This window comes from Nerophis lumbriciformis, linkage group LG28 (assembly GCF_033978685.3).
Source record: "Nerophis lumbriciformis linkage group LG28, RoL_Nlum_v2.1, whole genome shotgun sequence".
NCBI classification, from domain to species: domain Eukaryota; kingdom Metazoa; phylum Chordata; class Actinopteri; order Syngnathiformes; family Syngnathidae; genus Nerophis; species Nerophis lumbriciformis.
The window spans coordinates 4,467,688-4,589,583 of NC_084575.2; the positions used below are offsets into that span (position 1 = coordinate 4,467,688).

General features: G+C 41.4%; 2 protein-coding genes, 1 non-coding gene and 1 pseudogene across 4 annotated transcripts; 2 read left to right on the forward strand and 2 right to left on the reverse strand.

Moving 5' to 3' along the window:
* Nucleotides 1–11,808: 11,808 nt before the first annotated feature.
* On the reverse strand, nucleotides 11,809–113,857 carry LOC133570623 (uncharacterized). 2 transcript variants are annotated; one of them, XM_072916620.1, is made up of 3 exons: nucleotides 113,475–113,857; nucleotides 112,238–112,468; nucleotides 11,809–12,291 (listed from the first exon to the last, which is right to left on the reverse strand). In XM_072916620.1, the coding sequence occupies exons 1-3, from the start codon at nucleotides 113,575–113,577 to the stop codon at nucleotides 11,837–11,839; spliced, it is 789 nt and encodes a 262-aa protein (XP_072772721.1). In that variant the 5' UTR covers nucleotides 113,578–113,857; the 3' UTR covers nucleotides 11,809–11,836. The 2 variants fall into 2 exon arrangements, with proteins under 2 accessions (XP_072772721.1, XP_061779296.1); XM_061923312.2 differs by lacking the exons at nucleotides 112,238–112,468; nucleotides 113,475–113,857 and adding exons at nucleotides 18,195–18,455; nucleotides 21,930–22,057.
* Nucleotides 32,036–33,616, forward strand: LOC133570602 (uncharacterized). The gene has a single exon (XM_061923284.2). The coding sequence runs from the start codon at nucleotides 32,072–32,074 to the stop codon at nucleotides 32,942–32,944; it is 873 nt and encodes a 290-aa protein (XP_061779268.2). The 5' UTR covers nucleotides 32,036–32,071; the 3' UTR covers nucleotides 32,945–33,616.
* Nucleotides 38,923–39,031, reverse strand: LOC133571249 (5S ribosomal RNA; annotated as a pseudogene).
* An 836-nt stretch (nucleotides 113,858–114,693) lies between the features above and the next one.
* Nucleotides 114,694–114,812, forward strand: LOC133571178 (5S ribosomal RNA). The gene has a single exon (XR_009810335.1). It is a non-coding gene; the product is annotated as a 5S ribosomal RNA (ribosomal RNA).
* The last annotated feature ends 7,084 nt before the right edge of the window (nucleotides 114,813–121,896 follow it).

Genomic DNA, 121,896 nt, shown 5'->3' on the forward strand with positions numbered 1-121,896 from the left:
CTATCCCCGTTTAAATAAGAACATTTCATTTCAGTAGGCCTTTAATGTGACACTATGTGCACCTTATGTCTTATGTCTGTACAGCACTTTGGCCAACTGAGCTTGTTTTAAATGTCACATAAAAATAAATATACTCAACTCAACTCAACACATCATTGAGTGGCATTTAGTTTTTACACTGGGGGGGACCAGACAAGCATTTAGTTTTTACCCTGGGGGGGACCAGACAAGCATTTAGTTTTTACCCTGGGGGGGACCAGACAAGCATTTAGTTTTTACACTGGGGGGGACCAGACAAGCATTTAGTTTTTACCCTGGGGGGGACCAGACAAGCATTTAGTTTTTATACTGGGGGGGACCAGACAAGCATTTAGTTTTTACCCTGGGGGGGACCAGTCAAGCATTTAGTTTTTACACTGGGGGGGACCAGACAAGCATTTAGTTTTTACACTGGGGGGGACCAGACAAGCTCTGCTTCTTCCACTCATGTTGGACGCTTGATCACTTGAGCAAAAGTTGTGCTTGTAAAGTTTTGACATGTTCCAAATAAATACATTGAAAGTGAACATTAATAATAACATTTTAAAGTCATTTTTGGTTGTATGCCAACTTTGCGGAGCAGCTCTTCACAGCATCACCTCGCTAGTTAGCTTAACGTTAGCATCTTCCATGTTACATCATAACGATGTTGAATAAATGTGTTTGTGTGCCTTACAGACGGACTTGTTATTGGCTAACATATATACACATCATTTGTGCTACATCTTTTTACTTTATTAGTACATTAACCTCCAGTCTTCACACAGTGAGCGTAGAAATGAGTTTAACATTGGGCGGACATCAATTTATATCCCAAAATAATGTTAGGACAAATAAATGATTACACAGTATCAGTATCAGTCTATGTTAAGCATTTTATGTAGCATTCCCATTTTACACTTTTTAGTCAACTCTTGTGAAATATCCACTGTCATGTTACTCTTTATAGTTTATTAATTAGTCAATTAATAAAATATTTACTGAGTCCTGCTGCTGTTTCACTTTTATTGTGGTGTCATTTTTCTAGCTGTTAAGAGAATTATTTGATCTTAAATATATAAATAATCCTCCATATTGGCAGCCATAGTGATTCATTTATTCAGCAGAGCATTAAAACTTGGATCTGACAAAAAAGTAAACACAAATGTTGTCTTCCTCGCTGATAAAACATGATAGCAACATGCATCTGCTAGCTCATGATCGCCCCCACTTCTCAGTGTGGCGAGTTGGAGTACTACAAGAAGCACTCTAATACAGTGCTTAAATCTGTATTTTTAGTCTTATTATCAAGGAATAATGAGGTCACACTTATATTAAAACATTAATGCTAAGGTTTCCTCCAGTATTGGGTCGGTATTGATGATGATGATGACGAGGATGTATCTGTGCAAGTGAACAATTGGATCCACAAGGGACAACAACCCTTTCCACAGACTACACACACACATCAGAAACATAAATGTTAGAAGCCTACAACAATATATGTGAAGAAGACTTTAGGATTAAAAGTGAAGATGTGAGGTGAAATAAGTACAAATGCAGCAATAAAAACAAGCAACTCCACTCACGATGGCTCTAAAGTTCAGTGATGTGTTGCTAACTTCAGCATTTTTCTTCTTTGTTGATGTTTTGCAGTAGTTAACATCCATGATGTAACAATGCTGCTAATCTTCCAGAGTCCACATTTTGTTAACCATTTTATTCATTCATACTTTTAATTGGATAATAACATCAATAAAATGCAATGGAAAAAATGTGTGGGAAAAAAACAATTAAAATAATAAGATGTCCTCTCTTCAAAGATGAAAAAATAGAATAAAATAGTAGCTACATATATAATATTTGATAAATGCACACAACTTAAAAAGTAACTACAGGACAACATATAAGACTAGAAGATGAGAAGCACTACATACAACATCAAATATACATTCATATTAAAGGGGAACATAATCAGCAGACCTATGTAAGCGTCAATATATACCTTGATGTTGCAGAAAAAAGACCATATATTTTTTTAACCGATTTCCGAACTCTAAATGGGTGAATTTTGGCAAATTAAACGCCTTTCTATTATTTGCTCTCGAAACGATGACGTCACAACGTGACATCACATCCGCCATTTTCTCACTTTCGTCGGTGTGTTGTCGGAGGGTGTAACAACACGAACAGGGACGGATTCAAGTTGCACCAGTGGCCCAAAGATGCCAAAGTGGCAAGAAATTGGACAAAATTTGTTCAAAATACGAGGCTGTGGGGAAAGCCGACGAAATGGTCAGTCGTTTGTTCCGCACACTTTACCGACGAAAGCTATGCTACGACAGAGATGGCAAGAATGTGTGGATATCCTGCGACACTCAAAGCAGATGCATTTCCAACCATAAAGTCAAAGAAATCTGCCGCCAGACCCCCATTGAATCTGCCGGAGTGTGTGAGCAATTCAGGGACAAAGGGCCTCGCTAGCACGGCAAGCAATGGCGGCAGTTTGTTCCCGCAGACGAGCGAGCTAAACCCCCTGGATGTCTTGGCTCACACCGTCCCTTATGCCACCGAAGATGATCAAGAGAAGAATATCGACCCTAGCTTCCCTGGCCTGCGGATATGAGGGTATGTCTACAGAATATATTCATTGATGAAAACTTTATTCATTACTTGCGGTTTTACGTACATTATTATACATAAACTGTGTTTACCAATAATTTAGCTTAAAAACATTTATTTTTTTCAATCATTCGAGTACATTCGTGTAGTCTTGTGTAATGCAGTATTTTGTGTCTATTTAGGTATGGTTAACCTGAGTGCTGAAATCGTGGAAAAATATATGTTCTTAGTGCGCCTGAAATGGGCTGTCTGCACTCTCAAAGTGCATGTTGTTGCCAAATGTATTTCATATGCTGTAAACCTAGTTCATAGTTGTTAGTTTCCTTTAATGCCAAACAAACACATACCAATCGTTGGTTAGAAGGCGATCGCCGAATTCATCCTCGCTTTCTCCCGTGTCGCTGGCTGTCGTGTCGTTTTCGTGGGTTTCGCTTGCATACGGTTCAAACCGATATGGCTCAATAGCTTCAGTTTCTTCTTCAATTTGGTTTTCGCTACCTGCCTCCACACTACAACCATCCGTTTCAATACATTCGTAATCTGTTGAATCGCTTAAGTCGCTGAAATCCGAGTCTGAATCCGAGCTAATGTCGCTATAGCTTGCTGTTCTATCCGCCATGTTTGTTTGTGTTGGCATCACTATGTGACGTCACAGGAAAATGGACGGGTGTTTATAACGATGGTTAAAATCAGGCACTTTGAAGCTTTTTTTAGGGATATTGCGTGATGGGTAAAATTTTGAAAAAAACTTCGAAAAATAAAATAAGCCACTGGGAACTGATTTTTAATGGTTTTAACCCTTCTGAAATTGTGATAATGTTCCCCTTTAAACATGCTGTGTTTTTAAACTACATTTAGCACAATCACTGTTTAAGTGTTTTTAAATCCCTGCAGCTTCCATGACTGTTACACACTTGTGTTTACTGACCTGATTCTTAAACCTGAACTTCTTATCACACACAGTGCAACTAAACGGTTTCTCTCCAGTGTGTGTTCTCATGTGTGTGGTCAAGTGTTGTTTTCTGGAGAAACTCTTCATACAAACAGAGCAAGGAAAAGGTTTCTCACCTGTGTATGTTGTCATGTGTCTGGTCAGGCGTTGCTTTGTGGAGAAACTCTTCTTACAAACAGAGCAAGTAAAAGGTTTCTCACCAGTGTGTGTTCTCATGTGCAATATAAATTCATTTTTAGTGTTGAATCTTTTAGCACAAGCTGAACAAGCAAAAGGTTTCTCTCCAGTGTGTGCTCTCATGTGTGTGGTCATGCGTTGTTTTCTGGAGAAACTCATCTTACAAACAGAGCAAGTAAAAGGTTTCTCTCCAGTGTGTTTTCTCATGTGTGTGGTCATGTCTCTCTTAGTGTTAAATCTTTTAGCACAAACAGAGCAAGTAAAAGGTTTCTCTCCAGTGTGTGTTCTCATGTGTGTGGTCATGTTAGGTTTTGTGGAGAAACTCTTCTTACAAACAGAGCAGGTAAAAGGTTTCTCTCCAGTATGGATTCTCATGTGTACTGTAAAATGACTCTTCTGTCTAAATGATTTCCCACATTCAGAGCAGTCAAAGTGTTTGTTGTTAGTGTGATGTCTCGTATCACCTTTAGAGTCATTTTTACTCTCCAAAGGTTTTTGGATGTGGTCACTGTGATCAGAAGAGTGTGACATCATGTGGTCCATGTCTGACAGTGGAGCAAAGATGCTGTCTGGTTCTGACTTGATATCTTCACAATGCTCTCCATCAGCTTCTGTGATGTGTTGACTTACAAGCTCCGCCCCTCTGTTCTCCTCACTTTGACTGTGATGAAGCTGTAAGGACTGAGCTTCATCTTCATCATGAAGCTGCTCCTCTTTAATGTGGGAGGGGGCCTGTAGCTCCTTCTGTCCCACACTGGTGTGCCACTCCTCTTCATGACTCCCCGCTGACACCCGCTGGACGTCTGCAGAACAAATGAGGTGTTACTGTATTGAAGTTTGCAGTATTCAAACTATTGACATGTGAGCTAGGCCAAATAGACAGTGATGGGCAAGCTACCTGGACAATGTAGTAAGCTAAGCTACAAGTTACTCTCAATTAAATGGAGCTAAGCTATCCTCAGAGAATTGGAGCACGCTACACTACAAGCTACACTGCAAAAGTAGCTTGCCACATCAAATATATATATATATATATATATATATATATATATATATATATATATATATATATATATATATATATATAGCCCTGTGATGAGGTGGCGACTTGTCCAGGGTGTACCCCGCCTTCCGCCCGATTGTAGCTGAGATAGGCTCCAGCGCCCCCCGCGACCCCGAAGGGATTAAGCGGTAGAAAATGGATGGATGGATGGATATATATATATTGGCCCACATGTATAATATCAATGTTTATGTTGTCCATGGAAAGAAGTTAGTAAGAAGCAAAAGAAAAACAACCAACCATGGATGACAAAAGGACTGAAAAATAGGAGAGAACACACAGAAGATAATACAAATAATAACAGAAGAAATGAACACATTAAAAAGATGCTTTGACAATCTTTGAATCTCACTAAAAGTAAAATAATGCTATTTGGTAACAGTAGAAGAGAAAGTCAAACACAAACACAAATAGACGGAATAGAAATTCAAAGAGTAAATGAAACCACATGTCTAGGTATAATAATTGATGATAAATTGAACTGGAAATCTCATGTAAAAAATATACAACATAAAGTAGCAAGAAACACGTCAATAATGAATAAAGCAAAACATGTTCTAGACCAAAAATGACTTCATATTCTCTACTGCTCACTAGTGTTACATATCTGACTTATTGTGTAGAAATATGGGAAATAACTACAAAAGTACACTTCATTCATTAACTGTGTTACAAAAAAGATCAGTTATAATAATACATCATGTTGGATATAGACAACATACAAACACTTTATTTATTGAATCAAAAATACTGAAATTCCACCACATAGTGAATTTGCAAACAGCTAAAATGATACACAAAGCAAACTATAACCTGCTAGCCAAGAATGTACAACAATTCTCAACAAAAGAGGAGAAATATAATCTTAGAGAAAAATGTAATTTAAAACATTTGTATGCACGTACAACACTTAAGACCTTCAGTATATCAGTATGTGGAATTAAATGATGGAATGGATGAAGCAAAGCAATCAAACAATGTACTAATATGATCCACTTCAAGAAACTCTTCACACTTAAAGTGTTTACAAAGTACAAAGAAGAAGATAAACATTCTCAATTTATTTCATCCATCATTCATTTTCTACATCATCTTACTCATCTCACCATATGAAATATAACTTACTTCACTCATTATTGTTTATTTATTTTTATTGTGATTACTTATGGAGTATATTGTGAATACATTGAGAACAGGAAGTGAACTAAAGTGTTAGCAACTGTTACGTAAAAGAAAAGTGGTAGGATTAAATAAGCTCTGCTTCTTCCTACTCCTTTTCCAACATGTTGAAAATACAAACTGAAAATTGTGATGCATCATGTTGTATACATGCATGTGTGATGCATCATGTTGTATGCATGCATGTGTGATGTATCATGTTGCATGCATGCATGTGTGATGTATCATGTTGTATGCATGCATGTGTGATGTATCATGTTGTATGCATGCATGTGTGATGTATCATGTTGTATGCATGCATGTGTGATGTATCATGTTGTATGCATGCATGTGTGATGCATCATGTTGTATGCATGCATGTGTGATGTATCATGTTGCATGCATGCATGTGTGATGTATCATGTTGTATGCATGCATGTGTGATGTATCATGTTGTATGCATACATGTGTGATGTATCATGTTGTATGCATACATGTGTGATGTATCATGTTGTATGCATGCATGTGTGATGTATCATGTTGTATGCATGCATGTGTGATGTATCATGTTGTATGCATGCATGTGTGATGTATCATGTTGTATGCATGCATGTGTGATGTATCATGTTGTATGCATGCATGTGTGATGTATCATGTTGTATGCATGTGTGTGTGATGTATCATGTTGTATGCATGCATGTGTGATGTATCATGTTGTATGCATGCATGTGTGATGTATCATGTTGTATGCATGCATGTGTGATGTATCATGTTGTGTGCTTGCATGTTCCAAATAAACTCAAAGTCAAACTCAACTCAACTCAACTCAACTAACACTTGGTGGACATTCAAGCCACAAAATGCAAATGGAGTATTGTTGGTGTATTTTGGATGGTTATAGAGGACCTCCCATTGGCTCCATTGCAAGTGGACTTTTATTTACATTCATGAGTTAGAATTAGGGCTGGGTGATATATGGAATATACTGGATATATCGTGGGTTTGTCTCTGTGCGATATAGAAAATGAGTATATGGTGATATTGGAGTACCGTATTTTCCGCACTATTAGCCGCACCTAAAAACCACAAATTTACTCAAAAGCTGACAGTGCGGCTTTTAACCCGGTGCGCTTTATATATGGATAAATATTAAGATTCATTTTCATAAAGTTTCAGTCTCGTAACTACGGTAAACAGCCGCCATCTTTTTTCCCGGTAGAACAGGAAGCGCTTCTTCTTCTACGCAAGCAACCGCCAAGGTAAGCACCCGCCCCCATAGAACAGGAAGCGCTTCTTCTTCTACTGTAAGCAACCACCCGCCCGCGTAGAAGAAGAAAAAGCGCGCGGATATTACCGTACGTTTCATTTCCTGTTTACATCTGTAATGACCACAAAATGGCTCCTACTAAGCGACAAGGATCCGGTTCATGAAAAGACGCAATCTCTCCATCCTCACACGGATTACTATTTCACAGCAACTGATATTCCTGTGAACCGCACTGTGGATACAACGGGAGCACGTACGGTGAATATTCGCACCACAGGGAATGAGAAGTCGTCCTTCACTGTGGTTCTAGCTTGCCATGCTAATGGCCTGAAACTTCCACCCATGGTGATATTCAAAAGGAAGACCTTGCCAAAAGAGACCTTTCCAGCCGGCGTCATCATAAAAGCTAACTCGAAGGGATGGATGGATGAAGAAAAGATGAGCGAGTGGTTAAGGGAAGTTTACGCGAAGAGGCCGGGTGGCTTTTTTCACACAGCTCCGTCCATGTTGATATACGACTCTATGCGCGCCCACATCACAGATGGTGTCAAAAAACAAGTGAAGCACACAAATACAACACTCGCCGTCATTCCGGGTGGATTAACCAAAGAACTCCAACCGCTGGATATTGGTGTCAACAGGGCATTCAAATCACGACTGCGAACGGCGTGGGAACAATGGATGACCGAAGGCGAACACACCTTCACTAAGACAGGCAGACAGCGCCGGACGACATACGCCAACATTTGCCAGTGGATCGTAAATGCCTGGGCAGATATTTCGGTCACAACTGTGGTCCGAGCTTTCCGGAAGGCAGGATTCACAGAACTGCTGAACAGTGACACTGACTCCGATGACTTCGACGAGACGGAACCGGCCATTTTGGATCCCACATTTGCCCAACTTTTCAATTCGGACACCGAAGACGAAGAATTCGAAGGATTTACGAATGAAGAATAACTTCAGAAGGTGAGCGCTATGTTTATTTTGTGTGTTGTGACATTAACGTTCGAGCAACATTATGTTGCTATTGCTCTGCACTATTTTGAATTTTACTATGTTTGTGATTGCACATTTGCGTACATTTTGGGAGTGAACAGAGTTGTTAGAACGCTGGTTTTTAATATATTATTAAAGTTTGACTGACCTATCTGACTGTTTTTTTGACATTCCCTTTAGCGCAGCGTAGGCGCGGCTTATAGTCCGGGGCGGCTTATAGGTGGACAAAGTTTTGAAATATGCCATTCATTGAAGGTGCGGCTAATAATCCGGTGCGCCTTATAGTGCGGAAAATACGGTATATGTTCTCACACAGTTGCTTTTAGCTGCAGGCATTACACTACAGGCTCTTCTCACTCTTTCTTGTCTCTCCTTCTCACAGAGACATAAAACAAGCGCACCTTCTTACATACGTCACATACTGTCACGTGTGCAACGTCATACGCTCTCACGGAGCAGACAGGTAGCGGCATGGTAACGTTAGCTGTGGTGCTAGTGGTAATACGAGAGAAAGAAGGTGCCAATCTAGTAACAAATGAAGGAAGAATTAATTCCCAAGAAAAACAGCAGGGGGTCCATCGTCTGGCGGTGGTTTGGCTTCAACGGGAAGATGTTGAACAGACAACCGTAATACTGTATGTCAAGTATGCGGCAAAAGCGTTGCTACAAAAAGTAGCAGCACTGCTAATATGTAGCATCATTTGAAATGTCACCCGCTAGAGAATGAGGAGTGCTTGAAACTCCGCATGTCAACATCTCGGCCGGTGCCACACCCACAAACTATCCAAGCAACCATTTCCAGATCAACACCGTATGAAACAAATAGTCAACAACAGAAGGAGATAACGTCCGCAGGAACCTACCACATAGTGAAGGACATACACTATTTGATTTCCTTCTATGCAGCTCATTTTTATTTGACACTTATTGAAATATCTTGTGTGACATCATGCACAAAAGTGCACTTTATTTGTTTTAAACTATTGTAGTGGCCTTCTGTACAAAAAGTGCACTTTAATTTAGTGTTGTTTTGATATGTCATCTTAGTGACATCATGCACAAAAGTCCACTAATAGCTTGTTTTAAAATGTCTGACAATCTTGCACTTTCTGTTTTGAAATGACATGAATGTTTGTGCCACTGCTTAATAACTGTTTAATAAATACACTTTTGCTAAATTGACTTAGTTGTGGTTTCCCTCTCTGCATGAAAGTTTAAAAGTAGCATATATTAATGCAGTATGAAGAATAATGTTTTAATGTAGACACATAGAATCATCATACTGCTGTGATTATATGCATCAAGTGTTCATTCAAGGCTAAGGCAAAATATCCACATATATATGGTGTATCGTGACATGGCCTAAACATATCCACATATATATGGAGTATCGTGATATGGACTAAACATATCCACATATACAGGTAAAAGCCAGTAAATTAGAATATTTTGAAAAACTTGATTTATTTCAGTAATTGCATTCAAAAGGTGTAACTTGTACATTATATTTATTCATTGCACACAGACTGATGCATTCAAATGTTTATTTCATTTAATTTTGATGATTTGAAGTGGCAACAAATGAAAATCCAAAATTCCGTGTGTCACAAAATTAGAATATTACTTAAGGCTAATACAAAAAAGGGATTTTTAGAAATGTTGGCCAACTGAGAAGTATGAAAATTAAAAATATGAGCATGTACAATACTCAATACTTGGTTGGAGCTCCTTTTGCCTCGATTACTGCGTTAATGCGGCGTGGCATGGAGTCGATGAGTTTCTGGCACTGCTCAGGTGTTATGAGAGCCCAGGTTGCTCTGATAGTGGCCTTCAACTCTTCTGCGTTTTTGGGTCTGGCATTCTGCATCTTCCTTTTCACAATACCCCACAGATTTTCTATGGGGCTATGGTCAGGGGAGTTGGCGGGCCAATTTAGAACAGAAATACCATGGTCCGTAAACCAGGCACGGGTAGATTTTGCGCTGTGTGCAGGCGCCAAGTCCTGTTGGAACTTGAAATCTCCATCTCCATAGAGCAGGTCAGCAGCAGGAAGCATGAAGTGCTCTAAAACTTGCTGGTAGACGGCTGCGTTGACCCTGGATCTCAGGAAACAGAGTGGACCGACACCAGCAGATGACATGGCACCCCAAACCATCACTGATGGTGGAAACTTTACACTAGACTTCAGGCAACGTGGATCCTGTGCCTCTCCTGTCTTCCTCCAGACTCTGGGACCTCGATTACCAAAGGAAATGCAAAATTTGCATGGTTGGGTGATGGTTTGGGGTGCCATGTCATCTGCTGGTGTCGGTCCACTCTGTTTCCTGAGATCCAGGGTCAACGCAGCCGTCTACCAGCAAGTTTTAGAGCACTTCATGCTTCCTGCTGCTGACCTGCTCTATGGAGATGGAGATTTCAAGTTCCAACAAGACTTGGCGCCTGCACACAGCGCAGAATCTACCCGTGCCTGGTTTACGGACCATGGTATTTCTGTTCTAAATTGGCCCGCCAACTCCCCTGACCTTAGCCCCATAGAAAATCTGTGGGGTATTGTGAAAAGGAAGATGCAGAATGCCAGACCCAAAAACGCAGAAGAGTTGAAGGCCACTATCAGAGCAACCTGGGCTCTCATAACACCTGAGCAGTGCCAGAAACTCATCGACTCCATGCCACGCCGCATTAACGCAGTAATTGAGGCAAAAGGAGCTCCAACCAAGTATTGAGTATTGTACATGCTCATATTTTTCATTTTCATACTTTTCAGTTGGCCAACATTTCTAAAAATCCCTTTTTTGTATTAGCCTTAAGTAATATTCTAATTTTGTGACACACGGAATTTTGGATTTTCATTTGTTGCCACTTCAAATCATCAAAATTAAATGAAATAAACATTTGAATGCATCAGTCTGTGTGCAATGAATAAATATAATGTACAAGTTACACCTTTTGAATGCAATTACTGAAATAAATCAAGTTTTTCAAAATATTCTAATTTACTGGCTTTTACCTGTATATGGTGTATCGTGACATGGACTAAACATATCCACATATATATGGTGTGTCGTGACATGGCCTAAACATATCCACATTTATATGGTGTATCGTGACATGGAATAAAAATATCCACATATATATGGTGTATGGTGACATGGCCTAAACATATCCACATATATATGGTGTATCGTGACATGGCCTAAACATATCCACATATATATGGTGTATCGTGACATGGCCTAAACATATCCACATATATATGATGCATCGTGACATGGCCTAAACATATCCACATATATATGGTGTATCGTGACATGGACTTAACATATCCACATATATATGGTGTATCGTGACATGGACTAAAAATATCCAAAAATAGAGATATTAATAAAAGTCCATATCGCCCAGCCCTACTTAGAATGCGATTTTTTTTTAAATTATATATCCACCATCATGTCTTTTATAATGATTGTGAACGATAGAACAATTCCCCAAAAAAGTGCAGTTCCCCTCTAAATTCCAATGATTAGATTTAAGACTTGAAGTGTATGAGCATGAAGTGATGAAGCCTACTTGGATGAGTCTTCTAAGACAAAGTGAACAGTCCAGTTGTGATGGATTGAATGCCCTGAGAATAAAATGATATGTGCTTACTTGGACTGTGATGAAGCTGTGAGGACTCAGGTGCTTTGTCTTCATGCTCTTCAGTCTTCACAGAGACAACAGTCAGTGGAAACTTGCTGACATCATCCTCCTCCTGCCCTACAACACACTCTCCCTCCTCTTCCTCTTTCATGTGTGGATCCTCCTCTTCCTCTTTAATGTGTGTATCCTCCTCTTCCTCTTTTATGTGGGTGGGCTGTGGATCCTCCTCTTCCTCTTTAATGTGGGTGGGCTGTGGATCCTCCTCTTCCTCTTTAATGTGTGGATCCTCCTCTTCCTCTTTAATGTGGGTGGGCTGTGGATCCTCCTCTTCTTCTTTAATGTAGGTTGGCTGTGGATCATCCTCTTCCTCTTTAATGTGAAGGGGCTGTTGAGCGTCTGTTTGGTAAATAAGTAAATAAGATAAAGAGAGAATATAAATAGTTTTGGACTGACACTGTTAACACAATGACATTATTTGTGTTCTTTCGTGTGTTGTGTTAAAAGTGTGTAGCAAAACAACCAATAAAAACACGGGAAATACTTCCTTTTGTCCCAGCCACTAAAATTAATTCAAAAGTGAGTACAAAAACAGACTTGGAAATTTGATGAGGAGCAAGTTTTTTTTATAAGTACAAGACAGCATTGATTGAGGCATTCTTAACTTTACACTCACTGATATAAAGTGTGTAAATATTTTATTCTGTATACGGTCTATGACACCTAAACTTTATCTCTAAACTTAACCATAATTTGTGGTGTAAAATGACGTCTGGAACTCAAGATAGTTCCACGTCTGAGAACGCCACCGACGGATAATCCTTGATATTACTCAACAAATCTTAAGGGATCTATTCCGTTTCATAATTAGATTTTTTTCTCGTATCTGCTTTTCGCAGGAAGAACTCGGCCAGGGGTGTTTAAACTAATTTTAGATGGGGGGCCACATGGAGAAAGATCTACTCCAAGTTGGCCGGACTGGTAAAATCACGGCAAGATAACGTAAAAATAAAGACAACTGCAGATTGTTTCCTTTGTATAAAAATAGAACAAACACATTCTGAAAATGTATAAATCATGTTGGTTTTTTTTTTACATACAATAGTATTCTATCTTTAGTTGTCCTTTTTTACACTTTCAGAATCAATTATGTGATAATGTTCATCAGTCAACTCATTGGTGTTCATTTTCAATCGATCAAGATAAATAAATAATATCAAAATCAAATTACAGGATGTTATTGATGTAGTTTGCTCATTTTCTGCGACTGGTGCGCTAACATCATGTGTTTTAGTTGTGTTTTACATATGTAGCATAATCTACAAAGATAAAAAGAATTGCTATTGCGACATCTAGAGGACACATTTAGAACAGCAGTTTATTTCATTCAAAAATGTTGACTCATTTTTGTACTTAGCAAATTCATCCCGTCTCATTCACTCATTCACACAGTGATGGCGGGATCTGCCATGCAAGGCGCTTACCACGACCCATCAGGAGCAAGGGTGAAGTGTCCTGCTCAAGGACACAACAGACGTGACTAGGTTGGTAGAAGGTGGGGATTGAACCAGGAACCCTCAGGCACGGCCACTCTACCAACCACACCACTAGCCTTCTACCATCAACCTGCCTACTAGCCTTCCACCATCGGCCTGCTTGCTAGCCTTCCACCGTCGACCTGTCTACCAGCCTTCCACCATCGACCTGCCTGCTAGCCTTCCACCATCGACCTGCCTGCTAGCCTTCCACCATTGACCTGCCTGCTAGCCTTCCACCATCGACCTGCCTACTAGCCTTCCATCGACCTGCTGCTTGCCTCCAGCCATTGGCTTCGTCTACAGGCTTCCACCCGTCGGCCTTGGTTGCTAGTCTTCAGCCCTGTCTGCTAACATCTTCAAAAGTGGTAAAACAAGTGTAACTTCTCCTCTCACTATGTCACAAATTATTATATTGTGTTTTATACTTTTGTGTGGTTTTACTGGTGTCCCAAATGGGTCTGGTCACCCCCACTCACAAGCTATGCTACTTCAAGATGCACAGTTTGACATATTTGATAATTTGACATTTCATCATAGTGGCAGCTACAAAATAACCTCGGCCTTATCTCAGTTGAAGATTTTTGTGACTTTGGACAAAACAAAATGGCTGCATACTATGGTAGAGTCCATTCATTCTTATTGTTTCCTTGTTTTGAGAGATCACGTCAACATTACTGCATCCTCCCCTATTGTGAGCACTTACTTTCACAGATTAAAGACCGACTCAAAAGATCGTAACTTTAAGCGCAAATGTTTAGTTATATTATTGTTATTGCTCTCAGGGAATGTTGAGACTAATCCAGGCCCTGATACACCTACACAATGTTTTACACCTGCAGATTTTAAAACTAGATCTGGTCTTGGGATTATTCATATCAATGTTCGGCGTTTACTCTCTAAACTGGATATGATAAAGATCTGGATGAACTCAACAAATGTTGATATTGTAGTCTTATCTGAAACTTGGCTTAAGCAATCTGTGCTTGATAAAGATATTTACATTCATGGCTATAATGTCTATCGTACTGACCGACAAAGAAAAGGTGGTGGAGTGGCCATATATATTAAGCAGAGGTTTGATGTTAAATTAGTGCTCTCTGAATCAGTAAGTAAAGAACTTGAACTGTTAGCACTTGAAATTGAATTAGCTAGAAATCACCACATTATGGTAGTGGGGTGTTATAGGCCTCCATCTGCCCTTAGTAATTCCCTATCTACTCTTGTGAAGCTTCTGTCTCAACTGAAATACAAGGAAATAGTGATTTGAACTGGGACTGGCTCACATCTGTGTCCGACTCCTTGAAAGCACAGTGTGAATCTCTAAATTTAACACTATTAATTAACTCAGCTACAAGACCTAATCCTAAATGCCCTCAAAAAGCTACACTCATTGACTTTATTCTAACAAATATGCCCTTTAAATGTGTTGCATCTGGTGTTTTCCCTAATGATGTGAGTGATCATTGTGTGATTGCAGTAGTGCGAGACACAAGGATTCCTAAAAGCAAGCCTCGTCTTCTTGAAAAACGTAATATGAAATTACTTGAGACGCAAGCTTTTTTACATGACTTGCATCTTTTTAATTGGGATAGAATTGCTCTTTTTGATAATGTTGAACTGGCTTGGAAATATTTTCACGAAAACTTCTTGAGTATAGTGAAAAAACATGCCCCTTTTAGGAAATGTAGGGTTAAAGGACGTGACAATCAGTGGTTTACATCGGACCTGTCAGATGTATTGCATGAGCGTAATGCTGCTTGGGCCAGGGCACGCAAGTCAGGGTTGGAAGCAGATTGGTTGAATTTTAGACAATTAAGGAATCAATTTACCTCTCTCCTTCGGAAAGTCAAATCAGAATTTTATTTCTCCACAACAATTGAAAACCTCAAACACCCAAAGAAGTTTGGGAAAATCATCAAATCTTTGTCCGCCTGCTGTAATTCAGTCAATCTCCCACCTAGTATACTTGTTGATGGTGTCAGAGTAAGTGACAGAAGAGAAATGGGTAGTCATTATAATAATCATTTTATTTCCTCTGGTTTTCTCAATAATTCTGACAACTTTACTGAAGTTCCGCTAACTCCGGAAAGAACCGTTGAAAATACCCAGGTTTTTAACTTCACGCCCTTTACCACAACAGAGGTAATGAGGGCTCTAAAACAACTTAAACCTAGAAAGCCAGCTGGCTCAGATAAATTAGAGCCGCTCTTTTTAAAGTTGGCAGCTGAAATTATAGCTGGACCACTGACTCACATTTTTAATTTTACTCGAATTTCAAATGAAATCCCCCCGGATTGGAAATATGCCCTTGTAATCCGCCTATTAAAAGGAGGTGACCCTCCATCCATCCATCCATCTTCTTCCGCTTATTCGAGGTCGGGTCGCGGGGGCAGCAGCCTAAGCAGGGAAGCCCAGACTTCCCTCTCCCCAGCCACTTCGTCCAGCTCCTCCCGGGGGATCCCGAGGCGTTCCCAGGCCAGCCGGGAGACATAGTCTTCCCAACGTGTCCTGGGTCTTCCTCGTGGCCTCCTAGTAATCTAAATGATTACAGACCGATCTCTAAACTCTCTGTTCTGGCAAAAGTGCTTGAATCCCTTATCAGTGAACAGATAAAATAATTTTTGGACACCAACTTTATTCTGTCACCATTTCAGTCAGGTTTTGGCAGAAATCCCAGTACTGTTACTGCTGCTATGAAGTTTATAAATGATGTAACTGAAGCTCTTGACAAGAAGCAGTGCTGTCTGTCCCTCTTTATTGACTTTTCAAAGGCATTTGATACTGTTGATCATGTCATTTTAATCAAACGTCTTTCAGCTATTGGTTTTTCTCAGCAAGCATTTGGATACTTTGCAAATGACCTCACAAGTAGAACTCAGGCTGTTCAGATAGAAGGTTCCTTCTCGGACGTACTGCAAGTGGAAAAGGGTGTCCCTCAAGGTTCTGTGTTGGGCCCATTATTAATTAATAATCTTGGACAGAATATTCTGAACTCAACTTTCCATTCCTACGCTGATGATACTGTCATATACTGCACAGCACCCACTCCTGCTGAGGCCTTTAAATATCTACAACAAGCATTTGACAGAGTACAAGAACAACTTTGCTATCTTCAACTGCTTTTAAATGCAGAGAAAACTAAGTGTATGTTCTTTACCACGTCAAAAACTGTAAGATCAGCACTGTGTGAGAACATTTGAACAAGAAATGGGCAACAAATTGTGTTAGTATCTGCTTTTAAATATTTAGGATTTTAATTGATGACCACTTGAGTTTTAAGGAGCACATTCAGTATGTTGCAAAAAAAACCTGAAACTTTTACTGGGATTTTATTATAGAAACAAGTCTTGCTTTTCTTTTACTGTGAAACAGAAATTGGTGGAAACAACAAATGTACATGTTATTGACTATGGAGATGTGTTGTACATGAATGCTACTGCTGGTTGTCTCCACAAGCTGGATAGTGTGTACCACGGGGCACTGAGATTCATCACTAACTTACTCACCATTGTGTGTTATACTCAATGGTTAACTTACTCACCATTGTGTGTTATACTCAATGGTTAACTTACTCACCATTGTGTGTTATACTCAATGGTTAACTTACTCACCATTGTGTGTTATACTCAATGGTTAACTTACTCACCATTGTGTGTTATACTCAATAGTTAACTGGACATCTTTATGTGCTCGACGCCTCAATCATTGGTATGTGTTCATCTACAAAACCATTCTGGGTATCACCCCATCTTATCCGTCTTGTATTTTAACAAAGAAACAAGGAAGTCACAATCTTCTTTCAATGAATGTTCTGCAATTTGTCGTCCCCAAAGTAAGAACTGAACTGGGCAAGAAAGCATTTAGGTTTTCAGCAGCGAAGGCTTGGAATAACCTACAATCCAATATTCAACTTCAAACCCTTGTTACATGACATGAGTTTAAAGCTTCTGTGAAAGGATTGCAGTCTACCTTCTCTGTATGCACATGTGTTATGTCAGCAAGTTTTAATGTTGTACATTTAATGTTTTATGTGTTGTTTACTGTTTTAATGTAACCTTGCTGCTGCCCTCTTGGCCAGGTCTCCCTTGGAAAATAAATATTTGATCGCAATGGGATTTTACCTGGTTAAATAAAGAAAAAGAAAAAAGAAAAAAAAAACAGCTGTTTATTTGAAGTCTTAAAGAAGTCAGCTATGTGTGCAGTGCAAGGTGAAATGCAGTTATGTCATCTTCTTGTCAATAACACACACATCAAACTTTTGCATGTTGTTGCTTCCTTATTTGTTATTATTCAAAGCTGATTTTAATGTGTAGCAGCGGCAGCTGAACTCAATGTGACAACGTGTCATAGTTACGTCAGTCAGCTGGAATTAAAAATACAAATAGTTGTGTCCTTAGTCCAGAATCTTCACGGTCCTCATGGAGGACATAATTAGGAACCAGTACTAAAAAAATGGTACTTGGTATACATCCCTAATCTTCACCACTAAACCTTTGAAATATGCTGACATATGTGCTGCTAAAGGTAAATAAACAGTAGCCATATTGAATGTTTGCCTTCATTTGACCAGGTGAGGTAAGGAGGACGGCCTCTAGGTCACATGGTTACACCCCAGCAATTACACTGTTGATGATTGATGAGCATTTATTTTTAAATGGACGTGTTAAAAAGCAAGTATATCTCCATCTTTAGTCATAAATGTGGCCCCCGGATGAACATGTGTCACAAACATTGTATTAGATGATATGTGGATGTTGTGCTTACTTGGACTGTGATGAAGCTGTGAGGACTCAGGTGCTTTGTCTTCATGCTCTTCAGTCTTCACAGAGACGACAGTCAGTGGAAACTTGCTGACTTCATCCTCCTCCTGCCCTACAGGACACTCTCCCTCCTCTTCCTCTTTCATGTGTAGATCCTCCTCTTCCTCTTTCATGTAAGGGTGCCGTGGATCCTCCTGCCTCAAAGAGGAGCCCCCCTGCTGCTGAAGGGCACGTTCTTCTTGACAAGCGTTCATCTGTTGGACGTCTGCAAGACAACACAAACAAACAGATGTGACAAATATTTTTTAGTCTATCAAATATAATATTTTTTCCATGAAGTACATGTTTGTGTACTTATGGACTAAGTACATCATATCAAAAGATGATTCTTAGTTTTTATTCTAATTTGGGTCCAATAAGCCCAAATAGCAAAGAGAAATAAAAAAATCATGTAAACAAACAGCTTGGGCTTTAAGAGGTTAAGTCAGTCTGCACGTATAAAAGTTTCATTGTGCTGCAGCATCGAGTGACGCCAACTTGCTCCTCCCACTACCAACCTACCAGCCAACCTTGATGTGCACCTCCAAAATAGTCTGACCTCACGTCAACGATGACCAGGACTGCAGAGCTGTGATTAGTTTGCTTTACTTTTACACGCAATATCCTCTCCTCGTTCTTCTTTCTGCGAAAGCAACATTCTTAAAACCAACAGAAGTGCAGCGAAGCACGTGTAACAAGTACCAGCGAGTGTGGCCGTGCAATAGTATGTTGGTCGAACCTCACTCACACCTTAAGAAATGTGCTGGCGTGAGAATATACATACACTATATTGCCAAACGTATTTGGCCACCCATCCAAATGATGAGAATCAGGTGTCCTAATCACTTATAAAATCAAGCACTTAGGCATGGAGACTGTTTCTACAAACATTTGTGAAAGAATGGGCCGCTCTCAGTGATTTCCAGCGTGGAACTGTCATAGGATGCCACCTGTGCAACAAATCCAATCATGAAATTTCCTCGCTCCTAAATATTCCAAAGTCAACTGTCGGCTTTATTATAAGAAAAGTGAAGAGTTTGGGAACAACAGCAAGTCAGCCACCAAGTGGTAGGCCACGTGAACTGACAGAGGTCAGCATAGTGCAAAGACTTTCTGCACAGTCAGTTGCTACAGAGCTCCAAACTTCATGTGACCTTCCAATTAGCCCACGCACAGTACGCAGAGTGCTTCATGGAATGGCTTTCCATGGCCGAGCAGCTGCATTTAAGCCATACATCACTAAGTCCAATGCAAAGCGTGGGATGCAGTGGTGTAAAGCATGTCACCACTGGACTCTAAAGCAGTAGAGACGCCTGGAGTGATGAATCACGCTTTTCCATCTGGCAACCTGATGGACGCTACATTTCGGACTGCATTGTGCCGAGTGTGGAATTTGGTGGAGGAGGAATTATGGTGTAAAGTTGGTTTTTCAGGAGTTGGGCTTGGCCCCTTAGTTCCAGTGAAAGGAACTTTGAATGCTCCAGGATACCAAAACATGTTGGACAATTCCATGGGATGGCACTTCAAGTTCTTATGTGAGTAAAGGCAGGTGGCCAAATACTTTTGGAAAGATATATATATATATATATATATATATATATATATTTTTTTTTTTTTTTTTTGAGAATATTTGGGTACCTCATGATTCGATTACAAACAAAATATTGATGCATGTTCAATTTGTGTACAGTATATTAAAGCCATTTTTATTATTTAACATTTATCCATCCATCTTCTTCCGCTTATCCGAGGTCGGGTCGCGGGGGCAGCAGCCTAAGCAGGGAAGCCCAGACTTCCCTCTCCCCAGCCACTTCGTCCAGCTCCTCCCGGGGGATCCCGAGGCGTTCCCAGGCCAGCCGGGAGACATACTCTTCCCAACGTGTCCTGGGTCTTCCTCGTGGCCTCCTACCGGTCGGACGTGCCCTAAACACCTCCTTAGGGAGGCGCTCGGGTGGCATCCTGACCAGATGCCCGAACCACCTCATCTGGCTCCTCTCGATGTGGAGGAGCAGCGGCTTTACATTGAGCTCCCCACAGATGACAGAGCTTCTCACCCTATCTCTAAGGGAGAGCCCCGCCACCCGGCGGAGGAAACTCATTTCGGCCGCTTGTACCCGTGATCTTGTCCTTTCGGTCATAACCCAAAGCTCATGACCATAGGTGAGGATGGGAACGTAGATCGACAGGTAAATTGAGAGCTTTGCCTTCCGGCTCAGCTCCTTCTTCACTACAACGGATCGATACAGCGTCCGCATTACTGAAGACGCCGCACCGATCCGCCTGTCGATCTCACGATCCACTCTTCCCTCACTCGTGAATAAGACTCCGAGGTACTTGAATTCCTCCACTTGGGGCAAGATCTCCTCCCCAACCTGGAGATGGCACTCCACCCTTTTCCGGGCGAGAACCATGGACTCGGACTTGGAGGTGCTGATTCTCATCCCAGTCGCTTCACACTCAGCTGCGAACCGATCCAGTGAGAGCTGAAGATCCTGGCCAGATGAAGCCATCAGGACCACATCATCTGCAAAAAGCAGAGACCTAATCCTGCAGCCACCAAACCGGATCCCCTCAACGCCTTGACTGCGCCTAGAAATTCTGTCCATAAAAGTTATGAACAGAATCGGTGACAAAGGGCAGCCTTGGCGGAGTCCAACCCTCACCGGAAACGTGTCCGACTTACTGCCGGCAATGCGAACCAAGCTCTGACACTGATCATACAGGGAGCGGACCGCCACAATCAGACAGTCCGAAACCCCATACTCTCTGAGCACTCCCCACAGGACTTCCCGAGGGACACGGTCGAATGCCTTCTCCAAGTCCACAAAGCACATGTAGACTGGTTGGGCAAACTCCCATGCACCCTCAAGGACCCTGCCGAGAGTATAGAGCTGGTCCACAGTTCCACGACCAGGACGAAAACCACACTGTTCCTCCTGAATCCGAGGTTCGACTATCCGGCGTAGCCTCCTCTCCAGTACACCTGAATAGACCTTACCGGGAAGGCTGAGGAGTGTATTTAACATTTATTTCATTAAATATTTACTTACATATATAATATATATATAATCATTTACAATTGTGCAAATAGTGTATTCGTAATAACAAGCATCAGTTGATTGAATTTTCATATGTCCGCCCGAATGCAGCTGAGATAGGCTCCAGGACCCCCCCATCCCAAAAAAAAGACAAGCGGTCGGAAAATGGATGGATGGATGTTATCAAGGTAATAGAAGTGCGTGCAAACAACATAATTTGTATTTATTGCTAATAAAGTTAGCACCAACACAAAGTAGACTACTGCAATGTATGTGTAATACATTATATTACACTGTCATAATAATAATAATAATGTTAATGTTTATCCTGTAAAGCGTCTTTGAGTACACTGAAAAGTGCTATACCAAATAAAATGTTTTATTATTATTATTATACCATGTGACTTATTCCAGACTTAAATTACGAGACGTTCGTTCCTTTCTAGTAACAAATGTTTAATGATGTTAAGCGTGACTGTACTATACAGCAAAAAAACAGTTAAGGAATTAAATAAGTCAATATAATTGTCATAGAGAACATATAAAATACACTCCTCAGACGCTCGCATTTGCTACAAAGGCCTGCTAGCTGGCTAACGCTAGCACGTTAGCTTCGAACAACATATCAGGTAAATAATATAAACATATATAATGTATATTACCTCATAAGCCGCATGTACAAGAGAGGAGTGGAATATATTCTTCTTATTGTTACACCAGCAACTCTTAAATGGCACTTTCTGTTGTTCTGTGGCTGGGCGAAGGAAGTGTGCACCACTCACTATTGTCCCAGTGAAACACGTGTTTGGACAACATTTGTTCCGCGGTTGAGAACACCTCGATGACGTCACACAGGAGGAAGAACAAAACAAGATGGCGTCTGACGGAGAATACCTTGTTTTGGTTATTATGCTTTCTTGGTCTTAATTACAACGTCCATGTGCACATGTATGTCGTTTAACAGAGTCATTGTTTGTATGCGGATACATTAGTCTGAGTGCACTTTGACCTGCTAGCCTAGCCTGCTGCTTAGCTTAGCTTGTTAGCTGCTAACAAAGAGAGGCGGAAGTGATCGACACATCAAAGCAGAGATCCAATGTAAGTGTAAAGTGTTATTATTGTGTGAACATGTCTACATTAAGTAGAGATCCAATGTAAGTGTAAAGTGTTATTATTGTGTGAACATGTCTACATTAAGTAGAGATCCAATGTAAGTGTAAAGTGTTATTATTGTGTGAACATGTCTACATTAAGTAGAGATCCAATGTAAGTGTAAAGTGTTATTATTGTGTGAACATGTCTACATTAAGTAGAGATCCAATGTAAGTGTAAAGTGTTATTATTGTGTGAACATGTCTACATTAAGTAGAGATCCAATGTAAGTGTAAAGTGTTATTATTGTGTGAACATGTCTACATTAAGCAGAGATCCAATGTAAGTGTAAAGTGTTATTATTGTGTGAACATGTCTACATTAAGTAGAGATCCAATGTAAGTGTAAAGTGTTATTATTGTGTGAACATGTCTACATTACAAATGATGTGAGTGAATCAGCGACTAACTGCTGCCATTGAAGAAATATTTGTAATGTTAGGAAAAAACAAAAGACAATAGCAGAGTATGAGGAGGAACTTTGTCCAAAAAAAGAGGAGAAGGAGCGACAACATCAACTACTGGACGCTTTTTTCAAGAAACATCAAGTTGTGTTACAAATCCATCCATCCATCCATCCATCCATCCATTTTCTCCTGCTTATCCGAGGTTGGGTCGCAGGGGCAGCAGCCTAAGCAGGGAAGCCCAGACTTTCCTCTCCCCAGCCGCTTCCTCCAGCTCTTCCCGGGGGATCCCGAGGCGTTCCCAGGCCAGCCGGGAGACATAGTCTTCCCAACGTGTCCTGGGTCATCCCCGTGGCCTCCTACCGGTCGGACGTGCCCTAAACACCTCCCTAGGGAGGCGTTCGGGTGGCATCTGGACCAGATGCCCGAACCACCTCATCTGGCTCTTCTCCATGTGGAGGAGCAGCGGCTTTACTTTGAGCTCCTCCCGGATGAAAGAGCTTCTCACCCTATCTCTAAGGGAGAGCCCCGCCACCCGGCGGAGGAAACTCATTTCGGCCGCTTGTACCCGTGATCTTGTCCTTTCGGTCATGACCCAAAGCTCATGACCATAGGTGAGGATGGGAACGTAGATCAACCGGTAAATTGAGAGCTTTGCCTTCCGGCTCAGCTCCTTCTTCACCACAACGGATCGATACAGCGTCCGCATTACTGAAGACGCTGCACTGATCCGCCTGTCGATCTCACAATCTACTCTTCCCTCACTCGTGAACAAGACTCCAAGGTACTTGAACTCTTCCTCTTGGGGCAGGGTCTCCTCCCCAACCCGGAGATGGCACTCCACCCTTTTCCCGGGCGAGAATCTTGGACTCGGACTTGGAGGTGCTGATTCTCATCCCCCTGAAGATCCTGGCCAGATGAAGCCATCAGGACCACATCATCTGCAAAAAGCAAAGACCTAATCCTGCAGCCACCAAACCAGATCCTCTCAACGCCTTGACTGCGCCTAGAAATTCTGTCCATAAAAGTTATGAACAGAATCGGTGCCTTGGCGGAGTCCAACCCTGACTGGAAACGTGTCCGACTTACTGCCGGCGCAATGCGGACCAAGCTCTGACACTGATCATACAGGGAGCAGACCACCACAATCAGACAGTCCGATACCCCATACTCTGTGAGCACTCCCCACAGGACTTCCCGAGGGACACGGTCTAATGCCTTCTCCAAGTCCACAAAGCACATGTAGACTGGTTGGGCAACCTCCCATGCACCCTCAAGGACCCTGCCGAGAGTATAGACCCGGTCCACAGTTCCACGACCAGGATGAAAACCACACTGTTCCTCCTGAATCCGAGGTTCGACTATCCGGTCTAAACTCCTCTCCAGTACACCTGAATAGACCTTACCGGGAAGGCTGAGGATGCTTATACATATTGACACAAATATAATAAAAACACTAACCTTAGGACGGATGCTTTTGCAATTGTTCGATTTGATCTTTCACAACACCTAGTGGCCACAATAATTCATTAGTCAAGCTCATGGCGTAGAAAGTTGAACTATGCGGACACCTTTGTTACTGGATACTTTCTATCCGACTTCTGTTTTGGAGAATTTGTGTACGTATTAAGCAACTATAATTATTTGATATGCTTAAATGTGCTGTTTTAGCTTAGCTGTTGTGTAGCTGCTAGTTCCTACAGCAGGTGTGTCCAAAGTGCAGCCCATAGCTATGTTTTTAACCGACAACTGGGAGTGTTGAAAATGTGGTGTTTGCGTGTCGGTCCAATCAGCGGCAGCTACGCCCTGTTTCGTCATTGGACCTAAGTCTTTGGCTTGGTAGGCGGGTACGAGCCTACCAAGCCAGGTGGTACGAGCACGAGCATGGAGGAGCCTTTGTAGTGGTGTCGCAGCTTGGTGGTCGTGTCATCAGGTAACACCAGGAAGGTTCCTTCTGCTTTTTTCTCCCTGGACTCTGACTTCATATCTGGTGTTGTCCTTCAGACCTGGGCCAAGAAGCCACGTAAACCGTGGCAAGAATGTGGGCGATAAGAGTGTATGTGCGTGGGCATGAACTTGCACCCAGTTTCAACTGGAACTCAGGACATATGATTAGTTGCACGGCCTATTCTAATCTATATTAAACATTTCTTAATCACTTCATCCTTCATTATCTTAATTATATCCCAACTTTAGCTACCTGTAAAAATGAGTGACTTATTCTAGTCCATTTGTAAATAAATAGTTTTCCTAAATTATAGTCTCCTCACTTTAACCAGACAGTCATTAGGACAAAAGACCCTGCGAGGACTTTGCCCTTTAAAAGGGAAAGCCCGAAAAAGGACAGTAAAAAGATAAATTCATCACATTTGCTATTAGGCATTTTATTATTAATGTATTTTTGTGACGACCGGGGCGCATTGTGATGCGGGGTTCGTTCTCTCAGGAATGCAGACGGGCGTCAGACACAGCGTGCAGGTAAGAAGGTATTTATTTAATAAATAAGTTATACTGGAACAAAGAAAAGGGTGCTCATAGCACATAAGGCAAAAACTAAAAGAGCTAGCATGGGAGCTAGAAGGTCAAAACTAAGGAAGATAAGCGTGGAAGCTAACAGGTACCGAGCCAGAACAAAAGTCGTCAACTGTTGCATGAAAACAAACTCAGGTGTACAAAACAGGTACTCAAGGAGTCCAAAACTAACCCAAAACACAAGTCTCTTGAAAACGTAAACAAAAAATATGATCCGGGCAGCGGCTCATAACAGTACCCCCCCCTTAAGGGACAGATTCCAGATGTCCCCTAGAAAAACTAAAACCCCCCCAACTATAACAAAGTTCAAGAGTCAAGGGAAGGTGGAGGGAGGATTTGGCGGAGGGTCGCCAGGTCACATGTCCCCGAATCCACCGGGGACGAGTCAGGTGGCGGCGGCGAATGGAACGCCGCTGCCGGAGGCGAGGCGGTCGACCACGGAAAGGCCACATTTGTGGCTGCCGAGAAGGTGGGCGTGAGTGGCGCCAGAAGTTCAGCAGCCGGAGAGTTCTGCGACTACGTCTCGGGTGTCGCTGCTGTTTGCGCCACTGGCGTCCATACGCTAACGTCCGAGAGCGCCGCTTGCGCCGCCAGAACACCCGAGGTCGCTGAGACGACGAGGAGAGAGCAGACCTCGCCGTGGAAGCAGGAGGAAGCGTCGTCGTCGCCGTGGAAGCAGGAGGAAGCGTCGTCGTCGCCGTGGAAACAGGAGGAAGCGTCGTCGTCGCCGTGGAAAGAGGAAGCGTCGTCGTCGCCGTGGAAACAGGAAGCGTCGTCGTCGTCGTGGAAACAGGAAGCGTCGTCGTCGCCGTGGAAACAGGAAGCGTCGTCGCCGCCGTGGAAACAGGAAGCGTCGTCGCCGTGGAAACAGTAAGCGTCGTCGTCACCGTGGAAACAGGAAGCGTCGTCGTCGCCGTGGAAACAGGAGGCGTCGTCGCCGTGGAAACAGGAGGCGTCGTCGCCGTGGAAACAGAAGGCATCGTCGCCGTGGAAACAGAAGGCGTCGTCGCTGTCGGCGTGGGCAGAGCAGGCGGCTCGTCTGTCGGCGTGGGCGGAGCCAGAGGCGGAGCAGGCGGCTCGTCTGTCGGCGTGGGCGGAGCCAGAGGCGGAGCAGGCGGCTCCTCCGTCGGCGTGGGCAGAGCCAGAGGCGGAGCAGGCGGCTCGTCTGTCGGTGTGGGCGGAGCCAGAGGCGGAGCAGGCAACGGAGTATCTGCGGGTGGTGGATGTCTCAGCTGGACTGCTGGGTTGGCCGTAGGGGGAATCATCACCTGCAGCGCGGAGAGTATACTGCCCAGCTGTCTCTCCAAAACATCAAGGCGGGCGTCTTGGCGTTCCGCCATGGCATTGACGCAAGCCCCAAGAACGCCAAACTGTTCCTCCTGTTGTCCAAGTTGTTTGGCCTGTTGGTGCAATGCCCTTTTTACTTGGTCAGTCACTGCGGGGTCTCGTGTGCTTTGCAGCGATGGAGCAGGAGGTGGAGAGGATGGTGTTTGCAGGACCACCAGGGTTGATGGTGGCGTCAGAGTGGCAGGCGTCCGGGCTGTCGTTGTCGTGGAAACAGGTGCTGGTGCGGAAACCAGACTTGGATTCAGTGCTGGTGCGAGAACCAGCCTTGGAGCAGGTGCTGGGCGTGACTTTGGCGGAGGTGGCCTGGCCGGGGGTTGCGGCTTAGCATGCCGAAGGTCTGGTGGCGGAGGCCGGCATGGAGTTTTGGGCTTGGCTGGGCGCAGCTGTGCCCGCCCACTAGCAAAGCACCCAGTACTAGCCCCCCCCTCAAGAAGTGGATCCCAGACGCGTCTTGTGCAGTCTGGAAAAGTCTTTAGGGGTGGGAGGGAGGAGGTGAGGAGGTGGGTAGGCTCCTCCCCTTTTGATTGTCCAAATTGACTATTCTGCTATTCAATAGTGGACTGTAGGGACGACCAGGAGGGAGAAAACAGAGGAGTGGGCGGAGCTTGAGCCATAGGGGGTGGGGCTTGAAAACCAGAATGTGACTGGTACTGACTAGACTTATAATTAACAAAAATGTCCTGATAGTATTTAATTGTTGAATTAAAGTCATTTGGAGGCGGCTGACAGAAAGAATTGACTGAATTAAAAAAAATGTCTTCGTCTATGACATCATCACCAGTGGACAGGATGACATCATCCGCGCGGGTCTCCAGCTGACTGACAGCCCAATCAGTGAACTGTTTGGCAAAGTGAGTGATGGGATTACCAAACATCGGCGGAGGGGAATCCTGGGCTGCTTGGCTGTGTTCCGGAGGGAAGAATTGCGGGGGTGGCGCGTCTCTGTCCCGAGCTGAAGCCGTTTTGTGCGACTTCCGCCTTCGCTGACGCGTGCGAGCGGGCTGAGAGCGGACCTCCCCGGGCCAGATGGAGTTGATCGGGACCAGAACACCTCCAGGTCCCCATATCATCTCGTCATCTGGATTGCAGCGGAGCGTCTCTGCCTCCATCGCTCGGAGGACCATCCACGCACCTTCTTCATCCACCTCAGTCATGCCCGATGCGAAAGAACTCTTTGCTTGCCTCGTACTGTGACGACCGGGGCGCATTGTGATGCGGGGTTCGTTCTCTCAGGAATGCAGACGGGCGTCAGACACAGCGTGCAGGTAAGAAGGTATTTATTTAATAAATAACTTATACTGGAACAAAGAAAAGGGTGCTCATAGCACATAAGGCAAAAACTAAAAGAGCTAGCATGGGAGCTAGAAGGTCAAAACTAAGGAAGATAAGCGTGGAAGCTAACAGGTACCGAGCCAGAACAAAAGTCGTCAACTGTTGCATGAAAACAAACTCAGGTGTACAAAACAGGTACTCAAGGAGTCCAAAACTAACCAAAAACACAAGTCTCTTGAAAACGTAAACAAAAAATATGATCCGGGCAGCGGATCATAACAATTTTGTTCTTGTTACTTGGGGCAGTATAACTCGGTTGCTAGGGTGGCCGTGCCAGCAACTTGAGGGTTCCAGGTTCGATCCCAGCTTCTGCCATCGTAGCTGTTGTGTCCTTGGGCAAGACATTTTACTCACCTGCTCCCAGTTAACATTGGTTTAAATGTAACTTAGGTATTGGGTTTCACTATGTAAAGCGCTTTGAGTCACTAGAGAAAAGCGCTATATAAATATAATTCACTTCACATGATATCTTGTTGTTCTATTTTCTCATTTCAAGGGGAACTGCACTTTTTGGAATCATTCACAGTCCCTATGTAAGTTAAAGTAAAGGTCCCAACGGTAGTCCCACACCAGGTGTGGTGAAATGATCCTCTGCATTTGACCCATCCCCAAGTTCACCCCCTGGGAGGTGAGGGCAGCGGAGGCCGCGCTCGGGAATCATTTGGTGATTTAACCCCCAACCCTTGATGCTGAGTGCCAAGCAAGGAGGCAATGGGTCCCATTTTTATAGTCTTTGGTATGACTTGGCCAGGATTTGAACTCACAACTTTCCAGTGTCAGGGCAGACACTCTAACCACAAGGCCACTGAGCAGGTCGATGGTTAATGCATCCTCAATAGAAAATAAACCTTAGCAAAAGTTAGCTAACAATTGAGTCATTGGTAGCCGCTCTATTCTGCCTATAAAGTGCTCTAAATAACATCCTAAAACCTTCAACATTTTAAATACACACTGTAAGTATATATGTAATGTAGTAACATTCTTAATAACATGTCATATTTACATATCTTGCTCATTTTAAGCATACAATGTCTGCTCTCACTGGGATGCCGACTGATGGGATGTTCATATCTTCCCGTTTAGATGAAGAATTAATCCTCACAAAGGGTTAAAAAAGGGTGGGTGCAAAAGAGCATATTTTCGTGTTTTTCTTGCCATCTTCAGGTCTAAGTTGGATGTCAAAGTTGACCAAGTTCTTGGTTTATGTCCACAACCTTCTACTACATAAATGAGAAGAATGATTTATAATCTAGAATTAGCTTTCACCATCTTAGAGGCGATAAAGCAGCTCAGTATGTCAATATAGCAACATAAGCTAGTTATTTCTGTTATCAATGCACCGCTAAAAGTAGGTCCTTAACGTTAGCGCTTATAATAACAATATCGCTAATACTTGGTTATTATTCAGGTCACAAAATGTAAATGGAGTATTGTTGGCAGTTTTTGGATGGTTATTTGGAGGACTTTGTGGGTCTAATAGAGGAGCTCCCATTGACTCCAATGTTAGCTGATTTTTGCTTACGTTTTTTTACTAATTATAATTCATGAAAATGAAAAACATATGTCTTATATAAGGATTGTGAATGATAGGCGACATTTTAAAAAAGTGCAGTTTCCTTTGAATTTGTCAGATAAGTAAACAGTCCTTCAAATTAAAGATGAAAAAGGTTGTTTATAGATATTATCCACAATGAAGTTACAGTAAAAACTAAGCACACAAGGGAAAGTACATTCATATACACATGAAGTACACATATGTGTAAGAATCATGTTAACCACCAGAATATCGTCTCGTTCTCCTAAAGCCAATATCGAATATCCTTTGGTGAGCTGACCGTATCGTCACACCCCTAGTTTAATAGCACACCAACCCCATGACATGACACTTCCACGTGATATAGAACAGTAGTACCACATTTTAAACGTACACACACATCTGAAGAATGTAAAAAATAAATATATTTGGTGGGCCAAACAAAATGACTCGGCGAACCAATGTTTGGTTTGGGCGATATGACCTCAAATCTATATCCTAATAACAATATATGTCACCATATATCATTTGGTATATGATTGATAATAGAAGAATTTCAAAGCGGGTTACTAAAGCTCCTAATTTGGCAGCTGACATATGCAGTAACCTATTGTGTCATTTCTAATTGTATTATTTTGTCCAAACAATTATTATTAATGTACTTGTTTATTTACTGTTAATATCTGGTTACTTTCTTTGAGAAAATAATACTGGAAATGATCAATCAATCAATCAATCTTTATTTATATAGCCCTAAATCACAAGTGTCTCAAAGGGCTGCACAAGCCACAACGACATCCTCGGTACAAAGCCCACATACGGGCAAGGAAAAACTCACCCCAGTGGGACGTCGATGTGAATGACTATGAGAAACCTTGGAGAGGACCGCATATGTGGGTAACCCCCCCCCTCTAGGGGAGACCGAAAGCAATGGATGTCGAGTGGGTCTGACATAATATTGTGAGAGTCCAGTCCATAGTGGATCCAACATAATAGTAAGAGTCCAGTCCATAGTGGGGCCAGCAGGACACCATCCCGAGCGGAGACGGGTCAGCAGCGTAGAGATGTTCCCAGCCGATGCACAGGCGAGCGGTCCACCCCGGGTCCCGACTCTGGACAGCCAGCACTTCATCCATGGCCACCGGACCTGTGCCCCCCTCCCCTCAAGGAAAAGGGGAGCAGAGGAGAAAAGAAAAGAAACGGCAGATCAACTGGTCCAACAGGGGGGCTATTTAAAGGCTAGAGTATACAAATGAGTTTTAAGATGGGACTTAAATGCTTCTACTGAGGTAGCATCTCTAATTGTTACCGGGAGGGCATTCCATAGTACTGGAGCCCGAATAGAAAACGCTCTATAGCCCGCAGACTTTTTTTGGGCTCTGGGAATCACTAATAAGCCGGAGTTCTTTGAACGCAGATTTCTTGCCGGGACATATATATATGATGTAATATTTTACTGCATATTTCAGCAACTAAATTAGGAGCCTGTGTAGCCTGTTTTAAAATGGTTCTATTAGTAATTCTATATGAAATAATATATCACAAAATCAATTTTAAACCATATCGTCCATCCATAGTAAAAAGTCCTGTCGTCCTGGTTTGTTTTTATTGTCCTGTGCATAATGTTGTAAAGAGCAGCGTGTTTGTGCGTCACTGAGATTTCAAGACAGTTCATACGAGAACTTGTTTTTCCTAAGTGCATGTAAAAGTACTGAATGCATTGTGTGACTGAACAGAGATGGTGTGTTTGTCTTGCAGACGTCTGTGAAGAACATCTTCACCCTGAGCAACAGCAGTGGAGCTTCAGGATGGAGCCACAGCCCTCCCACATTAAGAAGGAAGAGGAATACCCACTGATCCCTCATTTTAAAAAGGAAGTGCAGGACCCACTGACACCCCATTTTAAAGAGAAAGCGGTGGACCCACTGAGCCCTCACATTAAGGACGAAGAGGAGGAACACAGCATCAGTCAGGAGGGAGAGCATCTTGAAGGACTGGAGGAGGTTGATGTCACCAAGATGCCAGTGACTGGTGTCCCTGTGAAGAGTGAAGATGATGAGGTCAAAGGTGAAAGTGAGGAGAAGAGAGAGGCGGAGCCTCCAAGCAGCAGCTCAACACAACACATGACAACAGAAGCTGATGGAGACCACTGTGGAGGATCACAAGCAGACAAGATCTTAGCTCCACTATCAGATAGTGAGGACACAACGTCACACTCTCCTGACACTGATGATGAAGACTCTAAAGATGATGCAACATGTCACACTGACAACACTCACTTCACATGTTCTCACTGTCACAAAACTTTTAAATACCATAGTGATTTCAAAGCACACATGAGAACACACACTTGGGAAAAAACGTTTTCATGTTCATTCTGCGGTAAAGATTTTACTCATAGGCACGATTTGAAAACACACATGAGAATACACACTGGAGAAAAACCTTTTTCCTGCTCAGAATGTGGTAAAAGTTTTGTAACAAATCAAAGTTTAAAAGCACACATGGGAACACACACTGGAGAAAAACCTTTTTCATGTTCAATCTGCGGTAAAGGTTTAACTCATAGGCAACATTTAAAAGTACACATGACAATACACACTGGAGAAAAACCTTTTTCCTGCTCAAAATGTAGTAAAAGTTTTGTAACAAATCAAAGTTTAAAAGCACACATGGGAACACACACTGGAGAAAAACCTTTTTCATGTTCAATCTGCGGTAAAGGTTTAACTCATAGGCAACATTTGAAAGTACACATGAGAATACACACTGGAGAAAAACCTTTTTCCTGCTCAGAATGTGGTAAAAGTTTTATAATAAATCAAAGTTTAAAAGCACACATGAGAACACACACTGGAGAAAAACCTTTTTCATGTTCAATCTGTGGTAAAGATTTTACACACAGGCCACATTTGAAAGTACACATGAGAACACCCACTGGAGAAAAACCTTTTTCATGTTCAATCTGCCATAAAGATTTTACTCAAAGGGAGCATTTCAAAACACACATGAAAACACACACTGGAGAAAAACCTTTTTCATGTTCAATCTGCTGTAAAGATTTTACTCGCAGGGACTATTTCAAAACACACATGAGTACACACACTGGAGAAAAACCTTATACATGTTCAGTATGTTGTAAAAGTTTTGCACAAAGTCCGCATTTGAAAAGACACATGAGTACACACACTGGAGAAAAACCTCATACATGTTCAGTATGTGGTAAAAGTTTTGTACAAAGTCCGCATTTGAAAAGACACATGAGAACACACACTGGAGAGAAAGTGTTGAGTTGCAGTGTGTGTGGTGAAAGATTGTCTTCTAAGTACCAGTGTAAGAAACACAAGTGTGCTGGTGAGAACAGCAGCAGCAAATGAAGATGCAGGATTTGTAATAAGCTGTCTAAACTTTAACTTTGACTTTCTAACAACATCAGCACATATATTCTAACATTTATAGATTAGATATTGTAGATTATTGCTTTTTTTCAGTCAAGTACACGTTTTAATATAGAACATTGTGTACTTTCATTTAAAAATGAACACAACACTTTGACTGTAAAGGTGAGAATAAACAGGACAAAACATGTTACAAATACTTTTTATGTGTATGGAAATATTCAGAAATATTTTTTAACTATTAATGATGTTATAGATGAACTCCTTTATATGATGTACATATTTGTTTTACATGTGTTCATACCTTTGCTTTTGAGTACACATAAATCCCTCTTAGTTCATATTTACTGGTTCACATCTGAAACATCTTCTGGACCACTTCTGGAAGCATATTATTATTTACTTTATACATCATTTGAACACTTGTGTTTTATACAATTTTAAAATGTGTGAATTTATGAATCATTTGTTGGGTCTCAATAATCCATTCTTTTAATTACCTTTATTACTCTCTTTTGTAATATGAATATTGTTTTATATGTATGTCCCCTTTATGCAATATGTAGATTAGAGAAAATGGCAACATTATATGTGGAAGGTTATGAAGGATAGTTTTGTTTTTAATAATCTACATTTCTAATTAAAAAACTACACATGACAATTGTTTTTTAAAGTTGTTTTTTCCCCCCTTTTTTAGAATCCCTCAAACATTATCAATCTCAGAAAACATGGGAAAGTATCATGAGTGTAATATTTATTTTGTTATTTTTCTCTTTCCTAATGCTACTGTTGTTTCAATACATTGCTAAATATTTGATTATTTTTACGAAAATAAGTTCTTTGTCTTTGTTTTGAAAATGTAAAATGGACAAGTTTACTTTTATTTTCAGAATAAGTAAATAGTATATAATAAAATAGTTGTACCGGGGAGCATAGACATGTTCTAAGGGTAGGCAGCATGGAGCGCTACTGCCTACTGGCGCTGACGAGACGCGGGGCCGCCATCTTGGAGTGGTGATCAGTGCAATTCATTTGGCAGGAGCAATGAACATTTCATTCATCTTACCTCACTGAATACCACTGATTTTCACACGCTTTTTTGTCATACGTGCAGCTATGATAAAGGACACATGTTTTATTATTCATAGTTTGCTTAACAGTAATAGAATATTCTTATGTGCTATAAGTGAGCAGACCTGCCAGATCAAAACTGGGAATATAATCCCAGAGAAGGGTCACGTATTTTGAAGTTGAAGAAAGAATATGATGAGGTTATATATACATGCTACATAAACAATGTATGAATACATTAGATATCTATATATCTTATAGACTGTATCTCTGTTGCTGCAGCAGCACAGAGTTTATTCTCTCTTGACATTTTGTATTGATATTTTCTATTACATTCTTCCCTTAAATGATCATGTTTACAGTTATTGTTTTATATGTATTTTTGATGTATGTCGCTTTGGATAAAAGTGTCTGCCAAATACTTCAACATAAACAAATATAAACACCTGAAAGTCTTTATATCAGCTAAAACCACCAATCTGTTTCACTGGATTCAGAATAAAAGCAAATTCTGTTTTACCCAACAATGTTAGTATTTGAATATTGTTACTTGAAGCTAGACTAAATGTAGACTTGTATAATACTGTACAGCCACTGTCCATCTGATTGTCTAGTTAGCTAACATATATTATCCCCCCCTACACCATACTTGCCAACCCTCACGATATTCCCGGGAGACTCCCGAATTTCAGCGCCTCTCCCGAAAACCTCCCGGGACAAATATTCTCCCGATTTTCTCCCGATTTTTAGCCGGAGCTGGAGGGGGCGTGGACCTGAGTGACGAGTCGACAGCCTGTTCTCACGTCCGCTTTTCCACAATATAAACAGCGTGCCTGCCCAATCACGTTATAACATCTAGGGCTTTTAGAGAGTGCACAACTGCGCACACAACGGGAGACGAAGCAGAAGAACAAGGAAGATACAGCCATGGCGTGTTGGAGACGCCGACGACGAGTAAGATGAAGAAATACGCTTGTAAGTTCCAAAACAAATGGAATCAAGAATTTCAGTTTATCCAGGACAGTTCGAATCTCCCGAATTCGGAGGTTTCAAGGTTGGCAAGTATGTCCTACACAATCTGGACTGTGGTCCTAACTTTTACCCCTGTTGGCTTTTACAATCTTTATCTTCATCATTTATTTCAACTTTATGTTATTCAAGTATGACATTCTTTAATTTAATTAATTTCATTGACAAGCAATTCTATTATGGTCATACTCTTGTTTGCTAGCGGCTACCATTTCAGTACTATTGAAGATCTTTGCTCCTTCTCAACTCTGTGCTAATATTCTTTTCACAAAATACAACCATCCATCCATCCATCCATTTTCTACCGCTTGTCCCTTTTGGGGTCGCTGGAGCCTATCCCAGCTGCATTCGGCCGGAAGGCGGTGTACTACCCCGGACAAGTCGCCACCTCATCACAGTGCCAACACAGATAGACAGACAACATTCACACTCACATTCACACACTAGGGACCATTTAATGTTGCCAATCAACCTATCCCCAGGTGCATGTCTTTGGAGGTGGGAGGGGCCTATCCCCAGGTGCATGTCTTTGGAGGTGGGAAGGGTCTATCCCCAGGTGCATGTCTTTGGAGGTAGGAGGGGCCTATCCCCAGGTGCATGTCTTTGGAGGTGGGAGGGGCCTATCCCCAGGTGCATGTCTTTGGAGGTGGGAGGGGCCTATCCCCAGGTGCATGTCTTTGGAGGTGGGAGGGGCCTATCCCCAGGTGCATGTCTTTGGAGGTGGGAAGGGTCTATCCCCAGGTGCATGTCTTTGGAGGTAGGAGGGGCCTATCCCCAGGTGCATGTCTTTGGAGGTGGGAGGGGCCTATCCCCAGGTGCATGTCTTTGGAGGTGGGAGGGGCCTATCCCCAGGTGCATGTCTTTGGAGGTAGGAGGGGCCTATCCCCAGGTGCATGTCTTTGGAGGTGGGAGGGGCCTATCCCCAGGTGCATGTCTTTGGAGGTAGGAGGGGCCTATCCCCAGGTGCATGTCTTTGGAGGTGGGAGGGGCCTATCCCCAGGTGCATGTCTTTGGAGGTGGGAGGGGCCTATCCCCAGGTGCATGTCTTTGGAGTACAAATACAACCAATAGTACGTTAATGTTAAATCTTACTTGTGAAAAGTAATCCCCCGATACCTATTTTCAACAGTCCGCATCTTTGTTTTCTACCTGTCAACTGTCAGTTTAGCATCTTTGTTTTCTACCTGTCAACTGTCAGTTTAGCATCTTTGTTTTCTGCCTGTCAACTGTCAGTTTAGGCTGCTCGCCGGCTCCTCATCACCTCTTCAAGATGGCGGCCGAATTTCTCGCGTCACAGCAGCCAATGCTGCGTCTACTTATAAGATGTCTATAGTTATTACCCTGTAAAGACTGTGATGTTTAGATACAAGAAGGACATTGATGTTACCTGCACCTTATGTACCATGCATGTTGCACCTTATGTTACCTGCACCTTATGTACCATGCATGTTGCACCTAATGTTACTTGCACCTTATGTACCATGCATGTTGCACCTTATGTTACCTGCACCTTATGTACCATGCATGTTGCACCTTATGTTACCTGCACCTTATGTACCATGCATGTTGCACCTTATGTTACCTGCACCTTATGTACCATGCATGTTGCACCTTATGTTACGTGCACCTTATGTACCATGCATGTTGCACCTTATGTTACCTGCACCTTATGTACCATGCATGTTGCACCTTATGTTACCTGCACCTTATGTACCATGCATGTTGCACCTTATGTTACCTGCACCTTATGTACCATGCATGTTGCACCTTATGTTACCTGCACCTTATGTACCATGCATGCTGCACCTTATGTTACCTGCTCCTTATGTAACATGCATGTTGCACCTTATGTTACCTGCACCTTATGTACCATGCATGTTGCACCTTATGTTACCTGCACCTTATGTACCATGCATGATGCACCTTATGTTACCTGCACCTTATGTACCATGCATGTTGCACCTTATGTTACCTGCACCTTATGTACCATGCATGTTGCACCTTATGTTACCTGCACCTTATGTACCATGCATGCTGCACCTTATGTTACCTGCTCCTTATGTAACATGCATGTTGCACCTTATGTTACCTGCACCTTATGTACCATGCATGTTGCACCTTATGTACCATGCATCCAGAGACAGTTTAGCAGCTGTTTTGGACTTGTGAAAGCACTCCATCACTATGGCAGCCATCTGTGGCTTCATCCTGGACAATATTCATGACAAATGTGTGCTTTGTTTTAAAGATGTGCTATTTGGATTTACACTGTATGAATACAATTTGAAAATTAATTTGACCTTTGCAACGTCATGATACTATTGGCTAAGTTTTATATTCATAAAAGCAAGTTTCTCAATACCCGACCAGTTTTTTGTGCCTTTAAAAAAGAATTAGAACTCGACTTTAAAACACTCTCTACCTCTAACAAGCAAAAAGATGATGCTGTGTTCCACATTTAAGTTATTTACTGAACTTGTGTGAGCCTATGGCTTTGCACTTTGTTATATATATATATATATATATATATATATATATATATATATATATATATATATATATATATATATATATATATATATTTATTTATTTTTGCTTTCTATTTTAGTTACTTTATGGAGTTTACCCCCTGGCGCTGATTTGTACTGTTTTTGTACTTTGTAGTTTTGATTATTATTATTTCTCGATTGTTTGTAAATGTTGCAGTTTATAAATAAAGGTTTATAGAATAAATAAAAAAAACAAAAACAAAAAAAGACAAAGTATCGTAATGAAAGCCTGCAACTATTATATATATATATATATATATATATATATATATATATATATATATATATATATATATATATATATATATATATATATATATATATATATGTATACAAAAAATTCATATTTTTTCCCCAAAAAAATATTTTAAAGTGAAATATTTGATGTGTAGTAATTGGAGCCTTCTATAGGTCGATAACATTATTTTGATTTTGATTAATTAATTTTAGCTTTTATAAATAAAATAAAGCAATCGACGATCGTCAATTATAAGTTTTTATATTTGTTTATTTTTGTTTTTGTTTTATGCAGCTAAAAACAGCCTGCCTGACAGCTTTCTGTTATAAGAGTCAACATTGCAACTTTTTCTTATTACATTTCACCTGTTTGCTCTTTTATTACACTTTCTTTTTTTTCTTTTGTATGAGTATTTTTATGTCAGGAGTATTTTTCAGGTCCAGGTACAGACACATTTTTCAGGCGAGCAGTCTGAAAAACATGATTTGAACACGTTCTATCTGCCTTTACTCATCCTTCAAGATAAATGCAAACTAATACTTTTTAAATACCTGGGCTCTTGTATGCCTTTTAATTTTGGGTCTAAACTTTTGAAGATGAAATAAAGCAATTGACGTAAATCGTTGTCAAATGTTTTATATTGCTTAATTAACACAATACATCAGCAACATCTGTCACATGTGGTCTTCTATTCATGTTCAATTCATTATAAATGAAATTAATCAATAACAACTACACTTTAACATGACTAAATTAACACAACACATCAGTTTAGGTAATCTCTGCATATTTACTGTCATGATTTTGCTCATGTTGTGTTCTAATTAAATTAAGTAATTCATTCATTCATTTATACAACACACATTCTCATATTGTGTATTAATTATGATATATTGTTATATTGTTATATTGCAGTAACAGCCAAACTGGTGTTGAACATATTGACGGACTATCCGTGACTGGTGAACTTATAAAATGACATGTGTTTTTGTAAAACTGAAAGTGAAATAAAAACCATTGGTTTTCTTTTGCAAGAAATGAGAAACAGCACCCTCTGGCGTGAGTGTAAAAGCTTACAGCACCTGGTATTCCCAGGCTGTCTCCCATCCAAGTACTAACCAGGCCCGACCCTGCTTAGCTTCCGAGATCGGGCGTGTTCAGGGTAGTATGGCCGTAAGCCGAAAGACGCGGCGAAAGCAACCTTTTTAAATGAAACTCTCACAGACGGGGTGAGAGACATCCATCCATCCATTTTTCTACCGCTTGTCCCTTACCTCACCCACGCCTCCTACCACTCCGTCCTGCATGAAGCTGAGGAGCCACGACTCGTCTCGCTCTGATCAGGCAACTTATGATTTAAAGGGGTCATATAAGCTACTGTTTATTTACCAAAATAAGTTGTATGTCTTTGTTTTGAAAATGTACAAGTTTATTTTTATTTTCGGAATGTTGAAATAGTTGTACCGGGGGTGGAGAGGGAAAGAGCTGGTTACTTGTTTCTCTCGCGAGATCTGGAAAAGAGCTGGTTTGTACTTCTTTCTCTCGCGAGATCTGACAAGACTGCGCGCGAAGCAAACAGGGCGAGGATAAAGCAAGATGGCGTCTGACGGTGAAGACGTTATTGCAGTCGTCACAGTTCAGTGTTCTTAATCTGTGCGTCCATGTACACATATATGTCCTTTATTACACTCTATTAAATAGAGTCATAATAACTGTTTGTATATTAGTCTGAGCGCACTTCTCCAGCTAGCTTAGCTTGCTAGTTAGCTTAGCTTGTTAGCTGCTAACAAAGAGAGATGAAAACACATCGCTAAGCAGAGATCAAGTGTGAGTGTAAAGTGTTGTGATTGTGTGAAAATGTGCGAAAGAACCATAGCAGAGTACGAGGAGGAACTTTGTCCAACAAAAGAGGAGAAGGAGCGACAACATGAAAAACATCAAGTTGTGTTACACACAACAGGTTTGTTTACTTCTTACTCTCACATCTTTACTAACTTTATATTTATTATTAACACTTTTCTTCAATAGATTGTCTATAGGAAGATGAATTGTCATGTGAGGATGTTCAGACACACAATATTTATGAGAGGTTGATGTTCCTCTCAGTTTGTAACAAAGTGTATCAACATGTTTACACAAAACTCACACAGTCACCGGGGGAATATTCCAGAGAGCAGGTTAAGTGCAAACTCCTGAGTATGTAAAGCTCGACAGTTTGACCTCCAAAAATAAGAGAGGTAAGACAAAGTCAGAGTCAGTTACCATGGTAACTGACTCTGTAAACCTAGCCTGCTAGCTGGCAGGTTTGACAAGTTATTTATGTGTGTAAAAGCTATACTGACCTGCTATTTCCTTCATATTGGTGCAGCCATTAACCTACTACAACACCTGCTACATCCACCTACTCAGTGGCCTAGTGGTTAGAGTGTCCGCCCTGAGATCTGTAGGTTTTGAGTTCAAACCCCGACTGAGTCATACCAAAGACTATTAAAATGGGAGCCATTACTTCCCCCATCAAGGGTTGGAATTGGGGGTTAAATCAATGGTCAAATGCAGAGAATAATCTGGCCACACCTAGTGTGTGTGTGACAATCATTGGCACTTTAACTTTTTAATGTGGCAGTGATTGTGGAAAAAACAAAGCCTGATCTAAAGATGACATCTTGATCTCATACCATCTCAAACCAATTGGCCGTTCATTATTAAGTGAAATGTCTTAAAGTCGCTTAAATTTGTCTTTAACCAAGCAACACTAAGTTTTATCCAATTACTCGATTAATCGAAAACATTTCCAGTAGAACACTTGATTAATAAAATGTTCAAAAGCTACAGCCCATTATTTTATGTACGATTTAATATTTAGCATGTAGGAGTTAAAATGTGTTTTGTTTGTGTCCTGTAGACATCCATCAGCTGATTGGACACCAAGAAGAATGTCTCCCTCATCTGCAGGGGGACAGTTTCACTTTAGAGGATCCACAGCCCTCACACATGAAAGAGGAAGAGGAGGGAGAGTGTGTTGTAGGGCAGGAGGAGGATGATGTCAGCAAGTTTCCACTGACTGTTGTCTCTGTGAAGACTGAAGAGCATGAAGACAAAGCACCTGAGTCCTCACAGCTTCATCACAGTCCAAGTAAGCACAACATCCACATATCATCTAATACAATGTTTGTGACACATGTTCATCCGGGGGCCACATTTATGACTAAAGATGGAGATATACTTGCTTTTTAACACCACCATTTAAAAATGAATGCTCATCAATCATCAACAGTGTAATTGCTGGGGTGTAACCATGTGACCTAGAGGCCGTCCTCCTTACCTCACATGGTCAAATGAAGGCAAACATTAAATATGGCTACTGTTTATTTACCTTTAGCAGCACATATGTCAGCATATTTCAAAGGTTTAGTGGTGAAGATTAGGGATGTATACCAAGTACCATTTTTTTTTAGTACTGGTTCCTAATTATGTCCTCCATGAGGACCGTGAAGATTCTGGACTAACGACACAACTATTAGTATTTTTAATTCCAGCTGACTGACGTAACTATGACACGTTGTCACATTGAGTTCAGCTGCCGCTGCTACACATTAAAATCAGCTTTGAATAATGACAAATAAGGAAGCAACCACACGCAAAAGTTTGATGTGTGTGTTATTGACAAGAAGATGACTAACTGCATTTCACCTTGCACTGCACACATAGTTGACTTCTTTAAGACTTCAAATAAACAGCTGTTTTTTTTTCTTGTTTTTTTATTTTTTTATTTCACCAGGTAAAAATCCCATTGAGATCAAAGATCTCTTTTCCAAGGGAGACCTGGCTAAGAGGGCAGCAGCAAGGTTACATTAAAACAGTAAACAACACATAAAACATTAAATGTACAACATTAAAACTTACTGACATAACACATGTGCATACAGACAAGGTAGACTGCAATCCTTTCACAGAAGCTTTAAACTCATTCAATGTAACAAGGGTTTGAAGTTGAATATTGGATTGTAGGTTATTCCAAGCCTTCGCTGCTGAAAACCTAAATGCTTTCTTGCCCAGTTCAGTTCTTACTTTGGGGACGACAAATTGCAGAACATTCATTGAACGAAGATTATGACTTCCTTGTTTCTTTGTTAAAATACAAGACGGATAAGATGGTGTGATACCCAGAATGGTTTTGTTGATGAACACATACCAATGATTGAGGCGTCGAGCACATAAAGATGTCCAGTTAACCATTGAGTATAACACACAATGGTGAGTAAGTTAACCATTGAGTATAACACACAATGGTGAGTAAGTTAACCATTGAGTATAATCCCCAAATGGTGAGTAAGTTAACCATTGAGTATAACACACAATGGTGAGTAAGTTAACCGTTGAGTATAATACACAGTGGTGAGTAAGTTAACCATTGAGTAAAATACACAATGGTGAGTAAGTTAACCATTGAGTATAACACACAATGGTGAGTAAGTTAACCATTGAGTATAACACACAATGGTGAGTAAGTTGGTGATGAATCTCAGTGCCTAGTGGTACACACTATCCAGCTTGTGGAGACAACCAGCAGTAGCATTCATGTACAACACATCTCCATAGTCAATAACAGGTAAAAAGGTTGTTTCCACCAATTTCTGTTTCACAGTAAAAGAAAAGCAAGACTTGTTTCTATAAAAAAATCCCAGTAAAAGTTTCAGTTTTTTTTACAACATACTGAATGTGCTCCTTAAAACTCAAGTGGTCATCAATTAAAAATCCTGAATATTTAAAAGCAGATACTAACACAATTTGTTGCCTATTTCTTGTTCAAATGTTCTCACACAGTGCTGATCTTACAGTTTTTGATGTGATAAAGAACATACATTTTGTTTTCTCTGCATTTAAAAGCAGTTGAAGATAGCAAAGTTGTTCTTGTACTCTGTCAAATGCATGTTGTAGATATTTAAAGGCCTCAGCAGGAGTGGGTGCTGTGCAGTATATGACAGTATCATCAGCGTAGGAATGGAAAGTTGAGTTCGGAATATTCTGTCTAAGATTATTAATTATTAATTAATAATGGGCCCAACACAGAACCTTGAGGGACACCCTTTTTCACTTGCAGTATGTCCAAAAAGGAACCTTCTATCTGAACAGCCTGAGTTCTGCTTGTGAGGTCATTTGCAAACCATCCAACTGCTTGCTGAGAAAAACCAATAGCTGAAAGACGTTTGATTAAAATGACATGATCAACAGTATCAAATGCCTTTGAAAAAGTCAATGAAGAGGGACAGACAGCACTGCTTCTTGTCAAGAGCTTCAGTTACATCATTTATAAACTTCATAGCAGCAGTAACAGTACTGGTGTCCAAAAAGTCTTTTATCTCTTCACTGATAAGGGATTCAAGCACTTTTGCCAGAACAGAGAGTTTAGAGATTGGTCTGTAATTATTTAGATTACTAGGGTCACCTCCTTTTAATAGGGGGATTACAAGGGCAGATTTCCAATCGAAGGGGATTTCATTTGAAATTAGAGTAAGGTTAAAAATGTGAGTCAGTGGTCCAGCTATAATTTCAGCTGCCAACTTTAAAAAGAGCGGCTCCAACTTATCTGAGCCAGCTGGCTTTCTAGGTTTAAGTTGTTTTAGAGCCCTCATGACCTCTGTTGTGGTAAAGGGCGTAAAGTTAAAAACCTGGGTATTTTCAACGGTTCTTTACGGAGTTAGCGGAACTTCAGTAAAGTTGTCAGAATTATAGAGAAAACCAGAGGAAATAAAATAATTATTATAATGACTACCCATTTGTCTTCTGTCACTTACTCTGACACCATCAACAAGTATACTAGGTGGGAGATTGACTGAATTACAGCAGGCGGACAAAGATTTGATGATTTTCCAAAACTTCTTTGGGTGTTTGAGGTTTTCAGTTGTTGTGGAGAAATGCAATTCTAATTTTGACTTTCCGAAAGAGAGAGGTAAATTGATTTCTTAATTGTCTAAAATTCAAGCAATCTGCTTCTAACCTTGACTTGCGTGCCCTGGCCCAAGCAGCATTACACTCATGCATTACATCTGACAGGTCCGATGTAAACCACTGATTGTCACGTCCTTTAACTCTACATTTTCTAAAAGGGGATGTTTGTTCACTATACTCAAGAAGTTTTCGTGAAAATGTTTCCAAGCCAGTTCAACATTATCAAAAAGAGCAATTCAATCCCAATTAAAAAGATGCAAGTCATGTAAAAAAGCTTGCGTCTCAAATAATTTCATATTACGTTTTTCAAGGAGACAAGGCTTGCTTTTTAGGAATCCTTGTGTCTCGCACTACTGCAATCACACAATGATCACTCACATCATTAGGGAAAACACCAGATGCAACACATTTAAAGGGCATATTTGTTAGAATTAAGTCAATGAGTGTAGCTTTTTGAGGGCATTTAGGATTAGGTCTTGTAGCTGAGTTAATTAATTGTGTTAAATTTAGATATTCACACTGTGCTTTCAAAGAGTCAGACACAGATGTGAGCCAGTCCCAGTTTAAATCACTATTTCCTTGTATTTCAGTTGAGACAGAAGCATTACAAGAGTAGATAGGGAATTAGTAGGGGAAGATGGAGGCCTATAACACCCCACTACCATAATGTGGTGATTTCTAGCTACCCGGTAATTCGATTTCAAGTGCTAACAGTTCAAGTTCTTTACTTACTGATTCAGAGAGCACTAATTTAACATCAAACCTCTGCTTAATATATATGGCCACTCCACCACCTTTTCTTTGTCAGTCAGTACGATAGACATTATAGCCATGAATGTAAATATCTGTATCAAGCACAGATTGTTTAAGACAAGTTTCAGATAAGACTACAATATCAGCATTTGTTGAGTTTATCCAGATCTTTATCATATCCAGTTTAGGGAGTAAACTCCGAACATTGATATGAATAATCCCAAAACCAGATCTAGTTTTAAAATCTGCAGGTGTAAAACATTGTGTAGGTGTATCAGGGCCTGGATTAGTCTCAACATTTCCTGAGAGCAATAACAATAATATAACTAAACATTTGCGCTTAAAGTTACCATCTTTTGAGTCGGTCTTTAATCTGTGAAAGTAAGTGCTCACAATAGGGGAGGATGCAGTAATGTTGACGAGATCTCTCAAAACAAGGAAACTATAAGAATGAATGGACTCTACCATAGTATGCAGCCATTTTGTTTTGTCCAAAGTCACAGAAATCTTCAACTGAGATAAGGCCGAGGTTATTTTGTAGCTGCCACTATGATGAATTGTCAAATTATCAAATATGTCAAACTGTGCATCTTGAAGTAGCATAGCTCGTGAGTGGGGGTGACCAGACCCATTTGGGACACCAGTAAAACCACACAAAAGTATAAAACACAATATAATAATATGTGACATAGTGAGAGGAGAAGTTCCTCTCGTTTTACCACTTTTGAAGATGTTAGCAGACAGGGCTAAAGACTAGCAACCAAGGCCGACGGGTGGAAGCCCGTAGACGAAGCCAATGGCTGGAGGCAAACAGCAGGTCGATGGAAGGCTAGTAGGCAGGTCGATGGTGGAAGGCTAGCAGGCAGGTCGACGGTGGAAGGCTAGCAGGCAGGTCGATGGTAGAAGGCTAGCAGGCAGGCTGATGGTGGAAGGCTACCAGGCAGGTCGATGGTGGAAGGCTAGCAGGCAGGTCGATGGTGGAAGGCTAGGAGGCAGGTCGATGGTGGAAGGCTAGGAGGCAGGTCGATGGTGGAAGGCTAGTGGCGCGGTTGGTAGAGTGGCCGTGCCTGAGGGTTACTGGTTCAATCCCCACCTTCTACCAACCTAGTCACGTCTGTTGTGTCCTTGAGCAGGACACTTCACTTCACCCTTGCTCCTGATGGGTCATGGTAAGCGCCTTGCATGGTCCAGATCCCGCCATTAGTGTGTGAATGAGTGAATGAGACGGGATGAGTTTGCTAAGTACAAAAATGAGTCAACTATTTTGAATGAAAGAAACTGCTGCTCTAAATGTATCTTCTAGATGTTGCAATAGCAATTCTTTGTATCTTTGTAGATAATGCTACATATGTAAAACCCAACTAAAACACATGATGTTAGTGCACCAGTCGGGGGAAATGAGCAAACTACATCTATAACATCCTGTAATTTGATTTTGATATTATTTATTTATCTTGATAGATTGAAAATGAACACCAATGAGTTAACTGATGAACATTATCATATAGTTGATTCTGAAAGTATAAAAAAGGACAACTAAAGATAGAATACTATTGTATGTAAAAAAAAACATGATTTGTACATTTTCAGAATGTGTTTGTTCTTTTTTTAAACAAAGAAAACAATCTGCAGTTGTCTTTATTTTTAAGTCATCTTTCCGTGATTTTACCAGTCCGGCCAACTTGTAGTAGATCTTTCTCCATGTGGCCCCCCATCTAAAATTAGTTTAAACACCCCAGGCCTAGATCTTCCTGCGAAAAGCAGATACGAGAAAAAAATCTAAATATGAAACGGAATATATCCCGAAAGATTTGTTGAGTAATATCAAGGATTATCCGTCGGTGGCGTTCCCAGACATGTGGAACTATCTTGAGTTCCAGACGTCATTCTACACCACAAATGATGGTTAAGTTTAGAGATAAAGTTTAGGTGTCATAGACCATATACGGAATACAATATTTACACACTTTATATCAGTGAGTGTAACGTAAAGAATCAATCAATGCTGCCTTGTACTTATAAAAAAAACTTGCTCCTCATCAAATTTCCAAGTCTGTTTTTGTACACACTTTTGAATTAATTTTAGTGGCTGGGACAGAAGGAAGTATTTCCTGTGTTTTTATTGGTTGTTTTGCTACACACTTTTAACACAACACACGAAAGAACACAAATAATGGCATTGTGTTAACAGTGTCAGTCCAAAACTATTTCTATTCTCTCTTTATCTTATTTACCCAACAGATGTTCAACAGCCCCTTCACATTAAAGAGGAAGAGGATGATCCACAGCCCACCTACATTAAAGAGGAAGAGGAGGATCCACAGCCCACCCACATTAAAGAGGAAGAGGAGGATCTACACATGAAAGAGGAAGAGGAGGGAGAGTGTGTTGTAGGGCAGGAGGAGGATGATGTCAGCAAGTTTCCACTGACTGTTGTCTCTGTGAAGACTGAAGAGCATGAAGACAAAGCACCTGAGTCCTCACAGCTTCATCACAGTCCAAGTAAGCACATATCATTTTATTCTCAGGGCATTCAATCCATCACAACTGGACTGTTCACTTTGTCTTAGAAGACTCATCCAAGTAGGCTTCATCACTTCATGCTCATACACTTCAAGTCTTAAATCTAATCATTGGAATTTAGAGGGGAACTGCACTTTTTGGGGGAATTTTTCTATCGTTCACAATCATTATAAAAGACACGATGGTGGGTATATTAAAAAAAAAAATCACATTACAACAAGAGCTGGGCGATATGGCCTTTTATTAATATGTGGATATGTTTAGGCCATGTCACGATACACCATATATATGTGGATATGTTTAGGCCATGTCACGATACACCATATATATGTGGATATGTTTCGGCCATGTGACGTACGTAAGAAGGTGCGCTTGTTTTATGTCTCTGTGAGAAGGAGAGACAAGAAAGAGTGAGAAGAGCCTGTAGTGTAATGCCTGCAGCTAAAAGCAACTGTGTGAGAACGTATACTCCAATATCACCATATAGTCATTTTCTGTATCGCACAGAGACAAACCCACGATATATCCAGTATAATCCATACATCACCCAGCCCTAATTCTAACTCATAAATGTAAATAAAAGTCCACTTGCAATGGAGCCAATGGGAGGTCCTCTATAACCATCCAAAATACACCAACAATACTCCATTTGCATTTTGTGGCTTGAATGTCCACCAAGTGTTAGTAGACTTGAGTTTATTTGGAACATGCAAGCATACAACATGATACATCACACATGCATGCATACAACATGATACATCACACATGCATGCATACAACATGATACATCACACATGCATGCATACAACATGATACATCACACATGCATGCATACAACATGATAAATCACACATGCGTGCATACAACATGATACATCACACATGCGTGCATACAACATGATACATCTCACATGCATGCATACAACATGATACATCACACATGCATGCATACAACATGATACATCACACATGCATGCATACAACATGATACATCACACATGCATGCATACAACATGATGCATCACACATGCATGCATACAACATGATACATCACACATGCATGCATACAACATGATACATCACACATGCGTGCATACAACATGATACATCACACATGCATGCATACAACATGATAAATCACACATGCGTGCATACAACATGATACATCACACATGCGTGCATACAACATGATACATCACACATGCGTACATACAACATGATACATCACACATGCATACATACAACATGATACATCACACATGCATGCATACAATATGATACATCACACATGCATGCATACAACATGATAAATCACACATGCATGCATACAACATGATACATCACACATGCGTGCATACAACATGATACATCACACATGCGTGCATACAACATGATACATCACACATGCGTGCATACAACATGATACATCACACATGCATGCATACAACATGATACATCACACATGCATGCATACAACATGATACATCACACATGCATGCATACAACATGATACATCACACATGCATGCAAACAACATGATACATCACACATGCATGCATACAACATGATACATCACACATGCATGCATACAACATGATACATCACACATGCATGCATACAACATGATACATCACACATTCATGCAAACAACATGATACATCACACATGCATACAACATGATACATCACACATGCGTGCATACAACATGATACATCACACATGCATGCATACAGCATGATACATCACACATGCATTCATACAACATGATACATCACACTTGCATGCATACAACATGATACATCACACATGCATGCATGCAACATGATACATCACACATGCATGTATAGAACATGATACATCACACATGCATTCATACAACATGATACATCACACATGCATGCATGCAACATGATACATCACACATGCATGCATACAGCATGATACATCACACATGCATGCATACAACATGATACATCACACTTGCATGCATACAACATGATACATCACACATGCATGCATGCAACATGATACATCACACATGCATGTATACAACATGATACATCACACATGCATGCATACAACATGATACATCACACATGCATGCATGCAACATGATACATCACACATGCATGTATACAACATGATACATCACACATGCATTCATACAACATGATACATCACACTTGCATGCATACAACATGATACATCACACATGCATGCATGCAACATGATACATCACACATGCATGCATACAGCATGATACATCACACATGCATGCATACAACATGATACATCACACTTGCATGCATACAACATGATACATCACACATGCATGCATGCAACATGATACATCACACATGCATGTATACAACATGATACATCACACATGCATGCATACAACATGATTCATCACACATGCATGCATACAACATGATACATCACACATTCATGCAAACAACATGATACATCACACATGCATGCAAACAACATGATACATCACACATGCATGTATACAACATGATATATCACACATGCATGCATACAACATGATGCATCACACATGCATGCATACAACATGATACATCATACATGCATGCATACAACATGATACATCACACATGCATGCATACAACATGATACATCACACATGCATGCATACAACATGATACATCACAATTTCCAGTTTTATCTATTCAACATGTTGGAAAAGGAGTAAGAAGGTTCTCTTCTAGTATTCTATGTTTGTTTGTGAAACTCTCTAATCTGTTATTGGACACTTTTTCAATGATTTTGGAAAACTGTGGAAGTAAAGAAACAGGTCTATAATTTGTAAATTGGTGTTTGTCTCCAGTCTTATAAATTGGTGCAACTTTAGCTATTTTCATTTAGTTTGGGTATTTGAAATGATAGGTTACTAATATACATGAATGGTCCTGAGTTCTCTTCTAGAACATTTTTTATGGTTTCCATATCAATTCCATTACAATCAGTTGAAGTCTTAGATTACAGGATTATAACTATTTCCTCCTGTGTCACATTACTGAGGAACATGGAGTTGGGATTTGGCTCTATGGTATCATTATAGTCCTCAATTGAAACTGGGTCTGGAATCCTTTCTTCCAATATTTACAAAGTAATTATTGAAGCTTTCATCTACTTCCTTTATGTTGTCATTATTTGTGTTTCCGTCTAAGAAGTATTGGGGGTAATCCCCCCAAATATAAGCTTTGGCTTCAGCCTATTCCTTTTTCCGTCATTCTTTTTCTTTTCTTTTTGTGTGTAAATGTGTATGATTGTTAAATATGTATCATCTGTACTGTTAAACTGGTCACACAGAATGGTTGATGGTTGATTATATGATGGAAATAAACTTATTTCATTAAAATAAACATATGGGACGCAGGTTGTCTTACGTCAGCACCAGAAGTGGTCAAATCAGCTGCTCACCTGGCAGGTTTTTTGGGGATGAATAGGGAAGTCCTTTGTTTTATCATATATTGCTGCCTTTGCACCTGTCAATGTTCACTTTTGTATGTACATTAAATCAACAACAAATCTTGACTTTGGAGCAATGTTCACAGACTCTAGTATTAGATGCAATGTTATTGGGACCATGATTTATGTCATCACTTGTTCACACCTCTTCATATGGAAGATACTTTTCCTTCTTCATGTCTCAAGAACACGCACACACACACGCGCGCACACGCACGCGCACACACACACACCCACACACACGCACACCCAAACACACACATTCTTGTATGTGTGACCTTCTTGACAACCTCTGAAAAATGCCTACCTCTTTAGGACCAGCATTTTTAAATATATAAAGATAAAGATTTGTATTTACAACATTAATAATATATACATACTATGAAAAAGGTAAGCTGTTAGTTCATTTGTTTTGGATTTAGTTTTTTGTAATTGGTTTTCAATCTTCATTATTTACTTCAGCTATTAAATAGTTTTTCCATGATTTTGGAGAATGGTGGAAGTAATGAAACTGGTGTGTAGTTAGTAAACTGGTGTATGTCTCCATTCTTAGAAATTGGTACGACTTTTGCAATTTTCATTTTGTCAGGGAATTTGCCGGTTAGAAATGATACGTTGCTGATATATGTCAGAGGTTCTGAAATGTCTTCTATAACCTTTTTTATGGTTACCATATCTATTCCATGACAGTCGGTTGAGGTCTTGGATTTACAATGTTTTACAATTTTGATAATTTCTTCTTTTGTCACGTTCTTAAGAAACATGGAATTGGGATTTCTGTCTATGAGCTCACTCAAGTCCTCAACTGATCCATCATCTGCATTTGGAAATCTTTGTTCCACATTGTTTCCGATATTAACAAAGTAATCATTAAAACGTTCAACTATTTGGTTCATATTGTCATTTTGTGTATTTCCATGTAGAAAGTACTGGGGGTAATCTTTCTTAGCAGCATTTTTAATGATGCTATTTAGGATGCCCCATGTTGCTCTCATGTTGTTTCTGTTCTTCTTTAATAATTGTCTGTAGTATTCCTTCTTACATGTTCCTAGTATACCAATTAGCTTGTTTTTATATGTATTATACTTATTTTCTGCCTCTATAGATGTCTGTGTTATTAATATTCCATATAATGTCTTTTTTTTGTGACAAGCATTTTTCAGTCCTTTTGTCATCCATGGTTGGTTGTTTTTCTTTTGCTTCTTACTAACTTCGTTCCATGGACAACATAAACATTGATATTATACATGTGGGCCAATATATATATATATATATATATATATATATATATATATATATATATATATATATATATATATATATATATATATATATATATATATATATATATATATATTTGATGTGGCAAGCTACTTTTGCAGTGTAGCTTGTAGTGTAGCGTGCTCCAATTCTCTGAGGATAGCTTAGCTCCATTTAATTGAGAGTAACTTGTAGCTTAGCTTACTACATTGTCCAGGTAGCTTGCCCATCACTGTCTATTTGGCCTAGCTCACATGTCAATAGTTTGAATACTGCAAACTTCAATACAGTAACACCTCATTTGTTCTGCAGACGTCCAGCGGGTGTCAGCGGGGAGTCATGAAGAGGAGTGGCACACCAGTGTGGGACAGAAGGAGCTACAGGCCCCCTCCCACATTAAAGAGGAGCAGCTTCATGATGAAGATGAAGCTCAGTCCTTCCAGCTTCATCACAGTCAAAGTGAGGAGAACAGAGGGGCGGAGCTTGTAAGTCAACACATCACAGAAGCTGATGGAGAGCATTGTGAAGATATCAAGTCAGAACCAGACAGCATCTTTGCTCCACTGTCAGACATGGACCACATGATGTCACACTCTTCTGATCACAGTGACCACATCCAAAAACCTTTGGAGAGTAAAAATGACTCTAAAGGTGATACGAGACATCACACTAACAACAAACACTTTGACTGCTCTGAATGTGGGAAGTCATTTATACGGAAGTGTCATTTTACAGAACACATGAGAATACATACTGGAGAGAAACCTTTTACTTGCGCTGTTTGTAAGAAGAGTTTCTCCAGAAAGGGTGGCATGACCACACACATGAGAACACACACTGGAGAGAAACCTTTTACTTGCTCTGTTTGTGCTAAAAGATTCAACACTAAGAATGACATGATATTACACATGAGAACACACACAGGTGAGAAACCTTTTACTTGCTCTGTTTGTAAGAAGAGTTTCTCCACAAAGCGTAACATGACCACACACATGAGAACACACACTGGAGAGAAACCTTTTACTTGCTCTGTTTGTGCTAAAAGATTCAACACTAAGAATGACATGATATTACACATGATAACACACACAGGTGAGAAACCTTTTACTTGCTCTGTTTGTAAGAAGAGTTTCTCCAGAAAGGAACACATGACCAGACACATGAGAACACACACTGGAGAGAAACCTTTTGCTTGCTCAGCTTGTGCTAAAAGATTCAACACTAAGATGAACATGATATTGCACATGAGAACACACACAGGTGAGAAACCTTTTACTTGCTCTGTTTGTAAGAAGAGTTTCTCCAGCAAGAAAAATATGACCAGACACATGAGAACACACACTGAAAAGAAACCGTGTAGTTGCACTGTGTGCCGCCCTCGATATGTAGAAATATATTGGCTTTACCCTAACACCTTTTCTTGATCAAACACTCTGAAAAACGTCTTCTTGTCCACAGGTTTATTGACTGTAAAAAGTGTGAAACTGAAAGCGTACAAGCAGAAGGATGCTTACATTACAGACATGCACACTCAAGCATACTACAATAAAACATACATTGTTCTGTGTATTGAACTTAAATGGATAAATAAATGCCACAAAATATGTAATTTAAGTGCTCTACAGCAAACTAGCTTACTATGCTAACATTCACTTCACTGTATGAATTACGAAAATTAGCATGACTGACTTTTGGCCATAAAACGTCCCAAATTACATCACAACCAACAAATAATACAAGTCCATCAAATATTAGCATACTACTCAACAATACATACCGATGATACTTTGTTTGGCATGAGATTCGAGCATATGAAAACGTTTGCAATCGTCACCGAACTAACTTAAAGTAGACTTGAAAGGAGATCCTTGTTGAGCCCTGTTAACATGGACATTACTGTAAACTAGACTATGCTGCCTCCTGCTGTCTAAAGGAGGAAGTGCACCTCACTGTTGAATTCCAAAGTGAACTTAAACACTGGTTTTACATATATTATTAATAAATTCAACAAACAAGACAGAACACACTGTGTGTGATAAGATGTTCAGGTTTAAGAATCAGTTGAGTAAACACAAGTGTGTAACAGTCATGGAAGCTGCAGGGATGTAAAAACACTTAAACAGTGATTGTGCTAAATGTAGTTTAAAAACACAGCATGTTTAATATGAATGTATATTTGATGTTGTATGTAGTGCTTCTCATCTTCTAGTCTTATATGTTGTCCTGTACTTACTTTTTAAGTTGTGTGCATGTATTGAATATTATATATGTCGCTACTATTTTTTCTCATCTTTGAAGAGAGGACATCTTATTATTTTCATTGTTTTTTTCCCACACATTTTTTCCATTGCATTTTATTGATGTTATTATCCAATTAAAAGTATGAATGAATAAAATGGTTAACAAAATGTGGACTCTGGTAGATTAGCAGCATTGTTACATCATGGATGTTAACTACTGCAAAACATCAACAAAGAAGAAAAATGCTGAAGTTAGCAACACATCACTGAACTTTAGAGCCATCGTGAGTGGAGTTGCTTGTTTTTATTGCTGCATTTGTACTTATTTCACCTCACATCTTCACTTTTAATCCTAAAGTCTTCTTCACATATATTGTTGTAGGCTTCTAACATTTATGTTTCTGATGTGTGTGTGTAGTCTGTGGAAAGGGTTGTTGTCCCTTGTGGATCCAATTGTTCACTTGCACAGATACATCCTCATCATCATCATCATCATCATCATCACCGGTCCACTACTGGACGAAACCTTAGCATTAATGTTTTAATATAAGTGTGACCTCATTATTCCTTGATAATAAGACTAAAAATACAGATTTAAGCACTGTATTAGAGTGCTTCTTGTAGTACTCCAACTCGCCACACTGAGAAGTGGGGGCGATCATGAGCTAGCAGATGCATGTTGCTATCATGTTTTATCAGCGAGGAAGACAACATTTCTGTTTACTTTTTGTCAGATCCAAGTTTTAATGCTCTGCTGAATAAATGAATCACTATGGCTGCCAATATGAAGGATTATTTATATATTTAAGATCAAATACTTCTCTTAACAGCTAGAAAAATGACACCACAATAAAAGTGAAACAGCAGCAGGACTCAGTAAATATTTTATTAATTGACTATTTAATTAACTATAAAGAGTAACATGACAGTGGATATTTCACAAGAGTTGAGTAAAAAGTGTAAAATGGGAATGCTACATAAAATGCTTAACATAGACTGATACTGATACTGTGTAATCATTTATTTGTCCTAACATTATTTTGGGATATAAATTGATGTCCCCCCAATGTTAAACTCATTTCTACGCTCACTGTGTGAAGACTGGAGGTTAATGTACTAATAAAGTAAAAACATGGACCACAAATGATGTGTATATATGTTAGCCAATAACAAGTCCGTCTGTAAGGCACACAAACACATTTATTCAACATCGTTATGATGTAACATGGAAGATGCTAACGTTAAGCTAACTAGCGAGGTGATGCTGTGAAGAGCTGCACCGCAAAGTTGGCATACAACCAAAACATACTTTAAAATGTTATTATTAATGTTCACTTTCAATGTATTTATTTGGAACATGTCAAAACTTTACAAGCACAACTTTTGCTCAAGTGATCAAGCGTCCAACATGAGTGGAAGAAGCAGAGCTTGTCTGGTCCCCCCCAGTGTAAAAACTAAATGCTTGTCTGGTCCCCCCCAGTGTAAAAACTAAATGCTTGTCTGCTCCCCCCCAGTGTAAAAACTAAATGCTTGTCTGGTCCCCCCCAGTGTAAAAAGTAAATGCCACTCAATGATGTGTTCAGTTGAGTTGAGTGTATTTATTTATATGTCACATTTAAAACAAGCTCAGTTGGCCAAAGTGCTGTACAGACATAAGACATAAGGTGCACATAGTGTCACATTAACATGGTAACATAGGAGGATGAATACAATACAATAGTAAAATATACCTTAAAAGAAGTGCAGAATATATCACCTAAAATACTAAAATGTAATAAATAAATACAAAAGGTTAAAACAAGAAATTAAAAAATACAACCAAGATATCCTGCCTAACTAGATTTGAACGCCAGGGAGTAAAAATATGTTTTTAGACTTAAGATTTAGGTTTAGATCTAACATTTAAATATAATATTTAGAGTCAACATTTAAATGTGATTAAAATGAGTTAAATCTGAGAAATATATCTGCTAGAAAAGTGTGACTGAACTTTTGCACCCCATAGATATGGGCATCTACATCCACCCATCCATCCATTTTCTACCGCTTGTCCCTCTCGATGTTATGGGCGTGGCTGGAGCCTATCCGTGCTGCACTCGGGCGGAAGGCGGTGTACACCCTGGTACACCAGGACCTTCTTATTATGAGGCACCAGCACTAACCTCTATACCACCGTGCTACCCATGCAAGCTAATATCTATGATTATTATCCATTATTTTGTCTTGCAGCATGATATTATTAGTAATAAAATACATTTAGGCACTCATTTTAATGCAGTTAAAGAAAGACAACAATTTCTGATGAATAGGCCAGGATGTCTTGAGAGTGTTTAATCACTCACTGTATTTTTCCATCGTATCACAGCCGGTGCAAAGTTATTTTCCACTGAATAGTTTGTAAATATCACATGTAACGCTGGCGTGAACGATGAGGCTCGCCCTTCAAAATGGATTCCAGTAAACATCCAAACCCCTCTATACCAGTCAGGTTCATGCAGCAGGCGGCAGGGAGCCCACGTCACGTCATAGGTCATACGTTAGATTGGTATTTTTTTAAAGAAAACGTTCCAATTAAGTGTACAGAGTGCACATTATGCAAACATTTTTATTTACCTATTTCTATTGTTATTTAAAAATAGTTTTCTTTTTTACATTCTGCAATTTGGTGCCCCCTCCAAAGGATGGTGCCCCAGACGGCCGCCTGGCTCGCCTGTCAGGAAAGCTGGCCCTGGGTCTCGGCCTCCTTTGCTCCGGCTCTTTGGCTTCAAGCCGGTAGACGCAGCGGAAGGTGATGTTCCTGATGGTGTTCGCTGGAACTTTGAGCTGATGTTCCATGAAGGACTGCACGCGGTTCTCTCAGGATCTTCCTCAGTCTATGTCACGACGTGGACTTAGGCGACGCAAATTATTGCGTAGGTTGCTTTCCCAAGATGCAAACGATCTGAAGCGGACATGGCGTGGAGGTAAGGACATTATTTATTTTAACACTAACAAAAAGTACCAACAAAAGGCACGCACAAAGGCGGAGGTACAAACTTGGCAAATGAAAACAAAAACGAGCACAAAGGCAGAAACTATGAACATGAAACAAAACTCGCTAACTGTGACATGAACAAACAAAACTTACGTGGCATGGCTTGAAGCATAACTATGAACAGGCATGAGTATCAGAAGTAGCAAGGGTACAGAAGTAAACAGAGTTAATGTCGCCAGGACGATCAACAGAAAAAGACAGGCTTAAATAACAGTGACATGATTAGTGACAGATGTGTGAGTCCAAACGTGGAACAGGTGAAACTAATGGTTGCTATGGTGATAAAACAAGGGAGTGAAAAAGCAGGAACCAAAAAGAGTCCAAAAACCAAACAGGACTTAACTTAAAAAAAACCATGATCACATACATGACAGAGCCTTCCCCCTTTAAGGACAGATACTAGATGTCCAAAACACAAAACCAAAAACAAGGCAGGATCGAGAGTCATGGGAGGGTGGGAGGGGGACATGGCGGTGGGTCGCCAGCCCAAGTGTCCCCGCATCCACCGGGGCAGAGTTAGGTGGCGGCGACGCTTAGAACGCCGCTGCACCTGACGAGATGGGCGACCCGGGAATGGCCACATCCGTGGCCGACGAGGAGGTGGACGCACTTGGCGTGGCGGACGCCCAAGAAATGGCCACATACGTGGCCGACGAGGAGGTGGGCGCGTCGTCGTGGCGGGCGGAGAAGCTTGGCATGGTGTGGCAGGCAGCAAAGCTTGGCGTGGTGCGGCAGACGAAGCAGGCATGGAAGCAGCAGACGAAGCAGGCTCGGGTGCAGCAGACGAAGCAGGCAGCGAAGCTTGGCGTGGCGGGTCTTGGCGTGGCGTGTCTTGGCGTGGCGTGTCTTAGCGTGGCGGGTCTTGGCGTGGCAAGTCTTGGCTTGGCAAGTCTTGGCTTGGCGAGTCTTGGCTTGGCGGTGCTTGGCTTGGCGGTGTTTGGCTTGGTGGTGCTTGGCTTGGTGGTGCTTGGCATGGGTCTTGGCTTGGTTGGTCTTGGCGTGGGTCCTGGCTTGTGTCCTGACTTGAGTCCTGGCTGCGTGGAGCTGCTACGGGCGGCGCTTGGCGGCGTGGAGCCGCCAAGGGCGGCGCTTGGCGGCGTGGAGCTGCTACGGGCAGCGCCTGACGGCGTGGAGCTGCTACGGGCGACGCATGGCGGCGCTTGGCGGTGTGGAGCTGCTACGGGCGGCGCTTGGCGGAGTGGAGCTTCTACGGGCGGAGCTTGGCGGCGTGGAGCTGCTACGGGCGGCGCTTGGCGGCATGGAGCAGCTACGATCGGTGCTTGGCGGCGTGAAGCAGCTACAGGAACCTGCCGTGGTGCAGGTACAGGAACCTGCCGTGATGTAGCTACAGGAACCTGTCGTGGTGCAGGTACAGGAACCTGCCGTGGTGCAGGTACAGGAACCTGCTGTGGTACAGGTACAGGAACCTGCCGTGGTGCAGGTACAGGAACCTGCCGTGGTGCTTGGCGTGGTGAAGGTCCTGGTACTTGACGTGATAGAGTTGGTGCTAGCCTTGGTGCTAGCCGTGGTGCAGCGACTGGTGCTAGCCTTGGACTTGGCGCTAGCCTTGGACTTGGCGCTAGCTTTGTACTTGGCGCTAGCTTTGGTGCCGGTGGAGGTGGCCGGGCCGAAGGTTGCGGCTTGGCAGGCCGAAAGACCGGTGGTGGCGGCCAGGCTGAAGGCTGTGGCTTGGCATGATGTTGAACTGGTGGTAGCGGCCGGGCTGGAGGCTGTGGCTTGACATGACGCAGCTGAGCCACCCCACTAGTACCGTTCCCGGCCCTAGCCCCCCGCCCCCTCAAGAAGCGGGTACCAGACGCGCTCCCCGTGGTCTGGAACCGTCTTTTGGGGAGGGTGGAGGGAGGTCAGGAGGAGGGCAGAATCCTCCCCTTTGAATTGTCCAAAATGTCTTTAATTTTTTTCTACCTGGGATTGAGTGGGCGGAAAAAAAGAAAAGTCCTGTGATGTGGGCGGAGCATGAAAATCAGATGGCTGTGACTGACAAGCTCTAATGTCCAAAAACATGTTCTGATAATGTTCAATCATGGTCTTTGAGTCTTTTGTTGGAGGCGGGTGATCAAAAGTAAAAGAGTTCAGAGAAAAAAAATCAAGAGACTCCTGGGAGAAATGGAGCATTAAGTGCCTCTCAGTGCTTATCGTCGAGGACGTGGAAGACCTCTACCTATTTGGAACCGTGATCGCTGGCCATCTGCTGATTGGGCTGGGCATTGCTTTGGTGTATCGTCAAATTCGAAAGATGATGGCAGACATTCAAGGAGCCCAAAGGCTGCCCATCGCAATGGAAGACATGGCTCCAGCTGTGGGAACACAGACTGTGGCGAGTTCAGAACTGAATCTGATCTTGCAGAACTCTGCTGCTCGTCTTTTAACCAAAACCAAACGACGTGAGCACTACACCCCTGTACTGGCTTCCTTTCATTGACTACCAGTTACATTTAGAGTTCATTTTAGAATTGTACTTACTGTTTTTAAATGCTTACACCAAGAAACCCCGTCCTATCTTATTGAGCTGCTGCAGCCTTGTTGTCCCAGCAGGACTCTGAAGTCTTCAGACCAGCTCCTCCTGGCTGTCCCAAGAACTAGGCTAAAAACCAGAGGAGATGAATCCTTCTCAGTGGCAGGGCCCAGACTGTGGAACAACCTTCCACTATCTATTAGATGCTCCCAGTCTCTGAGACTATTTCAATATACCAGACAAGCATTTAGTTTTTACACTGGGGGGAACCAGACAAGCATTTAGTTTTTACACTGGGGGGGACCAGACAAGCATTTAGTTTTTACACTGGGGGGGACCAGACAAGCTCTGCTTCTTCCACTCATGTTGGACGCTTGATCACTTGAGCAAAAGTTGTGCTTGTAAAGTTTTGACATGTTCCAAATAAATACATTGAAAGTGAACATTAATAATAACATTTTAAAGTCATTTTTGGTTGTATGCCAAATTTGCGGAGCAGCTCTTCACAGCATCACCTCACTAGTTAGCTTAACGTTAGCACCTTCCATGTTACATCATAACGATGTTGAATAAATGTGTTTGTGTGCCTTACAGGCGGACTTGTTATTGGCTAACATATATACACATCATTTGTGCTACATCTTTTTACTTTATTAGTACATTAACCTCCAGTCTTCACACAGTGAGCGTAGAAATGAGTTTAACATTGGGGGGACATCAATTTATATCCCAAAATAATGTTAGGACAAATAAATAATTACACAGTATCAGTATCAGTCTATGTTAAGCATTTTATGTAGCATTCCCATTTTACACTTTTTACTCAACTCTTGTGAAATATCCACTGTCATGTTACTCTTTATAGTTTATTAATTAGTCAATGAATAAAATATTTACTGAGTCCTGCTGCTGTTTCACTTTTATTGTGGTGTCATTTTTCTAGCTGTTAAGGAAAGTATTTGATCTTAAATATATAAATAATCCTCCATATTGGCAGCCATAGTGATTCATTTATTCAGCAGAGCAATAAAACTTGGATCTGACAAAAAAGTAAACACAAATGTTGTCTTCCTCGCTGATAAAACATGATAGCAACATATACTAAATGTGGGATATGAATAATAATGGAAGTATAATTGTTTGTATATCGTATATAAATTGGTACAAAGGTTTAATACGCGTATAAGGATATTTCACATGCCTTTACTGTGTATATAATTGAACAATGTTCATATTGTGTATAATGTGTATTTATAATATGTTGTACAAAAGACATTTCATAATTTTCGGAAGTTCATCTTGTACTTGACATTGTTTATAGGGTTAGGCGCTATAAGTGTTGAACTTCAGCCTAAACCCTTTCGGTCTGCAACATTTTCATTTTCATTCTATGAATGTGCAACTGTTTGTTTATTTTGTTGACCATTGACCGAAGAATAATAAACTAATAACATCTGCTAGCTCATGATCGCCCCCACTTCTCAGTGTGGCGAGTTGGAGTACTACAAGAAGCACTCTAATACAGTGCTTAAATCTGTATTTTTAGTCTTATTATCAAGGAATAATGAGGTCACACTTATATTAAAACATGAATGCTAAGGTTTCGTCCAGTAGCGGACCGGTGATGCCTGATGATGTCTGATGATGATGAAGATGTATCTGTGCAAGTGAACAATTGGATCCACAAGGGACAACAACCCTTTCCACAGACTACACACACACATCAGAAACATAAATGTTAGAAGCCTACAACAATATATGTGAAGAAGACTTTAGGATTAAAAGTGAAGATGTGAGGTGAAATAAGTACAAATGCAGCAATAAAAACAAGCAACTCCACTCACGATGGCTCTAAAGTTCAGTGATGTGTTGCTAACTTCAGCATTTTTCTTCTTTGTTGATGTTTTGCAGTAGTTAACATCCATGATGTAACAATGCTGCTAATCTACCAGAGTCCACATTTTGTTTACCATTTTATTCATTCATACTTTTAGTTGGAAAATAACATCAATAAAATGCAATGGAAAAAATGTGTGGAAAAAAATGCAAATGAAAATAATAAGATGTCCTCTCTTCAAAGATGAGAAAATAAAATAAAATAGTAGCTACATATATAATATTCAATACATGCACACAACTTAAAAAGTAACTACAGGACAACATATAAGACTAGAAGATGAGAAGCACTGCATACAACATCAAATATACATTCATATTAAACATGCTGTGTTTTTAAACTACATTTAGCACAATCACTGTTTAAGTGTTTTTAAATCCCTGCAGCTTCCATGACTGTTACACACTTGTGTTTACTGACCTGATACTTATACCTGAACATCTTATCACACACAGTGCAACTAAACGGTTTCTTTCCATTGTGTGTTCTCATGTGTGTGGTCATGTTTTCCTTTCTGGAGAAACTCTTCTTACAAACAGAGCAAGTAAAAGGTTTCTCACCTGTGTGTGTTCTCATGTGTAATATCATTTCTGTCTTAGTGTAGAATCTTTTAGCACAAGCTGAGCAAGCAAAAGGTTTCTCTCCAGTGTGTGTTTTCATGTGTGTGGTCATGACTTGCTTGATGGAGAAACTCTTCTTACAAACAGAGCAAGTAAAAGGTTTCTCTCCAGTGTGTGTTCTCATGTGTGTGGTCATGATACCCTTTCTGGAGAAACTCTTCTTACAAACAGAGCAAGTTAAAAGTTTCTCATGTAGGTGTGTTCTCAGGTGCAATATAATTTCCTTCTTAGTGATGAATGTTTTAGCAAAAGATGAGCAAGCAAAAGGTTTCTCTCCAGTGTGTAGTCTCATGTGTGTGGTCATGGTAGGTTTTGTGGAGAAACTCTTCTTACAAACAGAGCAAGTAAAAGGTTTCTCACCTGTGTGTGTTCTCATGTGAAATATCATTTCCTTCTTAGTTTTGAATCTTTTAGCACAAGCTGAGCAAGCAAAAGGTTTCTCTCCAGTGTGTGTTCTCATGTGTATGGTCATTTGTTCCTTTCTGGAGAAACTCTTCTTACAAACAGAGCAAGTAAAAGGTTTCTCTCCAGTATGTATTCTAATGTGTCTTGTAAAATCACTCTTCCATGTAAATGATTTCCCACAATCAGAGCAGTCAAAGTGTTTGTTGTTAGTGTGATGTCTCGTATCACCTTTAGAGTCATTTTTACTCTCCAAAGGTTTTTGGATGTGGTCACTGTGATCAGAAGAGTGTGACATCATGTGGTCCATGTCTGACAGTGGAGCAAAGATGCTGTCTGGTTCTGACTTGATATCTTCACAATGCTCTCCATCAGCTTCTGTGATGTGTTGACTTACAAGCTCCGCCCCTCTGTTCTCCTCACTTTGACTGTGATGAAGCTGGAAGGACTGAGCTTCATCTTCATCATGAAGCTGCTCCTCTTTAATGTGGGAGGGGGCCTGTAGCTCCTTCTGTCCCACACTGGTGTGCCACTCCTCTTCATGACTCCCCGCTGACACCCGCTGGACGTCTGCAGAACAAATGAGGTGTTACTGTATTGAAGTTTGCAGTATTCAAACTATTGACATGTGAGCTAGGCCAAATAGACAGTGATGGGCAAGCTACCTGGACAATGTAGTAAGCTAAGCTACAAGTTACTCTCAATTAAATGGAGCTAAGCTATCCTCAGAGAATTGGAGCACGCTACACTACAAGCTACACTGCAAAAGTAGCTTGCCACATCAAATATATATATATATATATATAAATATGTATGTATGTATTGGCCCAGATGTATAATATCAATGTTTATGTTGTCCATGGAAAGAAGTTAGTAAGAAGCAAAAGAAAAACAACCAACCATGGATGACAAAAGGACTGAAAAATGCTTGTCACAAAAAAAAGACATTATATGGAATATTAATAACACAGACATCTATAGAGGCAGAAAATAAGTATAATAAATATAAAAAGAAGCTAATTGGTATACTAGGAACATGTAAGAAGGAATACTACAGACAATTATTAAAGAAGAACAGAAACAACATGAGAGCAACATGGGGCATCCTAAATAGCATCATTAAAAATGCAGCTAAGAAAGATTACCCCCAGTACTTTCTACATGGAAATACAAAAAATGACAATATGAACCAAATAGTTGAACGTTTTAATGATTACTTTGTTAATATCGGAAACAATGTGGAACAAAGATTTCTAAATGCAGATGATGGATCAGTTGAGGACTTGAATGAGCTCATAGACAGAAATCCCAATTCCATGTTTCTTAAGAACGTGACAAAAGAAGAAATAATCAAAATTGTATCCATCCATCCATCCATCTTCTTCCGCTTATCCGAGGTCGGGTCGCGGGGGCAGCAGCTTAAGCAGGGAAGTCCTCCCCAGCCACTTCGTCCAGTTCCTCCCGGGGGATCCCGAGGCGTTCCCAGGCCAGCCGGGAGACATAGTCTTCCCAACGTGTCCTGGGTCTTCCCCGTGGCCTCCTACCGGTCGGACGTGCCCGAAACACCTCCCGAGGGAGGCGTTCGGGTGGCATCCTGACCAGATGCCCGAACCACCTCATCTGGCTCCTCTTGATGTGGAGGAGCAGCGGCTTTACTTTGAGCTCCCCCCGGATGACAGAGCTTCTCACCCTATCTCTAAGGGAAAGCCCCGCCACCCGGCGGAGGAAACTCATTTCGGCCGCTTGTACCCGTGATCTTGTCCTTTCGGTCATGACCCAAAGCTCATGACCATAGGTGAGGATGGGAACGTAGATCGACCAGTAAATCGAGAGCTTTGCCTTCCGGCTCAGCTCCTTCTTCACCACAACGGATTGATACAGTGTCCGCATTACTGAAGACGCCGCACCGATCCGCCTGTCGATCTCACGATCCACTCTTCCCTCACTCGTGAACAAGACTCCGAGGTACTTGAACTCCTCCACTTGGGGCAAGATCTCCTCCCCAACCCGGAGATGGCACTCCACCCTTTTCCGGGCAAGAACCATGGACTCAGATTTGGAGGTGCTGATTCCCATCCCAGTCGCTTCACACTCGGCTGCGAACCGATCCAGTGAGAGCTGAAGATCTTGGCCAGATGAAGCCATCAGGACTACATCATCTGCAAAAAGCAGAGACCTAATCCTGCAGCCACCAAACCAGATACCCTCAACGCCTTGACTGCGCCTAGAAATTCTGTCCATAAAGGTTATGAACAGAATCGGTGGCAAAGGGCAGCCCTGGCGGAGTCCAACCCTCACTGGAAACGGGTCCGACTTACGGACCAAGCTCTGACACTGATTATACAGGGAGCGAACCGCCACAATAAGACAGTCCGTTACCCCATACTCTCTGAGCACTCCCCACAGGACTTCCCGGGGTACACGGTTGAATGCCTTCTCCAAGTCCACAAAGCACATGTAGACTGGTTGAGCAAACTCCCATGCACCCTCAAGGACCCTGCCGAGAGTATAGAGCTGGTCCACAGTTCCACGACCAGGACAAAAACCACACTGTTCCTCCTGAATCCGAGGTTCGACTATCCGGCGTAGCCTCCTCTCCAGTACACCTGAATAGACCTTACCGGGAAGGCTGAGGAGTGTGATCCCACGATAGTTAGAACACACCCTCCGGTTCCCCTTCTCAAAGAGAGGAACCACCACCCCGGTCTGCCAATCCAGAGGTACCGCCCCCGATGTCCACGCGATGTTGCAGAGTCTTGTCAACCAAGACAGCCCCACAACATCCAGAGCCTTAAGGAACTCCGGGCGGATCTCATCCACCCCCGGGGCCTTGCCACCGAGGAGCTTTTTAACTACCTCGGCAACCTGAGCCCCAGAAATAGGAGAGTCCACCACAGATTCCCCAGGCCCTGCTTCCTCATAGGAAGACGTGCTGGTAGGATTGAGGAGGTCTTCGAAGTATTCCCTCCACCGATCCACAACATCCGCAGTCGAGGTCAGCAGAAGACCATCCTCACCATACACGGTGTTGACATTGCACTGCTTCCCCTTCCTGAGGCGGCGGATGGTAGTCCAGAATCGCTTTGAAGCCGTCCGGAAGTCGTTTTCCATGGCTTCCCCGAACTCCTCCCATGTCCGAGTTTTTGCCTCTGCGACCACCGAAGCCGCACATCGCTTGGCCTGTTGGTACCTGTCTGCTGCCTCCGGAGTCCTATGAGCCAAAAGAGCCCGATAGGACTCTTTCTTCAGCTTGACGGCATCCCTTACCGCTGGTGTCCACCAGCGGGTTCTAGGATTACCGCCACGACAGGCACCAAGCACCTTGTGGCCACAGCTCCAATCGGCCGCCTCGACAATAGAGGCACGGAACATCGTCCACTCGGACTCAATGTCTAGTGCCTCCCTCGTGACATGTTCAAAGTTCTTCCGGAGGTGGGAATTGAAACTCTCTCTGACAGGAGACTCTGCCAGGCGTTCCCAGCAAACCCTCACAATGCGTTTGGGCCTGCCAGGTCTGTCCGGCATCCTCCCCCACCATCGCAGCCAACTCACCACCAGGTGGTGATCGGTAGAAAACTCCGCCCCTCTCTTCACCCGCGTGTCCAAAACATGAGACCGCAAATCCGATGACACAACTACAAAGTCGATCATGGAACTGCGGCCTAGGGTGTCCTGGTGCCAAGTGCACATATGGACACCTTTATGTTTGAACATGGTGTTTGTTATCGACAATCTGTGACGAGCACAAAAGTCCAATAACAAAACACCACTCGGATTCAGATCCGGGCGGCCATTCTTCCCAATCACGCCTCTCCAGGTTTCACTGTCGTTGCCAACATGAGCGTTGAAGTCCCCCAGTAGAACGAGGGAATCACCCGGGGGAGCACTCTCCAGTACTCCCTCGAGTGAATCCAAAAAGGGTGGGTAATCTGAGCTGCCGTTTGGCGCGTAAGCGCAAACAACAGTCAGGACCCGTCCCCCCACCCGAAGGCGGAGGGAGGCTACCCTCTCGTCCACCGGGTTGAACTCCAACGTGCAGGCTTTGAGCCGGGGGGCAACAAGAATTGCCACCCCAGCCCGTCGCCTCTCACTGCCGGCAACGCCAGAGTGGAAGAGAGTCCAGCCCCTCTCAAGAGAACTGGTTCCAGAGCCCTTGCTGTGCGTCGAAGTGAGTCCGACTATATCTAGCCGGAACTTCTCCACCTCACGCACTAGCTCAGGCTCCTTCCCCCCCAGCGAGGAGACGTTCCACGTCCCAAGAGCTAGCTTATGTAGCCGAGGATCGGACCGCCAAGTGCCCTGCCTTCGGCTGCCGCCCAGCTCACACTGCACCCGACCTCTATGGCCCCTGCTATGGGTGGTGAGCCCATTGGAGGGGGGACCCACGTTGCCTCTTCGGGCTGTGCCCGGCCGGGCCCCATGGGGACAGGCCCGGCCACCAGGCGCTCGCCATCGTGCCCCACCTACGGGCCTGGCTCCAGAGGGGGGCCCCGGTGACCCGCGGTCGGGCGAGGGAAATCTGGGTTCCTTGTTTGTGTACTTCATAGAGGTCTTCGAGCTGCTCTTTGTCTGATCCCTCACCTAGGACCAGTTTGCCTTGGGAGACCCTACCAGGGGGCATAGAAGCCCCGGACAACATAGCTCCTAGGATCATTGGGACACGCAAACTCCTCTACCACGTTAAGGTGGCAGCTCAGAGAGGAGATCCAAAATTGTAAAACATTGTAAATCCAAGACCTCAACCGACTGTCATGGAATAGATATGGTAACCATAAAAAAGGTTATAGAAGACATTTCAGAACCTCTGACATATATCAGCAATGTATCATTTCTAACCCGCAAATTCCCTGACAAAATGAAAATTGCAAAAGTCGTACCAATTTATAAGAATGGAGACATACACCAGTTTACTAACTACACACCAGAATTCACAGCAAATATGTCAACATGGATAGCATTAATCCAAATAACAGAGGAAATGAGCAATGCAATAGATGGTAAAGAATGTGCGGCCGCAGTATTCATGGACTTAACTAAAGCATTTGACACAATTAATCATGATATTTTTATAACAGAACTAGAAGGATATGGCATCAGAGGTTTGGTCTTGAACTGGGTAAGAAGCTATTTAACCAACAGGAAACAATATGTGAAGATGGGTGAAAATATGTCAACACGGCTAGATATATCTTGTGGTGTACCCCAGGGATCAATACTGGGACCAAGATTGTTTCATCTTTATATAAACCACATTTGTAAAGTTACAAAGGACTTAAAGTTAGTTTTATTTGCAGACGACACAACTGCTTTCTGTTCAGGAGAGAACACACAGAAGATAATACAAATAATAACAGAAAAAATTAACACATTAAAAAGATGCTTTGACAATCTTTGAATCTCAGTAAAAGTAAAATAATGCTATTTGGTAACAGTAGAAGAGAAAGTCAAACACAAACACAAATAGACGGAATAGAAATTGAAAGAGTAAATGAAACCAAATGTCTAGGTATAATAATTGATGATAAATTGAACTGGAAATCTCATGTAAAAAATATACAACATAAAGTAGCAAGAAACACGTCAATAATGAATAAAGCAAAACATGTTCTAGACCAAGAATGACTTCATATTCTCTACTGCTCACTAGTGTTACATATCTGACTCATTGTGTAGAAATATGGGAAATAACTACAAAAGTACACTTCATTCATTAACTGTGTTACAAAAAAGATCAGTTATAATAATACATCATGTTGGATATAGACAACATACAAACACTTTATTTATTGAATCAAAAATACTGAAATTCCACCACATAGTGAATTTGCAAACAGCTAAAATGATACACAAAGCAAACTATAACCTGCTAGCCAAGAATGTACAACAATTCTCAACAAAAGAGGAGAAATATAATCTTAGAGAAAAATGTAATTTAAAACATTTGTATGCACGTACAACACTTAAGACCTTCAGTATATCAGTATGTGGAATTAAATGATGGAATGGATGAAGCAAAGCAATCAAACAATGTACTAATATGATCCACTTCAAGAAACTCTTCACACTTTAAGTGTTTACAAAGTACAAAGAAGAAGATAAACATTCTCAATTTATTTCATCCATCATTCATTTTCTACATCATCTTACTCATCTCACCATATGAAATATAACTTACTTCACTCATTATTATTTATTTATTTTTATTGTGATTACTTATGGAGTATATTGTGAATACATTGAGAACAGGAAGTGAACAAAAGTGTTAGCAACTGTTATGTAAAAGAAAAGTGGTAGGATTAAATAAGCTCTGCTTCTTCCTACTCCTTTTCCAACATGTTGAAAAGACAAACTGGAAATTGTTATGTATCATGTTGTATGCATGCATGTGTGATGCATCATGTTGTATGCATGCATGTGTGATGCATCATGTTGTATGCATGCATGTGTGATGTTTCATGTTGTATGCATGCATGTGTGATGTGTCATATTTGTATGCATGCATGTGTGATGTATCATGTTGTATGCATGCATGTGTAATGTATCATGTTGTATGCATGCATGTGTGATGTATCATGTTGTATGCATGCATGTGTGATGTATCATGTTGTATGCATGCATGTGTGATGTATCATGTTGTATACATGCATGTGTGATGTATCGTGTTGTATACATGCATGTGTGATGTATCATGTTGTATGCTTGCATGTGTGATGTATCATGTTGTATGCATGCATGTGTGATGCATCATGTTGTATACATGCATGTGTGATGTATCATGTTGTATGCATGCATGTGTGATGTATCATGTTGTATGCATGCATGTGTGATGCGTCGTGTTGTATGCATGCATGTGTGATGTATCATGTTGTATGCATGCATGTGTGATGTATCATGTTGTATGCTTGCATGTGTGATGTATCATGTTGTATGCATGCATGTGTGATGTATCATGTTGTATGCATGCATTGTGATGTATCATGTTGTATGCATGCATGTGTGATGTATCATGTTGTATGCATGCATGTGTGATGTATCATGTTGTATGCTTGCATGTTCCAAATAAACTCAAAGTCAACTCAACTCAACTAACACTTGGTGGACATTTAAGCCACAAAATGCAAATGGAGTATTGTTGGTGTATTTTGGATGGTTATAGAGGACCTCCCATTGGCTCCATTGCAAGTGGACTTTTATTTACATTTATGAGTTAGAATTAGGGCTGTGTGATATATGGAATATACTGGATATATCGTGGGTTTGTCTCTGGGCGATATAGAAAATGACTATATGGTGATATTGGAGTATACGTTCTCACACAGTTGCTTTTAGCTGCAGGCATTACACTACAGGCTCTTCTCACTGTTTCTTGTCTCTCCTTCTCACAGAGACATAAAACAAGCGCACCTTCTTACATACGTCACATACTGTCACGTGTGCAACGTCATACGCTCTCACGGAGCAGACAGGTAGCGGCATGGTAACGTTAGCTGTGGTGCTAGTGGTAATACGAGAGAAAGAAGGTGCCAATCTAGTAACAAATGAAGGAAGAATTAATTCCCAAGAAAAACAGCAGGGGTCCATCGTCTGGCGGTGGTTTGGCTTCAAGCGGGTAGATGGTGAACAAGTATGCGGCAAAAGCGTTGCTACAAAAAGTAGCAGCACTGCTAATGTAGCATCATTTGAAAAGTCACCCGCTAGAGAATGAAGAGTGCTTGAAACTCTGCATGTCAACATCTCGGCCGGTGCCACACCCACAAAATATCTAAGCAACCATTTCCAGATCAACACCGTATGAAACAAATAGTCAACAACAGAAGGAGATAACGTCCGCAGAAACCTACCACATAGTGAAGGACATACACTATTTGATTTCCTATTATGCAGCTCATTTTTATTTGACACTTATAGAAATATCTTGTGTGACATCATGCACAAAAGTGCATTTTATTTGTTTTTAACTACTGTAGTGGCGTTCGGTACAAAAAGTGCACTTTAATTTAGTGTTGTTTTGATATGTCATCTTAGTGTCATCATGCACAAAAGTGCACTAATAGCTTGTTTTAAAATGTCTCTGACAATCTTGCACTTTCTGTTTGGAAATGACATGAATGTTTGTGCCACTGCTTAATAACTGTTTAATAAATACACTTTTGCTCAATTGATTTAGTTGTGGTTTCCCTCTCTGCATGAAAGTTTAAAAGTAGCACATATTAATGCAGTATGAAGAATAATGTTTTAAAGTAGACACAAAGAATCATCATACTGCTGTCATTATATGCATCAAGTGTTCATTCAAGGCTAAGGCAAACATATCCACATATATATGGTGTATCGTGACGTGGCCTAAACATATCCACATATATATGGTGTATCGTAACATGGCCTAAACATATCCACATATATATGGTGTATCGTAACATGGCCTAAACATATCCACATATATATGGTGTATCGTGACATGGCCTAAACATATCCACATATATATGGTGTATGGTGACATGGCCTAAACATATCCACATATATATGGTGTATCGTGACGTGTTCTAAACATATCCACATATGCATGGTGTATCGTGACATGGACTAAACATATCCACATATATATAGTGTATCGTGACATGGCCTAAACATATCCACAAATATATGGTGTATCGTGACGTGTTCTAAACATATCCACATATATATGGTGTATGGTGACATCGCCTAAACATATCCACATATATATGGTGTATCGTGACGTGTTCTAAACATATCCACATATACATGGTGTATCGTGACATGGACTAAACATATCCACATATATATGGTGTATCGTGACATGGCCTAAACATATCCACATATATATGGTGTATCGTGACGTGTTCTAAACATATCCACATATGCATGGTGTATCGTGACATGGACTAAACATATCCACATATATATGGTGTATCGTGACATGGACTAAACATATCCACATATATATAGTGTATCGTGACATGGCCTAAACATATCCACAAATATATGGTGTATCGTGACGTGTTCTAAACATATCCACATATATATGGTGTATGGTGACATCGCCTAAACATATCCACATATATATGGTGTATCGTGACGTGTTCTAAACATATCCACATATACATGGTGTATCGTGACATGGACTAAACATATCCACATATATATGGTGTATCGTGACATGGCCTAAACATATCCACATATATATGGTGTATCGTGACGTGTTCTAAACATATCCACATATGCATGGTGTATCGTGACATGGACTAAACATATCCACATATATATGGTGTATCGTGACATGGCCTAAACATATCCACATATATATGGTGTATGGTGACATGGCCTAAACATATCCACATATATATGGTGTATCGTGACGTGTTCTAAACATATCCACATATACATGGTGTATCGTGACATGGACTAAACATATCCACATATATATGGTGTATCGTGACATGGCCTAAACATATCCACATATATATGGTGTATCGTGACATGGCCTGAACATATCCACATATATATGGTGTATCGTGACATGGCCTAAACATATCCACAAATATATGGTGTATCGTGACGTGTTCTAAACATATCCACATATACATGGTGTATCGTGACATGGCCTAAACATATCCACATATATATGGTGTATCGTGACATGGCCTAAACATATCCACATATATATGGTGTATCGTGACATGGCCTAAACATATCCACATATATATGGTGTATCGTGACATGGCCTAAACATATCCACATATATATGGTGTATCGTGACATGGCCTAAACATATCCACATATATATGGTGTATCGTGACATGGCCTAAACATATCCACAAATATATGGTGTATCGTGACGTGTTCTAAACATATCCACATATACATGGTGTATCGTGACATGGCCTAAACATATCCACATATATATGGTGTATCGTGACATGGACTAAACATATCCACATATTAATAAAAGGCCATATCGCCCAGCCCTAGTTAGAATGTAATTTATTTATTTTTATATATCCACCCTCATGTCTTTTATAATGATTGTGAACGATAGAAAACAATGCCCAAAAAAGTGCAGTTCCCCTCTAAATTCCAATGATTAGATTTAAGACTTGAAGTGTATGAGCATGAAGTGATGACGCCTACTTGGATGAGTCTTCTAAGACAAAGTGAACAGTCCAGTTGTGATGGATTGAATGCCCTGAGAATAAAATTATATGTGCTTACTTGGACTGTGATGAAGCTGTGAGGACTCAGGTGCTTTGTCTTCATGCTCTTCAGTCTTCACAGAGACAACTGTCAGTGGAAACTTGCTGAGATCAGTCTCCTCCTGCCCTGGAAGAAACTCTTCCTCCTGAGTAACCCAGAGATCCTCCTCTTCTTCTTTAATGTGGGGGGGCTGTGCATCCTCCTGCTGCTGAAGGGGACGTTCTTCTTGACGAGCGTTCATCTGTTGGACGTCCGCAAGACAACACAAACAAACTTCAGCTCAGATGTGTCAAATATTTTTTAGTCTATCAAATATAATATTCTCCAAGTGGACAGACACCACTTTGTGGTGATGTTCTTCTACACATGGTATAATCATCAGTTATTGATTATTATGAATTGTGTAATTGATCTTGTTTTCTGCATTTAAATAAATTATTGATAAAAAGTAACAACTTATAGAAAACCTCCTGCTGGGATTTTAATACCGTCATGATTGCATTAAGTCAGTCTGCACAGATACAAGTTTCATTGTGCTGCAGCATCGAGTGACGCCAACTCGCTCCTCCCACTACCAACCTACCAGCCAACCTTGACGTGTCACGTGCACCTCCAAAATAGTCCGACCTCACGTCAACGGTGACCAGGACTGCAGAGCTGTGATCGGTTGGCTTTACTTTTACGCGCAATATCCTCTCCTCGTTCTTCCTTCTGCGAAAGCAACATTTTTAAACCCAACAAAAAAAACAACAGAAGTGCAGCGAAGCACGTATAACAAGTGCCAGCGAGTGTGGCCGTGCGATAGTATGTTGGTTGAACCTCACTCACACCTTAAGAAATGTGCTGGCGTGAGAATATATATACACTATATTGCCAAAAGTATTTGGCCATTCATCCAAATGATGACAATCAAGTGTCCTAATCACTTATAAAACCAAGCACTTAGGCATGGAGACTGTTTCTACAAACATTTTGTGAAAGAATGGGCCGCTCTCAGTGATTTCCAGTGTGGAACTGTCATAGGATGCCACCTGTGCAACAAATCCAGTCGTGAAATTTCCTCGCTCCTAAATATTCCAAAGTCAACTGTCGGCTTTATTATAAGAAAAGTGAAGAGTTTGGGAACAACAGCAAGTCAGCCACCAAGTGGTGGGCCACGTAAACTGATAGAGAGGTCAGCATAGTGCAAAGACTCTCTGAACAGTCAGTTGCTACAGAGCTCCAAACTTCATGTGACCTTCCAATTAGCCCACGTACAGAACGCAGAGAGCTTCATGGAATGGCTTTCCATGGCCGATCAGCTGCATCTAAGCCATACATCACTAAGTACAATGCAAAGCGTGGGATGCAGTGGTGTAAAGCATGTCACCACTGGACTCTAGAACAGTGGAGACGCCTGGACTGATGAATCACGCTTTTCCATCTGGCAACCTGATGGACCAGTCTGGGTTTGGAGGTTGCCAGGAGAACGCTATATTTCGTACTGCATTGTGCCGAGTGTGGAATTTGGTGGAGGAGGAATTATGGTGTGGGGTTGGTTTTTCAGGAGTTGGGCTTGGCCCCTTAGTTCCAGTGAAAGGAACTTTTAATGCTCCAGGATACCAAAACATTTTGGACAATTCCATGGGATGGCACTTCAAGTTCTTATGTGAGTAAAGGCAGGTGGCAAAATACTTTTGGAAAGATAGTGTATATATATACATATATATATATTTTTTGAGAATATTTGGATACCTCATGATTCGATTACAAACAAAATATTGATGCATGTTCAATTTGTGTACAGTATATTAAAGCCATTTTTAATATTTAACATGTATTTCATTAAATATTTACTTACATATATAATATATATATAATCACTTACAATTGTGCAAATTGTGTATTCGTAATAACAAGCATCAGTTGATTGAATTTCCATGATATGTCCGCCCGAACTATATTATATTTAATGGGCAGCACGGTGGCAGAGGGGTTAGTGCGTCTGCCTCACAATACGAAGGTCCTGAGTAGTCTTGGGTTCAATCCCGGGCTCGGGATCTTTCTGTGTGGAGTTTGCATGTTCTCCCCGTGACTGCGTGGGTTCCCTCCGGCTACTCCGGCTTCCTCCCACTCCAAAGACATGCACCTGGGGATAGGTTGATTGGCAACACTAAAATTGGCCCTAGTGTGTGAATGTGAGTGTGAATGTTGTCTGTCTATCTGTGTTGGCCCTGTGATGAGGTGGTGACTTGTCCAGGGTGTACCCCGCCTTCCGCCCGATTGTAGCTGAGATAGGCTCCAGCGCCCCCCGCGACCCCAAAGGGAATAAGCGGTAGAAAATGGATGGATGGATGGATGTCCGCCCGAATGTAGCTGAGATAGGCCCCCACCCCCTCCCGCAACCCCAAAAAAGGGACAAGCGGTAGGAAAATGGATGGATGGATGTTATCAAGGTAATAGAAGCGCGTGCAAACAACATAATTTGTATTTATTGCTAATAAAGTTAGCACCAACACAAAGTAGACTACTGCAATGTATGTGTAATATATTATATTACACTGTCATAATAATAATAATTTTAATGTTTATCCTGTAAAGCGTCTTTGAGTACACTGAAAAGTGCTATACCAAATAAAATGTTTTATTATTATTATTATACCATGTGACTTATTCCAGACTTAAATTACGAGACGTTCGTTCCTTTCTATTAACAAATATTTAATGATGTTAAGCGTGACTGTACTATACAGCAAAAAAACAGTTAAGGTATTAAATAAGTCAATATAATTGTCATAGAGAACATATAAAATACACTCCTCAGACGCTCGCATTTGCTACAAAGGCCTGCTAGCTGGCTAACGCTAGCACGTTAGCTTCGAACAACATATCAGGTAAATAATATAAACATATATAATGTATATTACCTCATAAGCCGCATGTACAAGAGAGGAGTGGAATATATTCTTCTTATTGTTACACCAGCAACTCTTAAATGGCACTTTCTGTTGTTCTGTGGCTGGGCGAAGGAAGTGTGCACCACTCACTATTGTCCCAGTGAAACACGTGTTTGGACAACATTTGTTCCGCGGTTGAGAACACCTCGATGACGTCACACAGGAGGAAGAACAAAACAAGATGGCGTCTGACGGAGAATACCTTGTTTTGGTTATTATGCTTTCTTGGTCTTAATTACAACGTCCATGTGCACATGTATGTCGTTTAACAGAGTCATTGTTTGTATGCGGATACATTAGTCTGAGTGCACTTTGACCTGCTAGCCTAGCCTGCTGCTTAGCTTAGCTTGTTAGCTGCTAACAAAGAGAGGCGGAAGTGATCGACACATCAAAGCAGAGATCCAATGTAAGTGTAAAGTGTTATTATTGTGTGAACATGTCTACATTAAGCAGAGATCGAATGTAAGTGTAAAGTGTTTTTATTGTGTGAACATGTCTACATTAAGCAGAGATCCAATGTACCGGTAAGTGTAAAGTGTTATTATTGTGTGAACATGTCTACATTAAGCAGAGATCCAATGTAAGTGTAAAGTGTTATTATTGTGTGAACATGTCTACATTAAGCAGAAATTCAATGTAAGTGTAAAGTGTTATTATTGTGTGAACATGTCTACATTAAGCAGAGATCCAATGTAAGTGTAAAGTGTTTTTATTGTGTGAACATGTCTACATTAAGCAGAGATCCAATGTAAGTGTAAAGTGTTATTATTGTGTGAACATGTCTACATTAAGTAGAGATCCAATGTAAGTGTAAAGTGTTATTATTGTGTGAACATGTCTACATTAAGCAGAGATCCAATGTAAGTGTAAAGTGTTATTATTGTGTGAACATGTCTACATTACAAATGATGTGAGTGTTGGTGAATCAGCGACTAACTGCTGCCGTTGAAGAAATATTTGTAATGTTAGGAAAAAACAAAAGACAATAGCAGAGTATGAGGAGGAACTTTGTCCAAAAAAAGAGAAGAAGGAGCGACAACATCAACTACTGGACGCTTTTTTCAAGAAACATCAAGTTGTGTTACAAATCCATCCATCCATCCATCCATCCATCCATTTTCTCCTGCTTATCCGAGGTTGGGTCGCGGGGGCAGCAGCCTAAGCAGGGAAGCCCAGACTTTCCTCTCCCCAGCCGCTTCCTCCAGCTCTTCCCGGGGGATCCCGAGGCGTTCCCAGGCCAGCCGGGAGACATAGTCTTCCCAACGTGTCCTGGGTCATCCCCGTGGCCTCCTACCGGTCGGACGTGCCCTAAACACTTCCCTAGGGAGGCGTTCGGGTGGCATCTGGACCAGATGCCCGAACCACCTCATCTGGCTCTTCTCGATGTGGAGGAGCAGTGGCTTTACTTTGAGCTCCTCCCGGATGACAGAGCTTCTCACCCTATCTCTAAGGGAGAGCCCCGCCACCCGGCGGAGGAAACTCATTTGGGCCGCTTGTACCCGTGATCTTGTCCTTTCGGTCATGACCCAAAGCTCATGACCATAGGTGAGGATGGGAACGTAGATCAACCGGTAAAATGAGAGCTTTGCCTTCCGGCTCAGCTCCTTCTTCACCACAACGGATCGATACAGCGTCCGCATTACTGAAGACGCTGCACTGATCCGCCTGTCGATCTCACGATCTACTCTTCCCTCACTCGTGAACAAGACTCCAAGGTACTTGAACTCTTCCTCTTGGGGCAGGGTCTCCTCCCCAACCCGGAGATGGCACTCCACCCTTTTCCCGGGCGAGAATCTTGGACTCGGACTTGGAGGTGCTGATTCTCATCCCCCTGAAGATCCTGGCCAGATGAAGCCATCAGGACCACATCATCTGCAAAAAGCAAAGACCTAATCCTGCAGCCACCAAACCAGATCCTCTCAACGCCTTGACTGCGCCTAGAAATTCTGTCCATAAAAGTTATGAACAGAATCGGTGCCTTGGCGGAGTCCAACCCTGACTGGAAACGTGTCCGACTTACTGCCGGCAATGCGGACCAAGCTCTGACACTGATCATACAGGGAGCAGACCACCACAATCAGACAGTCCGATACCCCATACTCTGTGAGCACTCCCCACAGGACTTCCCGAGGGACACGGTCTAATGCCTTCTCCAAGTCCACAAAGCACATGTAGACTGGTTGGGCAACCTCCCATGCACCCTCAAGGACCCTGCCGAGAGTATAGACCCGGTCCACAGTTCCACGACCAGGATGAAAACCACACTGTTCCTCCTGAATCCGAGGTTCGACTATCCGGTCTAAACTCCTCTCCAGTACACCTGAATAGACCTTACCGGGAAGGCTGAGGATGCTTATACATATTGACACAAATATAATAAAAACACTAACCTTAGGACGGATGCTTATGCAATTGTTCGATTTGATCTTTCACAACACCTAGTGGCCACAATAATTCATTAGTCAAGCTCATGGCGTAGAAAGTTGAACTATGCGGACACCTTTGTTACTGGATACTTTCTATCCGACTTCTGTTTTGGAGAATTTGTGTACGTATTAAGCAACTATAATTATTTGATATGCTTAAATGTGCTGTTTTAGCTTAGCTGTTGTGTAGCTGCTAGTTCCTACAGCAGGTGTGTCCAAAGTGCAGCCCATAGCTATGTTTTTAACCGACAACTGGGAGTGTTGAAAATGTGGTGTTTGCGTGTCGGTCCAATCAGCGGCAGCTACGCCCTGTTTCGTCATTGGACCTAAGTCTTTGGCTTGGTAGGCGGGTACGAGCCTACCAAGCCAGGTGGTACGAGCACGAGCATGGAGGAGCCTTTGTAGTGGTGTCGCAGCTTGGTGGTCGTGTCATCAGGTAACACCAGGAAGGTTCCTTCTGCTTTTTTCTCCCTGGACTCTGACTTCATATCTGGTGTTGTCCTTCAGACCTGGGCCAAGAAGCCACGTAAACCGTGGCAAGAATGTGGGCGATAAGAGTGTATGTGCGTGGGCATGAGGACTTTGCCCTTTAAAAGGGAAAGCCCGAAAAAGGACAGTAATAAGATAAATTCATCACATTTGCTATTAGGCATTTTATTATTAATGTATTTTTGTGACGACCGGGGCGCATTGTGATGCGGGGTTCGTTCTCTCAGGAATGCAGACGGGCGTCAGACACAGCGTGCAGGTAAGAAGGTATTTATTTAATAAATAACTTATACTGGAACAAAGAAAAGGGTGCTCATAGCACATAAGGCAAAAACTAAAAGAGCTAGCATGGGAGCTAGAAGGTCAAAACTAAGGAAGATAAGCGTGGAAGCTAACAGGTACCGAGCCAGAACAAAAGTCGTCAACTGTTGCATGAAAACAAACTCAGGTGTACAAAACAGGTACTCAAGGAGTCCAAAACTAACCAAAAACACAAGTCTCTTGAAAACGTAAACAAAAAATATGATCCGGGCAGCGGCTCATAACAGTACCCCCCCCTTAAGGGACAGATTCCAGATGTCCCCTAGAAAAACTAAAACCCCCCCAACTATAACAAAGTTCAAGAGTCAAGGGAAGGTGGAGGGAGGATTTGGCGGAGGGTCGCCAGGTCACATGTCCCCGAATCCACCGGGGACGAGTCAGGTGGCGGCGGCGAATGGAACGCCGCTGCCGGAGGCGAGGCGGTCGACCACGGAAAGGCCACATTTGTGGCTGCCGAGAAGGTGGGCGTGAGTGGCGCCAGAAGTTCAGCAGCCGGAGAGTTCTGCGACTACGTCTCGGGTGTCGCTGCTGTTTGCGCCACTGGCGTCCATACTCTAACGTCCGAGAGCGCCGCTTGCGCCGCCAGAACACCCGAGGTCGCTGAGACGACGAGGAGAGAGCAGACCTCGCCGTGGAAGCAGGAGGAAGCGTCGTCGTCGCCGTGGAAGCAGGAGGAAGCGTCGTCGTCGCCGTGGAAACAGGAGGAAGTGTCGTCGTCGCCGTGGAAAGAGGAAGCGTCGTCGTCGCCGTGGAAACAGGAAGCGTCGTCGTCGTCGTGGAAACAGGAAGCGTCGTCGTCGCCGTGGAAACAGGAAGCGTCGTCGCCGCCGTGGAAACAGGAAGCGTCGTCGCCGTGGAAACAGGAAGCGTCGTCGTCACCGTGGAAACAGGAAGCGTCGTCGTCGCCGTGGAAACAGGAGGCGTCGTCGCCGTGGAAACAGGAGGCGTCGTCGCCGTGGAAACAGAAGGCATCGTCGCCGTGGAAACAGAAGGCGTCGTCGCTGTCGGCGTGGGCAGAGCAGGCGGCTCGTCTGTCGGCGTGGGCGGAGCCAGAGGCGGAGCAGGCGGCTCGTCTGTCGGCGTGGGCAGAGCCAGAGGCGGAGCAGGCGGCTCGTCTGTCGGCGTGGGCGGAGCCAGAGGCGGAGCAGGCGGCTCCTCCGTCGGCGTGGGCAGAGCCAGAGGCGGAGCAGGCGGCTCGTCTGTCGGCGTGGGCGGAGCCAGAGGCGGAGCAGGCAACGGAGTATCTGCGGGTGGTGGATGTCTCAGCTGGACTGCTGGGTTGGCCGTAGGGGGAATCATCACCTGCAGCGCGGAGAGTATACTGCCCAGCTGTCTCTCCAAAACATCAAGGCGGGCGTCTTGGCGTTCCGCCATGGCATTGACGCAAGCCCCAAGAACGCCAAACTGTTCCTCCTGTTGTCCAAGTTGTTTGGCCTGTTGGTGCAATGCCCTTTTTACTTGGTCAGTCACTGCGGGGTCTCGTGTGCTTTGCAGCGATGGAGCAGGAGGTGGAGAGGATGGTGTTTGCAGGACCACCAGGGTTGATGGTGGCGTCAGAGTGGCAGGCGTCCGGGCTGTCGTTGTCGTGGAAACAGGTGCTGGTGCGGAAACCAGACTTGGATTCAGTGCTGGTGCGAGAACCAGCCTTGGAGCAGGTGCTGGGCGTGACTTTGGCGGAGGTGGCCTGGCCGGGGGTTGCGGCTTAGCATGCCGAAGGTCTGGTGGCGGAGGCCGGCATGGAGTTTTGGGCTTGGCTGGGCGCAGCTGTGCCCGCCCACTAGCAAAGCACCCAGTACTAGCCCCCCCCTCAAGAAGTGGATCCCAGACGCGTCTTGTGCAGTCTGGAAAAGTCTTTAGGGGTGGGAGGGAGGAGGTGAGGAGGTGGGTAGGCTCCTCCCCTTTTGATTGTCCAAATTGACTATTCTGCTATTCAATAGTGGACTGTAGGGACGACCAGGAGGGAGAAAACAGAGGAGTGGGCGGAGCTTGAGCCATAGGGGGTGGGGCTTGAAAACCAGAATGTGACTGGTACTGACTAGACTTATAATTAACAAAAATGTCCTGATAGTATTTAATTGTTGAATTAAAGTCATTTGGAGGCGGCTGACAGAAAGAATTGACTGAATTAAAAAAAATGTCTTCGTCTATGACGTCATCACCAGTGGACAGGATGACATCATCCGCGCGGGTCTCCAGCTGACTGACAGCCCAATCAGTGAACTGTTTGGCAAAGTGAGTGATGGGATTACCAAACATCGGCGGAGGGGAATCCTGGGCTGCTTGGCTGTGTTCCGGAGGGAAGAATTGCGGGGGTGGCGCGTCTCTGTCCCGAGCTGAAGCCGTTTTGTGCGACTTCCGCCTTCGCTGACGCGTGCGTGCGGGCTGAGAGCGGACCTCCCCGGGCCAGATGGAGTTGATCGGGACCAGAACACCTCCAGGTCCCCATATCATCTCGTCATCTGGATTGCAGCGGAGCGTCTCTGCCTCCATCGCTCGGAGGACCATCCACGCACCTTCTTCATCCACCTCAGTCATGCCCGATGCGAAAGAACTCTTTGCTTGCCTCGTACTGTGACGACCGGGGCGCATTGTGATGCGGGGTTCGTTCTATCAGGAATGCAGACGGGCGTCAGACACAGCGTGCAGGTAAGAAGGTATTTATTTAATAAATAAGTTATACTGGAACAAAGAAAAGGGTGCTCATAGCACATAAGGCAAAAACTAAAAGAGCTAGCATGGGAGCTAGAAGGTCAAAACTAAGGAAGATAAGCGTGGAAGCTAACAGGTACCGAGCCAGAACAAAAGTCGTCAACTGTTGCATGAAAACAAACTCAGGTGTACAAAACAGGTACTCAAGGAGTCCAAAACTAACCAAAAACACAAGTCTCTTGAAAACGTAAACAAAAAATATGATCCGGGCAGCGGATCATAACAATTTTGTTCTTGTTACTTGGGGCAGTATAACTCGGTTGCTAGGGTGGCCGTGCCAGCAACTTGAGGGTTCCAGGTTCGATCCCAGCTTCTGCCATCGTAGCTGTTGTGTCCTTGGGCAAGACATTTTACTCACCTGCTCCCAGTTAACATTGGTTTAAATGTAACTTAGGTATTGGGTTTCACTATGTAAAGCGCTTTGAGTCACTAGAGAAAAGCGCTATATAAATATAATTCACTTCACATGATATCTTGTTGTTCTATTTTCTCATTTCAAGGGGAACTGCACTTTTTGGAATCATTCACAGTCCCTTTGTAAGTTAAAGTTCAGGTCCCAACGGTAGTCCCACACTAGGTGTGGTGAAATGATCCTCTGCATTTGACCCATCCCCAAGTTCACCCCCTGGGAGGTGAGGGCAGCGGAGGCCGCACTCGGGAATCATTTGGTGATTTAACCCCCAACCCTTGATGCTGAGTGCCAAGCAAGGAGGCAATGGGTCCCGTTTTTATAGTCTTTGGTATGACTTGGCCAGGATTTGAACTCACAACTTTCCAGTGTCAGGGCAGACACTCTAACCACAAGGCCACTGAGCAGGTTGATGGTTAATGCATCCTCAATAGAAAATAAACCTTAGCAAAAGTTAGCTAACAATTGAGTCATTGGTAGCCGCTCTATTCTGCCTATAAAGTGCTCTAAATAACATCCTAAAACCTTCATCAACATTTTAAATACACACTGTACATATATACAGTATGTAATGTAGTAACATTCTTAATAACATGTCATATTTACATATCTTGCTCATTTTAAGCATACAATGTCTGCTCTCACTGGGATGCCGACTGATGGGATGTTCATATCTTCCCGTTTAGATGAAGAATTAATCCTCACAAAGGGTTAAAAAAGGGTGGGTGCAAAAGAGCATATTTTCGTGTCTTTCTTGCCATCTTCAGGTCTAAGTTGGATGTCAAAGTTGACCAAGTTCTTGGTTTATGTCCACAACCTTCTACTACATAAATGAGAAGAATGATTTATAATCTAGAATTAGCTTTCACCATCTTAGAGGCGAGAAAGCAGCTCAGTATGTCAATATAGCAACATAAGCTAGTTATTTCTGTGATCAATGCACCGCTAAAAGTAGGTCCTTAACGTTAGCGCTTATAATAACAATATCGCTAATACTTGGTTATTATTCAGGTCACAAAATGTAAATGGAGTATTGTTGGCAGTTTTTGGATGGTTATTTGGAGGACTTTGTGGGTCTAATAGAGGAGCTCCCATTGACTCCAATGTTAGCTGATTTTTGCTTACGTTTTTTTACTAATTATAATTCATGAAAATGAAAAACATATGTCTTATATAAGGATTGTGAATGATAGGCGACATTTTAAAAAAGTGCAGTTTCCTTTGAATTTGTCAGATAAGTAAACAGTCCTTCAAATTAAAGATGAAAAAGGTTGTTTATAGATATTATCCACAATGAAGTTACAGTAAAACTAAGCACACAAGGGAAAGTACATTCATATACACATGAAGTACACATATGTGTAAGAATCATGTTAACCACCAGAATATCGTCTCGTTCTCCTAAAGCCAATATTGAATATCCTTTGGTGAGCTGACCGTATCGTCACACCCCTAGTTTAATAGCACACCAACCCCATGACATGACACTTCCATGTGATATAGAACAGTAGTACCACATTTTAAACGTACACACACATCTGAAGAATGTAAAAAATAAATATATTTGGTGGGCCAAACAAAATGACTCGGCGAACCAATGTTTGGTTTGGGCGATATGACCTAAAATCTATATCCTAATAACAATATATGTCACCATATATCATTTGGTATATGATTGATAATAGAAGAATGTCACAACTGGTTACAAAGGCTCCTAATTTGGCAGCTGACATATGCAGTAACATATTGTGTCATTTCTAATTGTATTATTTTGTCCAAACAATTATTATTAATGTACTTGTTTATTTACTGTTAATATCTGGTTACTTTCTTTGAGAAAATAATACTGGAAATGATGTAATATTTTACTGCATATTTCAGCAACTAAATTAGGAGCCTGTGTAGCTTGTTTTAAAATGGTTCTATTAGTAATTATATATGAAAAAATATATCGCAAAATCAATTTTAAACCATATCGTTTATCCATAGTAAAAAGTCCTGTCGTCCTGGTTTGTTTTTATTGTCCTGTGCATAATGTTGTAAAGAGCAGCGTGTTTGTGCGTCACTGAGATTTCAAGACAGTTCATACGATAACTTGTTTTTCCTAAGTGCATGTAAAAGTACTGAATGCATTGTGTGACTGAGCAGAGATGGTGTGTTTGTCTTGCAGACGTCTGTGAAGAACATCTTCACCCTAAGCAACAGCAGTGGAGCTTCAGGATGCGGACGGAGGAGCCACAGCCCTCCCACATTAAGAAGGAAGAGGAATACCCACTCATCACCCATTTTAAAGAGGAAGAGGAGGGACACAGCATCAGTCAGCAGGGAGAGCATCTTGAAGGACTGGAGGAGGTTGATGTCACCAAGATGCCAGTGACTGGTGTCCCTGTGAAGAGTGAAGATGATGAGGTCAAAGGTGAAAGTGAGGAGAAGAGAGAGGCGGAGCCTCCAAGCAGCAGCTCAACACAACACATGACAACAGAAGCTGATGGAGACCACTGTGGAGGATCACAAGCAGACAAGATCTTAGCTCCACTATCAGATAGTGAGGACACAACGTCACACTCTCCTGACACTGATGATGAAGACTCTAAAGATGATAAGACATGTCACACTGACAACACTCACTTCACATGTTCTGACTGTGACAAAACCTTTAAATACCATAGTGATCTGAAAAGACATATGAGAATACACACTGGAGAAAAAGCTTTTTTTATGTTCAATCTGCGGTAAAGGTTTAACTCATAGGCACGATTTGAAAATAAACAGGAGAATACACACTGGAGAAAAACCTTTTCCTGCTCAGAATGTGGTAAGAGTTTTGTAAGAAATCAACGTTTAAAAGGACACATAAGAACACACACTGGAGAACAACCTTTTTCATGTTCAATCTGCGGTAAAGATTTTACTCGAAGGGAACATTTCCAAAAATGGGACCCATTACCTCACCGCTTGGCACTCAGCATCAAGGGTTGGAATTGGGGGTTAAATAACCATAAAAATTATTCCCGGGCGCAGCCACCGCTGCTGCTCACTGCTCCCCTCACCTCCCAGGGGGTGATCAAGGGTGATCGGTCAAATGCAGAGAATAATCTGGCCACACCTAGTGTGTGTGTGACAATCATTGGTACTTTAACTTTTTAATGTGGCAGTGATTGTGGAAAAAACAAAGCCTGATCTAAAGATGACATCTTGATCTCATACCATCTCAAACCAATTGGCCGTTCATTATTAAGTGAATTGTCTTAAAGTAGCTTACATTCGTCTTTAACCAAGCAACACTATGTTTTATCCAGTTACTCGATTAATCGTGAACATTTCCAGTAGAACACTTGATTAATAACATTTTCAATAGTCGCAGACCTATATTTCATGTACGATTTAATATTTAGCATGTAGAAGTTAAAATGTGTTTTGTTTGTGTCCTGTAGACATCCATCAGCTGATTGGACACCAAGAAGAATGTCTCCCTCATCTGCAGGGGGACAGTTTCACTTCAGAGGATCCACAGCCCCCCTATTTTAAAGAGGAAGAGGAGGGAGAGTGTGTTGTAGGGCAGAAGGAGGATGATGTCAGCAAGTTTCCACTGACTGTTGTCTCTGTGAAGACTGAAGAGCATGAAGACAAAGCACCTGAGTCCTCACAGCTTCATCACAGTCCAAGTAAGCACATATCATTTTATTCTCAGGGCATTCAATCCATCACAACTGGACTGTTCACTTTGTCTTAGAAGACTCATCCAAGTAGGCTTCATCACTTCATGCTCATACACTTCAAGTCTTAAATCTAATAATTGGAATTTAGAGGGGAACTGCACTTTTTTGGGGGAATTCTTCTATCGTTCACAATCATTATAAAAGACATGATGGTGGATATATTTAAAAAAAAAAAAAATCACATTCTAACTAGGGCTGGGCGATATGGCCTTTTATTAATATGTGAATGTGTTTAGGCCATGTCACAATACACCATATATATGTGGATATGTGTAGTCCATGTCACGATACACCATATATATGTGGATATGTTTAGGCCATGTCACGATACACCGTATCTATGTGGATATGTTTAGGCCATGTCACGATACACCATATATATGTGGATATGTTTAGGCCATGTCACGATACACCATATATATGTGGATATGTTTAGGCCATGTCACGATACACCATATATATGTGAATATGTTTAGGCCATGTCACGATACACCATATATATGTGGATATGTTTAGGCCATGTCACGATACACCATATATATGTGAATATGTTTAGGCCATGTCTCGATAGACCATATATATGTGGATATGTTTAGGCCATGTCACGATACACCATATATATGTGGATATGTTTAGTCCATGTGACGATACACCATATATATGTGGATATGTTTAGGCCATGTCACGATACACCATATATATGTGGACATGTTTAGGCCATGTCACGATACACCATATATATGTGGATATGTTTAGGCCATGTCACCATACACCATATATGTATATGTATATGTATATACAACATGATACATCACACATGCATGCATACAACATGATACATCACACATGCATGCATACAACATGATACATCACACATGCATGCATACAACATGATATATCACACATGCATGCATACAACATGATACATCACACATGCATGCATACAACATGATATATCACACATGCATGCATACAACATGATACATCACACATCCATGCATACAACATGATACATCACAATTTCCAGTTTGTCTTTTCAACATGTTGGAAAAGGAGTAGGAAGAAGCAGAGTTTATTTAATCCTACCACTTTTCTTTTACATAACAGTTGTTAAAACTTTTGTTCATTTCCTGTTCTCAATGTATTCACAATATACTCCATAAGTAATCACAATAAAAATAAATAAATAATAATGAGTGAAGTAAGTTATATTTCATATGGTGAGATGAGTAAGATGATGTAGAAAATGAATGATGGATGAAATAAATTGAGAATGTTTATCTTCTTCTTTGTACTTTGTAAACACTTTAAGTGTGAAGAGTTTCTTGAAGTGGATCATATTAGTACATTGTTTGATTGCTTTGCTTAATCCATTCCATCATTTAAGTCCACATACTGATATACTGAAGGTCTTAAGTGTTGTACGTGCATACAAATGTTTTAAATTACATTTTTCTCTGAGATTATATTTCTCTTTTGTTGAGAATGGTTGTACATTCTTGGCTAGCAGGTTATAGTTTGCTTTGTGTATCATTTAAGCTGTTTGCAAATTCACTTTGTGGTGGAATTTCAGTATTTGTGATTCTATAAATAAAGTGTTTGTATGTTGTCTATATCCAACATGATGTATTATTATAACTGATCTTTTTTGTAACACAGTTAATGAATGAAGTGTACTTTTGTAGTTATTTCCCATATTTCTACACAATAAGTCAGATATGTAACACTAGTGAGCAGTAGAGAATATGAAGTGATTTTTGGTCTAGAACATGTTTTGTTTTATTCATTATTGACGTGTTTCTTGCTACTTTATGTTGTTTATTTTTTATATGAGATTTGCAGTTCATTTTATCATCAATTATTATACCTAGAAATTTGGTTTCATTTACTCTTTCAATTTCTATTCCATCTATTTGTATTTGTGTTTGACTTTCTCTTCTACTGTTACCAAATAGCATTATTTTACTTTTACTGAGATTCAAAGATTGTCAAAGCATCTTTTTAATGTGTTCATTTCTTCTGTTATTATTTGTATTATCTTCTGTGTGTTCTCTCCTGAACAAAACGCTGTTGTATCATCTGCAAATAATACTAACTTTAAATCTTTTGTAACTTTACAAATGTCATTTATATAGAGATTGAATAATTGAGGTCCTAGTATTGATCCCTGAGGTACACCACAGGATATATTTAGTGTTGTAGAAGTGTGTTGGCCTAGCTTCACGTATTGTTTCCTGTTGGTTAAATAACTTCTTATCCAGTTTAAGACCAACCCTCTGATGCCATATCCTTCTAGTTTTTTGATGAAAATATTGTGATTAATTGTGTCAAATGCTTTAGTTCGATCCAACAACACTGCTGCTGCACATTTTTTACTATCTATTGCATTGCTCATTTCTTCTGTCATTTCAATGAAAGCCATCAAAGTTGAAATATTAGCTGTGTATCCATATTGCTTCTCTTCTAGTATTCTATGTTTGTTTGTGAAACTCTCTAATCTGTTATTGGACACTTTTTCAATGATTTTAGAAAACTGTGGAAGTAAAGAAACAGGTCTATAATTTGTAAATTGGTGTTTGTCTCCAGTCTTATAAATTGGTGCAACTTTAGCTATTTTCATTTAGTTTGGGTATTTGAAATGATAGGTTACTAATATACATGAATGGTCCTGAGATCTCTTCTAGAACCTTTTTTATGGTTTCCATATCAATTCCATTACAATCAGTTGAAGTCTTAGATTACAGGATTATAACTATTTCCTCCTGTGTCACATTACTGAGGAACATGGAGTTGGGATTTGGCTCTATGGTATCATTATAGTCCTCAATTGAAACTGGGTCTGGAATCCTTTCTTCCAATTTTACAAAGTAATTATTGAAGCTTTCAACTACTTCCTTTATGTTGTCATTATGTGTGTTTCCGTCTAAGAAGTATTGGGGGTAATCCCCCCAAATATAAGCTTTGGCTTCAGCCTATTCCTTTTTCCGTCATTCTTTTTCTTTTCTTTTTGTGTGTAAATGTGTATGATTGTTAAATATGTATCATCTGTACTGTTAAACTGGTCACACAGAATGGTTGATGGTTGATTATATGATGGAAATAAACTTATTTCATTCAAATAAACATATGGGACGCAGGTTGTCTTACGTCAGCACCAGAAGTGGTCAAATCAGCTGCTCACCTGGCAGGTTTTTTGGGGATGAATAGGGAAGTCCTTCTTTAGCTGCCGTCTTGTTTTATCGTATATTGCTGCCTTTGCACCTGTCAATGTTCACTTTTGTATGCACATTAAATCAACAACAAATCTTGACTTTGGAGCAATGTTCACAGACTCTAGTATTTGGCTCTCTATTAGATGTGACAGTGCCTACCTTTTTAGGACCACCCTTTCTAGATATATAAAGATGTGTATTTACAACATTAATATATACATACTATGCAAATATAAAAAAGGTAAGCTTTTAGTTAATTTTAATACGTTTTGTTTTAAATGTTTTGTTTGTAATTGGTTTTTAATCTTCATTATTTACTTCAAGTTATTACAGTATGTCTCTATATACATATTTATTTTATACATTTTGGCCAAAGGAGGCACATTTCAATTTCATACTCACACTTGTTATTTCATATGTTGACCAGAGGGGGATGAATAGGGAATTCCTTCTTTCGCTGCCATCTTGTTTTATCATATATTGCTGCCTTTGCACCTGTCAATGTTAATTTTTTTATGCACATTAAATTCAACAAAAAATCCTGACTTTGGAGCAATATTCACGGACTCTAGTATTTGGGTCGCTATTAGATGCAATGTTATTGGGACCATGATTTATGTCAACACTTGTGCACACCTCCTCATATGGAAGATACTTTTCCTTCTTCATGTCTCAAGAAGGGTAGAAATACATGAATGCATACAGTGGAGTGCGGGGAGCCCTAGAGGTAGTTGTAAGGTGTCTCCAGCTGGGTCCATTTGTACACTCTCAGTTACATTATTTCTTTCTTTCTTTAGTTGATTTGGAACAAGAACACACTTACAGCATAATACATCACACACTTTCATATCATTTCACTTTACATCATGTCCAAAAAGGAGTAGGAAAAAGCAGAGCTTATTTAATCTTACCCCTTTCCCAATTCAGAGCGTTTACAAATACATACATTCATTTACTGACCTTTTTATAGTAAAATGACATCCGTGAATGAGTAATACAACAGTTTTGTAATATATAATTAATAAAGTCAGTCATTATTAACAAATTGAGATGAAGAATATCTTCATTTCAATAAGGTTGAAAGTATTTCTCATAATTCTTCTTCTTTGTATTTTGTAAGCACTTTTAATTTGAACAACCTCTTAAAGTGGATCATATCAGTACAATGTTTCACTTCTTTACTTCATCCATTCCATCATTTAATTCCACATACTGATATACTAAAGGTTCTAAGTGTTGTACGTGCATACAAATGTTTTAAATTACATTTTCCTCTAAGGTTATATTTCTCCTCTTTAGTTGAGAAGAATTGTTGTACATTCTTTGGTAGCAGGTTATAGTTTGCTTTGTACATCAATTTAGCTGTTTGCAATTTTACCAAATCATTGAACTTTAATATTTTTCTGTTCTTCTTTAATAATTGTCTGTAGTATTCCTTCTTACATGTTCCTAGTATACCAATTAGATTCTTTTTATATTTCTTATACTTATTTTCTGCCTCTATAGATGTCTGTGTTATTAATATTCCATATAATGTCTTTTTTTTGTGACAAGCATTTTTCAGTCCTTTTGTCATCCATGGTTGGTTGTTTTTCTTTTGCTTCTTACTAACTTCTTTCCATGGACAACATACACATTGATATTATACATGTGGGCCAATATATATATATATATATATATATATATAAAATGTGTATATATATAATATGGATATAAATGCTGTTAAATGTAGCTTTGATGTGGCAAGCTACTTTTGCAGTGTAGCTTGTAGTGTAGCGTGCTACAATTCTCTGAGGATAGCTTAGCTCCATTTAATTGAGAGTAACTTGTAGCTTAGCTTACTACATTGTCCAGGTAGCTTGCCCATCACTGTCTATTTGGCCTAGCTCACATGTCAAGAGTTTGAATACTGCAAACTTCAATACAGTAACACCTCATTTGTTCTGCAGACGTCCAGCGGGTGTCAGCGGGGAGTCATGAAGAGGAGTGGCACACCAGTGTGGGACAGAAGGAGCTACAGGCCCCCTCCCACATTAAAGAGGAGCAGCTTCATGATGAAGATGAAGCTCAGTCCTTACAGCTTCATCACAGTCAAAGTGAGGAGAACAGAGGGGCGGAGCTTGTAAGTCAACACATCACAGAAGCTGATGGAGAGCATTGTGAAGATATCAAGTCAGAACCAGACAGCATCTTTGCTCCACTGTCAGACATGGACCACATGATGTCACACTCTTCTGATCACAGTGACCACATCCAAAAACCTTTGGAGAGTAAAAATGACTCTAAAGGTGATACGAGACATCACACTAACAACAAACACTTTGACTGCTCTGAATGTGGGAAATCATTTAGATGGAAGACTAATTTTACAGTACACATGAGAACACATACTGGAGAGAAACCTTTTATTTGCTTCGTTTGTAAGAAGAGTTTCTCCAGTAAGCAAAACATGACCAGACACATGAGAACACACACTGGAGAGAAACCTTTTGCTTGCTCAGCTTGTGCTAAAAGATTCAACACTAAGAAAGACATGACCAAACACATGAGAACACACACAGGTGAGAAACCTTTTACTTGCTCTGTTTGTAAGAAGAGTTTCTCCTCAAAACCTAACATGACCACACACATGAGAACACACACTGGAGAGAAACCTTTTGCTTGCTCAGCTTGTGCTAAAAGATTCAACACTAAGAATGAAAAGACCACACACATGAGAACACACACTGGAGAGAAACCTTTTACTTGCTCTGTTTGTAAGAAGAGTTTCTCCAGAAAGCAACACATGACCAGACACAAGAGAACACACACTGGAGAGAAACTTTTTGCTTGCTCAGCTTGTGCTAAAAGATTCAACACTAAGAATTACACAATATTACACATGAAAACCCACACAGGTGAGAAACCTTTTACTTGCTCTGTTTGTAAGAAGAGTTTCTCCAGAAAGGAACACATGATCACACACATGAGAACACACACTAGAGAGAAACCGTTTAGTTGCTCTGTTTGAAAGAAGAGTTTCTCCAGAAAAGACGCATGACCAGACACATGAGAACACACACTGGAGAGAAACCTTTTAGTTGCACTGTGTGTGGTAAAAGGTTCAGGTATAAGTATCAGGCCGATTAGACACAAGTGTGTAACAGTCATGTAAGCTGCAGGGATGTAAAAACACTTAAACAGTGATTGTGCTAAATGTAGTTTAAAAACACAGCATGTTTAATAAGAATGTATATTTGATGTTGTATGTAGTGCTTCTCATCTTCTAGTCTTATATGTTGTCCTGTACTTACTTTCTAAGTTGTGTGCATGTATTGAATTTATATATGTAGCTACTATTTTATTCTATGATCTCATCTGTGAAGAGAGGACATCTTATTATTTTCATTGTTTTTTCCCACACATTTTTTCCATTGCATTTTATTGATGTTATTATCCAATTAAAAGTATGAATGAATAAAATGGTTAACAAAATGTGGACTCTGGTAGATTAGCAGCATTGTTACATCATGGATGTTAACTACTGCAAAACATCAACAAAGAAGAAAAATGCTGAAGTTAGCAACACATCACTGAACTTTAGAGCCATCGTGAGTGGAGTTGCTTGTTTTTATTGCTGCATTTGTACTTATTTCACCTCACATCTTCACTTTTAATCCTAAAGTCTTCTTCACATATATTGTTGTAGGCTTCTAACATTTATGTTTCTGATGTGTGTGTGTAGTCTGTGGAAAGGGTTGTTGTCCCTTGTGGATCCAATTGTTCACTTGCACAGACACATCTTCATCATCATCATCATCACCGGCCCAATACTGGACGAAACCTTAGCATTAATGTTTTAATATAAGTGTGACCTCATTATTCCTTGATAATAAGTAAATAGTAAAATATACCTTAAAAGAAGTGCAGACAATATCACCTAAAATACAAAAATTTAATAAATAATTGCAAAAGGTTAAAACAAGAAATAAAAAAACAACAACCAAGATTTCCTGCCTAACTGGATTTGAACGCCAAGGAGTAAAAATATGTTTTTATATTGAAATTGTCTCAGAGACTGGGAGGATCTAATAGATAGTGAAAGGTTGTTCCACAGTCTGGGCCCTGCCACTGAGAAGGATCCATCTCCTCTGGTTTTTAGCCTAGTTCTTGGGACAGCCAGGAGGAGCTGGTCTGAAGACTTCAGAGTCCTGCTGGGACAAAAAGGCTGCAGCAGCTCAATAAGATAGGGCGGGGCTTCTTGGTGTAAGCATTTAAAAACAATAAGTACAATTCTAAAATGAACTCTAAATGTAAGTGGTAGCCAATGAAGGGAAGCCAGTGCAGGGGTATAGTGCTCACGTCGTTTGGTTTTGGTTAAAAGGCGAGCAGCAGAGTTCTACAAGCGCTGCAGCCGCTGGAGAGAGTCCTGATCCAACTTACGATTCAGTTCTGAACTCGCCACAGTCTGTGTTCCCACAGCTGGACCCATGTCTTCCATTGCGATGGGCAGCCTTTGGGCTCCTTGAATGTCTGCCATCATCTTTCGAATTTGACGATTCACCAAAGCAATGCCCAGCCCAATCAGCAGATGGCCAGCGATCACAGTTCCAAATAGGTAGAGGTCTTCCACGTCCTCGACGGTAAGCACTGAGAGGCACTTAATTCTCCATTTCTCCCAGGAGTCTCTCAAGATTGTTTTTCTCTGAACTCTTTTACTTTTGATCACCCGCCTCCAACAAAAGACTCAAAGACAATGATTGAACATTGTCAGAACATGTTTTTGGACATTAGAGCTTGTCAGTCACAGCCATCTGATTTTCATGCCCCGCCCACATCACAGGACTTTTCTTTTTTTCCGCCCACTCAATCCCAGGTAGAAAAAAATGAAAGACATTTTGAACAATTCAAAGGGGAGGATTCTGCCCCCTCCTGACCTCCCTCCACCCACTCCAAAAAACGGTTCCAGACCGCGAGGAGCACGTCTGGTATCCGCTCCTTCAGGGGGGGCTAGGGCCGGGAACGGTACTAGTGGGGTGGCTCAGCTGCGTCATGTCAAGCCACAGCCTCCAGCCCGGCCGCTACCACCAGTTCAACACCATGCCAAGCCACAGCCTCCAGCCTGGACGCCGCCACCGGTCTTTCGGCCTGCCAAGCCGCAACCTCCGGCCCGGCCACCTCCACCGGCACCAAAGCTAGCGCCAAGTCCAAAGCTAGCGCCAAGTCCAAGGCTAGCGCCAAGTTCAAAGCTAGCACCAGTCGCTGCACCATGGCTAGCACCAGTCGCTGCACCACGGCTAGCACCAACTCTACCACGTCAAGTACTAGGACCTTCATCACGCCAAGCACCATGGCAGGTTCCTGTACCTGCACCACGGCAGGTTCCTGTACCTGCACCACGGCAGGTTCCTGTAGCTACACCACGGCAGGTTCCTGTAGCTGCTCCACGCCAGGATCCTGTACCTGTACCACGGCAGGTTCCTGTACCTGTACCACGGCAGGTTCCTGTACCTGCACCACGGCAGGTTCCTGTACCTGCACCACGGCAGGTTCCTGTACCTGCACCACGGCAGGTTCCTCTTAGCTACACCACGGCAGGTTCCTGTATCTGCTCCACGCCAGGTTCCTGTACCTGCACCACGGCAGGTTCCTGTACCTGGACCACGGCAGGTTCCTGTACCTGCACCACGGCAGGTTCCTGTACCTGCACCACGGCAGGTTCCTGTAGCTGCTCCACGCCGCCAAGCGCCGCCCGTAGCAGCTCCACGCCACCCGTAGCAGCTCCACGCCGCCCGTAGCAGCTCCACGCCGCCAAGCGCCGCCCATAGCAGCTCCACGCCGCCATGCGCCACCAGGCACCGCCCGCAGCAGCTCCACGCAGCCAGGCGCCGCCCGTAGCAGTTCCATGCCACCAAGCGCCGCCCGTAGCAGCTCCACGCAGCCAGGACTCAAGCCAGGACACAAGCCAGGACCCACGCAAGGACCAACCAAGCCAAGACCCATGCCAAGCACCACCAAGCCAAGCACCACCAAGCCAAGCACCGCCAAGCCAAGACTCGCCACGCCAAGACCCACCACGCCAAGACCTGCCACGCCAAGACCCGCCACGCCAAGACGCACCACGCCAAGCTTTGCCACCTGCTTCGTCTGCTGCACCCGAGCCTGCTTCGTCTGCTGCTTTCATGCCTGCTTCGTCTGCCGCACCACGCCAAGCTTCGCCGCCCGCCACGACGACGCGCCCACCTCCTCGTCGGCCACGGATGTGGCCATTCCCGTGTCGCCCATCTCGTCAGGTGCTGCGGCGTTCTATGCTGCGGCGTTCTAAGCGTCGCCGCCACCTAACTCTGCCCTGGTGGATACGGGGACACTTGGGCTGGCGACCCACCGCCATGTCCCTCTACCGCCCTCCCATGACTCTCGATCCTGCTTTGTTTTTTGTTTTGTGTTTTGGACATCTAGTATCTGTCCTTAAGGGGGGCTCTGTCATGTATGTGATCATGTTTTTTTTAAAGTTGTGTCCTGTTTGGTTTTTGGACTCTTTTTAGTTCCTGCATTTTCACTCCCTTGTTTTATCACCATAGCAACCATTAGTTTCACCTGTTCCACGTTTGGACTCACACACCTGTCACTAATCATGTCACTGTTATTTAAGCCTGTCTTTTTCTGTTGATCGTCTTGGCGACATTAACTCTGTTTACTTCTGTACCCTTGCTACTTCTGATACTCATGCCTTTTCATAGTTATACTTCATGCCATGCCATGTAAGTTTTGTTTGTTCATGTCACAGTTAGTGAGTTTTGTTTCATGTTCATAGTTTCTGCCTTTGTGCTCGTTTTTGTTTTCATTAGCCAAGTTTGTACCTCCGCCTTTGAGCGCGCCTTTTGTTGGTACTTTTTGTTAGTGTTAAAATAAATAATGTCCTTGCCTCCACGCCATGTCCGCTTCAGTTCGTTTGCATCTTGGGAAAGCAACCCACGCAATAATTTGCGTCGCCCAAGTCCACGTCGTGACATAGACTGAGGAAGATCCTGAGAGGACCGCGTGCAGTCCTTCATGGAACATCAGCTCAAAGTTCCAGCAAACACCATCAGGAACATCACCTTCCGCTGTGTCTACCGGCTTGAAGCCAAAGAGCCGGAGCATAGGAGGCCAAGACCCAGGGCCAGCTTTCCTGACAGGCGAGCCAGGCGGCCGTCTGGGGCGCCATCCTTTGGAGGGGGCACCAAATTGCAGAATGTAAAAAGGAAAACTATTTTTAAATAACAATAGAAATACGTAAATAAAAATGTTTGTATAATGTGCACTCTGTACACTTAATTGGAACGTTTTCTTTAAAAAAATACCAATCTAACGTATGACCTATGACGTGACGTGGGCTCCCTGCCGCCTGCTGCATGAACCTGACTGGTATAGAGGGGTTTGGATGTTTACTGGAAGTGCATACCGGAATCCATTTTGAAGGGTGAGCCTCATCGTTCACGCCAGCGTTACATGTGATATTTCCAAACTATTCAGTGGAAAATAACTTTGCACCCACTGTGATACGATGGAAAACTACAGTGAGTGATTAAACACTCTCAAGACATCCTGGCCTATTCATCAGAAATTGTTGTCTTACTTAAGCTGCATTAAAATGAGTGCCTAAATGTATTTTATTACTAATAATATCATGCTGCAAGACAAAATAATGGATAATAATCATAGATATTAGCTTGCATGGGTAGCACGGTGGTATAGAGGTTAGTGCTGGTGCCTCACAATAAGAAGGTCCTGGTGTACCAGGGTGTACCCCGCCTTCCGCCCGAGTGCAGCACGGATAGGCTCCAGCCACGCCCATAACATCGAGAGGGACAAGCGGTAGAAAATGGATGGATGGGTGGATGTAGATGCCCATATATATGGGGTGCAAAAGTTCAGTCACACTTTTCTAGCAGATATATTTCTCAGATTTAACTCACTTTTCTCAGATTTAACTCACTTTTATCACATTAAATGTTGACTCTAAATATTATATTTAAATGTTAAATCTAAACCTAAATCTTAAATCTAAAACTAAATGTTAGATCTAAAACTAAATCTTAAGTCTAAAAACATATTTTTACTCCCTGGCGTTCAAATCCAGTTAGGCAGGATATCTTGGTTGTATTTTTTTAATTTCTTGTTTTAACCTTTTGTATTTATTTATTACATTTTAGTATTTTAGGTGATATATTCTGCACTTCTTTTAAGGTATATTTTACTATTGTATTGTATTCATCCTCCTGTGTTACCATGTTAATGTGACACTATGTGCACCTTATGTCTTATGTCTGTACAGCACTTTGGCCAACTGAGCTTGTTTTAAATGTGACATATAAATAAATACACTCAACTCAACTCAACACATCATTGAGTGGCATTTACTTTTTACACTGGGGGGGACCAGACAAGCATTTAGTTTTTACACTGGGGGGGACCAGACAAGCATTTAGTTTTTACACTAGGGGGGGACCAGACAAGCTCTGCTTCTTCCACTCATGTTGGACGCTTGATCACTTGAGCAAAAGTTGTGCTTGTAAAGTTTTGACATGTTCCAAATAAATACATTGAAAGTGAACATTAATAATAACATTTTAAAGTAATTTTTGGTTGTATGCCAACTTTGCGGAGCAGCTCTTCACAGCATCACCTCGCTAGTTAGCTTAACGTTAGCATCTTCCATGTTACATCATAACGATGTTGAATAAATGTGTTTGTGTGCCTTACAGACGGACTTGTTATTGGCTAACATATATACACATCATTTGTGGTCCATGTTTTTACTTTATTAGTAGTCAACTTGTGAAATATCCACTGTCATGTTACTCTTTATAGTTAATTAATTAGTCAATTAATAAAATATTTACTGAGTCCTGCTGCTGTTTCACTTTTATTGTGGTGTCATTTTTCTAGCTGTTAAAAGAAATATTTGATTAAATATATAAATAATCCTCCATATTGGCAGCCATAGTGATTCATTTATTCAGCAGAGCATTAAAACTTGGATCTGACAAAAAGTAAACACAAATGCTGTCTTCCTCGCTGATAAAACATGATAGCAACATGCATCTGCTAGCTCATGATCGCCCCCACTTCTCAGTGTGGCGAGTTGGAGTACTACAAGAGGCACTCTAATACAGTGCTTAAATCTGTATTTTTAGTCTTATTATCAAGGAATAATGAGGTCACACTTATATTAAAAAAATAATGCTAAGGTTTCGTCCAGTAGCGGACTGGTGACGTCTGATGATGATGAGCATGACAATGGTGATGAGGATGATAATGATGAAGATGTATCTGTGCAAGTGAACAATTGGATCCACAAGGGACAACAACCCTTTCCACAGACTACACACACACATCAGAAACATAAATGTTAGAAGCCTACAACAATATATGTGAAGAAGACTTTAGGATTAAAAGTGAAGATGTGAGGTGAAATAAGTACAAATGCAGCAATAAAAACAAGCAACTCCACTCACGATGGCTCTAAAGTTCAGTGATGTGTTGCTAACTTCAGCATTTTTCTTCTTTGTTGATGTTTTGCAGTAGTTAACATCCATGATGTAACAATGCTGCTAATCTACCAGAGTCCACATTTTGTTTACCATTTTATTCATTCATACTTTTAATTGGATAATTACATCAATAAATTGCAATGGAAAAAATGTGTGGAAAAAAAACAATGAAAATAATAAGATGTCCTCTCTTCACAGATGAGAAAATAGAATAAAATAGTATCTACATATATAATATTCAATACATGCACACAACTTAAAAAGTAACTACAGGACAACATATAAGACTAGAAGATGAGAAGCACTACATACAACATCAAATATACATTCTTATTAAACATGCTGTGTTTTTAAACTACATTTAGCACAATCACTGCTTAAGTGTTTTTAAATCCCTGCAGCTTCCATGACTGTTACACACTTGTGTCTACTGACCTGATACTTATACATGAACATCTTATCACACACAGTGCAACTAAACGGTTTCTCTCCAGTGTGTGTTCTCATGTGTGTGGTCATGATATCCTTTCTGGAGAAACTCTTCTTACAAACAGAGCAAGTAAAAGGTTTCTCACCTGTGTGTGTTCTCATGTGTGTGGTCATGATTTCCTTTCTGGAGAAACTCTTCTTACAAACAGAGCAAGTAAAAGGTTTCTCACCTGTGTGTGTTCTCATGTGTAATACCATGTCATTCGTAGTGTTGAATCTTTTAGCACAAACAGAGCAAGTAAAAGGTTTCTCTCCAGTGTGTGTTCTCATGTGTGTGGTCATGTCACCCTTTCTGGAGAAACTCTTCTTACAAACAGAGCAGGTAAAAGGTTTCTCTCCAGTATGTATTCTCATGTGTTCTGTAAAATGACTCTTCCATCTAAATGATTTCCCACATTCAGAGCAGTCAACGTGTTTGTTGTTAGTGTGATGTCTCGTATCACCTTTAGAGTCATTTTTACTCTCCAAAGGTTTTTGGATGTGGTCACTGTGATCAGAAGAGTGTGACATCATGTGGTCCATGTCTGACAGTGGAGCAAAGATGCTGTCTGGTTCTGACTTGATATCTTCACAATGCTCTCCATCAGCTTCTGTGATGTGTTGACTTACAAGCTCCGCCCCTCTGTTCTCCTCACTTTGACTGTGATGAAGCTGTAAGGACTGAGCTTCATCTTCATCATGAAGCTGCTCCTCTTTAATGTGGGAGGGGGCCTGTAGCTCCTTCTGTCCCACACTGGTGTGCCACTCCTCTTCATGACTCCCCGCTGACACCCGCTGGACGTCTGCAGAACAAATGAGGTGTTACTGTATTGAAGTTTGCAGTATTCAAACTATTGACATGTGAGCTAGGCCAAATAGACAGTGATGGGCAAGCTACCTGGACAATGTAGTAAGCTAAGCTACAAGTTACTCTCAATTAAATGGAGCTAAGCTATCCTCAGAGAATTGTAGCACGCTACACTACAAGCTACACTGCAAAAGTAGCTTGTCACATCAAAGCTACATTTAACAGCATTTATATATATATATATATATATATATATATATATATATATATATATATATATATATATATATATATATTGGCCCACATGTATAATATCAATGTTTATGTTGTCCATGGAAAGAAGTTAGTAAGAAGCAAAAGAAAAACAACCAACCATGGATGACAAAAGGACTGAAAAATGCTTGTCACAAAAAAAAGACATGATATGGAATATTAATAACACAGACATCTATAGAGGCAGAAAATAAGTATAAGAAATATAAAAACAAGCTAATTGGTATACTAGGAACATGTAAGAAGGAATACTACAGACAATTATTAAAGAAGAACAGAAACAACATGAGAGCAACATGGGGCATCCTAAATAGCATCATTAAAAATGCTGCTAAGAAAGATTACCCCCAGTACTTTCTACATGGAAATACAAAAAATGACAATATGAACCAAATAGTTGAACGTTTTAATGATTCAAAATGTCTAGGTATAACAATTGATGATAAATTGAACTGGAAATCTCATGTAAAAAATATACAACATAAAGTAGCAAGAAACACGTCAATAATGAATAAAGCAAAACATGTTCTAGACCAAAAATGACTTCATATTCTCTACTGCTCACTAGTGTTACATATCTGACTTATTGTGTAGAAATATGGGAAATAACTACAAAAGTACACTTCATTCATTAACTGTGTTACAAAAAGATCAGTTATAATAATACATCATGTTGGATATAGACAACATACAAACACTTTATTTATTGAATCACAAATACTGAAATTCCACCACATAGTGAATTTGCAAACAGCTAAAATGATACACAAAGCAAACTATAACCTGCTAGCCAAGAATGTACAACAATTCTCAACAAAAGAGGAGAAACATAATTTTAGAGAAAAATGTAATTTAAAACATTTGTATGCACGTACAACACTTAAGACCTTCAGTATATCAGTATGTGGAATTAAATGATGGAATGGATGAAGCAAAGCAATCAAACAATGTACTAATATGATCCACTTCAAGAAACTCTTCACACTTAAAGTGTTTACAAAGTACAAAGAAGAAGATAAACATTCTCAATTTATTTCATCCATCATTCATTTTCTACATTATCTTACTCATCTCACCATATGAAATATAACTTACTTCACTCATTATTATTTATTTATTTTTATTGTGATTACTTATGGAGTATATTGTGAATAAATTGAGAACAGGAAGTGAACAAAAGGTGTTAGCAACTGTTATGTAAAAGAAAAGGGGTAGGATTAAATAAGCTCTGCTTCTTCCTACTCCTTTTCCAACATGTTGAAAAGACAAATTGGAAATAGTGATGCATCATGTTGTATGCATGCATGTGTGATGTATCATGTTGTATGCTTGCATGTGTGATGTATCATGTTGTATGCTTGCATGTTCCAAATAAACTCAAAGTCAACACAACTCAACTCAACTAACACTTGGTGGACATTCAAGCCACAAAATGCAAATGGAGTATTGTTGGTGTATTTTGGATGGTTATAGAGGACCTCCCATTGGCTCCATTGCAAGTGGACTTTTATTTACATTTATGAGTTAGAATTAGGGCTGGGTGATATATGGAATATACTGGATATATCGTGGGTTTGTCTCTGTGCGATATAGAAATTGACTATATGGTGATATTGGAGTATACGTTCTCACACAGTTGCTTTTAGCTGCAGGCATTACACTACAGGCTCTTCTCACTCTTTCTTGTCTCTCCTTCTCACAGAGACGTAAAACAAGCGCACCTTCTTACATACGTCACATACTGTCACGTGTGCAACGTCATACGCTCTCACGGAGCAGACAGGTAGCGGCATGGTAACGTTAGCTGTGGTGCTAGTGGTAATACGAGAGAAAGAAGGTGCCAATCTGGTAACAAATGAAGGAATAATTCATTCCCAAGACAAACAGCAGGGGGTCCATCGTCTGGCGGTGGTTTGGCTTCAAGCAGGTAGATGGTGAACAAGTATGCTGCAAAAGCGTTGCTACAAAAAGTAGCAGCACTGCTAATGTAGCATCATTTGAAAAGTCACCCGCTAGAGAATGAAGAGTGCTTGAAACTCTGCATGTCAACATCTCCGTTCAGTGCCACACCCACAAAATGCCCAAGCAACCATTTCCACATCAACACCGTATGAAACAAATAGTCAACAACAGAACGAGAAAACGTCCGCAGGAACCTACCACATAGCGAAAGAACATACACTATTTGATTTCCTATTATGCAGCTCATTTTTATTTGACACTTATTGAAATATCTTGTGTGACATCATGCACAAAAGTGCACTTTATTTGTTTTTAACTATTGTAGTGGCGTTCTGTACAAAAAGTGCACTTTAATTTAGTGTTGTTATGATATGTCATCTTAGTGACATCATGCACAAAAGTGCACTAATAGCTTGCTTTAAATTGTCTCTGACAATCTTGAACTTTCTGTTTGGAAATGACATGAATGTTTGTACCACTGCTTAATAACTGTTTAATAAATACACTTTTGCTAAATTGACTTAGTTGTGATTTCCCTCTCTGCATGAAAGTTTAAAAGTAGCATATATTAATGCAGTATGAAGAAGAATGTTTTAATGTAGACACATAGAATCATCATACTGCTGTGATTATATACATTAAGTGTTCATTCAAGGCTAAGGCAAAATGTCCACATATATATGGTGTATCGTGACATGGCCTAAACATATCCACATATATATGGTGTATCGTGACATGGCCTAAACATATCCACATATTAATAAAAGGCCATATCGCCCAGCCCTAGTTAGAATACGATTTTTATTTTATTTTTTTAATATATCCACCATCATGTCTTTTATAATGATTGTGAACGATAGAAAAATTCCCCAAAAAAGTGCAGTTCCCCTCTAAATTCCAATGATTAGATTTAAGACTTGAAGTGTATGAGCATGAAGTGATGAAGCCTACTTGGATGAGTCTTCTAAGACAAAGTGAACAGTCCAGTTGTGATGGATTGAATGCCCTGAGAATAAAATGATATGTGCTTACTTGGACTGTGATGAAGCTGTGAGGACTCAGGTGCTTTGTCTTCATGCTCTTCAGTCTTCACAGAGACAACAGTCAGTGGAAACTTGCTGACATCATCCTCCTCCTGCCCTACAACACACTCTCCCTCCTCTTCCTCTTTCATGTGTGGATCCTCCTCTTCCTCTTTAATGTAGGTAGGCTGTGGATCATCCTCTTCCTCTTTAATGTAGGTGGGCTGTGGATAATCCTCTTCCTCTTTAATGTGAAGGGGCTGTTGAACGTCTGTTGGGTAAATAAGTAAATAAGATAAAGAGAGAATAGAAATAGTTTTGGACTGACACTGTTAACACAATGACATTATTTGTGTTCTTTCGTGTGTTGTATTAAAAGTGTGTAGCAAAACAACCAATAAAAACACGGGAAATACTTCCTTTTGTCCCAGCCACTGAAATTCATTCAAAAGTGAGTACAAAAACAGACTTGGAAATTTGATGAGGAGCAAGTTTTTTTTATAAGTACAAGGCAGCATTGATTGAGGCATTCTTAACTTTACACTCACTGATATAAAGTGTGTAAATATTTTATTCTGTATACGGTCTATGATACCTAAACTTTATCTCTAAACTTAACCACAATTTGTGGTGTAGAATGACGTCTGGAACTCAAAATAGTTCCACATGTCTGGGAACGCCACCGACGGATAATCCTTGATATTACTCAACAAATCTTAAGGGATCTATTCCGTTTCATAAATAGATTTTTTTCTCGTATCTGCTTTTCGCAGGAACATCTAGGCCAGGGGTGTTTAAACTAATTTTAGATGGGGGGCCACATGGAGAAAGATCTACTCCAAGTTGGCCGGACTGCTAAAATTATGGCAAGAAAACGTAAAAATAAAGACAACTGCAGATTGTTTTCTTTGTTTAAAAATAGAACAAACACATTCTGAAAATGTACAAATCAAAATGTTGTTTTTTTTTTACATACAATAGTACTCTATCTTTAGTTGTCCTTTTTTACACTTTCAGAATCAATTGTGATAATGTTCACCAGTCAACTCATTGGTGTTCATTTTCAATCTATCAAGATAAATAAATAATATAAAAATCAAATTACAGGATATTATTGATGTAGTTTGCTCATTTTCCCCAACTGGTGCGCTAACATAATGTGTTTTAGTTGTGTTTTACATATGTCACATCGTCTGCAAAGATACAAAGAATTGCTATTGCGAACTCTAGAGGACACATTTAGAACAACAGTTTCTTTCATTCAAAAATGTCGACTTATTTTTGTACTTAGCAAACTCATCCCGTGGGCTGGATAAAACCTGTTGGAGGGCCTAATCCGGCCCGTGGGCCGTATGTTTCACGCCCCTGATCTAGGCCCTTTGTGTATTTAGAGAGTTGCTAGCTGCACAACAACCATCTTGGCTTGATTGATCAATACGTTTTTACTTCCAGGAAGAAGTCACTTGACTGAATACAAATACGTCAGGTTCAAACACGGAACTATCTATTAAACGAGACAAGAAGCAAGGAATCAGGCAGAGACAGAGTTCAATTTTGCTCATGAGAAGAAACATTTGGGGCTGCACATTCAGTTACAGTCTCCCACAACGCTCTGAGGGGCAGTCCCACGCGCTCCTCTATTTATTCAGGAGTTCCCTAGTTAACATCACTGAGGCTGCTTCTAGGGTGAGGGGACACATATTACGCAAGCAACCCCAGTATCACAATACGTGATTATTCAGAATGCAGATGTGCTTGAGCTGGAGATTTCGCCCTGGCTCTACTTTGTCTGCGTGTTGTCGTCTTATTTTCGTTAAGGTACTTGAAGTCCGTCCTTGGCTGTTTTAGCGGACTGGAAGACAGAAACTGCTGCTGCGAGACAACTTGCAGTGGAAGATAACAAGTTAGGTTAACACTTCCTGGTTTCTGCTAAGTTGCAACTTGTGCTTGGTTTACTCGCACAGCATGAATAGGAATCAAAGATGGCAGCCATGTCTATTCTGTGTTCAGTGTGTTCTTACCTGAGGTCTGAGTTTTTGTGTTTTTTATGTATGAGATTTTAATTAATTTTAGTCTGAATGAGTGGTACTCTGCAAGATAAACAAATTCTCTGCAGAGTGGGATTTCTGGTGGATAGTTTCTCATCAAATGTCACTGGATTTCCATAGACTTTGGCCTACCTATAATCCACCTGTTCAGGTAGCAGTAGCAGACAGCTAGCACCATTCGGCCTGCCTGCTATCCTTCCACCATCAGCCTGACTGCTGCTTGCCTTCCACCATCGGCCTGACTGCTGCTAGCCTTCCACCATCGGCTTGACTGCTGCTAGCCTTCCACCATCGGCCTGACTGCTGCTAGCCTTCCACCATCGGCCTGCCTGCTGCTAGCCTTCCACCATCGGCCTGACTACTGCTTGCCTTCCACCATAGGCCTAACTGCTGCTAGCCTTCCACCATCTGCCTGACTGCTGCTAGCCTTCCACCATCGGCCTGCCTGCTGCTAGCCTTCCACCATCGGCCTGACTGCTGCTAGCCTTCCACCATTGGCCTGACTGCTGCTAGCCTTCCACCATCGGCCTGCCTGCTGCTAGCCTTCCACCATCGGCCTGACTACTGCTTGCCTTCCACCATCGGCCTGACTGCTGCTAGCCTTCCACCATCGGCCTGCCTGCTATCCTTCCACCATCGGCCTGACTGCTGCTAGCCTTCCACCAATAGCCTGACTGCTGCTAGCCTTCCACCATCGGCCTGACTGCTGCTAGCCTTCCACCATTGGCCTGCCTGCTAGCCTTCCACCATCGGCCTGCCTGCTAGCCTTCCACCATCGGCCTGCCTGCCAGCCTTCCACCATCGGCCTGACTGCTGCAAGCCTTCCACCATCGGCCTGACTGCTGCAAGCCTTCCACCATCGGCCTGACTGCTGCTAGCCTTCCACCATCGGCCTGCCTGCCAGCCTTCCACCATCGGCCTGACTGCTGCTAGCCTTCCACTATCGGCCTGACTGCTGCTAGCCTTCCACTATCGGCCTGACTGCTGCTAGCCTTCCACCATCGGCCTGCCTGCCAGCCTTCCACAATCGGCCTGCTTGCTAACCTTGTAAATGGTAAATGGGTTATACTCTTTGACACTATTTCCACATTCACCCATTCACACACACATTCACACACTGATGGCGAGGTCTGCCATGCAAGGCGCTTACCATGACCCATCAGGAGCAAGGGTGAAGTGTCCTGCTCAAGGACACAACAGACGTGACTAGGTTGGTAGAAGGTGGGGATTGAACCAGGAACCCTCAGGCACGGCCACTCTACCAACCGCGCCACTAGCCTTCCACTATCGACCTGCCTACTAGCCTTCCACCATCGACCTGCCTACTAGCCTTCCACCATTGACCTGCCTGCTAGCCTTCAACTATCGACCTGCCTACTAGCCTTCCACCATCGACCTGCCTACCAGCCTTCCACCATCGGCCTGCCTGCTAGCCTTCCACCATCGGCCTGTCTACCAGCCTTCCACCATCGGCCTGCCTGCTAACCTTCCACCATCGATCTGCCTACTAGCCTTCCACCATCGGCCTGCCTGCTAGCCTTCCACCATCGACCAGCCTACCAGCCTTCCACCATCGACCTGCCTACTAGCCTTCGATCGACCTGCCTCCAGCCATTGGCTTCGTCTACGGGCTTCCACCCATCGGCCTTGGTTGCTGGTCTTCAGCCCTGTCTGCTAACATCTTCAAAAATAGTAAAACAAGTAACTTCTCCTCTCACTAAGTCACAAATTATTATATTGTGTTTTATACTTTTGTGTGGTTTTACTGGTGTCCCAAATGGGTCTGGTCACCCCACTCACGAGCTATGCTACTTCAAGATGACAACTTTGATAATTTGACATTTCGTCATAGTGGCAGCTACAAAATAACCTCGGCCTTATCTCAGTTGAAGATTTCTGTGACTTTGGACACAACAAAATGGCTGCATACTATGGTAGAGTCCATTCATTCTTATTGTTTCCTTGTTTTGAGAGATCACGTCAACATTACTGCATCCTCCCCTATTGTGAGCACTTACTTTCACAGATTAAAGACCGACTCAAAAGATTGTAACTTTAAACGCAAATGTTTAGTTATATTATTGTTATTGCTTTCAGGAAATGTTGAGACTAATGCAAGCCCTGATACACCTACACAATGTTTTACACCTGCGGATTTTAAAACTAGATCTGGTCTTGGGATTATTCATATCAATGTTCGGAGTTTACTACCTAAACTGGATATGATAAAGATCTGGATAAACTCAACAAATGTTGATATTGTAGTCTTATCTGAAACTTGGCTTAAACAATCTGTGCTTGATAAAGATATTTACATTCATGGCTATAATGTCTATCGTACTGACCGACAAAAAAAAGGTGGTAGAGTGGCCATATATATTAAGCAGAGGTTTGATGTTGAATTAGTGCTCTCTGAATCAGTAAGTAAAGAACTTGAACTGTTAGCACTTGAAATTGAATTAGCTAGAAATCACCACATTACGGTAGTGGGGTGTTATAGGCCTCCATCTGCCCCTAATAATTCCCTATCTACTCTTGTGAAGCTTCTGTCTCAACTGAAATACAAGGAAATAGTGATTTGAACTGGGACTGGCTCACATCTGTGTCTGACTCTTTGAAAGCACAGTGTAAATCTCTATATTTAACACAATTAATTAGATCAGCTACAAGACCTAATCCTAAATGCCCTCAAAAAGCTACACTCATTGACTGAATTCTAACAAATATGCCCTTTAAATTTGTTGCATCTGGTGTGTTCCCTAATGATGTGAGTGATCATTGTGTGATTGCAGTAGTGCGAGACACAAGGATCCCTAAAAGCAAGCCTCGTCTTCTTGAAAAACATAATATGAAATTATTTGAGACGCAAGCATTTTTACACGACTTGCATCTTTTTAATTGGGATAGAATTGCTCTTTTTGATAATGTTGAACTGGCTTGCAAATATTTTCACGAAAACTTCTTGAGTATAGTGAACAAACATTCCCCTTTTAGAAAATGAAGGGTTAAAGGACGTGACAATCAGTGGTTTACATAGGACCTGTCAGATGTATTGCATGAGCGTAATGCTGCTTGGGCCAGGGCACGCAAGTCAGGGTTAGAAGCAGAGTGGTTGAATTTTAGACAATTAAGAAATCAATGTACCTCTCTCCTTCGGAAAGGCAAATCAGAACTGTATTTCTCCACAACAAATGAAAACCACAAACACCCAAAGAAGTTTTGGAAAATCATCAAATCTTTGTCAGCCTGCTGTAATTCAGTCAATCTCCCACCTAGTATACTTGTTGATGGTGTCAGAGTAAGGGACAGAAGAGAAGTGGGTAGTCATTATAATAATCATTTTATTTGCTCTGGTTTTCTCTATAATTCTGACAACTCTACTGAAGTTCCGCTAACTCCGGAAAGAACCGTTGAAAATACCCAGGTTATTAACTGTACGCCCTTTACCACAACAGAGGTCATGAGGGCTCTAAAACAACTTAAACCTAGAAAGCCAACTGGCTCAGATAAGTTGGAGCCGCTCTTCCTAAAGTTGGCAGCTGAAATTATAGCTGGACCACTGTCTCACATTTTTAACCTTACTCTAATTTCAAATGAAATCCTCTTGGATTGGAAATCTGCCCTTGTAATCCCCCTATTAAAAGGAGGTGACCCTAGTAATCTAAATAATTACAGACCAATCTCTAAACTCTCTGTTCTGGCAAAAGTGCTTGAATCCCTTATCAGTGAACAGATAAAAGACTTTTTGGACACCAACTTTATTCTGTCACCATTTCAGTCAGGTTTTGGCAGAAATCCCAGTACTGTTACTGCTGCTATGAAGTTTATAAATGATGTAACTGAAGCTCTTGACAAGAGGCAGTGCTGTCTGTCCCTCTTCGTTGACTTTTTCAAAGGCATTTGATACTGTTGATCATGTCATTTTAATCAAACATCTTTCAGCTATTGGTTTTTCTCAGCAAGCAGTTGGATGATTTGCAAATGACCTCACAAGCAGAGCTCAGGCTGTTCAGATAGAAGGTTCCTTCTCGGACGTACTGCAAGTGGAAAAGGGTGTCCCTCAAGGTTCTGTGTTGGGCCCATTATTAAATAATAATTAATAATGTTGGACAGAATATTCCGAACTCAACTTTCCATTCCTATGCTGATGATACTGTCATATACTGCACAGCACCCACTCCTGCTGAGGCCTTTAAATATCTACAACAAGCATTTGACAGAGTACAAGAACAACTTTGCTATCTTCAACTGCTTTTAAATGCAGAGAAAACAAAGTGTATGTTCTTTACCACATCAAAAACTGTAAGATCAGCACTGTGTGAGAACATTTGAACAAGAAATGGGCAACACATTGTGTTAGTGTCTGCTTTTAAATATTCAAGATTTGTAATTGATGACCACTTGAGTTTTAAGGAGCACATTCAGTATGTTGTAAAAAAAAAACCTGAAACTTTTACTGGGATTTTATTATAGAAACAAGTCTTGCTTTTCTTTTACTGTGAAACAGAAATTGGTGGAAACAACCTTTTTACCTGTTATTGACTATGGAGATGTGTTGTACATGAATGCTACTGCTGGTTGTCTCCACAAGCTGGATAGTGTGTAGCACGGGGCACTGAGATTCATCACCAACTTACTCACCATTGTGTGTTATACTCAATGGTTAACTTACTCACCATTGTGTGTTATACTCAATGGTTAACTTACTCACCATTGTGTGTTATACTCAATGGTTAACTTACTCACCATTGTGTGTTATACTCAATGGTTAACTTACTCACCATTGTGTGTTATACTCAATGGTTAACTGGACATCTTTATGTGCTCGACGCCTCAATCATTGGTATGTGTTCATCTACAAAACCATTCTGGGTATCACCCCATCTTATCTGTCTTGTCTTTTAACAAAGAAACAAGGAAGTCACAATCTTCGTTCAATGAATGTTCTGCAATTTGTCGTCCCCAAAGTAAGAACTGAACTGGGCAAGAAAGCATTTAGGTTTTCAGCAGCGAAGGCTTGGAATAACCTACAATCCAATATTCAACTTCAAACTCTTGTTACATTGAATGAGTTTAAAGCTTCTGTGAAAGGATTGCAGTCTACCTTGTCTGTATGCACATGTGTTATGTCAGCAAGTTTTAATGTTGTACATTTAATGTTTTATGTGTTGTTTACTGTTTTAATGTAACCTTGCTGCTGCCCTCTTGGCCAGGTCTCCCTTGGAAAATAGATATTTGATCTCAATGGGATTTTTACCAGGTTAAATAAAGAAAAAAAAACAAGAAAAAAAAAACAGCTGTTTATTTGAAGTGTTAAAGAAGTCAACTATGTGTGCAGTGCAAGGTGAAATGCAGTTATGTCATCTTCTTGTCAATAACACACACATCACACTTTTGCGTGTTGTTGCTTCCTTATTTGTCATTATGCAAAGCTGATTTTAATGTGTAGCAGCGGCAGCTGAACTCAATGTGACAACGTGTCATAGTTACGTCAGTCAGCTAGAATTAAAAATACAAATAGTTGTGTCGTTAGTCCAGAATCTTCACAGTCCTCATGGACGACATAATTAGGAACCAGTACTAAAAAAAATGGTACCGTATTTTCCGCACCATAAGGCGCCCTGGATTAAAAGCCGCGCCTTCAATGAACGGCATATTTCAAAACTTTGTCCACCTATAAGCCGCCCGGTGTTGTAAGCCGCATCTAACTGCGCTAAAGGAATGTCAAAAAAACAGTCAGATAGGTCAGTCAAACTTTAATAATATATTAAAAACCAGCGTTCTAACAACTCTGTTCACTCCCAAAATGTACGCAAATGTGCAATCACAAACATACGTATATCAACATGGACAGAGCTGCGTGAAAAAAGCCACCCGGCCTCTTCGCGTAAACTTAAACTTACCTTAACCACTCGCTCATCTTTTCTTCATCCATCCCTTCGAGTTAGCTTTTATGATGACGCCGGCTGGAAAGGTCTCTTTTGGCAAGGTCTTCCTTTTGAATATCACCATGGGATTTTCTGGCCATTAGCATGGCAAGCTAGAACCACAGTGAAGGATGACTTCTCATTCCCTGTGGTGCGAATATTCACCGTACGTGCTCCCGTTGTATCCAGTGCGGTTCACAGGAATATCAGTTGCTGTGAAATAGTACCGGTAATCCGTGTGCGGATGGAGAGATTGCGTCTTTTCATGAACCGGATCCCTGACGCTTAGTAGGAGCCATTTTGTGGTCTTTACAGATGTAAACGCACAAAGGAAATGAAACGTACGGTGATATCCGCGCGCTTTTTCTTCTTCTACGCGGGCGGGTGGTTGCTTACAGTAGAAGAAGAAGCGCTTCCTGTTCTATGGGGGCGGGTGCTTACCTTGGCGGTTGCTTGCGTAGAAGAAGAAGCGCTTCCTGTTCTACCGGGAAAAAAGATGGCGGCTGTTTACCGAAGTTGCGAGATCGAAACTTTATGAAAATGAATCGTAATATTAATCCATATATAAAGCGCACCGGGTTAAAAGCCGCACTGTCAGCTTTTGAGTAAATTTGTGGTTTTTAGGTGCGGCTAATAGTGCGGAAAATACGGTACTTGGTATACATCCCTAATCTTCACCACTAAACCTTTGAAATATGCTGACATATGTGCTGCTAAAGGTAAATAAACAGTAGCCATATTGAATGTTTGCCTTCATTTGACCACGTGAGGTAAGGAGGACGGCCTCTAGGTCACATGGTTACACCCCAGCAATTACACTGTTGATGATTGATGAGCATTCATTATTAAATGGTGGTGTTAAAAAGCAAGTATATCTCCATCTTTAGTCATAAATACTACCTACTCAGTGGCCTAGTGGTTAGAGTGTCCGTCCTGAGATCGGTAGGTTGGGAGTTCAAATCCCGGCCGAGTCATACCAAAGACTATAAAAATGGGACCCATTCCCTCCCTGCTTGGCACTCAGCATCAAGGGTTGGAATTGGGGGTTAAATCACCAAAATGATTCCCGGGCGCAGCCACCGCTGCTGCCCACTGCTCCCCTCACCTCCCAGGGGGTGATCAAGGGTGATGGGTCAAATGCAGAGAATAATTTCGCCACACCTAGTGTGTGTGTGTGACAATCATTGCTACTTTAACTTTTAACTTTAACTTTAAATGTGGCCCCCGGATGAACATGTGTCACAAACATTGTATTAGATGATATGTGGATGTTGTGCTTACTTGGACTGTGATGAAGCTGTGAGGACTCAGGTGCTTTGTCTTCATGCTCTTCAGTCTTCACAGAGACAACAGTCAGTGGAAACTTGCTGACATCATCCTCCTCCTGCCCTACAGGACACTCTCCCTCCTCTTCCTCTTTCATGTGTGAGGGCTGTGGATCCTCTGAAGTGAAACTGTCCCCCTGCAGATGAGGGAGACATTCTTCTTGGTGTCCAATCAGCTGATGGATGTCTACAGGACACAAACAAAACACATTTTAACTCCTACATGCTAAATATTATATCGTACATGAAATATAGGGCTGTGGCTATTGAAAATGTTATTAATCAAGTGTTCTACTGGAAATGTTTTCGATTAATCGAGTAACTGGATAAAATAGTGTTGCTTGGTTAAAGACAAATTTAAGCGACTTTAAGACATTTCACTTAATAATGAACGGCCAATTGGTTTGAGATGGTATGAGATCAAGATGTCATCTTTAGATCAGGCTTTGTTTTTTCCACAATCACTGCCACATTAAAAAAAAGTACCAATGATTGTCACACACACACTAGGTGTGGCCAGATTGTTCTCTGCATTTGACCCATCACCCTTGATCACCCCCTGGAAGGTGAGTGGAGCAGTGAGGAGCAGCGGTGGCCGCGCCCGGGAATCATTTTTATGGTGATTTAACCCCCAATTCCAACCCTTGATGCTGAGTGCCATTTTTATAGTCTTTGGTATGACTCAGTCGGGGTTTGAACTCACAACCTACCCATCTCAGGACGGACACTCTAACCACTAGGCCACTGAGTAGGTGGATGTAGCAGGTGTTGTAGTAGGTTAATGGCTGCACCAATATGAAGGAAATAACAGGTCAGTATAGCTTTTACACACATAAATAACTTGTCAAACCTGCCAGCTAGCAGGCTAGGTTTACAGCGTCAGTTACCATGGTAACTGACTCTGACTTTGTCTTACCTCTCTTATTTTTGGAGGTCAAACTCTGGAGCTTTACATACTCAGGAGTTTGCACTTAACCTGCTCTCTGGAATATTCCCCCGGTGACTGTGTGAGTTTTGTGTAAACATGTTGATACACTTTGTTACAAACTGAGAGAAACATCAACCTCTCATAAATATTGTGTGTCTGAACATCCTCACATGACAATTCATCTTCCTATAGACAATCTATTGAAGAAAAGTGTTCATAATAAATATAAAGTTAGTAAAGATGTGAGAGTAAGAAGTAAACAAACCTGTTGTGTGTAACACAACTTGATGTTTTTCATGTTGTCGCTCCTTCTCCTCTTTTGTTGGACAAAGTTCCTCCTCGTACTCTGCTATGGTTCTTTCGCACATTTTCACACAATCACAACACTTTACACTCACACTTGATCTCTGCTTAGCGATGTGTTTTCATCTCTCTTTGTTAGCAGCTAACAAGCTAAGCTAACTAGCAAGCTAAGCTAGCTGGAGAAGCATCAAAGTGCGCTCAGACTAATATACAAACAGTTATTATGACTCTATTTAATAGAGTGTAATAAAGGACATATATGTGTACATGGACGCACAGATTAAGAACACTGAACTGTGACGACTGCAATAACGTCTTCACCGTCAGACGCCATCTTGCTTTATCCTCGCCCTGTTTGCTTCGCGCGCAGTCTTGTCAGATCTCGCGAGAGAAACAATTAACCAGCTCTTTTCCAGATCTCGCGAGAGAAACAAGTACAAACCAGCTCTTTTCCAGATCTCGCGAGAGAAACAAGTAACCAGCGTGTTCAGGGTAGTATGGCCGTAAGCCGAAAGACGAGGTAAAACCAACCTTTTTAAATGGAACTCTTACAGACGGGATGGGAGAAAACGACTAATTATCCAAGAGCCTGGCGCGCATGCGTACACTAATGTGCCTTTTCATGCTGTGTGATTGTCTTCCTTTGCTACGGCGGTCAAGTTGCTTTTATTTTAAAATAAAAGGGTGTGCGTTACACTAAAAGGTTAGCATGACTAATAAGTGGAATTAGGTTACTAAATTGCATGACATGGAGACTATTGGGAAAATATCCTTATTTTGCTATATTAAACATGGATATATATGTTAGAATTATGAAATAATGGGCATGCACAATAAGGAGGTATGACTAATTATTTACCTTCTTTTAGATGAATCAGTGTTTTGATGTAGCAGATATACATTTTTCAAGGCAATAGTGATTTATTGACGGTCCCTAAGCATAAAGTAGTGTTGAGAGCTGTGATGAGGTGGCATCTGAATGCAGCTGGGATAGGCTCCAGCACCCCCTGCCACCCCAAAAGAGACAAGCGGTAGACAATGGATGGAGAGCTGCACCTCACACAGCCAGAACAAGCACATTAGTGTACGCATGCGCGCCAGGATCTAAGATAAATAATAATTGTCTCTCACCCCGTCTGTAAGAGTTACATTTAAAAAGGTTGGTTTTACCTCGTCTTTCGGCTTACGGCCATACTACCCTGAACACGTCCGATCTCGTCCGATCTCGGAAGCTAAGCAGGGTCGGGCCTGGTTAGTACTTGGATGGGAGACCGCCTGGGAATACCAGGTGCTGTAAGCTTTTACACTCACGCCAGAGGGCGCTGTTTCTCACTTCCTGCAAAAAAAACCCAATGGTTTTTATTTCACTTTCAGTTTTACAAAAAGACATGTCATTTTAGAAATTCACCAGTCACGGATAGTCCGTCAATATGTTCAACACCAGTTTGGCAATATAACAGTATAACAATGTATCATAATTGATACACAATACGAGAATGTGTGCTGTATAAATGAATGAATGAATTACTTAATTTAATTAGAACACAACAGGAGCAGTAAATATGCAGGAATTACCTAAACTGATGTGTTGTGTTAATTTAGCAATATTAAAAGTGTCATATGTAGAATTTGCATGTCAAGTGATCATTAAATGTCTCTGATATGTCAAAAGGCGTTAATAAATCATGTTCTTTTCCAATACCTATATAACTGATAACAGTAGTTCAGCTGGGATATGCTCACTTCATAATTAGATTTACAGCCCCGAAATCTTGTTATTGTTTTCATTTCCATGTCCCGCCCTCTACCGTTTGACCAACTAGAAAGTCTGTGAGTGTGTCACATCCAGGTTGCCAGTTACACACCGTCATCTTCGTCTGGCTACTGCCACTGGTAAAGTTACTAAACATGTCAGACCTTAGTCAATCTAAAAGGCCTTGTTACCATTTTCAACTTATTCATGACAAAGCCAGGAACAAAATGAGGATTTGTATCAGGGATGCCTTTGAAAGATGGAGACCATTGAAGGCGGAGAAGATTTTTTCATCTGATGCCAAACTTCCTAATTTCCTCCTTGAAAGGTAAGTCAGGCATTTACCTTTTCTTATTACTTGTAATAAATGGAAATGGACAGTTGGTATGTAAACTATATTGTCCAATACAGTCTATGATCTTGTCTAACAAAGCTAGTATGTTCATGCAACCAATGCTTAGTGTGATGGTGCTCAGCTCCTAGTGTAATGCTTAGCATGCTAGCCCGTCAATGACACATCCACATATAAGCTAACGGGGGAAATATTATGCCTGTTATCCTGTATGTCCATGTGTATTTGAACTGACAAGGTAAAATATATTTTCGACAAATAAAAGCTATGTGGATGTGTGTAGTGTCTGTGCCTATTTCCTTCTCAACATGCTGATAGGCTGAGGAAATGTGTTCCAACATTAGCACGGCTGTCATCATGGCAATGTGGAAGGTATGGAGACAGACACATCACATGATCAAATAATTCCTCATTGGTGTAGCCTATAGACACACCTTAGTAAAATGTCTCTTTAGTTTTGGGCGTACATTAGGCTGCTAAGCATGCTCTGCTTATTTTCACCAGTAGAACCTTTGCTAGTGTTGGTTGTAGTTTGTTCTAGTCTTGGTTTTCTGATAGTACTGACAACAACCATATGGTTGCTCTTTGTTGTGATATTGTGCGCAGGCATGATTGCACTTCTTCCTGAAAATAGCCTAATTCTGTGTAAAATGTGTTGGTTAGAGATTTGTTATTGACAAAATGCTTGTCTATTCAGCATTTATGGTCCCAGCACCTCAACCCTTAGTAAGAGGCAGTGGAAGTTGGAAGTTCCTTGGAGTGGCCCAGTCCATGGAGCTGGATTCGGCTGCGTATCTGGCAACCTCAGTCAGGGAGAGAGGAGGGGGACTACAGAATTTTGACTGTGATTGCAATACCATTTCTGGCCACATTATTACATATGGCACCTTTAAAAAAAAAGCATGCATGTCAGCTTTATGTTAGTAGTTGGGGTGCATGATAAATATTGTACAGATAATTATCAATGTACATACTTTTTTTATTAGCTCCAATTGAGATTAATTCGGTTTTATGTTGGACATTCGTAGTTGTAGCGGGAGGTTGAAAAGTAACCATGGTTATCAATATCACAAATGTATTATAAAATCCATCCATTCATCCATTTTCTACTGCTTGTCCCTCCAATTAAACTTAAATTTTAAAACAAAAAGGCATGAATGACACTAGAGAAAAGCACTTAAAATTTTAAGTGAATTTAGTATTTTAAGTGACTTAGGAATTTTTTAAAAAGAAACCAAGATTTTTAATATGCAAATGTTTTTTTTTAATAAAATCCTATTTAAAAAAAAAGGTTGTATATTATATAAAACTGGATATCCATCCATCAAATTTCTACCGCTTATTCCCTTCGGGTTCACGGGGGCGCTGGAGCCTATCTCAGCTACAATCGGGCGGAAGGCGGGGTACACCCTGGACAAGTCGCCACCTCATCACAGGGCCAACACAGATAGACAGACAACATTCACACTCACTGGATATGAATGATAAAAGTAGGACATAATGGGCGTGCACGTTAGCACGTTATTAAGGAGGTAGGACTATTTATTTGACCTCCTTTTAGATGAATCAGTGTTTTGATTTAGCAGATATACGTTTTTCAAGACAATAGTAATTTATTGATGGTCTCTAAGCATAAAGTAGTGTTGAGAGCGGCACCTCTCCTGCAATCTCCCCGCAGCATGAGAGAGCAGTGTGGGCACAGTGAGGGGGAGCTTCCGCTGGAGCTCCGGAGGCAAATATCCACCGTGAAAGCAACTTGACCGCCGTAGCAAAGGAAGACAATCACACAAAGGAAAACACAAATAAGCCACATGAGCTCTGGACAATTCTCAACAACCAGCTTCCTGGTTGCAGCCAAAAACTTAAAACCAGACTCACCAACATCAGCATCAAGGAAGGTGACTCCCTCATTACAGACAGAATGGAGATAGTAAGCAGACTTAACACCTTTTTCACCAGCATAGCCACAACTCTTGTCAACAAGCTGTCCCACCACTCTGGTCGCTTTGGTGTAGAACACATTAAAGCCTTCTACAGAAAGCTAGGAGTATCCAACAATGATTTCAAATTAGAAATGGTCACAGCTGATGAGGTGTTTAAAAATTTGAGTGCGCTCCACCCAAACAAGGCCACTAGCCTTGACAAAATCCCCTCCAGATTCCTCAGGGACTCTGCCTCCATCATTGCCCCAGTCATCACACACATAATAAACCTCTCAATTTCACAAGGCCAAGTACCAAAAGATTTTAAGATAGCAAGAGTAACTCCCCTCTTTAAAAAAAGGAAGCAAATTGGAACCTGGCAACTACCGACCTGTTTCTATTCTCAGTTCCATTTCGAAAGTAATGGAAAAAATAGTTTATGAACAGGTCGATAGTTACCTTGCCACTAATAAACTCATGTACAAATTACAATCCGGCTTCAGAACTAACCACTCCACTGACACATGCCTTCTCTATCTGACTTCAGAACTAACCATTCCACTGACACATGCCTTCTCTATCTGACTTCAGAACTAACCATTCCACTGACACATGCCTTCTCTATCTGACTTCAGAACTAACCACACCACTGACACATGCCTTCTCTATCTGACTTCAGAACTAACCACTCCACTGACACATGCCTTCTCTATCTGACTTCAGAACTAACCACTCCACTGACACATGCCTTCTCTATCTGACTGACCACATCAAACATGAGGTGGACGTGGGCAAATACTGCGGCATGGTCATGCTGGACCTTCAGAAGGCCTTTGACACCGTTGACCACGCTATACTGTTGGATAAGCTCAGAGCAATCGGATTTGATAAAACCTCATCGAGCTGGATGCAATCTTACTTGGAGGGGAGGGAACAGGTGGTTGAGTTGAACGGCACCGTGTCCCCCCCCCCCCCTCCCAGTAAGCTGTGGAGTCCCCCAAGGCAGTATATTAGGGCCTTTACTGTTCCTAATATACATAAACGACATGTCATCAGCATGCGACTGTGAATTGTTTTTGTTTGCGGATGACTCGGCCCTGCTGGTATCCGGCAAGGACAAGTCACAGGTGGAGAAAATCCTCAGTGCTGAACTCTGTAGAACTTGCACCTGGCTCGCTGACAACAAGCTATCCATACACTTGGGTAAAACTGAATCCATCCTGTTTGGGTCCCACATCAACCTTAAGAAAGTCAGTGACTTCACTATAAAAGTGGGTGACATTGTTATCACCAGGAAAGATGAGGTCACCTACCTAGGTTCCATTCTAGAGGCTAATCTTTCCTGTGATCAAATGGCAACCAAGGTAATCAAAAAGGTCAACCAACGAACGAGATTTCTCTGTAGAATCTCCTCTCTGGTCAACAAAAGCACCATGAAGATTCTGGAGGGAACTCTCGTTCAACCCTTTTTCCATTACGCATGCACCTCCTGGTACCCTAGCACCTCCAAAACCCTCAAATCTAGACTCCAAACATTCCAGAACAAGCTAGTCAGATTACTTCTAGACCTCCACCCCAGATCACACCTCACTCCTACCCACTTCTCCAAAGTGGGCTGGCTCAGGGTGGAGGACAGAGTAAAACAACTTGCACTGAGCCTAGTCTATAAAATCAGCTACACCTCCCTGATACCCAAGTACATGTCAAACTACTTCCTTAACGTAAATGACCGCCATAACCACAACACCAGGGGGAGCTCCACTAACCACGTTAAACCCAGATTCCGATCTAACAAAGGTCTTAACTCATTCTCCTTCTATGCCACATCAATATGGAATGCACTCCCAACAGGTGTAAAAGAAAGTGTATCTCTATCCTCCTTCAAAACCGCAATAAAACAACACCTCCAGGCAACTTCAACCCTTGACTAACACCCTCTCTTCCTCATCATACCTCTTCGGATTGTAAATAATCAAATGTAGTCACTTATTCTTATAATTTCTGATCTCTCTCTCTGTGTCCAATACTTGCTGTACAAATGTACCAAGTCAGACCTACACTGTTCCAATGTCAATTTCTCTGAAGTGTTGATACCAACCAAACGTAACCCCCCCCCCCCTCCATATCCCACACCCCGGATTGTAAAAAATGTAAATAATTACATGTATATACTGTGATGATTATCTTGTGTGATGACTGTATTATGAAGATAGTATATATCTGTATCACAAATCGATTTAAGTGGACCCCGACTTAAACAAGTTGAAAAACATATTCGGGTGTTACCATTTAGCGGTCAATTGTACGGAATATGTACTTCACTGTGCAATCTACTAATAAAAGTTTCAATCAAGCAACATGCATCTGCTAGCTCATGATCGCCCCCACTTCTCAGTGTGGCGAGTTGGAGTACTACAAGAAGCACTCTAATACAGTGCTTAAATCTGTATTTTTAGTCTTATTATCAAGGAATAATGAGGTCACACTTATATTAAAACATTAATGCTAAGGTTTCGTCCAGTAGTGGACCGGTGATGATGATGATGATGACGAGGATGTATCTGTGCAAGTAAACAATTGGATCCACAAGGGACAACAACCCTTTCCACAGACTACACACACACATCAGAAACATAAATGTTAGAAGCCTACAACAATATATGTGAAGAAGACTTTAGGATTAAAAGTGAAGATGTGAGGTGAAATAAGTACAAATGCAGCAATAAAAACAAGCAACTCCACTCACGATGGCTCTAAAGTTCAGTGATGTGTTGCTAACTTCAGCATTTTTCTTCTTTGTTGATGTTTTGCAGTAGTTAACATCCATGATGTAACAATGCTGCTAATCTACCAGAGTCCACATTTTGTTAACCATTTTATTCATTCATACTTTTAGTTGGATAATAACATCAATAAAATGCAATGGAAAAAATGTGTGGAAAAAAACCCAAATGAAACTAATAAGATGTCTTCTCTTCAAAGATGAGAAAAAAAAATGTAGCTACATATATAATATTCAATACATGCACACAACTTAAAAAGTAAGTACAGGACAACATATAAGACTAGAAGATGAGAAGCACTACATACAACATCAAATATACATTCTTATTAAACATGCTGTGTTTTTAAACTACATTTAGCACAATCACTGTTTAAGTGTTTTTACATCCCTGCAGCTTCCATGACTGTTACACACTTGTGTCTACTGACCTAATACTTATACCTGAACATCTTATCACACACAGTGCAACTAAACGGTTTCTCTCCAGTGTGTGTTCTCATGTGTGTGGTCATGATTTCCTTGCTGGAGAAACTCTTTTTACAAACAGAGCAAGTAAAAGGTTTCTCACCTATGTGTGTTCTCATGCGTAATATAATTTCCTTCTTAGTGTTGAATCTTTTAGCACAAGCCAAACAAGCAAAAGGTTTCTCTCCAGTGTATGTTCTCATGTGTGTGGTCATGTTTTGCTTTCTGGAGAAACTCTTCTTACAAACAGAGCAAGTAAAAAGTTCCTCACCTGTGTGTGTTCTCATGTGTGTGGTCATGTCTTTCTTAGTGTTGAATCTTTTAGCACAAACTGAGCAAGCAAAAGGTTTCTCTCCAGTGTGTGTTCTCATGTGTGTGGTCATGTTTTGCTTTCTGGAGAAACTCTTCTTACAAACAGAGCAAGTAAAAGGTTTCTCTCCAGTATGTGTTCTCATGTGTTCTGTAAAATGACTCTTCTTTCTAAATGATTTCCCACATTCAGAGCAGTCAAAGTGTTTGTTGTTAGTGTGATGTCTCGTATCACCTTTAGAGTCATTTTTACTCTCCAAAGGTTTTTGGATGTGGTCACTGTGATCAGAAGAGTGTGACATCATGTGGTCCATGTCTGACAGTGGAGCAAAGATGCTGTCTGGTTCTGACTTGATATCTTCACAATGCTCTCCATCAGCTTCTGTGATGTGTTGACTTACAAGCTCCGCCCCTCTGTTCTCCTCACTTTGACTGTGATGAAGCTGTAAGGACTGAGCTTCATCTTCATCATGAAGCTGCTCCTCTTTAATGTGGGAGGGGGCCTGTAGCTCCTTCTGTCCCACACTGGTGTGCCACTCCTCTTCATGACTCCCCACTGACACCCGCTGGACGTCTGCAGAACAAATGAGGTGTTACTGTATTGAAGTTTGCAGTATTCAAACTATTGACATGTGAGCTAGGCCAAATAGACAGTGATGGGCAAGCTACCTGGACAATGTAGTAAAAATAATAAATAACTTTTGTTTCATCTGACATCACATGGACAAAGATAAGACCTTCTGAAGGAAAGTTCTGTGGTCAGATGAAACAAAAGTGGAGCTGTTTGGCCACAATAAC

What these genes read in the sequence shown, in the direction of transcription:
- LOC133570602 (XM_061923284.2), top strand. Translation starts at nt 32,072, where the DNA reads ATGGGAACACACACTGGAGAAAAACCTTTTTCATGTTCAATCTGCGGT.
- LOC133570623 (XM_072916620.1), bottom strand. Translation starts at nt 113,577, where the DNA reads ATGTGCGAAAGAACCATAGCAGAGTACGAGGAGGAACTTTGTCCAACA. An exon ending in AGTTGTGTTACACACAACAG is followed by an intron (nt 112,469 to 113,474) that starts GTTTGTTTACTT and finishes TGTGTCCTGTAG; the next exon opens with ACATCCATCAGCTGATTGGA. An exon ending in ACAGCTTCATCACAGTCCAA is followed by an intron (nt 12,292 to 112,237) that starts GTAAGCACAACA and finishes TTTACCAAACAG; the next exon opens with ACGCTCAACAGCCCCTTCAC.